General features: G+C 42.5%; 2 protein-coding genes across 4 annotated transcripts; one reads left to right on the top strand and one right to left on the bottom strand.

Annotated features, from left to right (window-relative positions):
* The first annotated feature begins 654 nt into the window (after positions 1-654).
* On the top strand, positions 655-7071 carry RAB9B (RAB9B, member RAS oncogene family). Its single transcript, XM_060087767.1, has 3 exons — positions 655-720; positions 5374-5440; positions 6424-7071. Exon 3 carries the CDS (start codon positions 6466-6468, stop codon positions 7069-7071), a length of 606 nt encoding a protein of 201 aa, XP_059943750.1. The 5' UTR covers positions 655-720; positions 5374-5440; positions 6424-6465.
* A 30414-nt stretch (positions 7072-37485) lies between these two features.
* PLP1 (proteolipid protein 1) lies at positions 37486-60300 on the bottom strand. 3 transcript variants are annotated; one of them, XM_060086864.1, is made up of 8 exons: positions 60183-60300; positions 52724-52870; positions 44326-44512; positions 43416-43572; positions 42064-42232; positions 41544-41617; positions 40691-40756; positions 37486-37820 (listed from the first exon to the last, which is right to left on the bottom strand). In XM_060086864.1, the coding sequence occupies exons 2-8, from the start codon at positions 52725-52727 to the stop codon at positions 37728-37730; spliced, it is 750 nt and encodes a 249-aa protein (XP_059942847.1). In that variant the 5' UTR covers positions 52728-52870; positions 60183-60300; the 3' UTR covers positions 37486-37727. The 3 variants fall into 3 exon arrangements, with proteins under 3 accessions (XP_059942847.1, XP_059942848.1, XP_059942849.1); XM_060086865.1 differs by lacking the exon at positions 60183-60300 and adding an exon at positions 54593-54640; XM_060086866.1 differs by lacking the exon at positions 37486-37820 and adding an exon at positions 38329-39595.
* Between the last annotated feature and the right edge of the window lie 44689 nt (positions 60301-104989).

Consider the following 104989-nt stretch of genomic DNA (forward strand, 5'->3'; position numbering starts at 1 on the left):
AGGATGGCCCTCTAGAACAGTAACCTGTAAGGGTAAACGGCAGTGTGTCTTCTATGCCTGAGCTCCAGATGTGAACCTTTCCTTTTGGATTGCCATTGAGAATTTCATGAGCAATAGCCAGCTAGAGGGCCTAGTAATATGTCGTGATCATGTGTTTCCCTGAGTTATTTTAAACAAGAGCGTGTATGTGCTATCCTCTTGGCAAAAGCAGAGGGTTTGGAGGTAGGATAAATGAGGTAGGTCGAAGAGTAATTGCCAGAAATGGGGCTGTGGCTACAGAGGAGCTAAGTGGGAGAGCAACATTTGACGGTCCATTGTCGCTGTGCCTACTGATCTGCGAGGGGAGAGGAGGAGGACAAAGGAGACCAGGGTTGGACACTGATCATGAAAGAAGTGTGAGCGAGCCAGGGAGCGCTCTCGACGCGCGAGGGCGGGAGGCGTCTACCCCGGGTCCCTGGCGCCGAAAAAGGGGCGCGAGGAGGCGGTGCGGGCCCCGCCCCCTCCCCTGGCGGGCGCGGGCGCGAGACGCTGTGCGGCGGCAGCAGCGGGCGCGAGCGGCAGCTGTCAGGCCACCTAGGTCCAAGCTGCACTTGCCGCCTCGTTGAAGACGAGGAGGCGGCAGGAGCAGTGACGGTGTCGCCGAAGAGCCGGACTGCCGGCACGCAGAGCTGACCGGCCTGGCCCCCGCGGCCCTCTCCCGCCTCTCTCCCATTGTGTTGGGTAAGGTGCCGGTGCGGGGGCAGCGAGAGTGGCTTAGCGGCCGGAGGACGCGGGAGGCCAGAAGGTGGGAGGCCCGGGGGCAGAGGGAGAGAAGGAGGTCTGGGTGATCCCCCGGGGGCAGTTGCACCTTGGGAAAGGGGCCTAGGCGCTGCGGGGTCGGAGTTGGGGGGTGGGTAGGTGACGGTGGAGGGGGGCGTTGCTGAGTAATCAAGAGCAGCTGCCAAAGCCCAGCAGAGAGGCGCAGGGCTCTGTGGGGAGCGGTTGTGGCTCAGTGCGCATGCACCAAGCCGCTGGTTCTCAGAGCTGGGGGCGAGGTGAGACAACCTGGGTTCGAGGTAGTTGGAACTATGCACGACATATCACTTTCTGGGTCCCCGATGCTAACAGTACCCCTGTCATGGAGATGCCAGCATTCCCAGGCTCCTAAGGAAGCTGCTTTTCCCTGTACCCTGCTCACTTAATGTCCCCCAAACCTTACCTATTCGTCTCCAGGAGGTCTACTCAGGAAGTGGCCTGTGGACAGTGCCAAATTGCTACCTAGTGTGCCTTCGGGCTCACAGCCCCAGAGCTGTCGTTGTGAGGAGTGAAAGGCTGGAGGTGAAATTCCACATTGGACCCTTCTAGTTGTATGTAGGATATAAATATGGGCATAAATGTAGGAATATGCATGACAGCTGTGGCATTTGCACTCAGAGTATGGATGTAGCTGCTAACTTGGTAGCTCTACAAAATGAATCCAGTGCGTCAGAGGGCTTCCCTGCTACGGAACCCTCCCCCATCCCCAGCCCCACGCATCAGGTTGTATTGGAAACAATCTACACCATTTAAGGTAGAGGGTCTCAAAATCCAATCATTTCTTATTTGTATTGATTTTTACGTAGATTAAAGAAAGCCCCACCCAGTTCTCCAGTGCAGTATTTCCAAATATTGTTCCAGGAATCAACAGCGAGTTGAAGAGCCTCAACCGGTGTGTCACCATAAGATGGGCTTTCTCCACAGCTCTAACTATGGCTCCTCGCCTGCGCAGATTGCCACCAGGGCCACTCTCACCCACTGCCTAGCCCTCCCCTGTTTCTCTTCCCCGACCCTTAGCCCTGCAGTACACATCCCTCTCAAAACTTGCTCCCAAACAATCTGCACTATGGATTTGAGCATCATTCTACCCATGGCAACCGAACTGGTGTGGCCAGTTTGCTTTTCTTTCTCTTCATTATCACACTAAAATGTACTATTTTCAAAGGTTCAACCTCCTTCTTATCACTGTACTGCCTCCTCCCTCACCTCCATCCCCACCCCCAAGCATCCCCAACTAAATACAGTAATTTTAATAAGCCTGTGTGGGTGCAGACACAGCAAATTCAGAAAGTTTCAAGTGTGTTGAAGAACAAAGAAAGCTAGGGAGTATCAGGTATATCAATTTCTAATTCACCTTACTGTCCAAGACGTAGACCCTAATTGGGAAAAAAAAGTGAATAAACTATCCTTAGAGAATGATTGTTACTCTGTTTTGGGGAGTGGGGTAGGAAAGGAGAATGGCATCTCTGGGATATTTGAATCATTTAAAGCCAGATCTTTCTGTGAATAGGATCAAAATTAGAATAAACATTTTAGTCCAAATCCTAACCTGATATGGGATCCTTAAGGGATGCATAAGGGAGTTGACTTTCCTATTAAATGTACTTAGGTTTATCAAAGAATTCCTTTGCCTACTTAACGCTATCTTCTTTTAAGTTTTGATTGAAATTTGGCATATTTTGGGGGAGAAAAAAAATTGTCTGGTTTGCTTTTGTACTGGGCTAGCTCTTATTAATTTAAGTATGTACTAAAGGATATCACACTCAAATGAGGAGGAGGATGATGATGATGATGGGGATGCCAGCAGCCACTGTAAACATAATGTGGAGATAATTATTCTGCTCTTGTTTTTGGTGGGAGTGGAGAAATGTATATATTTATTTTTTAAATGTGAAGGGAGATGAAGGGAAACTGGAGCATTTCCACTGGCTTTCAACAGGTGGAATTCCTGTTAAGTCCCATCTAGAAAGTGATCCAGATAAGTCCATAACTTCTGCTCTTTAGTCGCCTTGTAAATAATAATATTTGGATATCTTACAGAACTATGGATCTGTTGTACCTGTGCATCAATTCAGAGGCATTAGTTCTGGGTACTTACCTAATTAATAAACAAATATTTATTGATTATCCATATGGAGGACTCTGGTGCTGCATGAAGGGGCTTCAAAGACACATACAAACAAGGGCCTTATGATCCAGGAATTTAGAATTTGGCTGTGCAGGGAAAAAAGATCTTGTTAACAAAATAAGACAGTATAATGATACTATTTCAACTGTAAACTCTGAGATCTGAAGCTTATATGTGAATTTATAAACTCCTTGAGGGTAAGACCTTGCCTTAAACATGTATGATTTCCAACAGGGTCTACATTCAGTGGGTGCTCAAGCGATGAAGCTTTGCAAAGTAGATTAGGTACGGAGAAACTAGTGGCAGGGAGAGAAGAGCCAGGAAGCTTTCACAGTAGATTAGATACAAGGAGATGTGGACCAAAATGAGGATGGTAGCAGAAGACTGTAAAAGGATACTGCAAAGAAAAATCATCAGGTTTTAGTGACTGAAAGCAAGGAGACAAGCCTAACTGTATTCATTTTTACCTCCAGCAAATAAATGGGAGTTGGAGACAGCAGAGGCAAGTGTAGGGTCACCTTAGTGAGGACACAGCACACAATAGGCACTCAAATGTTTTCTCAAGCATCAGTTGCAGGATTGGACAAGAAGACCCTTAAGGTCCCTCCAACGCTGAGATTCTGTGGTATATGCAAATGCTCAAAACTGTTGGGGAACAAGGCATTCTCAGATATGGAAGAAAGAGAAAAGGAAGAATTGTTATCCTCCCACTGGCAGGCGCTTTCTGAGAAAGGTTAATATTGCGTCACAAGGCCCCCACCAGTGAATGAAAGGAGGTGGAGAGCAAGAGGAACAAAAATCCCAAACTAAAAATTTCAATAAGTGCTTACAAATCTTTGCAAACTTCATAAGTTGTTTCCTCCCAAATCCTGTGAGTTAAGTAGGGCAGGTATTACCAGCTCTATTTTTATATGGGAGTAAACACAGCAAGATTAAGTGACCTGTCCAAGTTCACAAAATCAATGAATGGGAAAGCAGTGATGAAGACTGTCCTGATTGCTGCCAGCCCAGTGCACTTGACACTGAACTGCATTGTTCTTCCCTGGTATAGACCCTATGCACCCAGAAGTTATGTGTGCACATGACCAAATAGGGGATGCATGAGCAATGGCAGCAATATCTCAGATAGTTATTAATACTTCATTATTCCTGGAGCCGAGTATTTGAGTATTTGAGTATTCACTCAGTCCTTGACCCGTCATTTGCGTTTATCTGCAGCAGCCGGGAAAGTAGAGTTAGCCGTTTAATGATATGGACACCTGTTTGCTAGGAACTTAAGGAAGTTCACTTGGCATGGACGCATAATACTGTCAATATTGTGCCCAAGTTTGTACTTCCTTCAAGTGAGAGTTCAAGAGTTCTGCTCTGTAAACTTATCCTACAGACCAATATAAAAAAGAAGTGTGCTAACACTTGGTTCATCTCCATTTAAAGAAATGTTTGGTACTTGAGCTAGTTCCAAAGACAGCAATTTGAGAGCAGAAGAAAAAACAGGACAAAAGTCAGGAATTGTAGGAAACTTGAGAATTTTTTTAGAATAGATATAGACCAAGAAGGAGGATAAAACCTACCAGTTTAGAAGACATTATTTAAATTCATAATTACTGATTTAGATCTCTAATGAATCCCTTACTATATGCTTTTACTACATTTGAAAAAAATAACATGAGATTGTTAAGCAGCAGAGATTTCTTAAAAGCTTCTTTATTCCTCAGTAAGAAAGAACACTCAGCAAATCTAGGAACTGTTTTTTTCTTTTTAGACCAGTACTCTTGATGCTGCTGAAATAAGACACTTGCCATAATTAACTATAATTTTAAATGAAGTTGTGTTTGAATTTAATAAAGCCAGTTAAATGCTAAAACCTGTGTTCTAGACAGATGACTGAAATTAATGAGTAAAATAATTAGCCAAGATTATATATTGTAAACAAGGATTCCCCAAACATATTTTTTCTTCTCTGATCTTGTGGAATCAGTTGCAAAGACACCCTCAAGGCTGAGTGCATTAATAACTTTCTTGGAGATGGGAACATTGGTAGGTAGAAAGGTAAGGAGTTTCATCTCTGACTTAGAATTTCAACATATCTTAGACTCCTCTGTGCTTTCTCTTTCCTGAATATCATCTATTGTGAATATCATCTACTTTCTTTGATTTACTTTTACTTTGAATGGAAGGCTCAATAGAGAGACAATATAAAACTTTTAAAAATCATATAAAGTACACTCAAGTTAGGACAAGTTAAAGTCCATGCAATAAAATTATTTTGTCCATGTTAGGTATTTGTAGTATTTAAACTCTCAAGTATATTTGTGAAAAGCATCCTCTGTAGGTAAGTTGAGGTTGGCCTGTTTTTTGTTTTTCCTGACTTGAGTATATTTATATATAGATAGCCTTAACTTTATTTTAAATAAATTTTTATAAATAATGTTTCCCAATCTGTTTTTTAGAATCCTAAAAAGAAAGACTATAGCAACAACAAGAAAAAGACTAAGATTGTGACAAAGACCCAACTGGGTAGGTTTACATTTTATTCTCAACTAGGTAGGTATATATGTTATATGTTTCTATTTGATCACCATTGTTGAGTTCCCACAATGGACCTCGTTTGAAAGAACCTAACAAAATCTAGTACAAGGTAGTTGTTCAGTAAACATTTGATCTTTTTATTTTAAGATGCATTCTAGGTATTTCATGTATAGAATGTGGAGGCAACAAGAAGGATGCTGTATAATTATTAGCTCTTTAGAGTTTACAGTATTTCATTGGTGTTATTATGGAATTAGAACCTAAATCCAGAAATTAATAAGCTATTCAAGATTTTCTTCTTCAATGATAGCTGTTATAATGATATCAATCAATAATCATCAACTTGAGTGCCATTGTTCCATGAAGAAAATATTATGGAAGATCTTTTACTTGTGAGGGTATCCATATCAATTCAAGTATAATGGGGCAAATGCCTGAAGAAACCTTATCTTTTTCTCTTTTCCAAGTTCTGGGTTCCAATGTAATTCTAACCTAAACCTCTACTAACAGAATCAAGATTCCAGCTTACACAGCTTTCTCTCCTCAACAGTTCTTGGGTCCATCAGGAACAGATTTCAAACCCCTCTAATCAATTTCATACTCTTGCCTCTTGTTTTGAACTGTCCAAACCAGAAGCTAATACATTACACATTTGAGTAGCATTCCTGTTCTAGGCTTTCTCCCCTAGAATAGGGTCAGAACTGAACCAGATTACAGCACCATCTGCTAGTCCATTTATGCATGGCATTCAGCCATTTTTTTGGCACAGGCAAGAGACTTCAGAAAAACAAGACATATTTTCTCCCTTATGGAAAAAGAGTTTTATTCCTTCTGCTGTACTATATCATTTAATGAGCATGAATTAAGAGAAGTTAAATAATAAGGCCTTGTAATTCAGAGAAATTTACTATGAAGTTGATTTCAGTTTCAGGTTTAACTTTTTTCCCTTCTGCCTTTTCTTTTATTTTCAGGTTCTCTTGGTTATAAACTCTTCTCCATCTGGTGCTACAACAATGAGTGGGAAATCCCTGCTCTTAAAGGTCATTCTCTTGGGTGATGGTGGAGTTGGGAAAAGCTCGCTCATGAACCGTTATGTAACCAATAAATTTGACTCCCAGGCTTTTCACACCATAGGGGTAGAGTTCTTAAATCGAGATCTGGAGGTAGATGGACGTTTTGTAACTCTCCAGATCTGGGACACTGCAGGGCAGGAACGCTTCAAGAGCCTTAGGACACCCTTCTACAGGGGAGCAGACTGCTGCCTCTTGACTTTCAGCGTGGATGACCGGCAGAGCTTTGAGAACCTTGGTAACTGGCAGAAAGAATTCATCTACTACGCAGATGTGAAAGACCCTGAGCACTTCCCCTTTGTAGTTCTGGGTAACAAAGTAGACAAAGAGGATAGGCAAGTGACTACTGAGGAGGCACAGGCCTGGTGCATGGAGAACGGAGATTACCCTTATCTAGAAACAAGTGCCAAAGATGATACTAATGTGACAGTGGCCTTTGAAGAAGCTGTCAGGCAGGTGTTAGCTGTAGAGGAACAGCTGGAGCATTGCATGTTAGGTCACACTATTGACTTGAACAGTGGTTCCAAAGCAGGATCTTCATGCTGTTAAAAGTGGGAAGCCTTTTAAAAGTGTGCCCCAACTGGTCAGTCAGTAGTGTAAGAATAACTGTGCCCCTCTAAGACTGCACACACATACAAAAGGGTAAGAGATAAGGTTATGATTGTAAATCAGAGCCTTTCAAGTTGAAGCTGTAGAGCGATTTAAAAAAAAAAGCTTTATCAAGCCAAGTGTATTTTGCGTGATTTCTGCTATTTCCTTCTTGTGTGTTTCAGGACATTTCAGAAAGCTTTAGTTCTGAAAGATTTAGATATTTTTCAAATCACAGTTTAAACTTAGAACCCAGCCGCATGAAGGAGTTAAAGAACTACAGCTATCCCTTAAAGCATTCCATTAATCAACTAACAAATGTCACTATCAACTCTTGCCAAGCAGTTTCTGACATGTCTGCCAAAGGGGAAAAAAATAAGACTCTGAGTCGTATTACAATAAAGATTATAATGCAAACTAGGATGTCCTTAGCTTGAATTATAAAGGGGTTGTAATGATTAGGAATGCAAAAGTATAATGATGTACACTGCCTTGTTTAAATCCTTATGTATGGTTTGCTCCCATCTGAGCTTTTCAAAAAAAATACCATCTCAATAAGAGATACATTAATGACACTGGAGATTTATTATACTCCTTTTGTTTGAAGTAACAGGGTCCTAATGAATGGATTATGTTTAAATATGCCAACCACCCTTGCAAATAAAAGGTTGGTCTGCTTTCACTTCATAAGTCTACTTTTGCTGCACAGGGATTTTGCTTCTCTGACAACCTCTTATCAATTTAACAATGCTGCTTAGTATATGGCTTTGGATGCAGTGCACTCTGCTCATAATTTTGATGGTCCTTTGGTCCACCATACTGTGCTCTCAGAGAAGCCTTCAGAACAGGTTGGAGGATACTGGGCTTTTCTCCTAAGGTTCCGTAACTCGAATATTTATTGTAGAAGAAGGAACTGATTTCTTGTATGCACTGTATGTTGAGCTGGCCAAACTAGGGCGTTGAAAGTAACAAGAGAACATACTTTAACCCAGCATTAGAATGAACTTATGAGAGTTGTCCAACAATAGAATGGACTGCCTTAATAGTGAACCCCCTTCCAGTGAAAGTATTCAAGATGCTGGATGACCATCTGTTAAAATATCATAAAAATAATTTCTCTACTGGCTACATGTTTGGTTTAAGGCCCCTTCCAGCTCTGAGTTCTAGGAATCTGCGAGCTACAAACTATGTTTCAGTGCCATGCTTTAGTTAGATATATCTTAAGACAACAGCTAAGACTATGGAAAGGGACTTTACAATTTCTCAAACTACTCTGGGATCAGCATTTAACAGCAACTACATAGCTCTTTCTTTTGCTTTTGCACTATGGCAGGAAAAATTCTTGAGCTCTGAGTAATCATTATGTGCCCAATATAAACATCCTGAAGATACCATATTAAAATACAAAAACAGTTTGTCAAATTTTGATTACCATGACTGCCAGCTATATACTATATTATGAATATGCAGCTAGTTCTTGCCAGTTGATATATTTGTCCTGCATAGATTTTAATCTATACTTTTACAACATGTATGATAAAAATAGTGACCCAAGGTTGTGAGAGACAGTTAGAAATGACCCCAAAAAGAGACCTAGGTTGGGAAGGGGGCAGGAGCTTTCACAGGAATATAGCCTAGAACTCTCCATTGTAGCCACATATGGAATCAGCCTTACATGTGGGACCTTATGTGCTTTAAGAGCTCTGGGACTTTTTGGCCACATTGATAAGTGGAAGATGATATTTTAACCAAGTAATGCTCAATATTTCCAATTTAAATATAGTCCAGACCCCATTGTCCAACCAATTTTGATGCCAGAAGACAAAGACAGAACTGGGACCCCACAGCTCTTAAGTATTGGTCTCTATCCTGCCTATGCCTATAGCCAGCCACACTGGTTTCCAAGTTCTATGATCATTTTGCTACAGTCATGTTAGGGTGAAAATATGTATGTCGGAACTATTAAATGCTAATTGTTTTTAAGTGCATGAGACCTGGGGCCTTCTCTTTCTACTTGCACTCTGCTTATAATAGTTTCTATTTGTAGATCTCAGGCCTTCATAAAGACCTCCATCCACTCACAAAAGTACTTGTCACTATTAGAATGGCATGTGATCATTTAAGTAAAAAAATTACTTAGGTATCCCATTCATAGGCCTCCTGTCCATATAAGACAAGTGTTAGGTCATTTGAAGCCCCTTTCCTCTTAGCCATACCAATTTTTTTTTCTGCCATATCACTACAAATATCTTAATGAAAGCACTTAAGTGACAAAAAATAGTGGCATTTTGGTGAGTAATACTCAGTGGGTTGTGGACATATAGTTTGGGTAAGATAAAAAAAACACCAAAGGCTGAAATCTGTGAGTACAAGAAACTGTGCATATAGGCTTAGAAATTGTGTACTCTAGAATGTGCAGTGCAATATTTTCAGTAGGTTTTTTTTTTTTAATGAACACTAGATTTTTTGGAACAAGATATTTCTAATTGGAACTGTTGTTTTTCAATGGTCCATTAAAACATCATACAGAATATCTATTTAATTTTTTTTCATGTGTTGGGCTAACATTCAGGGGGCCCCAGATTCCATATGTCTTCAGTGGATTGATGAATTTCAGGTTAATTTGTGCCTGCCTCAGCCATCTCTACTTTACCCTGAGGTATTCCACAATCCTCTTGTTGCAGGTGCTGCTAAAAACTCAAAATTGTGTATCAGATATTTTGTTTCAACTGTAAAAATATCATCTGTGTTAAAGTGAATAAAAAGTGCATTTTGAATAACCAGTATACAATGTTTGTGCTTCTTTTCTCGCTTTCCCTTTTTGAGCAACTGGTGGGTGTGACAGAGAGTATTTATCAATCAAGTCACTCTTTCAGGCTGCCCTACATGTGGCTCTGGATCATTTTTTCATATGGTACTCCAAGCAGCCACTACCTACTGATCAGACAGATACCGTTCTACTGATTGGGAAACAAACTCAAAAGAGTAAGGTGGGGAAGTTTCTTTTATTTTATGCCATTTTTTAAATACATGAAGAGTATTGGGACTAGAACTTGGATCTTGACTCTCCACTTTATTTCTTCATTATAATTTAAAACAAAATTAGACCATCACAAAATATAAACAGGATATACATATTCCCCTTATTTTCTTGACTGGAATGCTGTCCAGATCTTAGGAAAACATGAGAATATAGGCAAAACAAATCAGAAAGCAAAGGATAATTTTGTTAAATATTCTGTTCTGTTGCTTCTCACATATTGGACTTTAAAGAGACTTGGATTAGCATCGAACAGCTTGAATATATAGTACATAGTGGTGACTTTTAAATTACAGACACAAGTCTCTCCACAGCACATAATTACATTACAGTGATTCCATCTGTCACAGATTTAGCCCTCTTCTCCCCTCCCTCTATTTTTGTCTATTGGAACTTCGGGCAGTAGAAATCACAGCGGGTAAAAAACATTTTTTTTTTTGCCACATGTACTGTTTCCATCGCTAAGGATAATCATTTAACAAGTTATCAGACCAACCTCAACTATAGCACCCGAAATCCTTTTGATTAGGCTATAATGATGTAACTTTTAGGCTAAAAGGTCATAGGTTTATAAGCTCTTAAAAAGGATTTGCTCAGCCAAAACTGATACTTTAAAACCAGAAAACTAACTTTCTGTTTTTGCAGGTTTTCTACCTGATTCATAGCCCAGTAGGAAATCTCTTTCTCTTTATGTCTCAAGAAATAGTATAGTGGGAGGTGGGGGCGGGATTGAACGAAGGCAGTCAAAAAGTTCAAACTTCCAATTATAAGATAAATAAGTCCTAGGGATGTAATGTATAGCATGATAAATATAATTAACTCTGATGTATGTTATATATGAAAGCTGTAAAGAGAGCAAATCCTAAGAATGAGAGAAAGAGAGAGAAAGAAAAAAAAGAAAAGAAAAAGAAAGAAGGAAAGGAAGAGAGAAAGAAAGGAAGGAAGGAAAAGAAATAGTATAGATTCTCATATTTTGGAAATAGTTCGGCTATGGTTCTTCCCGGAAGTGGAAGGTGTGGAATAGATGGTTTCTCCTCAATTCTATAATTAAATTTTTGAAACACACTGGAAAAATTGAAGCACCAATCTGAGTAATTTCAGGCTGGGAGTGGCATCTCTACTTTCATTTGAATTACCTGTAGTAGTTCTAAGTGCAATATATATATATTTTTACCTCAGTGATCCAGATAATCATTTCACTTTTTTACCTCCTTGCTATGGAGATGTAGGATTCATTACCGCAGAGTGCTTTTCTTACACTTGATTTTAGGGCAGATAAACTGATACATTTTTTGATAAAATATTCATATATGTGTATGTTTTTTTCCAAACTGGTCTCTTTCTTCCCCCAGCTTTATTGAGGTATAATTGACAAATAAAAATTGTATATATTTAAGGTGTTCAACTTGACGATTTGATACATGTATACACTGTGAAATAATCACCACAATCAAGCTAATTAATATATCCATCACCGGACTTCCCTGGTGGCGCAGTGGTTGAGAGTCCGCCTGCTGATGCAGGGGACACGGGTTCGTGCCCCGGTCCGGGAAGATCCCACATGCCGCGGAGCGGCTGGGCCCGTGAGCCATGGCCGCTGAGCCTGCGCGTCCGGAGCCTGTGCTCCGCAATGGGAGAGGCCACAACAGTGAGAGGCCTGCATACCGTGCAAAAAAAAATATATATATATATATCCATCACCATTCAGAGTTACCTTTTTTTTTTTGCTGTCTTTTTAATTTCCTCAAGTTAAAATCATCAATAAAGCCCCCATTCTTTATTCTTTTCTCTTTAGGAGAAGGAAAGGATAATGATAGAAGCTAGGCATGAAGAATGAAAGTAAAGTTATTAAATTATTAAATGTCCCCTTATTGCTATGTTTGCAAAAACTGTAAGCAAAGATCTGGCTTTTATTTTGCTGATGGAGGTGGTGATGTTTGTGTGAGGATTGGTGTGGGCTTTTATTTTTGAGGGGGGTGAAGGTTTATTTAGTTCTTTCCCAGCTAGAATAAGCATCTTCAAGGCTCAAGATGTAAAGGAATTATCACCTTTAGTCATATAGGAACTGTTGCAGTGATCTGTGTGTCTTCATAAATCACTTTGTCTTCTCCAAGGCAACACAGAGAATTTTGGTTCAGCCATATTTAAGTGCATTTTTAAATGGTGGGTTCTGTGAGTACAAGTAAGTGTATTTTTGAGCAATCTGTGAATTCCTTTCATGCTTTATGTATTTTGGGTAAATGTGTAATGTGTAATGAGTCTTACCATAGCACTCCTGAATTTTAGCCAGACATGCCAAGCTGTGCTTCTTCTACTTAATTGATTGATGAAAAGGAATTCAGAAATGTTGCCTCGATGAAAGAAATGCTAGCTGTATTGATTAGAGTTAAAATACAAATCATGCCTTCTTGTGGTGCATTCGTGAGGAAGCAAGAGACAGGCTCATCTCTTCTCTTTTCTCTTTCATTGTTCTTGGCTGCCATAGAAACAGCCAAGGGTGTGTCCTGTAATATATTGTTCAATATAGAGTCTAATGAACAAGTGTTGGTATAACCTTTGAATTGTCTCTTTTTCCATTTCTTCCCAACAGGAAAACAGTGTCACCAGTAAACACTTTAAAACTTTGTCTTTATTTTTTTCTGATTACAAAAGTTATTCCCACCCATGGTAAAAAAACAGAACGAACAAAAGAAACAGAAAAACAAGACAAAGAAAATAAGTTTTCTGTAATCCTATTATCCTGAGGTAACCAGATTTTTTTAATATTACTTTTTAGTGTGGTTATGTGTGTGTTTTAATATATTTATGTAATAAAGAAAATTGATGTCATATTGCACTTACTTACTGTAATCTTTTTCACTTAACACACATGACACTTTTCTCTAAGTCATTATATATTCTTCTAGGGATTATATTTAATGCTTGCAAAGTAGTCTATTGAAGGATTTACCATAATATATGTAATCAGGGACTTCCCTGGTGGTACAGTGGTTAAGAATCTGCCTGCTAATGCAGGGGACACAGGTTCAATCCCTAGTCTGGGAAGATCCCACATGCCGCAGCTAAGCTAGTGCGCCACAACTACTGGGCCTGTGCTCTAGAGCCTGCAAGCCACAACTACTGAGCCCACACGCCTAGAGCCTGTGCTCTGTAACAAGAGAAGCCACAGCAATGAGAAGCCCCCACACCACAATGAAGAGTAGCGCCCACTCACCGCAACTAGAGAAAGCCTGTGCACAGCAATGAAAACCCAACGCAGCCAAAAATAAATAAATAAAAATTAAATAAATTTTAAAAATATATGTATGTAGTCAAACACTTATTGCTAGACATTTAGGTAGTTTTCCAGCAGTCTCCTTTTTATAAAATAAAGCAGCAGTGCACGTCCCTAATATTTATCTTCATTCACATCTCTGTATTTCCTATAAGTAGAATTTCTGGGCCAAAGAGTTTGAATATTTTATGGCTTTTAATATATATTAGAAGATTGTCCTCTAGAAGAAAGTTGTCCCAAGTTACATCAATGAGAGCTGAATAAGAGAAGGCCTATTTCTCTAAACACTCAATTTCTCATGGAATATTATCGTCACAAACCACATTTGCCTAATTTGATGAATGAAAAATAATCTCATGTTTTGATTTGCATTTCTTTCACTCTTTGATAGTAAATAGTTGTTCATGTATTTATTTATTGACTATTTTTATTTTTTCATGAGTAAATAGCCCATTCTAGTCCTGAACCCATTTGGGGTGAGGAACATTCATTTTTGTTTCTTATTGATTTCTAGAAACTCTGTTTTTATATAAGTATTATGGGCATTAACCTTTCATCTTATCTGTATTGCTGGTTTTCTGCAGTCCTCTCCCCTATCTCTTCCCTTTTAATTTTGTTTATGATATTTTTAAAACCACTGACAGACTATTGAAAAGGTTGTGTTCTAATAAAATAGAAAACCAGGATGGTGGGGGAGAGAGAATTGCCTAGTTGATCTGTCCTTTTTTCCTGACCACATTTGAGACTATAGTTATTTTTCTTTAGAAAGGTTATGAGTCTAAGCTTGTGCCACCATGATAAAAAAAATGATAGAAAGCAAAATATTCATTCACTCTTCTTTATCTGCATGACGTCAAATGGCTGGTTTGATTTGGGTTTATTGGTGTTATTTTAATGAAGATTATTCTGAAATCTTACACGAATACAGAGATAGTAACAGTTCAGCTTTCACCCACAAGGGGGCAATGAAGACCAGTTAGTGTTCGGTGGTAGACTAAACACATGACTGCAGACTGTTAAGAGCTGAAGAAGAGCCTAGAAATCATCCAGCTAGTCTACCTCTCCCTTATTTTATAGATGAGAAGACTGGAATCTGGAGGGATGAAATGACTTGCTCATGGTCTCAGAGCTGGCCAGTCAAAGAGCTGAGTCCTAAGTATTTTCCAGTTGACCATACTGTGATTTAGTTAAATTGACACACACTATAAACACATACATTTTTTTTCTGATTTTTAATATTTATTTTGCCTTTTGAAGTAAGAATTACATAACATTAACCATTTTAAAGTGTACAACTCAGTAGCATTTAGTATATTCACACTGTTGTAATCACATACATTTTAATTTTCTGGGTTCAAATCCCAGTCCTGCCACTAAATAGATGTGTTACCTTAGGTTAATTGGGTAACCTTGCTGATCTTCAATTTCCTCAGCTTGTGTAGTGAGAAAATGTCTTCCATAACAGGTTGTTGTGAGGATTACCAGAAATAATATTCACAAGGGCATAGCAATGTTCTTGGCACAGAGTAGATGACAAATAAATTCTTTCTTTCCTTCAAGATATTAATCAGCTACTCCCCATCTAGTATTAATATATTTATTTCACATTAAGAATAAAAACAGATTCCAGAGTAGATTTTTTTCTCTTCTCATCACTATTACTGCATTATTTATACTTAACTTTAAATGTGTTCAGAGGTTAAAAATGATTTTTAAAAAGCTTTACAACATAGGTTCTTGTGACATGATTGGCAAAGGATTGCAGTATTTAATAGATGCAAAGACCCTCTTTAAGACAAACAAGTTTCTTAGAGGAATTTTGAAAGATGGAAGAAGATTCTGGTGAGGTGTGGAAAGCATGGTAATGTGTGTGCTACTTTAGGTTAAATTTTGGAACTAACTCTAAGGTAATATGACCCAGTCCCCTTTTTATAGATAATAAAACTGAGGAATAGAGAAATTAAGCAAATTCCTGAAGGCCACACCACTACCAGTGACAGATCAGGCCTTAGAACTCTTATCTCCTACTTCTCACTCCAGTGCTATTTTCTGTACAACTCACTGTCTGGGGCCAGGATATTTTTTCATTTTTTCCCCAGCATTATTGAGACATAACTGACATATAACATTGTATAAGTTTAAGGTATACATGATGATGATACACATATATATTGTGAAAGTTTTGCTAACAATAAAGTTAGTGAACACATTTTTCACATCATATAATTACCATTTTGTTGCTGTTGTTGTTGTTATGGTGAGAATATGAAACTCTAACCTCTTAGCAACTTTCAAGTATACGACATAGTATTGTTAAGTCTAGTCGCCATGTTGTACAATAGATCCCTAGAATTTAGTCATCTGATGTAGTTTGAAAGATGCAGAAGAGATAGGAGTAAGGAGGGTATGAAACTAGAGGGGCAAAGAAAGGAAAGGTGGGCAAGTTTCTAAGCAGAGCAGGATTTAGTCTTCATATAGTGTAAGAGGAAGAAGCCAACAGTAGCAAGAAGCTCTGGTCTGGGAGAAATTTCCTTAAGAGTCAGTCATGTCCTTACTATGCCTCCCAAGGAAATAACCCTAAGAACTACCAAGAAGGTGTGCCTCCCCACAGCATTTGCCTTGTTGAACAAACAAAAGCTACTGAAAATTGTTGTTGTTGAAATCAGAGCTGTCGGGTTTTGTTAGCATCCCAAGTCTTTAAAACTCTGACTAAAAATTACCCAAATGACTAAAACCTAAGTGTCCCTAATGCACAGAGCAAGGAAAGAGATACCTGACAGAGAGATTCAAAAAAATCCTGTTCTTCAGTCCCACATTTTCCCTCCTTTATTTTATGTAGGTACAATAAGAAAAAAAGGTACTGGCAATCAATTGTGAAAAATGCTGTTAATTATGTACCTACCAGGTGTTAGCTTTTGTTATTAGCTACATCTCAGCCAAGTGAGTTTTCTGATCTGTAGTGTTATTCTTTTTTTTATATATAAATTTACTTATTTTATTTTTGGTTGAGTTGGGTCTTCGTTGCCGTGTGCAGGCTTTCTTTAGTTGTGGTGAGCAAGTGCTACTCTTCGTTGTGGTGCTAGGGCTTCTCTTGTCGTGGAGCACAGATTCTAGGCACGCGGGCTACAGTAGTTGTGGCTCGCGGGCTCTAGAGTGTAGGCTCAGTAGTTGTGGCTCGCGGGCTTAGTTGCTCTGCAGCATATGGGATCTTCCCGGACCAGGGCTCAAACCCGTGACCCCTTCATTGGCAGGTGGATCCTTAACCACTGCACCACCATGGAAGCCCCTGTAGTGTTATTCTTTAGTTTGTCATGGCTCTTTGTTTTAATTAAAAAAAAACTTGTAACATAATAAATTGAGCTGAAGAATTATTATCTCTGCATGATGCACTTGGGTTTTTTTCTAGAATACTTCTTTAGTTACAGTAATAAAAGCTGATTTATCTGACATTCTGGCAGAGATTTTTGTTATCTGGTATTTCCATACTTCAATATTATAATGAGAATTAATGTTTGTAAGGATAACCCATAGACATTGTAAGAGGCTAAATTACTTATTGGATCATCAAAGAAACAATAAGGAATATTACGGTTTGGTCTATTCTGTAGTATGGAAAACAGGTATTCCATATATGATGTATATGGGTATGGTGTGTATGGTAACATAAACCATAATACTCTACTTATCTGAAATGGAGAGTTCGTTTTCTTTCCTTCTCCCTTTCACCTTTATTCCACAGAATCCTAGCTCAAAATGGTAGGTTATTTCTTCCCAATTTCACCAAATGCCGGCCAAGTGGTCATAGAATCAATGCTGAATTACTACAGGAGACAAGAAACGTAACCTTTTACAAATGCAGGTGATTACATATTTGCAAAAATGGCACACACTTCCTTATATGGAGACCTCTTATGACTTCCACTGACTGGTCCTTGGGCTATTCGAAACAAGTGTTTTACATGACACAGAGCTCCCAATATTTGAAAACAGCTCTATTTTTATGACTTGAAATATCCCCAGGTCCCTAAGTAAAATATGATATGTTTTAAATTCCTCATTTTCATAGTAATAAATAAATTTTTCTCCAGTGTCTACCCTGCACCAGGCACTATTGGAGATGAAGAGGGTAAATGGGAATAAGCAGGAGCAGAAGTTGAGGCAGACACAAAAGCACAAAGAACCATTTAATCCATACGAAAGAATGTGGATGTATTTTGAAAGTAATAAGCAATAAAATAAGAGGTTTTAAGAAAAGAGGTAGGAAGCTCAGGTTTGTGTTATAGAATGATTCCTCCGGTGATGTGGTGAGAGTGGGGGTGAGCAGCACAGACACAGGTGACCAGTGACCATAACAATAGACATGCCAGTTACTCCAAGAATATCCCACAGAGCAGCAGACCACCAATAACAGAACCACCTGAAGGCCTTGTTAAAAATACAAATTCTTGAGCCCGCCCTGACCTGCTAAATCCAAGTCTCTGGGGGGCTGTGCAGCCCAGGGATCTACCTGTTATCAAGTTTTCTCTCGGACTCTCATGCCCATGGTCTGAGGGCTAGGTGTTGAAAAGCCTCGGCGGCAGCAGTCAAAATTTGTTTGTCAAGTGAAAGCCAACAGGCGTCCAGACCACAGAGTCTGACCCACAAAGGCAGAATGCTAGGAAACACCCTGACCCGGGGCAGGGACACACCTGGCCCTCCTGCACCCTCCGCCCTCACTCATTGCCCGCCTGGTGCCTTCTCTCCCTCGGGGTCAGGCCTAAGCGTCACCTCCCTGGAATTCTTTCCTGGCTTCCTACTCCATCTTACACGTGTTCACAACACCTCTCTATTTATTTCTTTGTGTTTCTCATGATTTGCAATCTCACATCCATGTGTGTGGCTCCTCATAAGTCCCCTCCCCACTAGACTGTAAGCTCCCTGAGGTCCAGGCCTGTGTTGTTCTCATTGCTGAGCTCCCACAGCACCTAGTGCAGGGCCAGGCACAGGATACGTGGCAGCTAAATATTTGGGGATGAATGCATGCATCAGTGGATGGATGGCTGGGTGGCTGGGTGGCTGGGTGGCTGGGTGGCTGGGTGGCTGGGTGGCTGGGGAGGCACTGCTGGCAGCCCCAGCTTGGACAACAGTGCTGAGTGGCAATCTTCCGTGGAGTCAGTCCTGGCTGCTCTGTTGGCGAGGTTGCCTACAGCACCATTAATGGGCTTGAAGGTGACAGGGCCCAGGGTCCTTCTCTGAAGGTTCCTGGCTCTTGGCAGAATCCTCGGTCACTCCCCAAATGGAAAGCAAACAGAAGCCAAGGCAGCCAGGTCCGGGGTAAGAGGCCAAGGGAAGCAGCCCATTTCTGGCTGGTTGGCTGGGTACCCGGATGCCAGCGGAGGAGAGGCCTGGGACTTGCTGCCCTCTTGCCCTGGCCCTGGCCTCCCTGGCTGTGGCTCCCCCAGGGTGGGCACAGAGCGGGGCAGAATTTACCACCCCCTAATACATGTCTTTGGCATAAGGATTATCTTAGGCTGATTATATCTGAAAAAGAGCAGACCAGAAAAAGCTCTGAAAACCTAGTAGAGGTTACTCTTTTGTCAGAGGTATTTACATTTGTAAGGGAAATCACCATTTGGAAGGGAGTCTCTCTTTCTGTACCAGGAACAGAGAGAAAGATGACCAAATGTCTAGAAAGTCTTATCAGTGGAGAAGGCAACAACTTAAATATGCATAACACTCTTACCCTTGTTCAATGAGCTTTTCCCGAAAATCTCCCATAAGTGGCTCTTCCCCACCCCCGCATTATCTTCTTTTGTTTTTAGCTGGAGATGGTATTTAAGTTGGTGGTTTGGACCACTTCGGGGTGTGACTCAATTTTCCTGGGTCTCTCTCATAAATACAGGAGGTATATAGGTTTCTAAGTGTCCGTTTTTCTCCTGTTAATCTGTCTTTTATTACAGGGTGGGGGTGGTCTCAGCCAAGAACCCAGAAGGATAGAGGGAAATTATGTTTCCTCCCCCACAGCCCTTGCTCTGGCCTATTCAGAGCTGTGGGCAAATGTCCTGTAAGCCCGGGAGCACTGGTCTCCATGGCAGTGTTCCCCAGGATGCCTCGAAAATGAGGAGGCCCACACGAGCGTTTGTAGGACATCACACGGGGTGTGCACCCATCGGGACATATTCTGCATATTCTGAAGGGCTGGCCCAGGCAACTTGCAAACCACATGTTCTCATCACCAGAACGCCGTGCTCCTTCTGGAATGAAAAGCCAGGTCCCAGTGACTTGAACAGATCAAACGCTGGAGAACGGGGACCTCTGATGAGATGCACATAGCTACCGTCTACTGAGTGTCTCTCAAGGCTGTGTGCTGACTGCTGTACAGTTTGCAGCAATCTTTTGAGGTGGACACTGTTGTTGTCCCTGTTTTACAGATGAGAAGACTGAGGCTTTGTCGGGCTAAGCAGGTTTGTTACCGTCATGTACCTCGGAAGAGACAGAGATGAGATGTGAACCCGGGCAGCCTGGTTCCAGAGCCCACGCCCTGAATCGCCGCACCGTCTGTATTGCCTCCCTTGTACAAGTGAAAACTCAGGCACAGAGAAGCCAAACGGTGTGCCCAGGGTCACACAGCTGGCTAATGGCAGAGCTGGAACCAGAAATTAGGTCTCCTCTCCCCACTCCGGCTCTCTACCCCACATGGCTCTGTCCCTCTTGGTACAATAGGGATGGACAACGTGTCCTACTTTACCCAGCCAAGCAGAGTGCTAACGGCAGAGACCGAGTTCTCTTCAATTCCGTGACAGTATTTCTTTGACTGCTCAGCACTCGGACATTCTAGGGCTGAGAAGCATGGTGGGTCAGGCCTTCTGTGTTTGTCCAGAGCTTTTGAGAAGGCTGACACCCCAGACCACCACGCTGGTCACCCTACAGTGAAGAGCCTGCCTGTGCCCCATCACCCTCCCGAGTCCCGGGGTCTCAAGGACTCTGTCTCACAGGCCCTTTGGGGGAACCTCTCACGCCGGCCACTGCCTCTTTTCCTCCCCTTGGCTTTCTCTCTGGCTAGCTGTGTGGCCTGGGGCCCGGTGGGTCACCCCCACCCAGGGCTTTTAATGAGAAGTTTTGTCATGCTCAGGCAGCAAAGATGAATAATTCAGCGAAGGGAGCTCAGGAAATGTTATTCTTTCAGTCCCTTGACAGTGGGAGAGACAGAAAAGGACTGCAGCTTACTCTGGGAGGGATGGGGGAGGGGTGACAGCCGTACAGGAGAGGAGGGGGAGGAGAACGAAGGCTGTACAGAAGTCACTAACAGTGTCGGCTTTCAGTAGAGTTTTAAACACAGAAGTTACTGGAGAACAGAATTGCCATTTTAAAGAGTCTTCTGACTCCATTGAGGAGGGCGGATGGGATTGGGGGCTAGAATAGAGGCAGGAAGAGCAGAGAGGAGGCTACTGCATTCATTCAGGTTTCAGTTGTAACAAAGGGAAAAAGGTAGAACGGACAGTACTAGGTTTGGTTCACGAAGGCAGAGTCTAGGATGATTCTTCGGTTTCTGAGCACTGACCTCAGAGAATACTCTAATTTGTTAATTTCTCTCTTAAAATGTGTCATTTTAGGGCTTCCCTGGTGGCGCAGTGGTTGAGAGTCCACCTGTCGATGCAGGGGACACGGGTTCGTGCCCTGGTCCGGGAAGATCCCACATGCCGTGGAGTGGCTGGGCCCGTGAGCCATGGCCGCTGAGCCTGCGCGTCCGGAGCCTGTGCTCCGCAACGGGAGAGGCCACAACAGTGAGAGGCCCGCGTACCGCAAAAAAAAAAAAAAAAACAGAAGTGTCATTTTAGGTGTGTTTGGTGCACCACAGAGTAAATTTTGACCATCAGCTACTTTCCTCACCAGCACGGGATCTAGTGACAGCCTATGTCCTGGCACATAGGGGGAAGGTGGGTCAAGCTTTGGGTGGTAAGGGGTTCTCCACTTTCAAACTATTCCTCTCCCAGGAACTTCATTGCTGTGATATTTTCTTGAGATAATCAACTCCTGCTACTTCACCCTAAACTTACATTACCTTTCTTTGCAGTTACACCAAGCTTTCTTCTTGCCTTCCTCCTTTCTTTTCTTTCCTTTTCCCTTCCTCAAATAGTTATTGCCAGGCACTTGGCTAGTCACAAGGAGCTCATTATTAATTATACCTCCTAGGTGACTTTCTCATGTGGTACTGATCAACCTTGTACCCTCATCTTGTATTAATTCAATTCACTAGAGGACATAGGGATAGGAGGCTATTACTATATTCAATGTATGGCACTTAATGCTGTGGGAATACATTTGCCCCTGCTAAATTGCGTCTTGTTAGACTCAGCCCATGGTCACAATTTGTTAAGACAATTTCTTTTTCTAATTCTAGCAGCCACTATATTTGCTATCAGTCTCAATTCTTGTCATCCTCAGATTTAATATGCAAGCCTTTTATTTCTTTACCTTAGTCATTGATCAAAATTTTGAACAGGACATGCTGAAGGACAGAGCCTTTCAGGTTGACATAAACCTGCTAACCTGCTAATTAGCACTTTTATGGTACAATCACTCAACTTATTACAAACCTACCTAAGTATATCATCCAAAAATCAGTATTTTTTCCATCTTATCTGCAAGACTATCACGAGGAGTCCCAGTTAAATTTCTTCTTGAAATCTGGATATATTCTCTTATTACTTTGGCATAGATGGTAGCTGAGCAACCTTCAAGAACCTATACAATATATGCATCTAACAACAGAGCCCCAAAATACATGATGCAAAAAACTGACAGAATTGAAGGAAGAAATAAACAATTTAACAATAATCACAGAGGACTTCAATACTTGACTTTCAACAATAGATAGAACAACTAGACAAGTGATCAGTAAAGAGATAGAAAACTGGAATGACACTATAGACCAAATAGACCTAACAAGCATCTATAGAAAACTTGATCCAAAACAGCAGAATACATATTCTTTTCCAGTGCACAAGGAACATTTTTCAGGATAGATCACATGTTACACAATTACACAAAAGTCTCAACAAATTTAAAAGTAGTGGAATTATGCAAAGAATGTTTCTCTGACCACAGCAGAATGGCATTAGAAATCAACAACAGAAGAAAATTTGGGAAATTCACAAAGATGTGGAAATTAAATACTACTCACCTAAATAACCAATAGATAAAAGGAGAAATCACAGGAAAATTAGAAAATACTTCAAGATGAGGGAAAATGAAAGTATGACATGCCTGAACTTAGGGAATGCAGTAAAAGCAGTGCTTAGAGGGAAATTTATAGCTGTAAACACCTATATTAAAAGAAGCAAGCTCTCAAATCAGTAGCTTAACTTTCACTTAAGAAACCAGAAAGAGTAAATGAAAAACAAAACAACCAAAAGAAAGGAAATAACAAAGATTAGAGTGTAAATAAATGAAATTGAGAGTAGAAAAACAACAAAATCAATGAAATCAAAAAGTTGGTTCTTTGAAAAGATCGAAAAAGCTGACCAAACTTTAGGTACACTGACCAAGAATAAAAGAGCAAAGGCTCAATTTATTAAAATCAGGAACCAAACATAGTCTTATAGAAAGCTTTAAAAGATTATAGAGGAAACTATGACCAACTCTAAGTCAATAATTTAGATGTGATGGACACATTTCTAGAAAGGCACACACTGCTGAAACAGACTCAGGAATAGAAAATCTGAATAAATCTATAACAGGCAAAGAGATTGAATTAGTAATCAAAAAACTTCTCACAAAGAAAAGCCCAGGACCAGATGGCTGCACTAATGAATTCCACTAAACTTTGAAAAAGAATTAACACCAATCATTCACAAATTATCCTCAAAATAGAGGAGGAAGGGACACTTCCCGACTCATTCTATGAGACCTGTATTACTACCCTGATACCAAAGTCAGATAAAGACATCATGAGAAGAGAAAATACAGACCAATAACCCTTATAAATATAGAAGAAAACAACCTCAACAAAATACCAACAAACTGTGTCAAGCAACATGTAAAAATGATTATATGCCAACTGGGATTTATCTCAGGAATGACAGGCTGGTTCAACATACAAAAACCAATCATTGTGACACACTACATTAACAGAATAAAGTAAAAAAGACACATGATCACTTTAATAGAAGACAAAACTGAACACTCTTTTATGATAAAACACACACACACATGTGCACACACACAACAAACTTGGAATACCAGGGAACTTCCTCAACCTGATAAAAGGTATCTGTGAAAAATCTACAGCTAACATCATGCCTAAAGAGGAAAGACTGAATGCTTTCCCCCTGTGATCAGGAATAAGACAAGATGTCCTCTCTCTCCACTTTTATGCATTACGGTAATGGACGTTCTAACCAAGACAATTAGGCAAGAACTAGAAACAAAAGTCTTCCACATTGGAAAAGAAGAATTAATATTATCTCTATTCACAAATGACATAATATTATATATTTAAAATTTTACAGAAAGCCCAAAAAACTATTAGAGTTTAAAAAGTCCAACAAAGTTGCAAGTTACAAGATCAATACACAAAAATCAGTTGTATTTCCACATACTAGCAGTGAACAACCCAAAAAAGAAATTAAGACAATTTCATTTATAATAGCATCAAAAAGAATAAAATGCTAAGAAAAAAATTTGACAAGAAAGTCCAAGACTTGTTCACTGAAAAATACAAAACGTCATTGAAAGAAATTAAAGACATCCTGTGTTCATGAATTGGAAGACTTAATATCGTTAAGATGGCAATACTTCCCAAATTGATCTACGGAATCAACACAATCCCAGCAAAATCCCAGCTGGCTTCTTTGCAAAGATTGGCAAGTTGGTGCTTCAATTGATATGGAAGTACACAGGACGCAGAGTAACTAACTTGAAAAAGGAGAACAAAGTTGAATGACTCATACTCCCAAATTTCAAAACTTACTACAAAGTTACAGTAATCAAGACAGTGTGATAATGACATAACAATAGACGTATAGATCAATGGGATAGAATTGAGAGCCCAGAAATAAATCTCTACATTTGAGGTCAATTGGTTTTCAAGAGGGGTGCCAGGATAATTTAATAGGGAAAGAATTGTCTTTTCAACAAATAGTGCTGGGACAACTGGATATCCACATAGAAAATAATGGAGTTGCACCCCTCTGCCTCACACAACATACAAAAATTAATTCAAAATGGAACATAGACCTAAACAAAAGAGTTAAAACTATAAAACTCTTATGAGGAAACATAGGTGAAAATCTGTGACCTTGGATTATACCATGGATTCTTAGATATGATAACAAAATCAAGAGCAAAAAAGGAAAAAATAAATCAGAAATTCTTCAAAATTAAATACTTTTTTGCTTCAAAACTACCATCAAGAAAGTGAAAAGGCAACTCAGAATGGGAGAAAATATTTGAAAATCATGTATGCGATAAGGGATTTGTAGCTAGAATATATAAAGTACTCTTACAACTTCATAATAAAAAGACAACCCCAAATAATCCAATTTAAAAATGGGCAAAGGATCTGAATAGCTATTTATCCAAAGGTATGCAAATGGCCAATAAATATAACATACAACAGACACATGAAAAAATGCTCATTATTAGTCATTAGGGGAATTCAAATCAAACCATAATGAGATACCACTTCACACCCACTAAGATAGCTATAATCAACAACTCAAATAATAACAAGTTTTGGCAAGGATGTGGAGAAATCAGAACATTGATACATTGCTGTTGGGATTATAGAATGTTCCAGCCACTGTGGAAAACAATCTGGCAGTTCCTCAAAAAGTTAAATATAGCATTACCACATGATTCAGCAATTCTACTGCTACGTATGTACCCAAAAGAATTGAAAACATATGTTCTCACAAACACTTGCACAGTAATGTTTATTGCAGCATTACTCATACTAGCCAAAAAGTGGAAAAAACCCAAATATCCATTAACTAAAGAATGGATAAAATGTGGTATATCCATACAATGGAATATATATTATTTGGTAATTGGATATATTACTTAGCAATTGGAAGATATTTTATTGGCCAAAAAAGAACAAAATACTGATATATGCTACAACATGGATGAACTTCAAAAATATTATGCTAAGGGAAAGAAGCCAACCACAAACAACCACATATTGTATGATACTATTTATATGGACTATCAAGAATGGACAAATTTTTAGAGACAGAAAGTAGATTAGTGGTTGCCTGGGGCTGGAAGACTAGGGGTGAGAGAATGGGAAGTGACTGCTAATGGGCATGGAATTTCTTTTGGGGGTGATGCAAATGTTCTAAAATTGATTGTGGTGATGGTTGCACAACTCTGTGAACACACTAATACTCAATGAATTGTACACTTTAAATGGGTCAGGTTTTTTTTCTGTGGATTATATCTCCATAAAATTGTTAAAAAGTAATCTATTGCACACTGGTAGCCTGGGGTATGGATTTATTTTCACATCTAACTGCAAAGAAAAGAAGAAGCAAAGAAAAGCCTAGTCATTTCCCAGTAAAGCAAAGGCTGCATACATTACGGTTCATTCCTATACAGCCACCTACTATATTTTACTTACCCTTGACATATATCAGACACTCTATATATCCAACCAGAAAAATTATAAGCATCCTCAAAAGCAAAGGATTCCATTGCAGGGCAACTATTTATTTGTTTAATTTGGACCTCGGGTGGCTGAGAATTGAGTTGATCATACTCCTCAATTCTTAGTAAAGTTTTGTCATCATTCTGGGCAAGGCCTCTCTTTCTCTCCCTGTCTCTCTATTTTTCCTTCTTCCATGATTCCTACTCCCGTTTCCCTCTCCTACCCCAGGCACCCACTCTAATGTATTTATTAGTCTTTAAGCATGCTGGCATCCCCTTAAATTATGTGCTAGTGCTTTATGTAGTACGTATTTTTTAGCTGTTTATTTTTTTTATTTTTTATTTTATTGGAGTATAATTGCTTTACAACGGTATGTTAATTTCTGCTTTATAACAAAGTGAATCAGTTATACATATACATATATCCCCATATCTCTTTCCTCTTGCGTCTCCCACCCTCCCACCCTTCCTATCCCACCCCTCTAGTGGTCACAAAGTACAGAGCTGATCTCCCAGGGGCTGGGGGGTGGGGAGGGGGAAATGGGGAGGTGTTGGTCAGGCTACAGAGTTTCAGTTATACAAAATAAATAAGTTCTGGAGATCTACTTTGCAACATAGGGCCTATGATTAAAAGTACTGGATTGTATACTTAAAATTTTGCTAGGAAGTTAGATCTTAGGTTAATTGTTCTTACTGCAAAAGGAAAAACAAAGCAAAACAAAGGGGACAGAGGAAACTTCTGGAGGTGATGGCTAAGTTTATGGCATTGATAGTGTTGATGGTTCCACAAGGTATACTTATTTCTAAACACATCAAGTTGTAATATATTAAATATCTACTTCTTTTTGTATGTCAGTCATACCTCAATAAAGTGGTTAAAAATTCTTAGTTCCACTATTTATCAGCTTGTAACTTTGGGCAATGTACTTAACCTACATCTGTGCTTCAGTTTCTTCAACTTTATCATTGATAATAATAGTACTGACCTCTGAGTTGTTATGAAGCTTGCATGAGTTAATATCTGCAGAGCACTAAGAATAACACTAGCACACAGCAGAAGTTATATGTGCTTGCTGTTATTATATTTCCAGGTTGTTATTCATATTACAGAATTGTCTGGTGAAGCAGGTAATTTATTTGTACTCCAGTAGGGTGAACAGAGTGCAGAAAATAGCAAACAAATCTAGAGAGGTTCAGGCAGGTTTGCCAGTGGCCATTAGAATACCTGTCACTGTTTAACAGAAACAGGGTACCTGAGAAGGTGGCAGACCAACTGGTAAGGGCAACTCTGAGCCACACTGCTAGGAAGGGACTAGAGTTATAAGTGACAGTTGTAGCAATCCAAAATGGGGACAATCCTACTATATAGGATGTACAAGGTGAGTACTCAGGCTGGAAGAATGGGGTGCAGGAATGGAGGAAGGGCCATGAATATCAACATAGGGGTCACAGCAAAACCCACTCCTAGAGACATCATTGTACCCAACTGTAAGCCCAGGAAGGCAGAGGTGGAGGGAATGAGGCAGAGCCTATAATGGATCCACTCTTTTGGTAACCCTGTTTTAAAGCAATAATTTCCAGATATTTTAGCACTGAAAAGTATTACTTCTTTTATTTTACTTTATTTCATCATCTTTCCCTAAAAATGTATGGCATATGCCTTTAAAAATTAAATTGCATTAAGATCTTTTTTATATCTTTTTTTGATACTCCTTGAAACAATTGCAGAACCCCAGGATGTGGAGAACAGCCCTGGGAATTAGCTCCCCTAGGCTCTTATTATGTGAAGGAGGGTAATGAACACTATAAAAGCCTTTCTAACCTGTGAAAGTAAAAGCTTTGGGCATGGAGCCATTTTAATTCAAATTTATATCTATTTCTAGAAGGGTTTGCCAAACAGGGTACATTCCAGGATGACGTATTAAAAATGACAAAGAGCCTGGAGTTCTTATTAGGGTTGGAGTATCAAATCTGCCCAGGTCTGGTTGAGAGATGTTATTTCACCATAGAACCCATGTATTAACTCACTCCAAAACCACATCTAAGCCCAGTCTTTTAAAGGTTTCTGTATTCTGGAGTTTGAAGTGGAGGCTGGGGGAAAAAAAACAGACCTAGAACTGTTTATTTCTTCGTCTTTCAATCCTGACCACCCTGTGCACCTCCAGAGGGGAAAGAGAAAAACAAAGAGAACCCAACAAAGCAAGAGGCTGTTTTGGAATGGTTTCAACAACTCAGAAATGGATTAAATTACTAACGTGCTTGAATGTGCTCCTGAAAAACATCCAAAACACAACAACGTCAGTAATCTTAATGAGTTTACCTTACTCCACCACTCAAATAAAGCACAGCCGTTTTTGATACAGAGATTACAGAGAAATGTCACCACTGTAGCCTTCTGGATACATATAGTATAATGAATGACACCCACAAAAACATGCCCATAGAAAACATAGTCACTGTTGTAAAGGACTGCTTTTTAAAAATGCCGCTTAATATAGGTCACTGACAGCACAAAGCAGAGCAATTCATTAAAAGTAATTCTGTGGGGGCCAATATGAAATGATTCAAGTATATTGTCACCTCTTGGTCTGGTTTAAATCACAAAGAGATTTTAGACTCTAGACTGAACCAGTTCTCAAAGTTTTGCTTGTCTGTCCACATGCAGGTGGGGCAGAAAATGGCAGCATTTATGCAAGGAGTCACCATATCCATCTGAACACCAAGAATTGTCAGTAGAATAAATGAATGTCTTCATGCATGTGGACAGCAATAAAATAAAAGCTCATTTTAAGGTGTTATTGAATGTTGATTGTTGTTGAAGTTGAGTAAAGGATATGTGGAGTCGATTGCAACATTCTCTACTTCTGTGTATATTTGAAATTTTCTATAAGAAAACATTTTAAAAGAGTGTTATTCAGTATGGAGTTTTCTTAAAAAACTAAAAATAGAGTTACCATATGATCCAGCAATCCCACTCCTGAGAATGTATCCAGAAAAGACGAAAGATCTAATTTGAAAAGATACATGAACCCCAATGTTCACAGCAGCACTATTTACAATAACCAAGACATGGAAACAACCTAAATGTCCATCAACAGATGAATGGATAAAGAAGATGTGAGATATATATATATATGTATATGTACATATATATATATATATATATATATATATATATACATACACACACACATATATATATACACACATATATATATATAATGGAATATTGCTCAGCCATAAAAAAGAATGAAACAATGCCATTTGCAGCAGCATGGATGGACCTAGAGATTATCATACTAAGTGAAGTCAGACAGAGAAAGACGAATATTATACACTATCACTTATATGTGGAATTTAAAAAATGATACAAGTGAATTTATTTACAAAACAGAAACAAACTCACAAATATAGAAACAAACTGATGTTTACCAAAGGGAAAAGGGGGGGAGGGAGGGATAAATTAGGAGTTTGGGATTAACAGGTACACAACACTATATATAAAATAGATAAACAACAAGGACCTACTGTATAGCACAGGGAAATATATTCAATATCTTGTAATAACCAACAGTGGAAAAGAATCTGAAAAAGAATATATAGATATAGATATAGATATGTATATATGGATATGTATAACTGAATCACTTTGCTGTACACCTGAAACTAACACAACATTGTAAATCAACTATACTTCAATTTTAAAAAGAAGTAAAAAAGCGAAACTCTTTACATGAAAAAAAGAGTGTTATTAAATTAATAGTAAATTGTAAATGTTTTCTCAAACAATTGATGGTAAAAGTACAGCCACTATCATGGTGGAGGCGTGAGAAAATGTTTTACTTTAGAAAGAGATTTTCATACTCAAAATGGTTTGGAAAAACTGCTACAGAGTTTGGTCTCTAATGTGGGATTTGTGTACTCCATGAGACTGCAACATGATCCATTAGAACTAGTGTTTATATTAATTTTTAATCTTAAAAGAAGAAAGAAACTGTTTCATTAATATCTAGCATAAAGATTGACTCTGATGTCATCACTCAGTCTGTCAAGGAAACATGCCTTTTTAACAATGGGTGAGAAAGGAAGTATTTTTCAAAGGAATAGGTCATAGAGAGAGCTTTTTTTTTTTTTTTTTTTTTTTTTGCGGTACGCGGGCCTCTCCCGTTGCGGAGCACAGGCTCCGGACGCGAAGGCTCAGCGGCCATGGCTCACGAGCCCAGCCGCTCTGCAGCATGTGGGATCTTCCCGGGCTGGGGCACGAACCCGTGTCCCCTGTATCGGCAGGCGGACTCTCAACCACTGCGCCACCAGGGAAGCCTGAGAGAGCATTCTGATAACAGATATTTGAAGATGTTTTCATCATCTTGTAATTTTGTTGCTGAGAGCTAAGTGTGTCACTATTTGCACAGTTGTAAGAAAAACTGTAACGGGACGTTATAAACTTGCCTAAAAGAGTCTTCTCCAATAGCTTGAACTGGTTTGTAAAAACATTTTAATGTGCAAGAGCCACTGATTGATGTCAGGGAGAGTGGAAATTTAATAGCCAAATTTTAATAAAAAACCTTTGCGTAAATGAAAAGTTAGTAACAGGATTTACTGAGCACAGCTAATGTCATACTGCAGCCATTTAGATCTATGAATCTTTGTGAGATATCGTTTCTAGCTATGACATTCATTGGAGCCAAGCCTTAGTTTAAACTGAACTCCATATTCCAAAATGTTAAACCATCACTTCAAAATTAAGGAGGCATATTCAATCACATTGTTCTCGCTAAAATATTTATAATAATATGTTTCAAATAAGAGATAGATTTACATATATAATCAAATAAATTCTATTTCAAAATATTATTTCATATTTATCTCATACTTTAAATGTTCTGTTTTGCATGCTTTATAATGTGTATAATATATTAGTAAGGCAGTACACAAATATCACATTAATTTTTTAAAGATAAGTGTATTACACGTGGTATCAGTTCCACTATATTGACCTCAGCTGTGAGATCATTTGAGCCTCGTTTCTTTTCAATAGTAGTTCTGTAATCACCATTTCTGTCTATTCTGTGATTGTTCCAGTTTTCTACCTCTTCTTGGGTCCATTTCAGAACTTTATATTTTAAGAGGAGACATTCTGTGTTCTCAAGATTTTATAATAAATTGCCAGATTGTTGTACATAATCATCTCTAATATTTTTAATCTCTTCCATCTTTGTATCTCCTTTCTTGTTACTAACATGGTATAATGTTGCCTTCTTTCTTTTTATTTAATCAGAATCAGCAGGGAAATATCTATTCTATTAGTCTTTTCAGATACCAACTTTTGGTTTCATTTATATTTTCAAGTCTCTCTGTTTTCTAGTGAATCAACATAAGCTTTTATCTTAATACCTACCTCCTACTTTCATTTGTTTTACTTTGTTTTTCTTTTTCTCATGTCTGAGGTTATATACTTTGTCCATTTGATTTGGGTCTTTTCTCAAAATTAAAGATAATATTGTGTACAGCTCTACAATTTTCTAGAAACCTAAGTTTGAAAAAGAGTGTTATTCAGTATGGAGTTTCGGGAATGAAATCTTTTCTTTGTTATTACATTTGAGAAAATTTGGGGTTTTTTTTTTAGTTATGATTTCTTATTTAGTTAAGGGATTACTTATAAGCATTCCTCAATTTATAAAAAAATCATTTTGGGTCCACTTTTCATTGTTTATTCTTAGTTTTATTGGATTATGATGAAAGAATGTGGTCTGTTAACTTTCTACTTTTGGTAAATTATGAAAGTTTCTTCTGGTCAAGTAAAAAAAAGATAAAAGATAAGTGTATTATATTGATACATTTTAATACCTTTTTATATGATTGCATTCAGAAAATCTTCTCAAATTTTAGTGTGTACACACATCATTCTAAGATCTTGTTAAAGTTCGGCATCTGATTCAGTAATTCTAGGGCAGGGCCTGAGAGTCCACATTTCTAACTAGCTCCCGGGTGATCCTGATATTGCTTGTTCTCAGACCACACTTGGAGCAGCAAGGTCATGGGGCAGGGGGAAGGTGGGTATGTTTTACTATAGGATTGCACAATCAAAAATATGTGGAGATGACTAGGGGATGAATGGACTACACTCCCTGCAGGTTGTCCTTCATAACTACTATTTCTCTGAGTGGAGTTTCTGGTAGGGACTGAGCTGTAATGACTGATGTTCTGCTCCCTGACAAGCACCTGGATGCAGCTCAGCTCTGCAGCTTTCGCAGTCAGCTGAACTGAGATAGACTGGCCATCCTCAAATTCAAACTGATGTGACCAGTAATGGTGCACTGCTCCAGTCTGGAGTTGACGGATAATAGCTGCTGCTGCCTCATAGGACTGATGTGAGGATTAAATGATATAAGACATCAAAAATACTTTGTAGAGGGCTTAGTAAAGTGTATCTATTATTGTTGGAGGTGTGGCTGCCTGTGGACTGCGCCAAGATCCTTTTCAGATGGTTATTTTGGGTCTTCTTTAACACTGAGACAAACAGGCCATCAAAACCCCATGTCATACGGCTTCCCTGGTGGCGCAGTGGTTGAGAGTCTGCCTGCCGATGCAGGGGACACAGGTTCGTGCCCCGGTCCGGGAGGATCCCACATGCCGCGGAGCGGCTGGGCCCGTGAGCCATGGCCGCTGAGCCTGCGCGTCCGGAGCCTGTGCTCCGCAACGGGAGAGGCCACAACAGTGAGAGGCCTGCGTACCGCAAAAAAACAAAACAAACCAAAAAAACCCATGTCATAAAATGTGACATTTAAAAAAATTTTAATCCGGAAGTATTTGAAAGTGGCTATAACCACCTCAGCTACTAAAAGCAAAGAAACAAACAAACAACACACACACACACACACACACCACAAACTCAGTAAGCACCCATAAACTGCCTGACTTTGAGAAATGTAATTTACTTGTGTGTCCTACCAAATATACTAGCTGCAGAATATATCCTCAAGTACTTGATTTATGGAATTATTGACACTATTCACCAACAAGAAGTTGGGAGCATCTACTGAAAGTGACAAATTTGTTTACTGATATGTAAACTTTCTTTCTAGAAATAATTAGCTGAGACATTTGTTTACTAAGATCACTCGTAGCTTGTGATAATATCATCTGCAAACAGAAGAATATTTATGTTTATGTTCGCATTTTTTGTTAATGTGGGCTGATTTCACATTTTAAATCAAATAAGATTTCACCAGATTCATACCTAGTACATTTGCGGGCATGGAAGAGAGCTTTGATTGCAAGGGCCACAATTACCTTCTTTTTTTTTTAAGCTGTTCTACATGTGAGCTCAAGTCATCAAATAAAATTAGAGCTACCTAGTGAGGATGTGGGGAAAAGGGAACCCTCGTCTACTCTTGGTGGGATTGTAAATTGGTGTAGGCACTGTGGAAAACAGTATGGAAGTTTCTCAAAAACCTAAAAATAGAGCTACCATATGACCCAGCAATTCCACTCCTGGGTATATACCTGAAAAAAAACAAAAACACTAACTTGAAAAAATACATGCACCCCTATGTTCATAGCAGCATTATTTACAATTGTCAAGATATGGATGCAACCTAAGTGTCCATCAACAGATGAATGGATAAAGATGTGGTATATATATACAATGGAATACTACTCAGCCATAAAAAATAACAAAATTTTGCCATTTGCAACAACATGGATGGACTTGGAGAACATTATGCTAAGTGAAATAAGTCAGACAGAGAAAGACAAATACTGTATGATATCACTTATATGTGGGATCTAAAAAATACAACAAACTAGTAAATATAACAAAAAAGAAGCAGACTCACAGATATAGAGAACAAGCTAGTGGTTACCAGTGGTGGGTGGGGAGGGGCAATATAGGGATAGGGGATTAAGAGGTACAAATTATTCTGTACAAAATAAGCTACAAGGATATATTGTACAACACGGGGAATTTAACCAATATTTTATAATAACTATAAGTGGAGTATAACCTTTAAAAATTGTGAATCACTATATTGTACACGTGTAACTTATATAATATTACTGTACATCAACTATATTTCAAATAAAAATTTTTTTAAAAAAGAACTTAATCAGAAAAAAATATTAAAAAAATCTAGAGCCACCTATAAATTTGAAAGTATCAGCTCACTTGTTTGGTTCTAATGTTGTAACCCTCAGAACCCAACTTTGTGGTTTTTCCCTTTTCATGTTTGAAAGGTAGAGCTTCACGTAATACATGGAGTATCAATTAATGTAGTTCCTTCAGAGCCCAGAGCTGGCCTACTGTCCATGTTGGTGAACAAAAGAGTAGAAGGCCTTTTAACATTTTTCAACCCTAAATACCATAGCATGTCAGGCCTCTTTCTCTAGACACAGAGTCACATGTCTCCATCTTCTTTTACTTGACTCTGTTTCTCATGGGACTGTACAAGTTTCTCCCTGATTCTGTTTTTTCCACCTTTTCTGTCATAGGATGTTAGTCTCATTCTTTACCACACTTCCAGTCTCCCTCCCTAACGCTTTTTGTCTTTAGTTGAGTTCTCTGAGGGCAGAGACTGTCTCTGTTTTAGTCACAGCTGTATTACCATCATCTAACATAACACTTGGCACAGAGAATTTGTTAAATAAATATTTGTTGAAGGTTTGAATAATGTTGAGGTTGGATTTCCTTTGATTATTTCATGATGTGGAAAACACTCATTACTTTATCTTACTTTTCTTTCCTTTGGAATAAATTTGATCAATTCAAGGAGTTCCAGAGCAGGAACACATAGACACCAAAGTTTCCAGGACAATAAAAATTGTGAAAAGCTTTTTGCTTGCTTCAGAGTGGACATGGAAAATCTTTCCCAATTTATAGATGTTGACTTGAACTCCTTACCTGCTTATTGATGTAGAAAAAGGCCAAGTATGATTTTTTTTAATGTAAGAATGAATATTTCTTACACAGTGGGATTTACTAAGCCAAAAAAGGAATGGCATTTTGTTACATGCTATAACATGGATGAACCTTGAAAACACTATGTTTAGTGAAATAAGCCAGACACAGAAGGACAAATATTGTAGATTCTACTTACACGAGGAACCTAGAATAGGCAAATTCATAGAGACAGAAAATAGAATAGAGGTTACTAAGGGCTGGTGGGAGGGAAAATGGGGTTGTTACTGTTGGACAGTTACAGAGTTTTTGTTGAGGATGATGAAAAAGTTTTGGTTATAGACAGTGGTGATGGTTACACAACACTGTGACTGTATTTAATGCCACTGAACTGCATATTTATAAATGGTTAAAATAAATATTATTTATGTATATTTTACCACAATAAAAAAGAGGAATAAAAAAAAGAATGAATATTTCTTCCCTCTGTTACTTAATATTCATCAAGCTAACCATGAATGTCAAAATAGACACATTATCTGTGCTCACAGTATGAAAAATCAAAGAGAGAAGTACCTTATGTCTTATATTATTACCCTCATGGCTTCTCAGATTTAGCCTGGATGGAAAAAAAAGCAGGCTGAATAGCCTGTGTTTATATAAATCCTGATCTGCGTGCCCTCTGACTCCCCAGATGACTGAGTGGGTGGAAGCACGCACATGCATTGTGACAGTGTGTACATAAATACTGTCACATGTAAGGCCAGGAGCAGGGTGACATAGAGAGCAAGTCACAAGTTGTCAGGACTCTAAATTGAAGTTTTGTTTTTATCAGGGCCCTAGAAAACCAGAGCCACGTGAAGTCATGGCCCTTAACCATGACCTCTCCCACATACTGAGGGGAGAATTCAGATGCCCACTGCAGTCAGCTGGTTGGACTGCTTCTTGCATGCTCCCTGCCTCCACTCTGCTCCACCCTGGAACTCTTCTCCGCTATGGCTGAGGCTGAGTGAGATCCTTGAGATCATATCTTTATCCCCTTTCTACCCACATCACCCCCAAACTTGAAACTCCCAGCGTTTAGCACAAAGCTTAGTAAGTGCCCAACAAATATCTGTAGACTGAATTAGTGAATGAATGAATGTTGCTCTGGCCAAAGCCGCAGCTTCCACACCCTGCATAACTGCACTCAGTACTGACCCTGAAGATAGGAAAAACAGTACAACTGATGCTGTAAGAAAATGTTTCTTGTTTATACTGCTGCATCTTGATCTTTGGCTGATCTAAGCACAAAGAGAACTCTCTCAGTTCAGAGAAAAGAGGTTTATGGTGTGTGGCAGAGCTAAGAACAATGGGCTCAATTGACAGACTGGAGACACTCTCAGCTTCTGAGAGCCTGGAAACTCCATCTATAGATTGGTCCCAGAGGGCAGAGCCAAATAAGGGCAGATGGAGAACACAGCTTTCTTGGGAACTGGTTTTCCACTCCTCTGAGGCAAAAATACATCACTCTATAGCACCCTGAATCAATTCTCCAAAATATAGTGCTGTGTCCTTGTTTGCCAGTGTCTAAAATTAAGTCCTTGTCATATTTTTATTCTCTTTGTCTTAAAGTCATCCAACCAGCCTTGCTTGCAGAATATTAATTGCGGTGAAGCAGAAACCAGGAGGTTAAATTGAACCTACTTTTGAACGGAGCTCCTTAACTGAAGACTGACTTGTTGCCCCCAAGCTAAACTCTCCTTTCTCTCTGATCATGCTCCTTGCCATCTGCAACTACGGGACAATGAATCGACAGCTAATTTTAAGTCAGCTTTCTTTAGGCTGGTCATTAGAGTGCCTACTGTCCGACAGTGTCAAATTCTAGCCTAGGGTTGTGACAGGGATTTAATGCTGTGACCCAAGTGGGCTACTGGGCTGGCCATTAGAGTAGCAGGTGTCACTAATTTATCTTAACACTGCCCTGCCACAGACTGTTTAAATTCACATTGCCCTTACCATATCTGCTCTGCCCCTACATTAAACCTTTCAACCAGTACTTTCCAGATAAAACTAAGCATTATTCATGTATGGAGCACTAAGTGTTATTTTTGGAATATACAAACAATTCCAAGAAAAGTTAACAGTAACTGAATCCTATACACACCAGGGCCGGGGCACCATTGTCATATTAAAGAAGAAACCATACTTGACTCTGAATTAGTAGAACAATACTCTGAAACCCAACTTCTAAGAGAAAAGAAACCTTAAAATGCAATGAGTTGGTAGCAAGACCTGAGTTGAGTTCTAGTCCAAGCTCAGATAGGTATTTATTGCATTATTGGATTTCTTCAGGTACTTTATTTGCCTCTATTTCTTAGTGTCTCCAGCTATAAAAATAGAAGTGATTTATCTACTTATTTCAGAAAATTGTTGTGGGAATGACTGGTATGACCTAAAAAATAAATAAGCTCCTTAAACAAAGCACAATAAAGGTACAATTATTTTGAGTTGCTATTGTAGGGTTAAACAGAACAATTCAATCAAAAGACACGGTGCTTGAGAACATTCTTAATTTTATTTTCTTTAATTTTATAAAATACATTTTGTAAGATAAGCTTCTAAAAGTTTATCCTTTATGTGTGTTAAAAATGGAATTCTATATCAGAAATGAAGGAAACACTTTCAGTTGATTAACTCTCTTCATGTGTGTATATGTGTGTATGTATGCATGGGAGGTTTTCAGGGAAGGGTTGGTTATTTGTTATGTTATTAAATCAAAACAAAACACAAGGTATGGGTTACTTCACTTTCCTTGATCTTGATTGGTTTCTTACAGAACCTTTTCCATCTGCTCCCTCTATGCAGCCTGGAAGCTTGTCTTGTATACTGTTCTGAAAGCAAATATCAAGTGTCTTTTTGTAAACCTTACATCTCCTTAAACGTTGTTGAAACCACTTTGGGGGAGAAAACAAAACGACTCTTTACAGCAACAGAGCCACCTACAGCCATACCCATAAAATCTTTCCCTTAATAAAGACAAATCAACTTTTTATTTTTTAACCCAAAGTTAAAACCCAAACACAGAAAGGGAAGACTGAAACCTGGGAGCTATTCGAATTTCAAACTCTTTCCACTTTTCCTTTTCCATGGAAGCTTACCAACTGAATAGCTGATGGCTGGTGCATTCAGTTATATGATCTGCACCAGGAGACAATAGCCTGTATGTTAAACCTAACTCTTTAACACACCAAGGTAACATTGCTAAATCAAATCATCTCCCGCCAGCTAGAAAGAACGATCAAATAGGTTATTCAAATTGAGGTTCAAATTCACCAAATCTGTTTCTGCAAAGGATGGAATAATTGGTCGAAAATCCCAAGAGATGCAAGAACTAGCCAATTTTACACATCATTTGCGTTTTTTTAATGTCCAATTTTCATTTGTTAAAGAATCATAATCAAAGAATCATTCTCCAGACCTTTCTGGTACAACCCCAAACAAGCAATAGACAAACTGAAAAATGTGAAATGTGCATCATTCTGAAACAAATCAAGATCTTCAAATCACCTGCTATGACTGAATGGATAATACCCCATGAAAAGAGCACCATTGTGAAGATATGACAGAGGCCGAAGTACACAACTAATTAACAGAAAGAAGACATGCTATCCAGAGAGTTATCTATCCTGTGTCTACCAGAGGGCTGGCTCAGTTTACACCGTTAGCCTCTAGCAACTGCTGCTCCTTAGGCCAGTCTTTTTTCATATGAGCTAGTTTCTCTCTATCCTCAGCTCCTTGGAAACCACAGGGTTGTCATGGTAGCTGTTATCAAGGAGAAGGGAGTGAGAAAATGCTGACAACACCTTGTTTCTCTTCTCTAACGAGGTATAAGGCCAGGTGCCCCCTTTGTCTCCACAGACACTACGCTCCCTTATGCTATAAGTAAGGTTGGCTGAGTTAGGGCTTAAATAGTCCATTGCCATCGGGGTCAGTGCTCTCTTTCTATGGGCGAAAGATCCTTGCTTTGACCCCCTTCTCCCAGCTGCAATAGGTAGATTTGGGCAAATGCTCTTATTGTTTTGCTAGCATTCTTTTTTTCTTCTATCTTCAATGGTAATAGGGAGACAGGAGTGAGTTCTCAGTTTTGTACACCAACGAGAATATATTTGGCCCCCAAAATGGCAAGGGAGCCAGGTACATCCCTTTTCTCTACCTGAGCATCTTTCTTTCCACTTTGTTTCCATCAGTGGAAGTGCCCCTTGAGAAGAAAACACTTCCTGGTCCTCAGGAGATGCTTGAAAATTGAATTGAGCCTCCATTTCTTTGTGACTTGCAGTTGGGGAGTCACCATCTTAAGCATTTCCCATTTCTAGCAGGAACCAGCTATGAAGCAAAATGACTAAAAGAGGTACGTAAGAGGGGAGAGTCCACGGAGAGACATTAATCACCACGAGACTCTCCTTTCTTGTTACACTCGTCAAGTAAGAAGAGGGCCAGTCAGTGGCAAAGGCAAAGAGTTAACATGGGAGACGCAGCATTGTAGGCTGTGTGGTTAGAGCCTCGCTATTAGAGAAAGGAAAATTTCTACAAGATATCAGAACTTGGTGCCTCGGCCCATGAGTTTCAGGACGGCAAAGTTGTAAGTGGCAGCAATCATGAAGGTGAGCTGTAGGTAAGAGAAGAGAGAATATGAGTGAGAGTAGAAAAGCCTCCCTCCTCCAGTCCTTTTGGGAACGAGGAAGGGTAGAAATAAAATCATAGTTAAATAAAGAAAAAACTCCTGTTCTGCAAAAAGCAGCATATCTAGGCTTTTGCCCTGTATACTTGACTGGAAGTCCTCTCTGAGACATTTCCTTCCAGTGGCCCAGGCCCAGAGAATCAACTCAACAAGGAATTTTTCCACGCCTCTGCTCAGCCCAGCACTGAGCTTTCCTCAGGAAAGTGAACAGTAACTGGGCTCTGTCATCATCATATCTTATGTGTCTGAGCGACCTGGATTCATAGGGTGCTTGCTGTAGATGCATAGCCACACCGTGCAGCACAGCCTTCCCCTGCTTAATGCATCCATTTATTTCACAAGATGAGGAACAACTCGACTCCGTAGAAAAGCCTCAGCGGTGGGGGCCAGGAGTGCTACAAGCTGATCCTTGGCTGATCACCACTTATTCAATGACTGGAGATAAATTGCTTCACCCTTCATTACACCGGGTTCTTATTCTGAACAATGAATGCACTACATTGACACTGCGCTGAAACACCATCCATAATAACGATTCTAATAATGTTAAGAGGTCCTTCCAGTATTTTCAGGAGAGTAACTAAATCCCTTGGAGAGCATCCAAGATGATTCCTATTTACAGTATATAGAATTCTAGGCTACCAAAAATCATGTTTAGTAAGGTTTCAGTGTTCTTGTCAATGATCTGACTGGAATGTGTTGAGAATTAACTATAATTTCTGACTGCAAAGCACCTGGCAATGTTACATGCTCTGTAAATGCTCTATCTTATTATTCTTGACCACGAATCTCTTTCCTCTTCCTCACACCACTTTGCTTGTTCTTATCTCATTTCTGAAAATTTTCTGCCTTGCCAACCCAAAGTAGAAGGCCACAGTCTCTACACTCTGCTGTCTCTGCCCAGCAGCTTTTCTCCAGCACGTCAAGGTTAGAAGGAATCTACCTCTTTTTACCTTTCAGCATAGCTGTACCCAAACTATCCCAGGACCACTTATTTGCCACGATCATTAAAAGACAACTCACCAGGGAAACCAGTGTGGCTGCGGCCCCCACAAACGCAGCAATAAACAGGTGGAAGGTCATTTGGAACTGTAAGAAAATGCAAAAGGGAGAACTGGGTCTTGCAACAGCTGAAATAGGCTCTGCTGCAGATCATGAGTGCAACTTTCTGAACGTGTTGATATCTTTCTGTGTGTTAATTTGGCATCTCTAACTAAATTGTCACATCCCTGAGTGTAGGCCTCCCATTCTTCAATGTACACCATAGCACCTGACCCCATAGCACCCAGAACACAGAATACTCATAAAATAGTATAGTCTTCCCAAATAATCAACTGGTTCCCCTGGGTTGTGCCCAGAATCCCAAAACATTTTGCTTTCAAAGAAATAGTTTACTGCCTTCTTCCTCAGGATTTACTTTTATTCCCCTGCCTCATTTGTGTATAATATCCATTCTCAATACAGTGCTTCCCTTTTTAAATGTACTTTCTTTTTAAATGAGATTGAGAAGTTCCGAACTAAATGTGTTTTATAAAAGCTATGTATGTCTGGGCACAACCCATTTTCTTGATAAGGTTTTTAAGTAAAAGAATGAAAATTTTCACTTGGGGGATTTTGCCATTAAGCTCTACCTTTACCTAGAGCTACAAATTTCTCTTTTAAGGGAGGAAGTCTTAGAATGGAAGGCTTTCTCTGCAACTTTAAGGAAAATAGATATTTTACCATGTATGCTCATTGGCTCAGGCAATATTTTATAGAAGGCAATTTGCTAACTCAAAATCCAGCAAAAAGAAATTGTGGTCCTTAAAATCAAAGTTGGGTAGAAATTTTATGTTACTAGCCATTCCATTGTAAAATAACCCAATGCCTCACTCACCTCAGCTGTTTTGCAGATGGACAGAAGGTTGGAGCCACACACCTTGCCAGGGAAAGCATTCCATGGGAGAACACCTACGTAAGACACAAATATCAACCAAGGTAAGCTTCCCAGAGTTACGGGGCTATATGGAGCACTTCTTCCATCTTTAATCATCCTGGCTGAAAAGTTGGGTCCTACTGACAATCAGGATCTTCTTTTCTAAAGATTTACCCAAAAAATAGAAGGTGGTATTGAACAGTTGCAAAATTTTTTTTGTTATTGAAATGTGCTGCTTCTGGGTTGGGGACAGCAGTCAACTTGGGTAGAGTAGTGCAAAGAGCCAAAAAAAACTCCCACCACCTCCAAGAAGTTCCCTTCTCAGGGAAGAAACCACTCCAATTTCAATGAGAAGGATTAACAAACTAGATCCAAGCATCCATATTTTTATTTTTCCCCATAATTACCACCTTCCTTACCCTAAGAACCAAATATATAGTGCTTCTATAGGGGATAGGGGAGCCAAGCCACCTTAACTCACCATACATTCTGGCATCAGCACAGAGACTGCCTATACTGGCAGAGGTCTTGCTGGGGGAGGCAATAGACTGGCAAGTGGTCCAAGTGTTGAAGTAAATGTACACAGGCACAGCAGAGCAGGCAAACACCAGGAGCCACACAATGGTCAGGGCATAGGTGATGCCCACAAACTAAAACAATTGACATGGGGTGGTTAGAAGTCAACATCAGCCTGCAGACATTGAAATATAAACAAGGAGATCCTGGAATGGCATGTACCAGACATGAAACCAGTTTCCAGGGATTTCCACCAAATGAAATTAGTAAGCAGGGCACCTCTACCAAATGTCATTGGCAGTATCTACTAAAGAAGTGGCCCCAAATATGACAGAAGGTGGGGGGAATGGGTGGGGGTTAGAGTGAGGAGGACCCCTGGGTTAGAGAGGCTTCAGGAGATTGTTTGGGCAGATAAGGTGTGAAGAAATCAAGAGAGATCTTGAAAGAAAGTCGTGCCATTTAAATGCCTTAGGCTGAGCTTAGAAAATTTCCTTTGTCAAAGGACTTTGGATCCCTAGTTATTGAACAAAGCCAATAGGAGATTTAAATTTCCAATCCCAAAACCTTTCTAAGCCAACTGCTAGCCACAAAAGACATCACCACAACCCACAGATGTTCAGCCCCCAAAGGATCTTTAACTCTAGAGGCTGGAAACGAATGTGTACCTCACTGAAAGCATGGATAGCCCTCTGACAAAGATAAAGCATTAAATATGCAGATCTACACTAGCTCCCTCTGGGGCCTCCAACAATGTAGGATCCCAGAATATTATGGATTTCATCTTGGAGTCAATTACTTAATTTCTATGATCCACCCTCCCTCTCAGATCAGGTACCTACCTACATCTCAATCCCACGAGTAGCATTTTAAACTCTTGGGCAGTCAGATCTACTCTTGTTGTGGTCCCAGCTAGGAGGGGAGTAAAGGGGTACCAACAGATGGCTTAGAAATGGTCTGATTGAAGAAAGCATCCCACGAAACTCATGCTTTTCCTTTTGAGATGAAATTTTCTAGGGAACTTTTAAAAAGTGAGGCTAAGCCAGCTGGGCACCACGTTCTTCCTGACCTTCTCGTTTGGCTGCAGCCATCACGTCCTCACTCAAAAGCCAGGCCCCTAAAGAGGACCCAGCCTTGGGTGGGGGTGAGGCCACAGACTCACGCCCAGTTGTCCCCCACCCCTTGTTATTGCCACAAAATCCTGAGGATGATCACCTTGTCGGGATGTCCTAGCCATTTTCCCAAACAATGACACACCCGCTCCAAAGAATGAGCTTGATGTTGGCCTCTGGAACCCCTCCCCTTCTGGCCCCCTGTTACCGTTGCACTCAGGCCCTTGCCGCAGATGGTGGTCTTGTAGTCGCCAAAGATCTGCCTGACTGCGCCGGTGGTGTAGAAGCCCTCAGCCAGCAGGAGGGCCCCATAAAGGAAGAAGAAAGAGGCAGTTCCATAGATGACATACTGGAAAGCATGGATCCTACATTAACAGACAGACAAGAAGCCAGAAAATCTAATAAATTGAGGACCCAGTTCCCTTGCTGCATAAGTTAGTTGGACCCTTGAGTGGGCACTTAAACAAGGCTAAGGATTCTTTATAGGGATCACTAGGTTCTTCCTCTGTGCTTCTACCTTATCTTTATTGAAGTAAAAGAAGATGCTCCTCTCCAACACCAGGTTTACCCTGTAACCTGAAGAACCGGGGCACTACTCTCCTTGACCTGACCCTTCAGAGATGCTCCCTCAGAGGAGAGAGTAGAGAGGAGCTAGGCAAGAAGGAAGAGGGATGAAAGAAGAGGAGTCTAACTTGCCCTAGGAACAGGAGAGGCTTAGTACTGTGCCTGAGTGGACTCAAGCAGTGTGGTAAACCAAGAGAAGCAGCCCCACCCTGTCTGATCATTGTGCCTCCCCCGAGTTCTTTATATGGACCACTTCAGAGGCTCCAACTCTGTCCATGTTAACCCTACTTAGCAGAAATTAAAACATGTGGGACAAAGAAAGGGTGGGGTGGGTGTGGTTAGGAGTGGGCTGGCAGGCAGGCAGAACTCCCCCCTGAATGTGGCACTTTCCCTACATTTAGGGCTTCAGATGTGGCACAGGTAGAACCTGCACACAGAAGGAAGACTCAGGAATCCTGTCTGGCCCCACACCAATCCCCTGCTAGTCACTAAGGTACTGATGAGTTCTGTATCTCCAAGATAGACAGGGTTTGTGGGGGACAGTAGGTACTTACACATTGATGAGATACTCATAGTCCTGGTAGTTTTTGGAGAAATAGGTCTCAATTAGCTTTTCTGTGCCAGTGAGTGCTTCATGTCCACAGCCACAGAACAGTGCCACCCCAAAGAAACACAATCCAGTGGCCACCAGGGAAGCAAAGGGGGCCCCTACGAGACATCTCGCACAGCACTCTAACAAGCCTGAGGACAAAAGAGGGTAAACAGTCAGGGATGGGCAATAGATAGCTCATCACTCATCACTCTCCACCAGCCCAGCCAGGCTCTGTGCTCACATGCACGGATGGTAGGGGGTGGGAGGTGTCACCCCAGAGGCCAAAAGCAGGAGAGTCTAGAACCTTAGACTTTTAGAATGTGAGATTGACCCCCCAAACTATACTTTGTTCCATTCTTGAAGATAAATCCTTACCTTTAATTCCCAGAATGTACGTGGGTTTTTGAACAATCGGTATTTAGGTAGCCAGCTAGAGAGATGATGCAATCATTCCCTCCTTTCTTCTCATTCTGATTTGTTTTCATCATTTATCAACTCTTATGGAGTACTTACTATGTGCCCAGCATTGTGCTAGGTATTATGTGGAGTGTGAAGGCGTAAAGACATAGACTCTGCCACAGGGGACTTGTTTGTCTACTGAGGAGAATGAGCTAGATAGACCTAATATTTTCACCTAACAATTCCAGGCAGCCAAGTAAATGGTTATAAAGGGTAAATGCCCTTAGAATTCCAGGAAGGGATGATTGCAGGCCAGAGATACTGATATTGTCAGACAACATTTGAGCCTTAAACAGCATTCCAGGTGGAAAAACTTTGGAAATTGCATGTTCCTGGGTATTCCTGAATGTTGTGTGTATTTGCTGCACGGAATGCTTGATTCTTCTCAGTCTGGATGTGTGAAGAGCAGTCCAAAGGAAAGTAGGGAACTGGCAGAGGATGGGAAATGGTAATGGGAGGATTACTATTATTCTCAGTAATAAACAATGCAGGCTGAATGATTTTTGGACACTTTTCATGGCTGATTTGTTCCCCAATACTACAGTTTGGCCAATGTCCCCACCCTCAGTCCTACCCTGGAGTTCTGTCAAAACAGCTACAAAGAGACTTTCTACAAAGTCAACAAAGCATGAAACATCTTTCTGGAAGGGCAAAACACACTAGGGCCTGGGAACACAGGTGTCTTAAAGTGCTAAGAGTCCCTGAGATTCCCCACACCTGGTACCTCAGGCCCCAAGCCAGCGTTGCTGAGAAGCAGGAAAGGCATGCAAGTCACAGGCTCTGAGAGCAGCTGTACCCCCAAGTACTAGCCCTTAGCTCTAAGGTGTCACATGGAGTGAAACTTAAAAAATATCCAGTAGATGACTGACTAGATGGGAAAAGGATGGCTCCCTCTGGCCTCTTGGCCAGATCCCCAAAAGGTGGAAGAAATGAAAGTGTTAAACTCTTCAGAAAAAAAGTTATATATACACTGATTTTATCTATCCACATATCATATAGATATGGCATATGAATTATTTTTGTATTTTTATGTATATATGTATTATACACATATATAAAATATTTGTGTGTACACACACACACACACAAATAATCAGCAAATGTGCTGAGAAGCTGCTATTTTCGAAAAGCATTTTGGAACTCCTTACACAAATAAAATAAATTGTATTAATTTTTAGGTTTGGATTTTATCCAAAGCTCGCTTGTCTATTCCAGGGTACCAGGGACAGGGGGAGTCCTTTGCCTGAACCTCTTAATAATAGTACAGTTTCTTTTTAGACCTGAGTGCTTGACCATCTGGTGATTTGCCTGGCTGAACTGCATCCATGTGAACAGATTTTGAAGGACCAAATTATCTCTATCATGAGAAAGTTGAGGCAGAGACATTTATTTATCTCTGTTCTCAGAGCCACAAAATGAGTGAGTCCTCTTACCCACTGTCCCCTAAAATGACAGCCCTTCCTTGGTGCTCAAAGAGCCGCATCCTCAAAGATTCCTGTATGTTACACCAGAGACAAGACTCAGAAGCCCAAGCCAAGCAAAATAAGTAGCTAACGTTTGCAGCAGAACTGAATTTCCTCCCTTTTCTAAGAACTGAAGCACTGCTGTCAGAAAACTTGGCCTCTGTGGGAAGCAGTGCTTCATTAGAGCTGGCCCACAGGGGGTGTGCGCGTGCGTGCACACGTGCCAGGGTGGGGGCACATGCATGAATGCAAATGTTCACATAAACACATGTATATACCAGAGAGAAAACCATAGCAGTTGAAATTGCTCATTGTGCTCAGGAAACATTCAGAAACTGATCTTCCTCTTTCTCAACAGGTTAAAATACTAGATGCATCCTATAAGTCACAAAAAGAAGTTTGGAAATAAACAGTGCTGCCATTTTCCTTCTAGGCCTATCCAACTCTTCCCCACCCCCAAACTCTTAGAATCTTCTAGTAAAGAAGGTCTCTGAAGCCTGGGGGTGGGGGAAGGGAAGGTCAGTGACCCCACTGTTCCCTCTCCCCCCGGCACAGGGTCAAGGCTTGGACAGAGCCCTCCATAGCTCCCCTGGACAAAGAAGCCTTGTTTTTCCCTGAGATCTCAGGAGCCTCATTGGTATTCTGCAGGGGCCTGCAGGCCTGGGGGTGGGGAGGGGATCAGACCCAGGGAACAATGGAAGAACTGTTTGTTTAGCCCAGAGTAATGAGAGTCATCGTCCCTAGCAAGTGACTGTCTTGTGCCCACTCACTCACCCCAGCTTTCTCACCCTGGAAGGGGCTAAAATGGTGGTGCAGGTGTGAGCAGGGATGGAGAAACTTGAACTCTTGCTAACCAAACAGAGAATTCCACTCTAAGTTTTAGCTGATGCCCCCTCCAGGGTTGTAAAGATGAGGAAAATAGCCACTTTAGTCTGTCTGATCCCTCAACCACCATCCAAATAACCAGAGAGTATCACATATAGTGTTCTTATTGGGTGATAAAGGGCTAAGCCATGGGAGCAACTCTGAATCATCAACTGATATTCTTTCTTCTTACATCCATTTTTCCTCCATTTTCTTAGAGCCAAATAACTTAGCACCCCCTTTTCTGCTCCATTGTCATTCGAAGCAAGGTACAAAAGGACATAGGCTTTGATGAGTCTCTAACATGGAGTTGGAAATAAATGGCCCTGGATAAATCTATCACTCCTCAGCTATAAACAGTTCAACAATATCAGCATAAGCATCAGGTGTCCACCTCTTCACATTGAAATGAAATGTTTGTTCTGGGGGCATTTAAGTTCAGCAGAAGTGAGGGATCTCAGTCAGTCAGTCCAAGCAAAACATCACAGTTTGTATTCCAACTGGGAAAAACTCAGAACATGCAAGAAACTGTGTCATCAAAGTAGTTGACAATCAGAACATTCTGAGAAAGGTCCATTGGGTTCCCTTTGATTTGGGAATGTGTGAACCTAAAGTCAGAGGGTTTCCATTTCAGAAGTCTTCATGGTTGAAAAGATATCAGTTTGATTCAGGAAGGCTGTGAGGGATTCTGAAGAAGTTCCTTGGCTCTTGCAAGGACATTCTCACAATTCCAGGCTAAGTATAGACTGCAACATGGTGGAGTTGGCATAAAAGAACTATATAGCAATAATATTACCCAGTGCAACAGAATTGGATTAAACCACCTGACTTTGTTGAGAGGTGATAAAGAAAAATAATAACCTTCCCCAGTGTTTTCCTTTCATTTCTGTTCATTGGATTCAGTACAATTATCAAGCATATTAGCAGTAACCTAGACACTATGGGAAACAAAAGGGAATTATAAGGCCCAGTCCCTTTCTTCAAAGACCTTTCAGTCTTATTGGGGAAAACAAACATGTCTGTGAATCAAAAACCAAAGCTGCCTATAATCTAGTGTTAAAATATGTATAACCAAGTCCTGTGGGCAAAATGTAAGTAAAGGGGAGATATTCAGTGTTGGCTAGATATATCTGTGAACTCCCCAAACTAGTCTAATCAATCTGTGATAGAACTTCAAACCCTTCTCATTAATGCTCTTCACAGGAGTCTGACAAGGATCAACGGGACTGCTGTGACTCATCCAGATTCCTCTAACCAAGGGAGAGGATTGATCCTGATGCTGTCTCTTTAAGCAGGAGCCAAAAGCTCCCAAGCCCTCCCTCCTTTCCCATGCCCTGGGCACGCCTCAAGGACGAGCTCCATGATGGAAATTTAGTGTGAATCTGGGAACCCATCAAAGGGAGGAAAGGAAGGGCTTTCATGGAAAGGGATGGTAGAAAGAGACCAATTGTGCCTTGCACAATTCCCAGCCTATCCCTTGAATCCAGCTGACAAAGGGAGAGATAGAAGAACCCTATACAATAGAGCTAAACAACAGGCAGGCTCATTGAGTGAAAAACTGGCCCCATCTCCCTAAGTCTCTAATCTGAGCTAAAGTCTTACCCTCCTACCAGAACCCACCCCTTAACCTCACCCCATGAACAGAGGCTCCCTTGATCAGGACCTATCACAGTTGACAGGACCAAGATGCTAGAGCAGCCGTGACTGGTACTGGGGATGGATGGGGATGAGTGGGTGGGTTCTAGGAGTAAAACAACAATCCACAGGAGGTGCCAGAGACAAAGACTTTTGCTTCTGGCCTTATCCTGGCCAGACAAAGCCCTGCCTATAATCTTGTCTTTCCTACATGAAATCAGCACTTATACCACATTCAAGCACTGGAAAGGGGCTCTGTAGCCCCTGAGGCATGGGTATCCAAGCTTGTTAGATAGTCAAGTCATGCAGAGTCAAATATAAAAGGAATCTCAGGCTCCTCTTTGAACAGGTATTATTATTGCCATGGCAACAGCATCTGGACCACCTTGTTTCCTATATTCCCTACTCCTCCCCAAACACACACATACAGGCATGCATGCATGGATACACATGTGCACACATGTATGCCAATTTATACCCAAACATTGGGAGACTGTGGTAGAGGCTGGATTGTTAAACTCTATCTCTGACACATTGTCTTTGCCTTGCCCACTTCTGGAAAGGTTAAAGAGAAGCATCTGGCACTAAGCTGAGAGACAACAGTTTCCATACCTTATTCCTTAGGTTAGACTCCCACTGTTTCCTCCTCTCCCCTTGGTTACAGTGTGAAGCTGATCTAGGGAACCTTGTTCTCTTCCTCGGGATGTCACTGACTTCTTTCCAGAGCCCTGTCTGGCAGAAAGCTCACAGGCCAGTGCGGAACTGAATGATCAACTTTAGGACCATTTAAAAATAACCAAGGAGGAATTAATCAATCAGTACTTGCTGAGCTTTTGCTGTGAGTTTGACACTGGGCAGGCCCTGACAGTGGGAAAGGAAGGGAAAGCTACTCTGTTCACCTCCCATGGCTGCTGTGACCCTTCCTGATCAGGGCACTGCCCTGACTTGATGTTCTCTGGACCTGAAGTTCTGTGGGCAAGGAGGGCATTTCTACTGTTGCTTTCTTTCAGCACCAGGAATCCTGGGGATGGTTTTCAAGGATTTAAGTTAATACACAAAAAGGTAACAAGGGAAAAAGATGCCACTGGCTGGGGTTCTCCCTTCATAGGTTTGGAGACTATATTTCCCCTCCCACCCATTTCCCAGGGGTTTCTTGGGCCTTGTTACTACTCAGAGAGATTTGAGAGCATAGTTCTAGTTGTCAGGCTATTGAGTAAATTGTTGGCTTTCCTAGCACAGAACCAGAGCAAAAGGTCCTCGAAGCAGAGCAGACCTTTCAATCTGCCTGGCTCTCCAAGAGCGCCTCTGGCTCTGCAGGGCCAAGGTGAGAAGTGGGGTGAGGAAGGCTACCTATGATCATTTTGGTCAGTGTCTCTAGGAAAAGTAAGTGAATGTGCTGGTTTGAATCTGCTTTCTTTTTAGCTCCTGGCATTCTTGCAGCATTCTTGCCATCGTGATGGGATTCAGAGAGTCTTCAGGCATTTTGTAAAAATCTGGACCCCTGCTCTGCCTCCACACTGTTTGCCTAGGCTACACTCACTTACTCTGAGCCAGCCAAAACTACTCTGCTCGGCAAACAGCCACCTTTGAAGGGAAGCATCATAGTCTGGTTACCGGGGTAACAGCCACTGTTCTCAGACATCAGGCTTTGCAGGAGCCAATGTTTTGCAGTTCAGTAATGGCATTGTGTTACTAAGCAGAGAATAATCAGCTACTGCTCTTTGGCTCTTTTCCGGTTCCATTGTTATCCCAAAGACTCATTTGGAACATCCCTCTCCCAAGTCAGGACAAGTTTTAATGAACTATCATTTCCCCCGTAAACCTTTTGTGTGGACACTGCTGAATTCCCTGTTCCTCTTCACTTCCAATCCAACTGGATTCTGTATGGTTGAGGTAGTGAGCTCCCTGTTCCTGGGGGTGATTAAGAAGAAGCTGTAGGAATGCTTAATTGGCTGTTGTAGAAGGGAATCCTGCATTGAGAATTAGCTCAGACAGCTTCTTAAATTCCTTCCAATCCCAGATTCCACGATATAATTTGTCTACTACAATAGTTAAACAGCAACACACTCCATGTCAGAAGTAGTAGCAGATCAGTACCTTGCTGGAGATGGTCTATTATTTACAATGTATTTGAGATACTTTGTCATTGAATAACCGAGAACTCAATGGCTACTCCATCATGTGCACCTGGCCCAAGTATGGCCCACCCCCAGGATCTGGGATCCAATACACAATCTCTACTGTGCCCTCACTATGGTAATCTCCCCTGAAGGAAATCATCCAGCCTCCATAACAGGAAACTATCCCTATGGTCACCTTATTTGTTCCTGCCTTTTCCTCAGGGCTTTCATCCCCTAAGGAAGTACTATTCAGCATCCTTCTTTACTCCCTCCCCTTTTTTTTAATTCACAAGCTACCCCATCAGCTGCCTTGACATTAGGTAGGGTTCTTGATGTTACCTAGGGCAGGAATTGAGTTCCTCCAACATTCACTTCTCACCTGGCCACACTGAATTGGACAAATGATTCTGACCCAAGTGCACAGAGTACATACAAAGGAAGCCCAAACACTTTAGAAAGAAGAGTCAGCCTGTATATGCATTATTGTATAATAATTGGTATTATTATTATTTACAATTGTTGTAAAGCTTGCCTATTTTCAAAGGACTACCACATCATTATTATTTGATTTTTATAACCCTGAAAGTAGACAAAGCAGTTATTGTTATCCCCATTTTCCAGATGATGAAGTGATAATTCACAGCAACCTACCCAACGTCACGAAGTTCATAAGTGGCAGATCTGGGATTCAAACCTGGTTGTGTTAACTTCTAGTCCAGTTCTCTGCCCTCTTAATTATCCTGCCTGAATACATGCTTCATAAAGCTCTCTCAGTGTTTCAGGATGAAACAACCTAAAGTCTGACACCAGCTTAGTATAATTGAAAACCTATCTCCATGGATGTTGTTGGAGCCTTCTGAGTATTACATTTGATGGTGAATACTCAGGACAATTGATTCTCATTTCATTTAGGATGTATTCAAGCTGCTGCTCTTGTTTTGCCAAATGTGAGCAATGTCTACATGTTTCTGTGGCATCCTGCGTGGACAAAGACCCTTGTGCTCCGCACACCTTGCTCTGAGTAGACACCACCAGAGACCAGACCTCATAGCTTCTCTACAGAGAAGCCCTCCGTACTCAACCAAGTCAGCAAGAGCCCTAAGGTCCCATCAACCTCCTTGTCATAGCAAGGATTTAGAGTTTGAGCCATGGCCTCAGGAAGGCTAAGTCTTTAATATTTGCTACATATGGTCACCCATACATGTGCATGCACACACACACATATACAAACACACACACACACACACACACACACACACACACACACCCTTACCCATATCCGTTCCCTATGGTAAAGCCATTGAGCACTTTATTTTCATTTCCTGAACCTGAGATTGGCCTCCTCAGCCATGGCCAAGCCTGAGCCCATCTCTCCCAGTTTCCTTCTGATGCCCAGCAGGGTCCAAATTTTGTATCAAGCAAGCAGTTATTTTGAACAGCTGAGGGCCAGCCAACATTAGTTCCCTCTAACAAAACCAGGGATGTCAGCTGACTGGGCCATTACCAGGGCCTGGGAACCAGGGGAAAAGAGAAGGTAGAGGGAAGTGAGGGGCTAGGAGGACACATGACCACATCCAGCCTGCCGGGTACTCTCTCCAAGGACCTGTGGGACTCTCCACGTGCTGCTGGAGTTCTTTGACAATAAAGCATCATTCTCAGTACAGCAAAGGAGTTAATTCAATTGCGTGCTAAGGAATTAAAAAGAAAACAGGTGCCAAAACACAACTCACTTCAACCATTAGAAACCCCGAACCGCAAAGTTCTTGCAAATTCCTGTGCTTTGGCTTGAATCTTCCATGCTAAAGTTTTTGAAACTCACCCATGTCTTTGGGACTCGGATTCCAATTGTAGCCTGCTGGCTAGTCTGCTTTGCGGCTGACTTTGTTCAGCTGCAAGAATCTTGGTCTCTCCAGTCTCCTTCTTCGGTCCTTTACTTTTTCTCTCTGAGTATCTTTGTCCTCTTCTCCTGCAATGAAAAGGGCTTTCTGATTGACAGCCAACCCCCTTAAAGGGACAGGCCCGCTTTCCTCCTCCTCTCCTCCTCCCCTTCTCCTCCCCTTGTCCCCACCTCCTCAGGGATACTCCCTTCTCTAAGGCCTCCATCTTCTTTCTGCTATTCACTGCCAATTGTCTCATTTTTTTTCTTTTCTTCCCCCCTAAGGCTTGCCTGTGTGGAATTTCACTTTGCTGCAGAGACATCTGGAAATGTGGTTTGGTGGGGGGGAATAAAAAGAGGTCCTGCAGGCCTCCAACTGATCCTTGGATCTATTTGGTGTGGGATGTGGCAGCACAAGTGTCAGAAGCCAGGAAGGTGGTAGCCCTGGTGAGGCAGTCAGGGTCAAAAACCTAGACGCCATCTCCCAGTCCTTCCAACTCTGCCCCAATCCCACCCCTCACTCCTAGCTGCCCTTGACCCTATCCACCTTTACTCTCCCCGCCACCATTTGGAAAATAAGCGCTCCTTCCCTGCCATCCCAGCTCCAGAAACACAAGAGAGAAGAAAAATTGTCTTTTAAAATAATTTCCTCCAAATCCTTCTTAGTTTCAACTGAATGAGGAGAAAACACAAGCTGTTGATTCCACGAACAGATTGTGACCAAGCCGGAGAAAACGAGAATTGTAATCATTTTTATAGACAGGATAACAGAGATCCAGGGACGGGACAAGACCTGTTGTGCAGGTTCACAGAATAGGCTAAAGAAAAGGTCAGAGTTAGGGATGTGAGTGATTTCCATGGAAGGTAATTGACTTTGACACGAGAACACAATCTGGGAATTAGGTAGTCAATATCCCACCCTGAGAGTAGTGTCATCAGAGAGCTGAACCCAGGCTGGTGAGAGGCAGGGAGTGGGTTGAGGTGAAGCCATGGGTGCCAGTGAGGATGGAGGGAAGGGGAAACTAATACAGTTCTTTCCTCAGAGAAACACTAAGAAAAAATAGCCAAGTAGCAAAAACAAGGGAATAATATACTAAACCTAATAATATTTATTTCTAAAGACTATGAAGGTATTTGAGTGCCCAGGACTGGGTGGGATTAGCCTATGGAAGGTTTTCTAGAAGAACTGAATCTTAACCAGTGTCTACCTAGCTCCTTGTTCATGTTCCCTATCCCTTCAGGAGTCTCAGAGAGACACGACTCTCTTGACCTTGAGGCCCACATCTTCCCATGGACAGCCTATAAGGAGACTGGTTGGCATATAACTGGAAGAGTACCATTAAGACTCCAGGGAAGTAAGGGATGCCCCCTCCCTAATTTTCCCCATGGCTTTGCCTTGGGGTAAGAGAGGAGAGGAAGGAGATACTGAGCAGAATCTAGAATCTTCCTATGGTGGGGAGAGAGGTAAAATTGTGTCTTACAGTTTTCTCTTTGCGTTGTGACCTTGGTCACGTTTCTGGCTTGGGCTCTTCTGTTAGGAAATGGGTGAATCTTCTGCAGATGCCCTTGTGGGTCCCCTCGGTTCCTGAGTCCTGCAGTAGTTGAGGCTTGTCCAGAGTCCTAGAACTCTATATCCTCTGCTCTTATACCAGCCCCAAGGAGAAAGGATCCCTGTAAACACTGCCCCTTTGGCAGAACCGTATAATAGTAGCTTTCTGGAGCAGGCCAGACTAAGACCATACGACTGATGGTAGAGGGTCCCAGGATCCCTGACCTCACCAGCCCTGTTCTCCAGCCACAGACTCCACTTACTGAGGAAGCTGAGTTGTAGGATTGTGCCAACAATTAACTTCTGGATGGTTGTTGTGAGAATGGCCCTGGAGGAGAGGGGGGACCAAAAGCAAGAAGTCAAATGGGCCAAATGTGTGCCCTCAGCTTCTCAGATGGCAGAAGAAACTGAGTGCAAATTTCGGGGGTTCTGATTTAGGGGATGAGAGAGATGGTTTTTCACAGCTCGAATAGATGAGACAGCTCCATATGCAGGGGAAATCTCTCAGGCTGAGCTTCTCACAAATCTGCCCCTGGATTCCCAGCAGCAACTCTGGGGACTGCGAAGCTACGTGGAAGAAAAGATGTGTTTCCAGTAAATTCACAGATACCAATTTTTCAACCATATTCCCCCCACATTTCTCTTCTCTTTTCCTCCAACTCTCTTGCCATACTATTCATTTTGTCTTCTCCCCAAGTCCCAATCTCTCTGTGTCTCTGTTTTTCCATCTCTGTCTCTGCTTCTCTCTCTCTCTCTTTCTTTTTCTCTCGCCACAGTCCTTGATGGAGCATGTCTTCCTGTCTGCACCTTGTTCTTATGCCTGGGGTGGCAAAGGGGCTCAGCCAGGTGACTGTGTCATGTTCACTGTCCCTGGTGCCTTAGGGTTCCCAGCTCCCCAGGATCTACTGTGTTACAGTGGCTCTGTAGGGCCTGACACTCTGCCTCAGCACCCACTTATCACCCTTTCCTGAGCCTTTCCCACAGCCCTCATAGGGCTTTTTTCTAGGTCCCCAAGGGGGCTTTTTAAAAAATCTATCCAACCCCACCTATTTCTGTGATTCTGCTTCCAATGGTTCTGCTGGCTGCCCTTGGCAAATGTTCTCCAGAGCCCAGCTGGATCCCCGGCAGTACCCAGGGCTTCCTCAAGAGGGCACTGCCAGCCTTCTTGGTGTCAGCCTGCTGCCTGCACTGGGTGCCTGTGGGAACAATACAGGATTGTATGAAACTAGTAAACAGTTTGCTTAATGTAATTCTGATGGTACCTCAGAGAATCTGGGCCCCCTTGATCATAGCTTGCTTTGGTTGTGCAGCTTTCTTGCAAATAACTCCAAAACGTTTGGATATTACCCCCCCTCTCTGCTGTGTGATCCCATATTATCAGATTCTTGAAGGCCACTGGGCAAGTGGGTTCTCTTTGCTCCATTATATAGACTGAACTCTGAAATTCAGGGAATTCCAGTGAATTTCTACCAGGAAAGTAAATAAGGGCTCAAGTGCCCAATCTGGCAGGCCACTTCTCCATGTCCTCAAAAAAGACTGTAAAGGGAAACAGAGAAGGCACAGTACCTGAGGTCACCTGCTAACACTGGGGCTGCGGAGCTGAGGCTTTGCTTCTCCTCCCCAAGATAATGTCCTCTCAGATCAAATTTAAGAAGGCAAGTGGCTTATTCTTACAGCTTTTCTAGCCCTGGCCCAGAGGGCTGGCTGGCAGACAATATATTATTTCCTAGGCACTTGAGCTAGAACTTTCCACACCCAATTTCATGCCGATTGGTGGCTTTGCCTTTCTGGCCAAGAGAACTGAGGGCTGAGGGCCAGAGATGTCACATACTTTGAGCTGGCATGGGGTGGGAGGAAGATTCAGAGAGCAGTGCAAGGATGAATGGGGTGAGTTGGATGTGTATTTGTGATGAGGAGATGCCCATGGCTTAGGGATAGAGTGAAGGGTAGTCTGGAAGCCAGAATAATCAGATGAATAAGCTCAGGAAAGGAGTGTCTGGGGAGCACCAAATACCTACTAGCAACGTGGAGAAATAAGTTGTCCACATAATCCACCTTCACCAAAATGAAAACTCGGCCAGTCTTGGCACAGTGGTCCCTGCGGAGGGGCCGTATGTTTGATACAATCTCTGAGCACAGCAGAAATAATACTACTATCCTTGGCTGTCAAATACTCACCTAACTTCTGAGGACCAATGTTATTTGTTCTAGTTTGCTGATGGGGTACAGAGGGAGCTCTCCCAATGCCACCCAGCAGGCAGGGGACAGAGCCACCTCTAGAGAATGCACCTCTCCAGACTCTCATTGCTTAGAAATTGCTTGGAAGATTGTTCTGCTCTAAAAGAATGTTTGCACAGAGAGCCTCTGGCCTGAACAAGAACAGCCGGGGGAGCATGGACAGGTTTCAGGCTGCTGTGGCCCAAGTCTCCAGCCCTTTGTACTTCTCAGGCTAAGCAGGGTGTCCACGTTCAACTCCAGGCAGGGCAAGTTACGTGCAATTTGTAGATCAGTGGGACTCAAAATCAGTCACTGGAGATTAGATAATACTAAGGACTTCCTTATATTTGTTAGGTGTAATAATAGCATGGTAATTATGTTTTCAAAAAGGATCTTTTATCAGTTAGAGTTGCATAGAGAAATATTTAGAGGCGAAATGTCATGATGCCTGAGGGTTGACTGTGGGACTTGAGCATCCGCAGATTTTGGTATCTGCACCAGTCCTGGAACCAATCCTCTGCGGATACCAAGGGACAATTGTAATTATATGCAATGCCTTGGTTTTTCTATTGAAAATCTCATTCGAAAAATGCTTCAGGCAGATTGAGGGACAGCAGCCTGTGGGTCCCTTGAGCCTGCTCCACTGATGCTAGTGGATCACGAGAGAGAAGTCCTCACTGTGGCAGATAGGCCAGCCCCCATGCCACCCACACCCTTCTTTGCCTGCGTTTCCGAGACACTGACCTCCAGCCGCAGGAGAGTACTCCCAGGAACCCCTCCTGAGGCACAGCTGGATGGGGAAGAGGGGTTGCTCTTGTCCTGCTCCCCGTGGGAGGAGAAGACGTGAGCCCTTGAATGCAAGAAAGGTCCTCAGCACAAGAGGCCGGTTCCTCCACCTTCCAGGGAAACAAGGCCCCTCCTCGCCCCTCTGCTGACCCCACTAACAGTGAGGGCTACGTCTGCCACTGAAGGGACCCGCTCAGGCAGCTGCTCAAGCCTCCCTTTCAAAGCTGCTGCCCAGGACTGCCTTTTTAGTGATATGATTCTGCTCCCTCCATCATCATCAACAAAGTTTGCTGTCCCTTCAGAGAAGCCAGGCCAAGCCCTTCAGCCCTGGCTGCTTGCCTGATTCAAAGGAGTCGCTCTGGGCTGTGGACAATACCTCAACGCAAAGCCACGCTCTTATGGAGTGGATTGTCTACCCTCGAGGCTGGGGTGCCTTCCTTGGGAAACTGTGCCGGCATCCAGGATGGAGAAGAAGGGGAGTCTCAGTTCTCCCTGCTGAGAGCTGCGTACTCCACGTAAGCACAAATCATGGGGCCAGAGCTTAGCGCAAATGCCCCACAGGGCTGAGGATTGCTTTCCCTCCTCCTCCTCCCACACCCTGGGCTGAGCCCAGGAGGAATCCTGGGTGGTTGCTCTCCTCACCAGCATGGGCTCCTCTTGCCACTGAATAGGATGCGGCAGGCACTGGGCCTTGGGGGAGCTCCCACCCTCCAACCATTCCCCGCCTAGGAACTCGATTGCTGTGGAATCGTCTGTGACAGCCAAGGGGGCACAAGGGGCGCAGGGAGGGGTTAATGCACTCCTCCATCCTGGCCTGCCCCTTCCTAGGCTGTAGACACCCTGGCCCTTGGAGGGAACTGGGCTCTTTTTTTAAGCACAATTAGTCCCAAACCATAAAGTCTAAGAGGCAATTCCCCTGGAGGACCCTCCAAAGAGGGTTTTACATGCTTCTTGGGTTATCCTTGAAAATCCTTCAAATTTTCTAAAGCACTGCAATTATTTCCACAAGCTGAATCCAGCAGTTCTTGGAAGGGTTTCAAAGGATAGAGTGTCAGCAGCTTCCCTTAGCCTCTGCTCCCTCCCCGCAGCAGAAACCTTCAGGAAGGAAAGCAAATTCTCACTGGTATGTTCTCTCTACCCTGGCTGTACTGTTGCTGCCCAGCCACAGAAGCTCTATTCAATTCTCAGCCCATGAGACACCCTCCAAGGAGCTGGCCTTAGAGAGAGCCACTGAGCCTAAGCTACAAGCCTAAAAAGCCAGTAGGGTTCTTCATTCTGGGGCAAGAGCTCCCCAACTGTCCTCAGATTTCCTCAAAAAGGGGACATGGAGGTGGCTGGGGAATGCTGGGGTGGGGCTGGCTGTCCCTGTTAAAGCTGAGTTTAGAGAGAGTGGCTAGTCCTGGGTTTCCTGGGAGTAGCCATCCTCTCTCTGTTGATAAATCAAGAAGGAAGTTGATAGAATTGCAGCATGAAGGATTTTTAGCAAGATAGCAAGTGGGCCTTCCAGATGATCAGAGCTCTCTGTGAGCAGCGGAGCACAGTGACTAATAACATAGACTCTGAAGTCAGACACACCTGGGCTTGAATATCAGCTCTACCAAATACCAGCTCGGTGACTTGGGGCAATTCAACCTCTGTGGGTCTCCATTTTTTCATTCCAAATAATGAACAATAATAACAGTGACCTCGTGGAGTTATTGAGAAGATTACACAAGATAATGAACATAGTAAGCACAGTGCCTATGCTATGGTATAATAATAATAACAATAATAATAATAATAATAATAACTAGGGGAGGTGACAGAGTATCTCTGAAAATGTTTAATAAGCATTTAACAGACAGAGGCTGAACTGGAATGATCTCTAGAACCAACGCCTTTCAGATCCAGGATTCCTAGACTTCCCCGGAACCCCTTCATCTTTTAAATGGACCTGAGGAACTATGCTGAGGAGTATTGAGACTATTTGAGACTCACCCAGCAGTTCAGCCACGTGCTCCTCTAGGTATGGTCCTCACTAGGATGACCAACTGTCTTGGTTTGCCAAGAACCAAGAAGTTTCCTGAGATGTGGGAATTTCCATGCTAAACCTAGGTAAATGCCAGGCAAACTGGGACAAGTTGGTCCGCCTACACCAGCACTCGCACCCAAGCAGGGCCATAAGCACAGTCCTTGAAGCAGTTCCCTCAAGGGCTGTGCAAAAGAGCCTGTGTCAGTTTCCCCATGCTGAAGTCACTGAAGAGTAAATTCTAAAAGCCCCCCATTCTTTTACTCTCTGAAATATCATGTCCAGGCAAGTAAGCTTGCCAGATAAAATACTCGACACCCAATTAACTTAGAATTTCAGATAAACCACAAAAAAATTGTTTAGGATAAGTATGTTCCCAATTACTGTCTGGGATATACTTATACTAAAAAATGTGTTTATTGTTTATCTGAAAGTCAGATTTAACTGGGTGCCCTGTATTTATATTTGCTAAATCTGGCAACCCTACAAGCCAGGGCAATCTTCCATGGCAAGCCAAGCTGGTTTCTGGGGAGGGAGCCGGGGGGTTGCTAGGGAAACCTCAAAAAAGAAATCACGGTTCCCTATGGACACATCTTCTACTCTGCATTTTGGCCCCCAGTTCCTTCATCTTGTGAGCCTTACCAGCCCCCCGAACCACGCCTGACTCTAGGGAAGATCGTTTGGGGCAAGGCAATATGTGATGGGCCCTGAGGCGGGCCCCACAATGCAGTGGTTAGGGGTTCGGGCTTTGTAACAAGCCAGATTGGGTTTGCATCATACCTCAGCTTAGGACACAGCACAACAGTAATAATAGCAGTTCTTGTTAATAATTAGGGCCTGACCTTTCTCCTGTTGATCTTCTCTCTTCTCTTCTTATTCTGTATCCAGCACTTGGCCAGGTTTTGAGGAGAATACAGAGTAATGGGAGGATTTCTGGACACAGCCCTTGCCTGAGGGGATTTACAGGCTCATCTGGAAAACATATTAGAGATATTAACCAAATGGAGACTCAGACACAACTAACATTGAGCATCTACCTATACTTGGCCTGCCCTATGTGCGCATGTAAACAGAGGGTTTAGCCTGTCCTTTCAAAGTCAGATAAAATTGGCTCTAGCCCCTATGCCACGCCTTGCCAGGGAGGTCCAGTGTCTTCCCCAAGATTTCTGAGAATTCTAAGGGAGCTCAGAATCCCATGACCAAATTTGGTTCTGAATTTGGGCTCCTAATGAACTTCTGATTCACATGCAGTTCATCTTCCATGGCCACTCCCTGCTTTCTATTTTTTGTCACACCAGATTGAGAATGCTGCTTTTCTTCCTGGATTTCTGTAAAAACCACTCACATAAAGGATTTGTGCAAGTAACAGAATTTAGCGACGTTTGGGTGGATGGAGGGGCATATGCTATAGCAACTCAAACAATTAAAAGTTGATGACTAGACATTCCTGTATTTAAAAGTCCTTGGCTACATTGCTACTTGGAATTTCTCTGCAAACTCCATCCTCCTGCCATGCATCCACTCTTGCTCCTTTCTCCCTTCTCTCATTTCCTCTTTTTTTCTTCTCTTCCACCCCAAGTTCATGTTTATTTCTTATGAAAAGCAATTTAGCTACTTATGTGTTATCTTCCAGTCCTTTCCATCAGAGCTCCTCCTTCCCCGAAACTGGCATATCTGAGTATTTTCCTTAAAAAGGACTGTACCCTCCTTAGGAGAAAACTTTATGTCAACTAATTTATCACCCTACCCCTCTTGCACAAACATAATCCCTGTTAATCTCACAGCATACGAGGTAGGGTTGTTATACCCATTTTACACATGAGCAAACTGAGGCATCTGAAGCCCACAGTTTGCACTGGAAGAGCTAGGATTCAAATGCAGTTCTAAGTCTGGTGTTCTTCCCATTACCCAAGGATGTTGCTAAATTGTGTACTACAGACAATTAGAGAATATGTCAGGGATGGGGGTTAGAGAAATTACTCTCATGTGGAGGGTTCTCTGACTGAGGGGAAATGCCCACTGCAGTCTATAAGCCTTTCCCTCAGACCAGCTCCAGAGTCAGCAAAGCAGCACTCCTTGTCTACAGCAAAATCACAGGCATGCAGATTCACTAGGCCACTGGATCCCTGAGTTGTTTAGCCTAGGAATAGCTTCAGACATGACCTAGCTATCACACCTTTGTGGGGGGTTTTTGTTTTGGTTTGGTTTTCTGGCCGCAGCCATGCGGCCTGCAGGACCCCAGCTCCTCAACCAGGGATCGAACCCCTGGCCCCAGCAGTGGAAGCGTGGAGTCCCAAACACTGGACCGTCAGGGAATTCCCCACATTTTTGTTTTTTTTCAAACAAATTTTACTACCAGGTCTTACAGCAGCCCAAAGAAGTGGATACTGTCACAATGTCCAATTTACAGACAAGAAAACTGAGTATCAGAGAACTCACATAACTTGCCCAAGGTCACACAGCTAGTAAATGGTGGAAGGCAAAGGTGGAGCCCTCTGGCTTCATGTGTTGTCAATGCCCTCCAGCAAAAGGTCACCAGGAATACACCTGGCTTTGTTCGAGTTGGGCTTATTGCCCATTGCAGCAAAGGGAGACACCCCAACACCCCACTGTCCCCCAAGGTGTGCGTTTTCCCTAGAGGCAAAGAGCAATAAGTCCAACTTGCTCAACCCCAGGTGTGCTCCTGGTGGTCTTTTGCTGGAGGACACTGACAGAAACAGGGGTTCACCAACACTCAGCTGAAGCCCTCACTGCCTTGGACCCAGATGTTCCACTTAGTAATAGTGCCTGCATCTGAGACTCCTGTCTGCCTGTTTGAGGTGCCAGCCTGCCCATATCTGGGAGATAAGTTCGCACTGAATTGCAGTCTGATAGTTTTGGGTTTATCTTGCTTTTCTAAGAATGAGATCCCTTGGGGTATTTTTGGTTATCTGTTCGGATTTGTATTGTTCCCTGGTAAAATTGTTTTCTAGCCTTCTAACACATGCTCCTATAGTCTCTCTGCTTGTCTAAGTGTCTTTAATGTTGTTTGTTTATAAGAGGAACAATCTATAGGGAGAGGACAGTATAGATTCAATAAACTTGTCCTTGAGCTGGCCCCAGGGACTGAGGAGTTCAGGTCTTCTCAGACCATTGTCCTTCTGACAAACTTTATCTCAGTTTATCATTTCAAAGCCTTATAGAGATTTCTCAATCTTGTCTTTGTGTCCCTGAGACCTGCTTCCTTTAGTTTCATCTACCCAGAATCAGGGGCTTTCGTCTGACCCCTCATTGGTGGTGATTGGCCTTTGGCCAAATTCTGGATGCACAAAGTTCACCACCACCATCTTTACAGATGGTTGAGTTCTCATGGGGCTTTCTCAGTCTAAAAATGCACCACTTCCAGGCTAAACACCTCTTCCTTCATGTTTTCCCCCCATAATGCTAATTTGTGCACTTAGCCCCCTAACTGGCACAATTTCACCAGGGACGATTTAAAATTGCAGTGGTCCCTTTGGGGAGCTTTGGACATAAACCGGAGAGGTACTTTAGAGCAAAAAGTAAAAGAAACCCTCTGGAGGAGATTGTCTTCTTTGTCTAAAAGAGAGATCAGTTTGTTTAACGTAGGAAATATCACCTCCTTGGTTTCCATATTTGGAAGATTAAAAAATGCTGGGTTTTTAATTATACAGCTTGATAAACTTATCAAGGGCCCATGTTATGTCAAAACCAGCTATACGTACTCTCTTTTTTGTGTGTATACCTCAAAATCTGTATTTCTACGTGTGAACTTTCTTCCTTTTCCTTGCAGAGGAAACATAACTAGCCCTTTACAGTTGATCATTATACATTTGACCCTCTCATATTTTTTTTCTGTTCCACTGTCTTTTTCCTGTCTTGTGAAACTTTAAATATTAATTTTATCACAAAACAATTTAGTTGTCTTGCATACACTCTAGGAATATTTAGTCCAAATAAACTCAAATTTGTCTAAAAGAAAATTTTAATTTATTAAACCATCTTACTTTCTGTGTGCACTGAAAAGCATAATAGCCTTGTTGCTATAGCTATAAGAAAATAAGAAGAGGCTTTAGGGACTTCCCTGGTGGCACAGTGGTTAAGAATCTGCCTACCAATGCAGGGGAGACAGGTTTGAACCCTGATCCGGGAAGATCCCATATGCTGTGGAGCAACTAAGCCCATGCACCACAACTACTGAGCCCACGCGCCGCAACTACTGAAGTCTGGGTGCCTAAAGTCCATGCTCCGCAACAAGAGAATCCACCAAAATTAGAAGCCCGCACACTGCAACAAAGCCCCCGCTTGCTGCAACTAAAGCCCGTGTGCAGCAAAGAAGGCCCGGTGCAGCCAAAAAATAAATTAATTAATTTTAAAAAAAAATTTTAATTGCTTTAAAAAAAGAAGAAGGTTTAAGGTGAGACAGTGGCATGGACATATATATACACTACCAAGTGTAAAACTGCTAGCTAGTGGGATGCATCCGCATAGCACGTGGAGATCAGCTCGGTGCTTTGTGACTACCTAGAGGAGTGGGATAGGGAGGGTGGGAGGGAGGGAGAAGCAAGAGGGAAGATATATGGGGACATGTGCATATGTATAACTGATTCACTTTGTTATAAAGCAGAAACTGACACACCACTGTGTGTTAAGCAATTATACTCTAATAAAGATGTTAAAAAAAAGAAGAGGGTTTAGTTTCAAGATAAAAGAAGAATTTTGGTATGATTTGATATCTTTAGCACACTATCTTGGTTTATGCAAAACCAGGTTTAAATGTCTCATAATTCAAACTTCTCAAATTTTCTACATTGGTTTTATAAGTTAAACAAGTTAGTATTGTTTCCATAACTTGTTTAAATTAAAATTATATGTATAAAACTGTACTCAACTAAACAGAATAAAAAAATCTTCTCAAAACTTTGTTTGTGAAATTCTTAAAATGCTGTATATTGAAAGAATTCAGTGTGTTAGCTAAGTTGTAATTTCCAGATACTTAGCTAATTTTAAAACCTTAGACCCAAGTTCATTGTAAATAATCTTTGGCTGTCTGGACAGTTCCAAAAAGAAAAAAAAAGATACAAATATAGTTATATTCTTATTTTTAATGGCAATCAACTAACAAAATATACAAAAGTTTTGGATGATATTTTGTACATTTTTTTGCCTTCTAAAACTGTTAAAATATGAAATAATTGTTCATGGAGACAAACAGAGCTAAACAACTTTTTATTTTATGTTCTGTAGTTTTCTCTCATGTTTCAGGAAAGAAAAGTTCACTACTTTGATTAAAGATAAGAAAATATAAATGGTTAGTTATACTTGGTACAGTAATTACAGAGAAATAGATGTATAAAAGATAATGGATATTATTTTGCTTTTTAAAGAAGCTGTGATACATACAGATGGCCAACAAACACTTGAAAAGATGCTCAACATCACTAATTATTAGAGAAATGCAAATCAAAACTACAATGAGGTATCACCTCACACTGGTCAGAATGGCCATCATCAAAAAATCTACAAACAATAAATGCTGAAGAGAGTGTGGAGAAAAGGGAAACCTCTTGCACTGTTCGTGGGAATGTAAATTGATACAGTCACTATGGAGAACAGTATGGAAATTCCATTAAAAACTAAAAATAGAACTACCATATGACACAGTAATCTCACTACTGGGCATATACCCAGAGAAAACCATAACTCAAAAAGACACATGAGGGCCTTACCTGGTGGCGCAGTGGTTAAGAATCCACCTGCCAATGCAGGGGACACGGGTTCCAGCCCTGGTCCAGGAAGACCCCACATGCCGCAGAGCAACTAAGCCTGTGCACCACAACTACTGAGCCGCGCTCTAGATCCCCCATGCCACAACACGCCTACAGAGCCCGTGTGCTGCAACTACCGCCACACGCCTAGAGCCCGTGCTCTGCAACAAGAGAAGCCACAGCAATAAGAAGCCCACACACCACAACGAAGAGTAGCCCCCGCTCGCTGCAACTAGAGAAAGCCTGCGGGTAGCCGTGAAGACCCAACGCACCAAAAATTAATTAATTAATTATTTACATTTTTAAAAAAGACACATGCACCCCAGTGTTCATTGCAGCATTATTTACAATAGCCAGGACATGGAAGCAACCTAAATGTCCACCGACAGAGGAATAGATAAAGAAGATGTAGTACATATATACAATGGAATATTACTCAGCCATAAAAAGGAACAAAATTGGGTCATTTGTAGAGATGTGGATGGACCTAGAGACTGTCATACAGAGTGAAGTCAGAAAGAGAAAAACAAATATCGTATATTAAACCATACATGTGGAATCTGAAAAATTAGTATAGACCATCTTATTTACAAAGCAGAAATAGAGACAGAGACATAGAGAACAAAAGTATGGATACCAAGGTTGAAAGGAGTGGGGTGGGATGAATTAGGAGACTTGGATTGACATATATACGCTATTGATACTATGTATAAAATAGATAACTAATGAGAACCTACTGTATAGCACAGGAAACTCTACTCAGTGCTCTGTGATCAACTAAATGAGAAGGAAATCCAAAATAAAGAGGATATATGTGCACATATGGCTGATTCACTTTGCTGTACAGTATAAATTAACACAGTATTGTAAAGCAACTATACTTCAATAAAAATTTAAAAAATAAAGAAGCATTCATAGTTATTTTAAATGATATGTTTTATTTAACATACTAAGTTAATTATATTTAAAGCAATAGTTAAAAGCTTGAGATTATTACATATTTTCATATTTATATATCTGTATATGCATAAGTGCAAATATATAAAGGTGTATTAATAAATTCTTTATTACAAATTGTTGCATGAATGATGTACCAAAGGAGTAAAATTAGAATTTGGGTCTTTCTTTTTTTGTAGAATGACTAAGTTTTTCTGTGCCCAAATTAGTAGAGGTTCCTTTTTGTCCCCAACTTATTGTTAACTCTCTGAGCTTTGTGACATAGTATTAAATCATTTGTTAAAGATTCCTTATTTTTTTGAAAAAGTTAATTGTCTAATAGATGTTGTTGTTTATCACTGGGTAATTTTACCATGCTAACTATAAATATTTTTGGCTTTAGATATTTATGACTTAGAACTAGTCCCTTCTAACAACTATTCTTAATTTTGCCTACCCAAATGCAGAATGATAAAACTATTAAAATGTCTTTTACATCTAAACAACCTTTGGGTTTCCTAAAATGAGCATTAAGTAACAAAAAGATTTGCCCATTCATCCTATAAAAGAAAGGATACTAAGAATAATTAGGTTTGTCTAATTTTCTCCAACTTTTGTCAAACTATCATGAGAACTTTGTCTCCCAAACTTAGTATTATAAATAACCTGAAAAATTAAAAGTAGAGTTTATCTTCCAGATATGTAAAATATGCAAATGTAGATATCTTTCCATGTTGAACAACTTTCAAGTTAAAATAAACATACTAATATTTAAGCACAAAGACTGATACAATATCTGCCTGTCAAAAGATTTTTCCGGGATTCTAGATTGACAAACCCATTTTCCCTTTTTGTTCATAAAGTTTCTGGATAGGCACTAGGGGTATGTAATAGCTTAATTCCACGGGAATGGTCAGAGGTATATTGCTTAATTTGGTCTTTCATTAGATCCAGTAGCTAAGGCATAGAACCTTGTCTAAGAGCTATAACAGCAATAGCAAAACATGTCAAAATTTCAATTAGCTTAGTTTAGCTCTTCACTAAACTCAGTGGTTCCCCATGCTGTGCAAACTCTCTCATTGAGAAAAAAGGCATAACCTCCTAGGAAATACTGCTTTCCCTGTCACACTCTCTGTGGCTGTGACACTTGAAACCCAGTCAGCCTCCTGCATTTACTTGAAGAAGGTAAAACCTACAATTGCTTCCTTCTGTCAGGAAATTCTCTATATCCTATAAACACCTTCAGAGACGCTTCAGCCTGCTTTGCAAGAACTGCTCAATCCGACTCAAAAAAAACCTATATTAACTTAGAAGGATACAAAATGGGCTCACTGCTATTGTCACAAATGTTACTTTTGCTCCCAATACAGTCTGTGCCCCATTAGGGTACTACTTCATATGTGGACATCAGAAATCACACTAACTCATCTTGTATATTCAGGATAATTTTTAGAGATTTAAAATTACCACTCCCCCAGAGGATCATGTTTCTCTAGAAATAATTTTTAAATTACCCCCAGATTACCCAATCACCTCCAAAATGAGGCATATGCAAGCTACTTTGGAGAATTCCCAGAAGGGATAACTGATTGCCTCTTCATGTATACTATTAGAGCTGTTATTCCCACATTCGAAATAATAGAATTGGCAAAGATGATCCAAAACTTGTCTCTGAACCTAGAAAAAATCTTAAATAATATAAGCTTGACTCTGAAAGCCCAACAACCTAGTCAAAATTCAGTAGCCAGGGCTGTTATAAATAATCACATTACCCTTGATTTCTCTCTTGACTAGTCAAGGGGAATTTTACACTATAGCAAATACTTCTTGCTATGCCAATACACTACGAGATAAGTAAAAGAGCTGGGAGAATAAAAGCCACTTGTTTCCTAGACTAATCATCATTGTGTTTCTGATAATTGTTAGTATTACAGTTGGCTGATGTAGCCTGGAGAGAGTTAGAAATGCTACTGTACAACCATTGTCACATTGGAGGACTCAACAACTCATCCTGAAGCAGAGTAGACTAACACTAGTCCTGCTACAGACTACATTCTCCAGACAACCTCCTGATCAGCAAAATCTTGGCAAAAGTGAAAACCTGGCTATCATTGATTAGTGTTCAGCAACCCAACTTCGTCTGCCCTTGGCTATAAGGGAGGCACTAAGAAAAAAACAAACAGCCCCTCACAGCTAAGACCCAGCCTGGTACTATCAGCTGGGCCCTGCTGTTCTCCTGCTAAACAATCTCACAGAACATCAAAATCAGACAAGGCCACTCTGTGACCATGATGAATCAAAATCAAGAAAGACCACTGTGGGGGCCGAAATAGCTCAGCAGGAGAGCATGAGATTGAAAAGGCCACTGTGTAATCAGATCTGAACAGAGACAAAATATGAACATTATGTAAATCATAGCAATGACCAAACTCTACCTCCCCCCCCACCCAATTCTGGCTAATACGAGTGACTGCTGCTTCTTTAATTACATCTTTATCTTGCTCTAATCTTCCCTCTTTTTAGATAAGATTTATTGAGATATTCAATTATAGAATTACTCTTGATTCCTGACAGCATCCAATCCAGAGCAAATCCCCACTTCTTTAAACCCTCTCTAAAATCACTGAAGTCCAAATCCTGAAGCATCACATGATTCCTCATGGTGTGCATTCTCTTTTCGCTGCAATAACACATACATTATCACACTTTTATCCCACAGGAAGAAATTACTATCATCACCATTTTGCAGATAATGAAACTAAGACTCTGAGAATTTAAATAACTTTCCCAGGACTACCCAGCTTGTAAGCAGAGAAACCCACACAAGAACCCACAACTTGTTTTTTGCAGTATGTCAAGCTGCTTTTAAAATATATACTTATATGTATAGCTGATTCACTTTGTTATAAAGCAGAAACTAACACACCACTGTAAAGCAATTATACTCCAATAAAGATGTTAAAAAATTAAAAAAAATAATAAATTCCTTGACCGGAGATTCTATTAGGTTCTTGGCAATTCCTCTAAAGAAAATTCCATTTTCCAACAAGCTACATCTTACTTTTAGTTGACATATTGGTATATCAACCCTCCCTGGCTATTCTCAGCCACTTTGAATGCTCTCATTAACTTGCACACAGTAGTTGCTCACTAAATTGTGTGTGTGTATGTGTGTGTGCATTGTGGTTAGATGGGTTGTGATGTATTTTAATGTGTCCTGTGATTTTTCCTGGGGCCTGCACCAGGTTACTTGAATCACCCATCCATTTCTACACAGAACAAAACCAGACAAACTTCTTTCTTCAGGTCCCTTCCAGGCTCGGGGTCTGAGGAGCTTGCAGGCTGACCCAGCCAGCCTGGTGAGGCTTCTAACTCAGCACGGGGTTGTGAGCGCATGTGAACGGAGGAGCCAGAGCTGCCACTGTGGGGCTTCTGACAATTTAGTGCTGACAGTGGCAACGGCAAGGGCATCAGTCTCCCAGCAGGGATGAAGTGAATTCCTCCTGCTTTCAGCCTCCTGCCCACCTCGTGCCAGGTGCAGGGGGTGGAAGAGAGGTTTCAGAAGGGATGTAAGATATGGCTTCTGCTCTGGGGAGCTTACCTTAGCCTCCCCCAGCGAGAATACCTCCTGCTTCCTCTTCTCCCCCTCCCATCCAGTGCCATGTGTTGAGATGCTAAAGGAAGCACTCTTGCAGGGAGATGCAGAGGCGCTGGCTGTTGTGGGCATGAGGCACAGCCCTGAGAGCCCTCAGATGGAGAAGCGTGCATGTTCATTGACCTAAGCATGTCTGCTTTCTGATAATTACCAGTCAAGAAAATCCCAAGGGATGGTGAGGAGGGAGGAGAGGAAGGAGGCAAGGAACAAAGTTCTAGCCATTTTTATGCATCAGGGGTTTAGGGACAGTGATCTGAAATGTGTGTTACGGGAGCAGGGGAGTTTGCCTGGAGGCTGCATCTGCTTAAAGGTACTTTATTTGGATTATATTTTCATTGGGGGTGGCATGGTGGGCAGGTGGCAGCTTACCGCAGCATCAGTAGACCTGAAGCTGCTCCAAGTCATCCCTGCTTTCAGGTGTGATGAAAGGAGCTCCTTCCCTGGGCCAGCAGGCAAGAGAAGAGGCCAGAGAGATGGGATCAAGGAGGAGGGTCTGGAATCTTGAGAAAAGGTGAGCAGGGGGCAAAGTGTTTCAGAGGCAGTGGCTCCTTCCTGAGAATCAGGACTGTGGCTGTTTATGAACTGCCCAAGACCACTGTTCATGGCTGGTCTTTATTAGATAATCAGAGAATTTTTTCCCATATCCACTCACAGATTTAAGAGGGGAATAGAATCGTTGGAGTGATCCATGGCATTCTTGAGATTGGATCCTCTGAACTTTGACCTGGAAGGTTAGAGTGGGGGCTGACTTGGTCCATCTGGACATCCATCGGCTTGTTTATCCTACAGCCACCAGAGCCACCAGCCCAGTTTCTGCTCCTCCTCTTAGAAAGCCCCAGCTCCCACAAAAACACAATGGCTCTTTCCCAGTCCCCAGCAGCCCAGCTGACCCAGGCTGGCATTTTAAAAAAGAACCTCCCTTCACACCTGCTCCAAATAGGAGATAATGAATAGGAAAGAAAGTATCAATAACACCAAATGGAAATATCCTCAAAGCACTGACACTGCTCATTGGAGTCGCTCACTGGAAGGAGAGTGGAGTTTCCCAAAGCACGTTTCAGAGGATGCCAGTTCCACTCAATGCTGAAAGGTGGCTCTGAGGAGGAATCTGCTTGTGAAAGGCTGGGTTACCCAAACTTAAAAATAAAAAATGTTTCTACTTTGAGACTTCTCAGAACGTCCAATATACTAATGTGCATTATGGCCTCTAAAAGATGGAGGAAATAGAGTTTGCCACTGGATGCCATTTATCAAATGCTTACTGTGTGCTAGGCTCTGAGCTAAGTGATTCACATGTATTAATCCTCATGTAACCCTCATCACATAAGATAGATGCTACTGTTCTCGTCATTCTAGAGGTAAAGTAACTGAGCCACAGAGAGTTTAAGTAACTTCATCCAAGGTCACAAGCTATAATTAGCAGATTTGATACTTTGGGGAATTGCACTATAGCATATCAGATCTGTGTGGCAAAGACTGTACAGATGCTCGCCAAACCCATTTCCTCTTCTTAAAGGCCCCCCACCAAATTACATCACCCAGGCTCCCTTGCAATGGGGTGGTCAGTACTTACATTTGGAATATGAGCAGAAGTGATGTGTGTCCCCTCCAGGCTGAGACAGGTAAGAATGGGTGTGACTCCTCCACCTTCTCGCTTTTCCCTCACCTCTCGGCAGAATACAGAGGGCCCAGTAAAGGGCTCCAGGGACATAAAGGTGGCCAAGCCACACTACGAAATGAGCATGGGTCACTGGATGTCTCTGTAGATCAGAGCCTCCCAGCCCAGCCCACACCCACTCCTTCCAAGCAGCACTGACTGTGACATGGATAAAAAATAATTGTTGATTGCATTAAACCACTGAGATTTGGGGGTTGTTTCTTACAATATTTATCCTATCCTATCTGGACTAATACAATCAAGAAATTCTTTTTCCCTAGAGTGTTTCCTGGGACAAAGATTCTGAGGAGTTGACACTGAGTAGCATCTGTGTAGTATAATGAGCACCAGCTTCAAAGTCAGACAGAACTAGATTCAAATCTCAGTTCTGTACAAGCTATGCCACTCTGGGCAAGTCACTTAACTCTTCTGAGCTTCTGTTGCCTAATTTAAAACTGGACATAATAATGCCAAACTCAAAGAGTCATTGTGCAGATTAAGTGAGATCATGAACAGAAAAGTGTCTGACACACAGTAGGTGCTTGTTAAAAGGTAGCTATTATCATTTCAGGAAAGCCCTGGCACTCTGTCTGACACATAATAATAAGGACCTAAGAGGGAGAGGACTGGGGTTGGCTGCATGAACACAGCCTGAAGGGGGCTAGTGTGCCACAGCTAGCCGGTAAGGAGTCCGGGAAAAAGTCTGGAACTGCCGAAGAGGCAAGAGACCATTGTTTCAGGGTGTGCAAGGAGGGGGGATTCACAGCACCACCTAAACAAGCTCCAGAGACGGGCATGAGCAGTGACTATCAGCACGGACACCAGAGACGGGCATGAGACACTAAGGCTGCTGCTGCCGCCACCAAGAAGCCTGTGTGCAAGCACAGGTCACTCTCCACACCTACCCTCCTGGAGCCTGTGCAGCCCTCCACTGCCAGGGTCCCGTGATCCAGGGACAACTTCCCCAGGAGAACACACATCGTGCCTCAGGCTGTTGCAACATCACGCCAGCCTCTGCTGCCACAGGCTCGCCCCGCACTCCGTACCCCTCTCTCCCCCTGGCCAGAGTGAGCCAGAGCCCCCTAATCGGCTGCTACTTTAACCCCGTCCTGTCTGGCCGGGGAACAGATGCCCTCAGGCGACCTAAAAGCAGAGGCGGGGCCAACTCCAAAGCTGAACCCCGGGAGCTGTGCAAACAAAGAAGAGAAAGGGAAATCTCTCCATGTAGCCACAAGAGCAGCGGATTAAATGTCCACAATTAAATTGATGTACCCTGCATCTGTGGAATACATGGACAGACAATGAATCATCCCAAAACTGAGGTGGTGGACTTTGGGAGCAATTGTAGACTTGGGGTTTGCTTTCTCTATCTAATTTGTTTCTGGTTTTATGTTTATCTTAGTTTAGTACTTAGAGCTTATTATCACTGGTAGATTTGTTTATTGATTTGGTTGCTCTCTTCCTTTTTTAATATATATATATATATATATATATATATATATATATATATATATATATATATACTTTTCCCTTTTCTCCTTTTGTGAGTGTGTATGTGTATGCTTCTTTGTCTAATTTTGCCTGTATACCTTTGTTTTTACCATTTGTCTTAGGGTTCTGTCTGTCCACTTATTTTTGTTTTTTTTGTTTTTAGTATAGTTTTTAGTGCTTGTTATCATTGGTGGATTTGTTTTTTGGTTTGGTTGCTCTCTTCTTTCCTTCTTTCTTTTATTACTCTTTTATTTTTAACAATATTTGTTTTATTTTTATTTTAATAACTTTATTTTTCTTTCTTTCTTTCTTAATTTTTCTCCCTTTTCTTCTCAGCCGTGTGGTTGACAGCATCTTGGTGCTCTGTCTGGGTGTCAGGCCTGAGCCTCTGAGGTGGGAGAGCTGAGTTCAGGATACTGGTCCACCAGAGACCACCCGGCCCCACATAATATCAAACAGCAAAATCTTTCTCAGAGATCTCCATCTCAATGCTAAGACCCAGCTCCACTCAACAACCAGCAAGCTACAGTGTTGGACAAACTATTCCAAACAACTAGCAAGACAGGAACACAACCACACCCATTAGCAGAGAGGCTGCCTAAAATCATAACAAGTTCACAGACACCCCAACACACACCATCGGATATGGTCCTGCCCACCAGAAAGACAAGGTACAACCTCATCCACCAGAACACAGGCACCAGTCCCCTCCACCAGGAAGCCTACAAAACCCACTGAACCAAACTTACCCACTGGGGGCAGACACCAAAAACAAGGGGAACTACGAACCTGAAGGCTGCAAAAAGGAGACCACAAACACAGTAACTTAAGCAAAATGAAGAGACAGAGACATACACAGAAGATGAAGGAGCAAGGTAAAAACCCAACAAACCAAACAAATGAAGAGGAAATAGGCAGTCTACCTGAAAAAGAAGTCAGAGTAATGATAGTAAAAAAGATCCAAAATCTTGGAAATAGAATGGAGAAAATGCAAGAAATGTTTCACAAGGACCTAGAAGAACTAAAGTGTAAACAAACAATGATGAACAACACAATAAATAAAATTAAAAATTCTCTAGAAGGAATCAATAGCAGAATAACTGAGGCAGAAGAATGGATAAGTGACCTGGAAGATAAAATAGTGGAAATAACTACCACAGAGTAGAATAAAGAAAAAAGAATGAAAACAATTGAGAACAGTCTCAGAGACCTCTGGGACAATGTTAAACTCACCAACATTCAAATTATAGGGGTCCCAGAAGAAGAAGAGAAAAAAAAAAGTGACTGAGAAAATATTTGAAGATTAGAGTTGAAAACTTCCCTAATATGGGAAAGGAAATAGTCAATCAAGTCCAGGAAGCACAGAGTCCCATACAGGAAAAAATCAAGGAGAAACACGCCAACACACATAATAATTAAACTATCAAAATAAAATACAAAGAAAAAATATTAAAAAGCAGCAAGGGAAAAGCAACAAATAACATAAAAGGGAATCCTCATAAGGTTAACAGCTGATCTTTCAGCAGGAACTCTGCAAGCCACAAGGGAGTGGCAAGACATATTTAAAGTGATGAAAGAGAAAAACCTACAACCAAGATTACTCCACCCAGCAAGGATCTCATTCAGATTCAACTGAGAAATTAAAATCTTTACAGACAAGCAAAAGCTAACAGAATTCACCACCACCAAACCAGCTTTACAACAAATGCTATAGGAACTTCTCTAGGCAGGAAACACAAGAGAAGGAAAAGACCTACAATAACAAACCCCAAACAATTAAGAAAATGGTACTAGAAACACACATATCGATAACTACCTTAAATGTAACTGGATTAAATGCTCCAACCAAAAGACACAGACTGGATAAATGGATAAAAAAAAACAAGACCCGTATATATACTGTCTAGAAGAGACCCACTTCAGACCTAGGGACACATACAGACTGAAAGTGAGGGGATGGAAAAAGATATCCCATTCAAATGGAAATCAAAAGAAAGCTGGAGTAGCAATTCTCATATCAGACAAAATAGACTTTAAAGCAAAGACTATTACAAGAGACAAAGAAGGACACTACATAATGATCAAGGGATCAAACCAAGAAGAAGATATAACAATTGTAAATTTTTATGCACCCAAAATAGGAGGACCTCAATATATAAGGCAAATACTAACAGCCATAAAATGGGAAATCAACAGTAACACAGTCATAGTAGGGGACTTTAACACCCCACTTTCACCAATGGACAGATCATCCAAAATGAAAATAAAGAAGGAAACACATGCTTTAAATGACACATTAAACAAGAAGGACTTCATTGATATTTATAGGACATTCCATCTAAAAACAACTGAATACACTTTCTGCTCAAGTGCTCATGGAACATTCTCCAAGATAGATCATATCTTGGGTCACAAATCAAGCCCTGGTAAATTTAAGAAAATTGAAATCATATAAAGTATCTTTTCCAACCACAACGCTATGAGACTAGATATCATTAACAGGATAAAAACTGTGCAAAATACAAACACATGGAGGCGAAACCGTACACTACTAAATAACCAAGAGATCACTGAAGAAATCAAAGAGGAAGTTAAAAAAATACCTAGAAACAAATGACAATGAAAACAAGACGACCCAAAACCTATAGGGTGCAGCAAAAGCAGTTCTAAGAGGGAAGTTTATAGGAATACAATCAATCCTAAGTCAAGAAACAAGAAACATCTCAAATAAACAACCTAACCTTACACCTAAAGCAATTAGAGAAAGAAGAACAACAAAAAAAAAAAAAACAAAGTTAGCAGAAGAAAAGAAATCATGAAGATCCAATCAGAAATAAATGAAAGAGAAATGAAGGAAACAATAGCAAAGATCAATAAAACTAGAAGCTGTTTCTCTCAGAAGATAAGAAAAAAATGATAAAACATTAGCTCGACTCATCAAGAAATAAAGGGAGAAGACTCAAATCAATACAATTAGAAATGAAAAAGGAGAAGTAACAACATACACTGCAGAAATATAAAAGATCATGAGAGATTACTACAAGCAACTCTATGCCAATAAAATGGACAACCTGGAAGAAATGGACAAATTCTTAGAAAAGCATAATCTTATAAGACTGAACAAGGAAGAAATAGAAAATATAAACAGACCAAACATAGGCACTGAAATTGAAATTGTGAGTAAAAATCTTCCAACAAACAAAAGCCCAGGACCAGATGGCTTCACAGGAGAATTCTATCAAACATTTAGAGAAGAGCAAACGCCTATCCTTCTCAAACTCTTCCAAAATATACCAGAGGGAGGCAGACCCCCAAACTCATTCTACGAGGCCACCATCACCCTGATACCAAAACCAGACAAAGATGTCACAAAAAAAGAAAACTACAGGCCAATATCACTGATGAACATAGAAGCAAAAATCCTCAACAAAATACTAGCAAGCAGAATCCAACAGCACATTAAAAGATCATACACCGTAATCAATTGGGGTTTATCCCAGGAATGTAAGGATTCTTCAATATACGCAAATCAATCAATGTGATATACCATATTAATGAATTGAAGGGGAAAAACCATATGATCATCTCAATAGATGGAGAAAAAGCTTTCGACAAAATTCAACACCCATTTATGATAAAACCCTCCAGAAAGTAGGCATAGAGGGAATTTACGTCAACATAATAAAGGCCATATATGACAAACCCACAGCCAACATCATTCTCAATGGTGAAAAACTGAAACCATTTCCACCAAGATCAGGAACAAGACAAGGCTGTCCACTCTCACCACTATTATTCAATATAGTTTTGGAAGTTTTACCCACAGCAATCAGAGAAGAAAAAAGAAATAAAAGGAATCCTAATCAGAAAAGAAGTAAAGCTGTCACTGTTTGCAGATGACATGATACTATACATAGAGAATCCTAAAGATGCTACCAGAAAACTACTAGAGCTAATCAATGAATTTGGTAAAGTAGCAGGATACAAAATTAATGCACAGAAATCTCTGGCATTCCTATACACTAATGATGAAAAATCTGAAAGAGAAATTAAGGAAACACTCTCATTTACCATTGCAACAAAAAGAGTAAAATACCTAGGAATACTCCTACCACAGGAGACAAAAGACCTGTATGCAGAAAACTATAAGACCCTGATGAAGGAAATTAAAGATGTTACAAACAGATAGAGAGATATACCATGTTCTTGAATTGGAAGAATCAACATTGTAAAAATGACTCTACTACCCAAAGCAATCTACAGATTCAATGCAATCCCTATCAAACTACCCATGACATTTTTCACAGAACTAGAACAAATAATTTCACAATTTGTATGGAAACACAAAAAAACCCCAAGTAGCCAAAGCAATCTTGAGAAAGAAAAACGGAGCTGGAGGAATCAGGCTCCCAGACTTCAGACTATACTACAAAGCTACAGTAATCAAGACAGTATGGTACTGGCACTAAAACAGAAATATAGATCAATGGAACAGGATAGAAAGCCCAGAGGTAAACCCATGCACATATGGTCACCTTATTTTTGATAAAGGAGGCAAGAATATACATTGGAGAAAAGGCAGCCTCTTCAGTAAGTGGTGCTGGGAAAACTGGAGAGCTACACGGAAAATTATGAAATTTGAATACTTCCTAACACCATACACAAAAATAAACTCAAAATGGATTAAAGACCTAAATGTAAGGCCAGACACTCTAAAACTCTTAGAGGAAAACATAGGCAGAATACTCTACGACATAAATCACAGCAAAATCCTTTTTGAACTACCTCCTAGAGAAATGGGAATAAAAACAAAAACAAACAAATGGGACCTAATGAAACTTAAAAGCTTTTGCACAGCAAAGGAAAACATAAACAAGACAAAAAGACAACCCTCAGAATGGGAGAAAATATTTGCAAATGAAGCAACTGACAAAGGATTAATCTCCAAAATTTACAAGCAGCTCATGCAGCTCATTATCAAAAAAACAAACAACCCAATCCAAAAATGGGCAGAAGACCTAAATCGACATTTCTCCAAAGAAGATATAGATTGCCTACAAGGAGAGGAAAGGATGCTCTACCTCTCTAATAATTAGAGAAATGCAAATCAAAACTACAATGAGGTATCACCTCACACCAGTCAGCATGGCCATCATCAAAACATCTACAAACAGTAAACGCTGGAGAAGGTGTGGAGAAAAGGGAACACTCTTGCACTGTTGGTGGGAATGTAAATTGATACACGCACTATGGAGAACAGTATGGAGGTTCCTTAAAAAACTAAAAATAGAACTACCATATGACCCAGCAATCCCATTACTGGGCATATACCCTGAGAAAACTGTAATTCAAAAAGAGTCATGTACCACAATGTTCATTGCAGCTCTATTTACAATGGCCAGGACATGGAAGCAACCTAAGTGTCCATTGACAGATGAATGGATAAAGAAGATGTGGCACATGTATACAATGGGATATTACTCAGCCATGAAAAGAAATGAAATTGAGTTATTTGTGGTGAGATGGATGGACCTAGAGAGTGTCATACAGAGTGAAGTAAGTCAAAAAGAGGAAAACAAATACCGTATGCTAGCACATATATATGGAATCTAAAAAATAATAATAATAATAATGGTCCTGAAGAGCCTAGGGGCAGAACAGGAATAAAGATGCAGACGTAGAGGATGGACTTGAGAACACGGAGAGGGGGAAGGGTAACCTGGGATGAAGAGAGAGAGTAGCATTGACATATATACACTACCAAATGTAAAATAGATAGCTAGTGGGAAGCAGCTGCATAGCACAGGGAGATCAGCTCAGTGCTTTGTGTCCACCTAGAAGGGTGGGATAGGGAGAGAGGGAGACGCAAGAGGGAGGCGGTATGGGGATATATGTATACATATAGCTGATTCACTTTGTTATAAAGCAGAAACTAACACACCATTGTAAAGAAATTATACTCCAATAAAGATGTTAAAGAAAAAAAGAAATACTCTATAATAAATATTCAGTTACTAAGAGAAAACAATAATAATAAGGACCTAATAAATAGTAGCTCCCTTCTCTTTAATTCCTTCCCACATCCCCATAGCCTAAGAGCTGGCTTGACTTGGCAAACACCTTGTTGGGATTTCTACCCTCCCAGTTCCCTCCTAACCCGTGTCTTCTTGGCAGCTCCTCCCTTTACCACACCTTCCAGAGCTGGTCCATGCCCCATTCTCATCCTATCCCGGACAAACCACCAAACGCCAAGCGAAATGATTCTCTACTGAAGGCCTGCGTCTTTAAAAGTTTTTGTGGAGTGAATAGTGTCCCTCTTCCCAAATCAAGCCCTCAGCTCCAAGCTCCTCTGGCGTCCTCTGAGCTGACTCTAATGGCTGGGATGTGCCAGGGCTATGCTGCCACCCTCCACTTCCAATGTCCAATCTAATGCTACCTTCAGTGTACTGGGACCAAACATGAATTCTTCAAGCGTCAGCCAACGTGGTGCCACTGAATCCTGCAAATGGGCAAGCCCAGGGAAGACCTGAATTTGCAACAGCTGCAGAGAGAAGACTAGGGGTGGTGAGGAGGGAGTGTCCACTTCACAGAGAATTCTGGCAGTGAGGGGATCCTTGACCTGTGGTGATATGTGACCACTCCAGGCAGTGATCCAGAAAATTGAATTCACACCCACTCACCTCTTTCTGGAGCAGACAGAACAAATGGTTCTTGCTTCGTGTCCAGATTCCGTACCCTCCTAATTCCCCCCCAAAAAGAGGGAAAAAATCCAGCTATTTTTAATTCTCTGCTTCTTCAAAGTTGGCCTGGATCTCTCAACTGTTTTTCCTCTTCCCTCTGTGCTGGCGTTTTCTTTGATTTGAGACTCTCTTATTCCCTTAGGCTGATCAACCTCCTTAGATAACCTCTTTGGAGGGTTGTGTTAGTGGGTGTCCATGGAGACCGTGCTCTTGCTGGGGACATGGAGAGCCTTCCCTCAGCCCCTGCAAGCCGTGACCTCCTCCTGAGCTCCCTCTAGTGTTTCTTGTTGTTCTTGACTACGAGCCTCACGGGCACCTATGCCCACCCTCAATCTAGACCATCTGTCCTCTGTGTGAAGTAGACCAGTGGGCCTTAAGTCCGCAAGGAATGACAGTGTTGGAACTAACAAAGGCAGCACTTGCAGAAGGCTTCAAGCTGATTACACTGGGCTGAGGCTGAGCCAGGGATCCCTGGAGAGAAACCTTTAGAAGATTCCATGGCACCTCATCAGGGGAGGCATCTAATAGGAATCCCTGACAGCTCGGGAGTTGGAACCAAATCCTCCTGCCTATTCCCTAGACTAAAACAACAACAATAGCAATTGGATGGGGGTGGGGGGAACAACACTTTCCCAAAGGGCAGACATGCTCCAGCCTTAGGAGGGCACGGCTGGCTGAGGGATGGTCCGTGATCCACCTCATCCTGCCTTGACTGCAGGCGGAGAATAGGAAAGGGAACATGATAATTACAACTAGTAGAGTGAATGAAGCCTGTCCTAAAATACCCCATTTGTATGATTCCATTTATATGATATGTCTAGAATAAGCAAATCTACAGAGACAAAATGTAGATTAGTGGATGCCGGGAGCTGGAGGGAAAGGAAATGGGGAGTTACTGCCAGTGGGTACAGGATTTCTTTTGGGGATGATGAAAATGTTCTGGAGTTAGTGGTGATGATTTTACAACTTGGTGAATATACTAAAAACCACTGAACTGTATACTTTAAAAGAGTAAATGTTATGATATGTGAATTATATCTCAATAAAGCCATTAAATTTTTAAAAAAATAATTACAGCTAATAGTTACTGAGTGCTTTAGTATATATCCAGCCCTGTTCTAACCGCTTTACAGACAATAATGTGTTGAATCTGTAAAGAAAAAGACCCTATAAGGAAGGTCTTATTATTGTCCTCATTTTAGGCAGCAGGCAACTGAGGCATAGAGAAGTTACACAGCTGGTAGGGTAAGAACTGAGGTTTGAACCTAGACAATCTGCCTTCCAATCCCATGCTCCTAACCAGTATGCATACTGCCTGGCTAGTGTGCTGCTGTGTGGATGAGCCCTCTCCCCTGCCCTTAGCCTCCTAAGTTACTCCCTCTCCTCTCAGATGGATTGCCTATGCTTGAGGGCTTCATCTACTTCAGAGAAAATCCTAATGATTTTCCCTAGTAAGGCCCTGGGCCAGTGTGACCTTAGGGCACAGAGCAGGGAGCCCCTCGCAGTAATCTGAGAAGGGCCAGGAAAGGAAAAGAGGGAGAGTAGCTAAATTCCATGTCTGGAGAAGGAGGCAGCTAGTGAAGTAACTGGAAAGCTGGAAAGCCAGAGAGAATCCCCTCCCCTCCTCCTGTCCCCAAGCAATACAACTGCTCCCCCAGCCCCTCTCTCACACACACACACACACACACACACACACACACACTCACATACACAGACATCTGTGCTCAGTTATTCCAGCAGAAGGGCAGAGCAGGGCTGCCAGAGAAGAGATTGCTTGTTAGTGAGGGAGCTTGGCAAACGTGCCCTCCAGCTCTGTTTTTGAAAGCAGCCTGAGTGTTGGGGGCTGGGTGACCTGCAGAACTCCTGAGGCTCAGAGAGCACCCCTAGTGAGGGCAGGTGCTGAGAAGACACTCAGCTGTTGTGTAGGACTGGTTTATTCAAGACTGTGGCTAGCCTCCTGGACTCCAAATCAAGTCCTAAGGCTCCATTCTGGAACCTTCCTAAGGCAGACTCAATAGGGTTATGCAGAGGAAGCCTCGTTCCCTGTTGACTCTGCTTATCCTGCAGGACCCCCTCCATCCTCTCAACCAGCGGGCTAGCTGAGGACGCGCTCAGGCCCCGTCAGCTCCCGAGACTTTGAGTCCTCTGTGTAAAAGTACAGTCCTGGTGCCTGGTCCTTCAGTTCCCCGACAATAAGCCCGAAGACATATAGCAAAGCTTCCCACGATGCTTCTCTCCCAATAGCAAACCACCCTGTGTCGTTAGAAGCCGTCCAGTTCACATCATCACACATCTCTGCAGTTGCCACCTACTCTTCTTACTTTTCTACCTTCACAGGCACATGATCTCAGATGTACTTACATGACTCAGTTTACTCATCTGTCAAATGAAGGCGATACTGCCCAGCAATTTCCTAGAAGTTTTGAGAATCTGATGAGATACAGTTCCAAATGCTCTCGTAAAGTACACAAAAGGCTTCACGTGCTAGGAGATAACATTCGTCTCACCCACCAGCCTGTGAGCTTCTCATCTACCTGATTGTTCCTTTCCTAGTGCCCAGCAGAGTATTCTGCACATAGTAAATTACCCAATAAAAGGGTGCTTCACGAATTCAAGCTATGACTAGGAGCGTAGCATTTTAGGGCTGCAAATGACAAGCCTCTTTCCATGAGCTGTTTCCCAGACTAAGCCTGGGACCAAGACTTTCCCATATCCCCAACAGCAGCAACAGGTGACACCAAGTGAAGCCAATGTCACTCATTTTTCTTCAGAGGGGTCCAGTGGGAGTATGGTTGTGCTGGGCTATAAGGAGATTGGAGCAAGGCACAATCTTTCTGCCATTTCATGGCAAGGAGCGGGGGAAGGCAATACCTGGGACCAGTGCTGTGGTGATAGACAGTGAAAAGGGGACAGCAGCAGACATGGAGACTGGGCTCTGGCTCTGTGTTCGTTTCAAACCATTTCAGACCCAGTCAATGTGAGCACAGTGAAGGAAGAAGACTGCATGGGACCATTTCACGTTAGCAGCAGGCAGATGGCTTAAGACTTGAGAGAGTAGAAATAGTCACAGACCCACAGACCTGGAGGGGTGGGACCTTTGAAGCCACCTCCTTCATTTTACACTTGAAGCCCAGAAACCTAAAGTCGTTCATCTAAGGTCACAGAACCAGAGAAGATCACAGCCATGACTGCAACCAGGCAGCTCGAATCACAGACCAGTGTTTGTTCTATTCCCCATCTTCCCACAAAGGGGAATAGTCCTTTATTCTTTCACATCCCTCAACCCATTTGATCTTCATGGCAATCCCAGGAGTCAGGAAGGACAAGGGCTGTCATTCCTATTTGGTACCAGAGGAAACTGAGGCCCAGAGAGGTTTTTGCATGAATAGCCGCAAATATTGGTGACATGGTCTAGTACTCCTGACAAAGGCAGCTGAGTGATTAAGGACACTGCAGCTAGAGTCAGACCAACCTGGCTTTGAGTCTTAGCTCCACAGATTGCTGTCCCTGAAACTTTGGGGTAGTTATCTATCCTTTTGGGGCTTCAATTTTCTCAACTATAAACTGGGGAATGTTAATAGTACTAACCTCAGAGGCACAGGTAATTAATGCTCTATAACTCTTAGTAATTCTTCTTTTCTCTCTGTGCCATGCCCCCAGCCTCAGTGCCTCTCTCTTCAGAAGGAGTCTAGTGGGAGGAAGAGGAGGGGCAGTTGATAACAAAAGCCGAGAAAGTGAGCTTTGGAACACATGACAACAGTGCTTCCCTATCACCTGGCCCCAGCCCCTCCTTCCTCCCTCCTCCCACCAAGGACACTAGATAAAAGAATACTCTTTTATGAATGGATAAAGAAGATGTGGCACATATATACAGTGGAATATTACTCAGCCATAAAAAAGAAACGAAATTGAGTTATTTGTAGTGAGGTGGATGGACCTGGAGTCTCTCATACAGAGTGAAATATGTCAGAAAGAGAAAAACAAATATCTTATGCTAACACATATATATGGAATTTAAGGGAAAAAATGTCATGAAGAACCTAGGGGTAAGACGGGAATAAAGACACAGACCTACTAGAGAATGGACTTGAGGATATGGGGAGGGGGAAGGGTAAGCTGGGACAAAGTGAGAGAGTGGCATGGACATATATACACTACCAAACGTAAAACAGATAGCTAGTGGGAAGCAGCCGCATAGCACAGGGAGATCAGCTCGGTGCCTGGTGACCACCTAGAGGGGTGGGATAGGGAGGGTGGGAGGGAGGGAGATGCAAGATGGAAGAGATATGGGAACATATGTATATGTATAGCTGATTCACTTTGTTATAAAGCAGAATCTAACACACCATTGTAAAGCAATTATACTCCAATAAAGATGTTAAAAAAAAAAAAGAATACTCTGAGTGGACTGGCACTCCCCATGCCATTTGTGTTCCTGGGCAGGCAGCCTGCAAAATCTTTAAATGCAAATTTAAAAAAATAAATCAGCAAATCCCAATTGCCTGACCTTGGAAGTAAAGAGACAGACAGGTAAACAACAGATGTAGAGGAATGAGCCAGGAGGACTGCGGGTCCCACAGCTTGGGGGTGGGGGAGGAGGTGAAGGTGAAGATAAAATGAAGGCAAGGAGATAAGTGGGCATAAATACAGATGCTCACCACATGTCTGAGCCTCTTTTCTCCCAGACAGACAGCCAAGCAGCTTTGTGGCCTTGTAGGACCAGGCCTCCATCTCCCTTAGCACCACCAAAACCAAGGTCATTGCCAAGTCCTGACACTGGCCCAGTGAGAATCCCAGGAAGCAGGACCTTGGTTCAGAAGAGAAGAATGATAAACAATTGCTCTCTCCAGAAGCCCTTCCCCTTTATGCCCTCATGTATACTTGTGTGTTCCTTTCCCATCTATACCATTCGTCTGGTTCTTAGAACAATGGCCTGGTTCTGTCCTGGGCCCTCTACCAAGGAAGGTCATCCCTCAGCTACAAAATAGGTCAGAGCCAGACTGGAAACTTCAGGCTTTCCTGTCTGGTTGCTTCCACTGTCACGACTGGAGTCTCACAGATTGCTCTTCCTAAACCATACCCTTGGGAACGAGGATTTTCCCATTCCTTCTCTTACTTCTCTTCTTTGGCAGCAGGTCCCTGAAGGTTACTATAGCCATAACTGTCCCTGTTCAGGCTGAGCCAGGCTGGGCTAAACTGATAGGCCTCTAGCAGAAATTTAGCCTGAGACAAGTGAAAAGCAAGCTTTCCAAGTACCTCTCTGCTAGGGACCCTTCAGCTCAGCATGTGGGCTAAGTCTCTTCAACAGTATCACTGCCTTTGGTTTTGCTTCCTGTGTCTCTATACAGGGAAGGCAGTATCCTCAAACCACCTGTCAGATTGTCTCAGCCCTCAGGTTCCTGAGCTATGGAGCCCATTTCTCAGAGCAGCCAAGGGGTCTCTGGACAGGTGTAGTGTTGGATCAGTCAGGAGAAGAGCTAAAGCTTCTCCCCACCCTTGAGCAAACAGGGAGGCTAGTCTCAGTGGATCCAAGACTGCCAAGCTGGCAATGCAGTTGATTGGGCTCCTTGGGTCAAGTTCTCAATACAAAGATGGTGGGATTGTGGACATGAAGAGCAAAGGGAGCTCACATCTGAGGTGAATAACCTTCAGGATGTGGAGGCCTCTTGCTGGTTTCTAACCACATGTCCTCATTTCACTTTTGCTGTCCTCCAGCAGGGGCACCTCCTCCAGGTGGACCAACTGGCATCCATGGACAGATCCAAATGCCCAGGTGTTTGGCTTCTGGGTTCTTAGTACTCCCTACTCACAGCCACTTCTCTCTCAAAGAAGAAAAAAGGATCAGGAGAAAGGAAACTCACATTTACTGAGCAAGTATTGGTTGCCAGACACTGTCTTGGGTACTTTCCTATACCTTCTCCAACTTCTTTCTTTCTATTTTCTATTTTTTTTTGGTGGTGGTGGGGGGTTGTGCCTCAGATGCAAAGAATGGCATTGCTTGGAATTTTGTTAGAGTCACACTATCAGTTCATGCATGGCCCACTTTGTTTTATTTTATTTTTATTCATCGTACTTTTTATTGAAATATAGTTGACTCACAATGTTGTGTTAGTTTCAGGTATACAGCAAAGTGATTCAGTATATACATATATATATACATATATATATCAGTATATATGTATATATACATTTTTTTTTCAGATTCTTTTCCATTATAGGTTATTACAAGATATTGAATATAGTTCCCTGTGCTACACAATATATTGGTCCTTGTTTATTCATCTTACTTTATTTCTTTCCCTCTTTATCGCCTTTCCCAGTGCCATTTCTTTTCCTGATGGACACCCACTCTTTTTTTTCTTTATGTGTTTGATTTACATAAGCAATATTATCTGTATACCTTTTTTCTGCTTCTTTATTTCACACAGTATCACAATTATAGAGAACTAATTATGTTGATATCTATGGATCTAGTGTGATCATTTTGACTACTGAATAGTATTCCAAGATTTACATATTTGTTCCCCTGTTGATGAACATTTAGGTTGTTTCTAATTCTGCAATATTGCAATGGACATTTTCATACAAGCCACTTTGTGTACCTGTGAGAACAGTTCTTGTGGGATATACATCCAAAAGTAGAATTGCTCTGTCATAGGGTATGTACAAATTTTCTAAATATTTGCAAATTCCTCTACAAAATGGCTGTATCCTTTTACATAGTTCCCTGTTTCCCTACATTGTTATTAACACTTGTTATTAGCTTACTCTTTTTAAATGTTTTGCCAGTCTGATGGGTATAAAAGAATATCTTGTTGCTGTTTTAATTTGCCTTTTCCTAATGATAATGAGGTTGAACATTTCTTCAAATGATTATGATCCACTTATTGGAGCTTCCCCTTATGTAAATTGCCTATTTGTACATTTGCTGTTTTCTCTATCAGATTTCCTGTCTCTTTCTTGCCCTACATATTCTGGATATTAATCTGTTTTGCTCATATATATTACAAATATTTTCTCCAAATCTGTTACCTGTCTGTTCAATTTGCTCATTGTGTCCTCTGTAGAAAAGAAATCTTTACTCTTAATGGACTTTAATCAAATCCATCCACTTTTGCCTGTATGGTTTGTGCTCTCTACCCCTTAGGAAAACATTCCCACCCCCTTGCTGCAAAGATATTCTCCTACATTTTCTACCAAGAGTTGTATAGTTGCCTTTTATGTTTAAGTCTTCAATATCTCTAAGAGTTTATTTTGTATATGGCATGAGAAAAGCATTTAATCTTATTTTTCTGTATAATAAGCCAATTTTCCCACTATTGTTACATTATGTCAGTTCTACATAGAATAGAACCTTCCTGTGGTCTTCAGTTTTGATCAGTAAGTCAAGATCCATTACCAAGCTCCTATTGTGTTCCAAAACCCTGAAGAGGAAGTCTAGTGGAGCTTATGACACAGAACTTGCCTTTAGGAAATGTGCTATCTAGCTAGAAGAATAAAACATGGACACAAGGACCTGAGAATATGCACAAAGCAACACCTAGGTAAGGATAAATTAAGAACTTGGAAGCTGAGAATACAAGTTTAGAGGGTTAAAAAATGAGCAGGTTCCCTATTCCCAGGCTAGGATGGATAAAAGTTTTGGACTAGGGGTACAGGGACAGCATTTGATGTCATCACTCTGAGATACTCATCCAATCAGGCTAACTTTATGCAGTTGCCACAGGATGAAAGAGATAGGATCCACTAAGACTTCACCATTTGCCATGATCTGGACTTGCTGGTACACTCGGGGTTTCTTTCCCATGCCCTTTTCCCTTTGTATAGCTCCCAAGCCCCAGGGTACCAATTAAGAAGGAAGCAAAGTCATTTTTGACTGGAGTCCAAGCACCCAGTCCACAAAATCCCCCTGAATCAGCTTTTCAGAGAAATGGACTGAATTGAAGGGAAACTATTTATAAAATAATAATAATAATAATACCCTCACAGCCCTTCTGGAGCCCACATTTTTTCCACAAATATGTTCTACCTTGGTCACCACTGGGAAGGGAGGCAGCCGACAGAGGGAGATTTTTGTGGACTGAATGGCTGGACTCCTGTCAAAGGACTTTGGGGTCAGGGAGACACCAGACAGGAGTTCCCAGACTGACAGGACTGAGCTGCCTCCATTTTTCCAGAGGCCTTCCTCTTTCCAGAGGCCTCCTTCCACCCAAACTCCTGGCATCTAAATAGTTTGTCTATGCGTTTCTTATTCTGTGGCCAGAAAACTATGGAGGCTTCAGAGATAGTCAGCGAACCCTCCTCCCCCAGCAGTCCCCCTCTGCCTCAGGATGCCACATCATGCCACAAAGGTGTAACCTCTTGCCTTCCAAACGTGGCCCTCCCAGGAGTCTGCACTGCAAAGCGCATGCCAATTATGCTTAGCAGGGCAGCCTGTATTTAGTGTAGCCCGCATCAGGAGCTGATTTTGCTTCTAGTAATCTCCTTCTGCTTTAGTGCTTTGAGACTTTGGTGAGGTGGGCGGGAGGGGAACGGAGGGAGAGAGGGGTAGGGGAAGAAAAGCCAACAGAACTCATCAAAAGCAACAAACAATAAAGCGCAAGCTCCTAACTCCTTAATCCCCTCAGGGACTAGTCCTCACCATAGCAACCAGTAAGTCTCCAGGCCTCCTCAGTCCTCAGTCCAGTTGTTAGTGAAGAGTGGAGGCTGGCTGCTTCATTTGGGATGATTGCAATATTGGGCAAATTAAACTGGTCCTGAGGAGGTGTGGAAGTTGAAGGAGCGGGGTGGGGGGGGTGCGGCAGAGAGAGGAGAAGGAACACAGGTGAGGAATGGCAGGTTTCCATCAGGCAGCATCTCTCAGGAACTCTCTCGGGAAGGCGGAGAGGCCCTCCAGTGCCAACTTGGATTAACCCTCAGAGGTCCTGGGTGAAGGCTGGCTCACCCCACTCTCTTCCCCCTTCCCCTCAGGCAAGCCTCTGCAGTCTGAGGGATCCTTCAGGGTGGGTGGATACCAGTCAGCTCTTTGTAGCCCAAAGTGATACGCTCCTTCTTTGGCCAAAAGCAGAAAGAGGAGCTAAGAAGTAAAAGTAGGGAGGGTTCCCACTTTTACCTCGCCCAGGAGGTAGCTGGTCATTTGTGAGAGTCTCTCCCCCAAGAGGAACAGGAGGCATGCTCCTCAGGAAAGATTCCCGGCAATTCAGCTCCTCTGACCAATAACTCTGCCTCCCCAGGCCTCCCAAAGGCACCATTGCTCTAGCCTTCTTTTGGTTCAGTCTGTCCACTAAAGGGCCCTGACCCCCATGGATAGACAGCCATCTGCCAAGAAGGGAGTCCTTCAAGTCTTATCAGCGTCTCTATACCTCACGCTGGCAACTGCCTTGGCAACTACCTTTCCTAAGAAACTGAGGCTGGAGCTGCATATGGGGCTAGAATAGAGTCACTGACACACATGATGAGCTGGGCCTGGACTCGGAAATCAGACCCAAGGCTAGTCCCCAGGCAGCTCACTCTGGCCCTACCCCACAGCAATATGGATGAATTCTTAGTTCTTTTCCTAAATGCATGCTTTGACAAAGAAAGGGGAGGCAGTAAGTTGGGGAGGAAAGACTCAGGGAAGGCCCTTGGGTGTTTTGCTCATGTCCACAACTAATGAAGGGTTGCTTCCTCAATTTGTTCCTAGTGGGTTTGATTTCCCCTATCACAAATGGAACTGAATACTCTTTCCTCTTTAAAAATACTGCCTTGGGGCTTCCCTGGTAGCACAGTGGTTAAGAATCCACTTGCCAATGCCAAAGGGGACACGGGTTCGAGCCCTGGTCCGGGAAGATCCCACATGCCGTGGAGCAACTAAGCCCGTGCGCCACAACTACTGAGCCTGCATGCCACAACTACTGAAGCCCACGTGCCTAGAGCCTGTGCTCTGCAACGAGAAGCCACCGCAGTGAGAAGCCCGCACACCACAACAAAGAGTAGCCCCCGCTCGCCACAACTAGAGGAAAAAAAAAAAAAGCCCACACACAGCAACAAAGACCCAACGCAGCCAAAAATAACTAAATTAATTAATTAATTTTTAAAAACCCCACTACCTCCCTTCCTCTCTATGTGCCCCTGTGCCTGATACCATCTGCGCACTCTTTCCATTCCCTTAGTGAGGGGCAGAGTCCCAGACTGTGAAAATATAATCATCTTCCCTTTAGCCTCAACCTCCAAGACCTTAACACCTTAGACTTACTAATTTCTGAGTCAGGGTGGAGTCTTGCTTCCACTCACTTGCTCACTCACCATTTATTGAAAGTCACTAGACTAATGTCCATAAGGGCAGAGGTCATGTCTGATTTTGCTCATCAGTGTGTCTCCAGTGGCTGCTTGGCATGCAGTAGGTATTCAGTGAAGACTGTTTTGAATGAAACCTACTATGTGTATGATCTCAGAGTCTCTTGATCACTTAAGACAACAGCAGCATCTAAAGCTTCCCTTTATTGAACAACTACTATGAGCCAGATCCTGTGTTAAGTACTTCAGATGCACACTCTAATTTAAACCTTGTGACAACACTGAGGGGTAGAAACTATTATTTAATTCCACTCCATATATGAGAATAATGAGGCTCAAGGACATAATTAATTTTTTCCATCTCACATGGTTAGTAAGTGGCAGAGCCTGGTACCAAACCCAGGCCCCTTGGACTCCAAAGCCTGCCTCCCTATACTGGGGTTAAGGAAGTGCCAGTGAGATTAAAGTAACTATTTGGCTCCCCAAAATGCCAGTTAACTCTTCGTAGAGACAGTTACTCGGTCACACACTTTATTCCCAACACTGGCAAATCAGTTTGTCTGAAGGGGCCCAGGTGAGACAGTGTGGGTTGCTAAGTGTGCCTTTCTACTTGTCAATACCCCTTACCCAAGTACAAAGTTTTATAGTTTACAAACTTATCCCTCTTATAGTCCTCACCGCAATCAGAAGAGTGAGTTCAATTAGTATTCCTCACTTTACAAATAAGGAACCTGAGGTTCAAAGGAGGTGATACAAATTGCCTAAGATCACAGAGCCAAGAAGTAGTCTAGCTGGGGCTAAAATCCACTGTTTTCTGACTCTAAAATCCCTGAGCATAAGCCACCGGGTCTCCTTGGCACGCAAAGCATTGGAAATCTTGCTTTCTGGCATGTGCCAATTCCCACTAAAAGACTGCTGCCTTCTCTTCAGACAAAGATGATCTAGGGCACCAGTGCTGTGTCCCAAATTGCCAACTGGGAAGAAGCTTGGCATCTCTCACACACTGTCAGAAGTAGAAATGCATCACCTGGCAGGAAAACGTTTTGATGCCTTCTCCTCAAAGGTGCTGTCTAAGAATTAGCCTCCCTCCACCCCGCTACCCCGCAAACTAGGCAGGGACATGTGCTCAGATGCAGTGCAAGCTGGCAAGGGCTTCTGCAAGGTTTGTTTGTTTTCCCCTGGCACCGAAATGACGACCGGGAATGCATGTCTCTTCTTCGCTCCATCAGTCCTCTTTCCCCTCTGAGAACTCTTAATCATTTCTAAAGTCCAATGAATAAAGAAAACAGGCCACCACCCCTATAGATTACAGCACTGCTCTCTGGAAGTAGGCATTGGTCATAAAGAGATCACTGCTGGATGGGGCAAAAGCCAACAGATTAGTGGGGATTTGCACCAGCCTAAGTAGGCTTAACTCCTAAGTGGCAAAGTGGCTTGGACAAGGATCCCCCAGAATTCAGTTAGTGACTTCTGTACAGCCTTCGTTCTCCTCCCCCTCCTCTCCTGTATGGCTGTCACCCCTCCCCCATCCCTCCCAGAGTAAGCTGCAGTCCTTTTCTGTCTCTCCCACTGTCAAGGGACTGAAAGAATAACATTTCCTGAGCTCCCTTCGCTGAATTATTCATCTTTGCTGCCTGAGCATGACAAAACTTCTCATTAAAAGCCCTGGGTGGGGGTGACCCACCGGGCCCCAGGCCACACAGCTAGCCAGAGAGAAAGCCAAGGGGAGGAAAAGAGGCAGTGGCCGGCGTGAGAGGTTCCCCCAAAGGGCCTGTGAGACAGAGTCCTTGAGACCCCGGGACTCGGGAGGGTGATGGGGCACAGGCAGGCTCTTCACTGTAGGGTGACCAGCGTGGTGGTCTGGGGTGTCAGCCTTCTCAAAAGCTCTGGACAAAAACAGAAGGCCTGACCCACCATGCTTCTCAGCCCTAGAATGTCCGAGTGCTGAGCAGTCAAAGAAATACTGTCACGGAATTGAAGAGAACTCGGTCTCTGCCGTTAGCACTCTGCTTGGCTGGGTAAAGTAGGACACGTTGTCCATCCCTATTGTACCAAGAGGGACAGAGCCATGTGGGGTAGAGAGCCGGAGTGGGGAGAGGAGACCTAATTTCTGGTTCCAGCTCTGCCATTAGCCAGCTGTGTGACCCTGGGCACACCGTTTGGCTTCTCTGTGCCTGAGTTTTCACTTGTACAAGGGAGGCAATACAGACGGTGCGGCGATTCAGGGCGTGGGCTCTGGAACCAGGCTGCCCGGGTTCACATCTCATCTCTGTCTCTTCCGAGGTACATGACGGTAACAAACCTGCTTAGCCCGACAAAGCCTCAGTCTTCTCATCTGTAAAACAGGGACAACAACAGTGTCCACCTCAAAAGATTGCTGCAAACTGTACAGCAGTCAGCACACAGCCTTGAGAGACACTCAGTAGACGGTAGCTATGTGCATCTCATCAGAGGTCCCCGTTCTCCAGCGTTTGATCTGTTCAAGTCACTGGGACCTGGCTTTTCATTCCAGAAGGAGCATGGCGTTCTGGTGATGAGAACATGTGGTTTGCAAGTTGCCTGGGCCAGCCCTTCAGAATATGCAGAATATGTCCCGATGGGTGCACACCCCGTGTGATGTCCTACAAACGCTCGTGTGGGCCTCCTCATTTTCGAGGCATCCTGGGGAACACTGCCATGGAGACCAGTGCTCCCGGGCTTATAGGACATTTGCCCACAGCTCTGAATAGGCCAGAGCAAGGGCTGTGGGGGAGGAAACATAATTTCCCTCTATCCTTCTGGGTTCTTGGCTGAGACCACCCCCACCCTGTAATAAAAGACAGATTAACAGGAGAAAAACGGACACTTAGAAACCTATATACCTCCTGTATTTATGAGAGAGACCCAGGAAAATTGAGTCACACCCCGAAGTGGTCCAAACCACCAACTTAAGTACCATCTCCAGCTAAAAACAAAAGAAGATAATGCGGGGGTGGGGAAGAGCCACTTAGGGGAGATTTTCGGGAAAAGCTCATTGAACAAGGGTAAGAGTGTTATGCATATTTAAGTTGTTGCCTTCTCCACTGATAAGACTTTCTAGACATTTGGTCATCTTTCTCTCTGTTCCTGGTACAGAAAGAGAGACTCCCTTCCAAATGGTGATTTCCCTTACAAATGTAAATACCTCTGACAAAAGAGTAACCTCTACTAGGTTTTCAGAGCTTTTTCTGGTCTGCTCTTTTTCAGATATAATCAGCCTAAGATAATCCTTATGCCAAAGAGATGTATTAGGGGGTGGTAAATTCTGCCCCGCTCTGTGCCCACCCTGGGGGAGCCACAGCCAGGGAGGCCAGGGCCAGGGCAAGAGGGCAGCAAGTCCCAGGCCTCTCCTCCGCTGGCATCCGGGTACCCAGCCAACCAGCCAGAAATGGGCTGCTTCCCTTGGCCTCTTACCCCGGACCTGGCTGCCTTGGCTTCTGTTTGCTTTCCATTTGGGGAGTGACCGAGGATTCTGCCAAGAGCCAGGAACCTTCAGAGAAGGACCCTGGGCCCTGTCACCTTCAAGCCCATTAATGGTGCTGTAGGCAACCTCGCCAACAGAGCAGCCAGGACTGACTCCACGGAAGATTGCCACTCAGCACTGTTGTCCAAGCTGGGGCTGCCAGCAGTGCCTCCCCAGCCACCCAGCCACCCAGCCACCCAGCCACCCAGCCACCCAGCCACCCAGCCACCCAGCCATCCATCCACTGATGCATGCATTCATCCCCAAATATTTAGCTGCCAAGTATCCTGTGCCTGGCCCTGCACTAGGTGCTGTGGGAGCTCAGCAATGAGAACAACACAGGCCTGGACCTCAGGGAGCTTACAGTCTAGTGGGGAGGGGACTTATGAGGAGCCACACACATGGATGTGAGATTGCAAATCATGAGAAACACAAAGAAATAAATAGAGAGGTGTTGTGAACACGTGTAAGATGGAGTAGGAAGCCAGGAAAGAATTCCAGGGAGGTGACGCTTAGGCCTGACCCCGAGGGAGAGAAGGCACCAGGCGGGCAATGAGTGAGGGCGGAGGGTGCAGGAGGGCCAGGTGTGTCCCTGCCCCGGGTCAGGGTGTTTCCTAGCATTCTGCCTTTGTGGGTCAGACTCTGTGGTCTGGACGCCTGTTGGCTTTCACTTGACAAACAAATTTTGACTGCTGCCGCCGAGGCTTTTCAACACCTAGCCCTCAGACCATGGGCATGAGAGTCCGAGAGAAAACTTGATAACAGGTAGATCCCTGGGCTGCACAGCCCCCCAGAGACTTGGATTTAGCAGGTCAGGGCGGGCTCAAGAATTTGTATTTTTAACAAGGCCTTCAGGTGGTTCTAACACTGGAACTTGGAGAATCTCTTTACATACAATAGCATGGGGGAAATGGTTTGGTGGCAAAAACCGAGCTATTAAGTTGTCTATGCTTATGAGCCTTGGTTAAATAGTGACTTTCTCTCAAGAGCCTTCTGTGGTCCCTGCATGTGATTGTTTACTGTCAGGCTCTGAAGAATGTGGGCTCCCTTCATCTTGGACTTCCTGAATGGGCTTTTTCTTAGGGTTACCACCTGTCCCGGTTTGTCTGGGACTCTCCTTGTTGTATAATTGAAAGTTCCATGTCCCAGGAAACCCCTCAGTGTCGGCAAACCAAGGCGATTGGCCACCTTATTTTCTTAGAGAAGAGCCCGCCTAGATTTACCTTGGAAAGGAAAGAGTCACTAGGATAAGAGTTCCCTCCGCATCTTTCTGACCAAAGTGCTCCCTAACGTGCTAAACTTGCCTTCTCATCTATCTACAAAGAGCCACACAGAATGCTTCTCCCTCTATTCCCCAGCATACACCCTCTCTTCTTTTTCTTTCTGGACAAGTATCATTTCATAAAGAAGGCATGACAACAAGCCAGTAAGTCCCACAAAATATCCAGAGTGCTGGAGATGGAAATCAAAGATGCACAGAGGGCTAAGCCCTGTACTTAGAAACTAGAGCAGAAAGAAGCTATCAGCTGCCAGATTCACAGGGTAATAGAAAAAAAGACATATAGCATCACCATGGCAGCCAGCCTCCAAAGGCCCCTAGCACCTGCTCCTTTCTATACGAGATTTCCCCAAAGAGGAATATTTCTTACTTCCTTGCTTTTCTTTTCAATAAAGATGTTAATTTTATGTCCCCTCATTTGTGCTTAATGTTCTAGTAGAAAGTTAGCTTCTCCTCAGCTCTCCAGCCCCTCCCTGTCTCTCCCAAACTTTTTCTTCCCCCTTCTCCCCAGCCTCCCTTTCCTTTCTGTCTATCTCCTCTGGTTTATTCTGTCTGTACTCACAACTTCCTGTCCCCCAAACCCCCAAGGAATATTTCTAACCATCTCTTCTCCCAGAGCTAAGCCCTCATCCAGGATATTTTCCAGCTGCAATTCTAACTGACCTAGCAAGCACTGGTCTTTGCTCTGGGTGAGGGATATATGGTACTCCCTCCAAAGCCCACATCCTCTGATCTGGCTCCCCCGGCTGAGGGGGTTCAGTGCAGCAAAACCACTTCAGCTCACAGAGCAGATGAAGGGAAAGAAGTACTCCAGGGCCGAGAAGAATAATAATAGCTTATCAAGTGCTGACTGTGTGCCTGACCCTAGGCTAGAGTCTATTATAACATTTAATCTTCATGGCAACCCTGAGGGCACAGGTCTAATTTATTATCTCATTTAGCAGATGCAGAAACAGAGGCTTAGACTGGTGAAGTCACTTGTAGAGGGTCACACAGCTAGCAAGTGACAGAGCAAGGATTTAAACCTAGGCAGTCTAACACCAAAACCTGTCCCTTCCACGACGACCTTCGGAAGAAGTTTGTGGGAGGAAGATTCTGTCCTGACTCACTCAGTGGGAATGGTCCCAGGTATACCCTTTAATCAGCATTGTTTGGAGGGGGCTGGTCAATGAAAAAGTCCTGGATAACAAATATATGTCTTTCTGCTTAGATCCAAGGGACTAGCGTGGCAGAAAGGAAAGCAAGGGAGTTGAGGAGTCCTTTTTTCATTCATCCAACACACATTTAGCAAATATTTCCCGTGAGCTAGGCTCTATTCAGCCTATCCATAGGCATCTGTGTTGTTGTGGAAAGACTGTTGGGTGCTAGGAGCTCTGTTTATGAGGCTTGGCTCTCCACTTGTCATCTCTGAGCCTGTTTCTGGGAACAATGATACTTGTGAGTTAATGAAAATCATGGCTCTGGAAGTGCCTGACACGAGAGCGGTCAACTTTGTAGAGGCAGAATCACTTCTACATGGGAAAGTTCCAGTGAAACAAAGGAGGGTGGTGCTGAATTCTCCCACAGACAGGATGGGTCTGGGGGCGCTGGGACCCTCACCAACTCTCTTAGGAATGGGCGCTCTCAAAGCAAGGGTACCCAAGGCTGCCCACAGCATCACCTGCTTGCCCCTTGGAGCACACAGCTTCCTCTTTCCAGATCACTTACTTCTTGTGGTCAAAGAAGAGACCCAGGCCTCTGTGGAACACAGCATTTGGATCTGACACCAAACTTCTATGCTGACGAGGACTCTGGATGAAGACGCTGCTGAGCAACATTATTTTTATCATTATCGTTATTAGAGTGGGACCTTGTGTGCCCAGGCTTGCAAGGGAAGTTGGCCCTGCAGAACGAGGGTTAAGGAAATGCTTTAGGTAAGGGGGGGAGCGGGATGCCAAGAAATTCTAAGGACATTCACTCATTTCATTTCTCTCTCTTGCACTCTTTCCTTCTCTCATTTCTCATCTCAGCTTTGTTTTAGTTTTCTTTTCTTTTTTTGGAGGAGAATGAGTTACTGAGTAAACGGTGGAGGAAGCAGCTTATGTGTGCATAACTTAGCGGACTTGTGGCTTAATTAAAAGGACTCCCTTGGCCCTGCTGCTGACCCTTTACAGCAAAGTAGCAACTCGGGAAGACATTTGCCTGGGCCTGTGCTCGCCGGGAAGAGCTCACGGCTACCAGGTGCAGGGCAAAGTGTAGGTGTGCACATGTGTGCCTTGTGGAGAGGGCCAGGGGAAAAGTCACAGAGCACAAAGCAGAGGACTGGTTTCGGCTTCCAGTGGAAGGCAGGAATGTGATGGGGGGCAGGTCGTTCGGGTGCCAGAGTTTCTGAGATCTACTCCAAGCTCCACACCAAACAGCTGAATCACCTTCAGCCCGTCATTTCACCCTTTCAGTACTTTCTTGGGCCTTCGAAAAGGAGATTGGATTTGATCTATAATATCCTATCCATTTCTAACATTCTATGACTTGGTGGTTTTGCATGAGATTTTGAGGGGAATTCTAGCGCTTCTTCATTTGCCCCATGCAAGACTCTGCTGTTGAATTTTAGTCTTTCCCCTCATTCCTCACCAAATAATATGTTTCAGGGGCCAAATGGAAGCCACAAGGCACTTCGAAACCACCTCTGAGGGCAAGTTAAGGCTGCCACCATCTCTGCTCATGACAGACTGAGCCAAGCTTCTGCACAAAGACATCAGAGGGAACCTGAGAGTCAACTGCACTTTCCTTCTTCTCAGCTCAAGTACAGAGAAGGGTTGAAGAGGATTGATGACAGGGGGCAGGAAGCGGCGGAGCAGAGCAGAGAAGAATCAAGCCCTTTAGGAAAAAAAACTATCTGCTGCGTTAATTTCAGCCATGATTCATCTGGTAGCTGAAAAGATCCCCTTACTAGGGTGGAGACAACTTCACCACTAACCACAGCAAAGTTTGATTTGGAAGGAAGTATTGATTATGGACTATCTACTGTCCCTTAATGTTCTAAGGATCTAGTTTGTTCTGACTTGACTAGAGCAGCCAGTTGGGGAATAAGCCTGCCTGGCTTTGACTCCTGACTTCATGGCCAACATTTTTGACCTCTGGGGGGAGAAAAAGCCTATTCCATGGCCAGGTTCTGTGGAATGTAGGCTGGAGAAAATGCAGTTTCTTCCTACAAAAACCTCTAGAGTGGCCTTTGATTCGTAGGGAAGCAGGAGGCTGTCCTTTCTCCAATCTTTACTCACCTCCTGAGACCAGAGAGATCTGCATGGCAGAACCAAGACCCATGATGAATCAATCATTCTTTACTTCTTATTCTCCTTTTCTTCAAATGAAGAGGCCTACCCTGATCCTCCTTGGGCATCGGTAGACTTCAGTTCATCTCTGAAAAATGACACTCTGAACTCACAGGTAAGTAGAGGTCTGAGTAGATGCAGAGCAGTGGAGAGGCCAGAGTCTGAATATAGAATTGGACATGAGACAGCTAAACATTTCCTGGACACTAACTGCAAAAAGAAGTCTAGTTTCATCTCTGCTTTAGCCTATCTTATTGGTTGGCTTGTGTTTCACCAACTTGTAAACATAATATCTTTATGCTTGGGAAATTGGAGGTTGAATGAGAATAGAGGTACAGAGAAGACAGAGATGTGAGACAGAGAAGACAGAAATAAACTGTGTTGTGGGTTTCATTTTCCCATGCGTAACATGGATCTAGGAAGAACCAATCATAGCAGATCAGATTGAAACAGGGAGTCAAAATACAGTGAAATGTATCTAATAATAATTATGAATCCCACCAACTTGGAACAAAGAATCTTCTCTGCCTCTGACAAGTTGGAAGCACTTGAATGCCACAAATTTCTCTACCACAGTAACTAGAACTCCTTTCTAGTCTCCATGGAGATCAGAGAATCCTCTCAGAGTAAGGGGATGAGGCTGGCCCTTTGGTATCATTAGAGTCTATGGTGGACTCAGTTCTACCCCAGGATTCAATCAATGCAATTAACATGAGCTAAGGCTCCCCAGGCACTGGCCTTCTTAGCACTGATTAACAGCTTCTCCAGGACTTGGTCTGTGGTATGAGGAGTATCTCTTTAGTTTCACTTTATGTGTTAATCTTCTGACTTCTGCTGGTGGCTGCTTGATCTGGAATGGAATATGAGTCATCAAAAAAGAGCAACTTCAAATTCTCTCCCTCCAGTAGCTCAGGATGAGCTGAGCTCCCCTGCCCATGCTTCCAGTTTTCTCCTGGATGCTTCTCTGAAGAGTGAAAATATTCGTCCTTACTCAGTGAACCTTCTAAATGGTCCTCTTCTACTCCATTCTACAGTTTCATAGACCTGGTTCTGTACATGGAAAATAAGTTAGTCTCCTAAGTGTTTTTGCTTAAGGTGATGCAACTGAGTAGACTTCCCTGGCTCCATGCCACTGCTTGCCTGAAAATATCAAGACCTCAGCATCCTATTTGTCTATGCTGAAACTGCACCGTAATTGAGGCTGGTTGTACTGGGCTTGCAGTTGTGAAACAGCACCTGCCTTTGACTCAGCAGTGGGCACACCGCTGTGGAAAGCGAGGGGTTTATAGAACACGTGGGATGTAATACACGGTAAAAGGCAATGTGAAGGTTACAGAAAGAAACTGACAATAGGCAGGAAAGAGAAGTCAGAGTTCTCAAAGCAGCACTCTCTCGGTGTTGGACGATGATGTTGCTGACCGTGCAGGAGCGGGTGGCAGCAAAAGCTATTGTGTGTGACCTGCTGAGGTTTGTTGTCTGATTAGCAGCTCAGGAGTGCCTGTCACTGATTAGAATATGTTGCTTTGGGCCATATGCCCCATAACTTTCACAAAATGAGTTAACCCACCCTATACACAGAGAAGTGGTTCAACTTGGCACATTACCAAGGGATTCCAATTTTTCCTGTGTGAGTGACTGTGTCGAAAAGGGCTTCATTAGTGCAGTATATGTAGAAACCACAGCCACAAATCAAAGAACAAGATCCACCTGCACTCAGGAAGAAAAGGACTACTCATCACACCCCAACTTCATCACACCCCACAGTCACACTCTGAGATGATAATTGCTAGTGGCAGGGGCATCATCTTCACACTATCAAGAGGTGCTCTGTGTGTGTGTGTGTCTGCATGCACACACGTGTGTATATTCAGATGATGAACACTACAGGAGTGCAAGATTAAACTATCACATCTTTTCTAATGTTAAATTCTAGTCCCTGCCATATAAAAATTGCTGATCTAACTATAACTATATGATTGGTATCATTAATGCAAATTCAGCTTTCTGCATATTTCTATGTACAGTCACCAACTAAATTCTTCCTTACTTCGGGGTCCAATATCCTATTGCAACAGACATTGAATTTATTCATGGGGAAAAAAAAGACTTGAGGACAGACAGAAAGACAGACTGAAAGAAAGACAGAAAGGAAAAACAAAGACAAAAGAGAGAGAGGAAGAGAGGCAAAGAGAGAGAGAGAGAGAATGAATCCTAAATAATTGGAGACCACTTAGAGAAGTACCACAGCAAGAGTGCTAAGAGTGCTGTTAATCCCCCTAACTATCCTACTGAGGAAGGAGCTTATAATCAGTCACAGACAAATCTGTATGCACCACCAGAGATACTCAAGGGACTCGGACATGTATATTCTGTTTAGGGTTGGATTATTGGAGGATAAGCTTCTTGGGGTGGTGTCTAGCAAGTGGTGACCTCTTGTGATGTGACTAGCAGACAGATTCTGGGATACATGGAAATGAAGTTCATTCCTGTCTGCTGAAAAGTCATCTCTCTTTTTTTTTAATTGAAGTATAGCTGATTTACAATATTGTGTTAGTTTCAGGTATACAGCATAGTGATTCAGATATATGTATAGATATATACAGATATATATTCTTTTTCAGATTCTTTTCCCTTATAGGTTATTACAAAATATTGAGTATAGTTCCCTGTGCTATACAGCAGGTCCTTGTTGATTATCTATTTTATATATTGTAGTGTGTATATGTTAATTCCAACCTCCTAATTTATCTGTCCCCCAACCCCATTTCCCCTGCGGTAACCATAAATTTGTTTTCTATGTCTGTTTCTGTTTTGTAAATAAGTTCATTTGTGTCTTTTTCATCTCTATTTTTTCTAGGCCATGTAATAAATGTCCAAATCAAATGCTTCAAGAGGTACTCAGGCCCTGGGGCACTGCTGATGACCCATGCAGAACCTTCTTTGGGAGACAATTACATCATTACTCCACTAGAATGTAAGCTACATAAGGGCGTGGACTTCGTCTGCTTTGTTCACTGTTGTATCTACAGCACCTAAAACATCTGGCATATGACGTGCAATCAATAAATATTTGTTAAGTGCATGCATGAATCAGTGGGAACACAGTGCATTCCACACGGTAAACATTTATTCATCTTTCCAAGTCCTGTTTCTTTTATGTTATGTAAGGGCTTCACAACTCACACATCATGGATGATCACAGTCCCCAAGTGAGCGAAATAAGATATTCATGAGCATGATCACCAGCAAAAACCAATTTACTTTTGAGGAGAAGCGTGACATGGTCCTATCATCCCCAAAAAAGAATGTTTCAGAGTTATGAGAACCAAGAGACAAGGAGAGTCAATGCAAACTCTGTGGAAACCTTAATGAAACTCTCCTGCATGCCTAGTGAATCACTCTCAAGTGGCTGGTGGGATGAGTAGTGATGCTGAGGGTCCAGCAGGAGAGAAATGGTGCCTATCTGGGTGCTAGTCAATATACCATCCCTGCCTGGAGCCCCATTTCTCTGTTGACCCCTAGACACTGAACAGAGAGCCAGCAACAGAGGCAGGACCATTGTTCACTGTGCTATCCTCGTGCTGATAACTGGTTCATCTTTGAGGTCTGAGAGAAGCTCAGTCAACCTCTCCACAGGCGGCCCCAAATTCAGATACTCAAGGCTTGGTCTGCAAAACCCATGCCGGAAATATTCCGTAAAAGAAGGAAAGGTAATCTTGGAAACATGGGACTTAAATCAATTACTCTCCAAAAGTCTTAGGAGAGCACTGAACCTATCCAACGCATCTGCCATTTTGGTCTTTCTTCTTCCTTCCTCTAGCTGAATCGAGGACTGTGAAACTCCCACCACCACTATTACATCACACACACTGTGCATATCTCCTTGAGTCTGAAGGGCGTGAGGGCTTCCTGCCTCTGCCGGCAGCACTCCCTCAGCACCAGAAGTTGAGCCCCCACTTTCAAGTAAACTGTCACATCCTTGGAGGTTGAAAATGACCCTGAAAAGGAAAACTCACACACAGCAACAAGATGCAGCCTTGCTCCTTGGAGATCCAACCGAAACGCCCCTGTCCTTGTCAGCAGACATTTTAAAAGACGTCTGTATTTTATTTCACACATGCCCCCAACTTCTTACCCCAATGCTTCTGAAAAGTAGCTAATGCTTTGAGAGTTTCCTCAGCTTGGGAACACAGTCGACTTTTGAGGTACCCCCACAGACCACTTTATACTTAAATAAGTGGGATAGGTAGTATGGGGGAGTTGGGTCCAGGATGGGATGCCAAATGGCTCTCCAACTCTGCCCCCAAAATTAAGCCCTAGAAGTCACTGGATTCACCAGATAATACCCGATCCCGCACAGACATGCTTCTCCTCAGACTGAGGTTGCAGAAACCTGCTTGTCAGGAGGGCACAATTGTAATTTTCCTTGTATTGGGCTGAAATGTGACAGACTCTTTCCTGGGATGAAACATTTATGAAAATGATGTGCTTAATCCATTTCTAGCAGCTCAGTAGTTTTTTCATGATGAAATAATCTTTCATCCAGTAAAACATTTTACTTATTGTAGCTTCTACGCAACCTCCTGCTGCAATCCAGCCACTTCTCGTGGCCAATGGGAAAGCCAATTTCAAAAGACGAAAAGGGGGGCTTCCCTGGTGGCGCAGTGGTTGAGAGTCCGCCTGCCGATGCAGGGGACACGGGTTCGTGCCCCGGTCTGGGAAGATCCCACATGCGGCGGAGCGGCTGGGCCGGGAGCCATGGCTGCTGAGCCTGCGCGTCCGGAGCCTGTGCTCCACAACGGGAGAGGCCACGACAGTGAGAGGCCCGCATACCACAAAAAAAAAAAAAAAAAAGAGGAAAAGGGTGCAATACATTTTGGAGCATAGAGATTCCCATACACCATAGTTTGATAATAAGAAGAGAAAAAATTTGTGGGGCGAGTCTGGACACAAATTTGTGCCCCTCCCACACCAGAAAATGCTGAGGTCATCTTCAGAAAGTGTGGCTTCCTATTAGTAGAGGGAACTCTTGGATGGGCACCTTCCCTGCTTCTTGTCACCTCCTAGGAGCAGCTTATCCAGTTCTTTGCCTCCCTGGCCTCCCTCCTTCTCCCAAAGCCTTTCAGCACCCTTGGGAAGCAGTATCCCCTCAATATACCAGCCAGACCCTTGGTCATGGCTGCAGCCTTTCATAAGAAGGGATCTTTCCTCCCAGGAAACTGATCCCGCTGTGTTCTCAGCACTCAGGGACCCCACGGGACACACAGGGGGCGAGACCTGAGACAATGGACCAGTCCCCAGGGGCCTGTGCCTTCCATTAGCCAAGAATCCCAGATGACTGAAGGTGACGCCTCAGGACCAAGGGGCAAGAGAATGAAAACTGCTTTCTCGTTTCCCTTTATTACCATTACTTCATGCCGGCTCTCTCTCTCTGTGTCAGACTCATCATTCTCATTTGACAGAGAAAGATGCAGAGGCACTGGCTTGGGGAAGTATCTCTGGGTGCCCGGAATGCATCTTAACGTATGTTCACTAGTTGCCTGGAATGTGCCAAGCTCTGGGCTGGGCCCTCGGGATTGGGTGGCTCACGTGTCTCTACCCTCAGGAAGCTTGAGAGGTCTGTAGTGGGGAGAGAGTCAAGTAAGCGGGCGGCTTTAACAGAGTGTGATGGTGCTGTGAAGGGGAAGGCGAAGGTCCTGTAGGAACACGTTGGGGGGGTCTCCTAACCCAGACCTGAGGGGTGACAGGGGCAGTTCAAGAAGTCTTCCTTGAGAGGGGGACAAGAAAACTTAGTCCAGAAGGATAAGAGTGGAAGGAAGAGTACTCTGGCAGGGGGAACAACTTGTGAAACAACGTGGAAGCTGGAGAGACAGGGGTCTCGAGATGCATCAGCAGAGGAGCAGAGTGACCAGGTCATGCAGCGCCTTGAACTTCAGCTTGAAAGCAATAGGGAAGAGTTGAGGAAGGGGAAGTGACAAAATCAAGCTTGTCAGAGGGAGTGAGTTAAATAGGATCAAGTGCTTCTGCTGCCCGCCCCGCTTAGTGCCCTAGCCTGCAGCTCTGCCCTGAGAGGTGCTGTAAGGCTCGGTTCCTGCCCACGGAGTGGGGATTGTGATGCTTACAGAAAACACGGAGGGAGGGTAAGCAGGTGAAAGAGCTGCTAAAGATATTTTCAGGAAAATTAGTACTTTGTATTTTGTACTTACTGGCCATATAAGCATGATTTCAGGCTTGTAATGTGTCCAGTCCCAATTCCAAAAGCCCAGCTCCGCCATCAACATTTCAGTGCATAATCTTTAAAATTATCTTCTTTCCCTTTCATTGGTGGTTTAAAAATTCCTCTTCTTTAATAATAACACAACCACAGGGAGATGCAGCACAAGTTCTACCCATCATTGCCTCTAAGTGGGTCCCTTTGAAGAGCTTGCAATCCCCGCACACCCTTCTCTGGTGGGGCTGAGGGGCCGCAGTCAGTGCTGGAATTGACCCCTATAAAGTGGCACCGAACCCTCCCCTGAGTACACACTCAAGAACTCAGATGAGCTGTTGTGAGAGTTTCCACTGCAGAATAAATGAAAACATTTTGCTTCTCACAGTCGTAATTTAAAAAGAGAGTGAGAAAATGGAGATAATGGGAAGTTGAGAGAGAAAACGGGAATGGAGAGAAAGCGAGGGTGAAAGAAGAGGGGGAGACAGACACAGAAGGTGAGACCCAGAAAAGAAACAGGAAGGGAGATTAGAGATGGAGAGAGTAAAGATGAAGGAAAGCTTCAGGGAGAGAGGGAAGAAGAAAGTAAGGAAAAAGAGGGAGGGAGGGAGGGAGGCTGAGGCACTCGCAGAAGTCCCAGAGCGGTTCAGCTGGTGCTTGAGCAAGTTTGGGGAAGGGTCGTCAGGAAAAGAGCCGCTCAAGCGCCTGGATGCTGTAAGCAAATGGGCAGAAGCAAGGGGATGGGGAGAAGCCCACCCTCCCTGCCTCTCTACTCCATCCTGGGCTTCGGGGCTGCCGGGTCATTGCTCTTGGCCCCCTTGACTTCTCGGAAGCTTGCAAAGCCTGCTGTG

The sequence above is a fragment of the Mesoplodon densirostris genome, chromosome X (assembly GCF_025265405.1).
Source record: "Mesoplodon densirostris isolate mMesDen1 chromosome X, mMesDen1 primary haplotype, whole genome shotgun sequence".
NCBI lineage: Eukaryota > Metazoa > Chordata > Mammalia > Artiodactyla > Ziphiidae > Mesoplodon > Mesoplodon densirostris.

Bases quoted from the DNA above. Each gene is read 5' to 3' on its own strand.
- RAB9B (XM_060087767.1), top strand. From the start codon at position 6,466: ATGAGTGGGAAATCCCTGCTCTTAAAGGTCATTCTCTTGGGTGATGGT.
- PLP1 (XM_060086864.1), bottom strand. The intron at 42,233-43,415 runs GTAACAGGGGGC...CAATTGTTTTAG, and splicing joins GCAAGGGCCTGAGTGCAACG to TTTGTGGGCATCACCTATGC. The intron at 41,618-42,063 runs GTGAGTTAAGGT...TGTCTTACGTAG, and splicing joins TGCTGATGCCAGAATGTATG to GTGTTCTCCCATGGAATGCT.